Here is a 128,786-nt window from a genome sequence, read left to right on the forward strand (position 1 = left end):
CGCGGTAAAGCTGAGGGGCCAAAAACTAAAGCTTCAGATTATTTAAGATCGTGACAATATAATCACCTATACTCCTTGACATTGGTGGAATGCTGATCAATTTGCCATGCCATCATTCATCTTGAGCTACTATGAGGTTTGAACTAGCTGCAATGATCTAGTGCACCAGCACTACCATGCAAGAAGGCTGGTGAGGATGCATACGAATTTGCTGAGTGCAATAACAAAACATATCACCAGGAAATTTAATTAAATCCCATCCAAACAGGCGACTCCCCGGCCCATTTATTCTGCTCCCACTATTTGCTTGATCCCCCGTCACCCACGAAAAAGGTCGAAACGCCTTCCCTTTAAAAAGAGGAGAGCAGCTAATCTCACGCAAATCACCCGCACCGCACTCAGCTCACTTAAATACTCCCCACCACCGCACCCCGCTTCCCTCCTCACCTCACCTCGCCTCGCCCACAACCAACTCCGCTCGCCAATGCCCACCACCACCACTCCGGCCCCGCTCCTCGACGACATGCCGGTGCCGTCGTCGGACGCCACCGCCAATGGCGCGGCGAGGCGGCGGCGGCGGAGGCGGCTGCTGCTGCTGTGCGCCAACTACGCCGCGCTGCTCGGCGGCTCGGTGGCGTCCAGCCTGCTGTCCCGGTACTACTTCGCGCACGGCGGGCACAACCGGTGGGTTGCCACGCTGGTGCAGTCGGTCGGGTTCCCGGTCCTGCTGGTGCCCGTCTACGCCGGCCGGCCCGCCGCGCAGCCCCGGCCGTTCGCGTGGTTCACGCGGCGGCTGCTGGCGGCGTGCGTCGTCATCGGCGTGCTCATGGGGGTCAACAACCTCCTCTTCTCCTACAGCTCCTCGTACCTGCCCGTGTCCACCTCGTCGCTGCTGCTGTCCACGCAGCTGGCCTTCACGCTCGTGCTCGCCGCCGTCATCGTGCGCCACCCGCTCACCTTCTCCAACCTCAATGCCGTCGTGCTCCTCACGCTTAGCTCCGTGCTGCTCGCGCTCCGGTCGTCGGACTCCGGCGAGCACCCCGACGGCGGGAGCAGGGCGAGGTACTTCGTCGGCTTCGCGGTCACGCTCGGCGCTGCGGGGCTCTTCGCCGCCTACTTGCCGGTGATGGAGCTGGTGTACCGCAGGGCCGTGTCTGGCGGGTTCCGCATGGCGGTGGAGGTCCAGGTGATCATGCAGGCCGCGGCGACAGCGCTGGCGGTGGCCGGGCTGGCCGCGGCCGGCGGGTGGAGGGAGGAGCTGGCGCGCTGGGACCTGTCGCCGGCGGCGTACTGGGTAGTGTTGGCCGCGCTGGTGGTGACGTGGCAGGCCTGCTTCATGGGCACGGCGGGTATGGTGTACCTCACGTCGTCGCTGCACAGCGGCGTGTGCATGACCGCCGTGCTGACGGCCAACGTGATCGGCGGCGTGGTCGTGTTCCGCGACCCGTTCGGGTCGGAGAAGGCCGTGGCCACGGTGCTCTGCGTCTGGGGATTCTCATCCTACCTGTACGGTGAGTACAGGACGCAGCAGAAGGCGCAGGAAGGCGACGGCAAGGTGGCGGCGGCCGCATCCAGCGGAGACGGAGGCGGCGTGCTCAAGAGCGATGCAAGTGGTGGTGGTGTGGGAGGAGGCGGCGGCGGCGGTGCAGTCGTTGAAACCGTTTGAGCTCGATCGCTGCCCTTTTTCATTTCTAACTAGAGCACATAGTATATGAAACATGGAAATGTGAAGGGAAGGAGAATATTGTGGGGGAGGAGGATCATGAAGGGCACATCCACTTATTAATTGTGTCTGGCTAGTTGCACAATGCATGCAACATGCACAAGAGACAAATGCTGTGTACATACCACATAGTGTTGAACAGTCCATGAGAGAGAGAGAGAGAAAGGTTGGTGGTGGTTGTGTACTTGTGTTGGTGCTTACTTGCTTGTAAGGTTTAAGGTTTAGTGTAACACTGTGGACAGATGGTGGATGGATGGAGCAGTAGGTTATATAGAAATGTTACAAGTACGTACTGCTCCTGTGATGTAGCGTAAGTGCATAATAGATCAGTGATCAACCTAATGAATTGAACAGTTACTTTCTTGGAAATTCCACCTTTTAATTTCTAGATGCATAAGTAGTAGAGCTAGAAGAAGTACAACTATTACTCGGTCTAATGTTGTGTACTTGTGCAAGTGGATAGTTTAATTTTTATAGCACAACAGTAGTTTATACCTATGCACTGTTTGGTCATTTTTGTGGACGCCCAAATGATTGTTCACTGCTATTGGAACGATGTTACCCTACCAACTATTATATCTAAAATATTATTTGTTCAAATAACCTTTTGAAATGTAATCCCTTGTGGCCCGTATATGTGATTTGTGATATGAACCATCGACATCGCAAAGTGTAATTTGGAAGTTGATGTGTTCATTGTTTTACTTTTAGGAACCTTCTAATTTTAGCGCTTAGAAATCAATACTTGCACAATAATTACACATCAGCAAATCCAAAAAAATGATTTAACCTTGCTAGGCCAATATCGCATGACTGCTTAATTTCACCCATACTTTTTCGATAAAACATATATATATGGCTGCACTTGACATGAGAGTGAGGATCACTCTTTGAGGTATACATCGTCATCATTTGGGTGGTCACCAAAGTGGATTGAATCGATTACACATATGACATCCAAATGTTAAATATAGGGCTTATTGGTTGTCCAACTCCACATTAGAAAATGGGGGCGAAGAAAAGGATGGGAGCGCAAGCTGTTTTTCTCTGAGGGGAATAATAATCGTCTTCAGAGATTTAAGTCCACACAAATGAAGGTGGACTATATAGTGGCCATACAGTTAATACTTTACTCACTCGGCCAATCATGATTTGAGTTATTGGGTTTGAGGATGCCTCGAGGCATTCGTGAAATGGAAAAGCAGAAGCAACACTAAAAGAGAGAGAAAGGGGGCATCAAGTGAAGTTGACATTAGCCTATGAATGATGTTACGGCCGCAGCAGAACGGCAATGCATTATAATAGGAACTGAACTTGATTTAGTGATCATGGTGTACGTTTACACACTAATAAAAACAAGGTATTGTGCGTTGCTTAGCTAAGTTGACATGAAGGGAGAAAACAATTTGATCTAGCGAAAGTAGTGCTTAGCTACTTGTGGCAAAGGAGAGATGTGTGGCTTTTGTTAGAAAGAAAAATGTTGAGCTGAGCGAGAATGATGTGTAATGTAGGTGGGAAGTTAGCTTGGTGGTTATGATGTTTGTTCATCATTTTTGTACTAATCAACTTGGAGCGGCGGCAGTGTTATAAACAAATCTCTAGCAGTTATAATGGCACAAACTTCTACAGCAAAAGTGGGTGCATAATAGTACTATAATTGTTGAACTTTTTTTTTATCTTCGTGCGAAGATAGACTCCTAGTGCTGAACTAAGGATACACTAGGGGTTCTAGGAGGTACACTACCTAGGAAGGTCACCCATAAAAAAAAAGGAACACCAACTTTGCCAAACCCTACTGCGAACTAAAAGGTTGCAGCCTTTTGCATTCTGAGGAGGTGTACTGTCTAGCTAATTAAAAGTACGATGGATGGGGCATTTCCTTGTGAGCGTAGTCTCAAGATAGAAGAGTAAAATTTCAAAGAAGAGGTGACTTGCAAGACAACAATGAGAAAGTAGAAAGAAATGGAAAGAGCATAGAGAGGTATGACATGCAAATTCATGAATAAAGAACATCATTTTTGTTTATGTTTGTAACGATATAAGATTATAAGTTGAGGTTCCATTTCCGTGTCACTCGACTTTTTGCGTAACTCGGTGAACTTGGAGATAAATGAATACACCAAGTACTCCCCACACTACGGATAATTAGTCCTTCCAAATCTCTAAGCCAAGGTGAGAATAAACTATAAGCCATCAATTGAACATCAATCTAACATAGAGCAACAACCGACCATTGTGAATCAACTTTCCTTTTCTTTTCTTTTGGGTGTGGGATTTGCATACTTACTTGACTACCTATTCTTTTTTTTTCTTCCAAAACATAGTACACATACATTCATCCTGTCCCTATGAATGCTTCTAGAGACAGGGCCGATAGATCTGAGATTGTTGGAGTCACGTATAGGTGCTTCACCATTAAGCAAGCACATCTCATACCACTAAAAGAATAATTAGCCGTAAATGCAAGCACCCATGTTGACTGGATACTTGAACCTCATCTAACCAAATCACACTGACAACTAATTTCACAATAATATAATTTGAGATGTATAACCAAGTACAAAACATTGTCATTCAAGAAGACTGAAGTGTGAATTGAAATAATGGGAAAAGACCCTGTTCTGCTCTCTTATTATCTGCTTTTGTAACAAAACTTTTATTTACATGTTTATATATGGAATTCAAGACCTTTTATTAGTATGATAGAAGTTCTTTGATTATTGGGAGTGAAATAGAAATGAATAAAAATCTATACCATTTATTCTAGCGTGTCTGGATCTATTACGGCGTAGATTAACTGAAACCACTATAGATGCATAGAGTAAGTGCATTATTTAAAGAAAATATGGGTTTAGCATGATCACACGACATTAACCATACCTAATTGTTCAGGTAAAACCATCCTTTTAAAGATCTTCTAGAATATTTGAAGATTGATGTGCTCTACCTTTATACACTTTCAAGGTTGACCTTAGTACCATGTCCCCACCATTATTAATTAAGCCGTTCTCTCGCCGGAAGATCTTTTGCATAGAACATTAGTGTTTCCTTGACATAAATGTAGTGATGCCCATCCATATGTATATGTTGCCATGATCTAAGATTAATGCCCTTCATCAATGAGTATACGTATATATTGAGGCAAACCCGAATGGACATATAGCCTCCAAATTTGCATGTAATTTAATGTTTCTAAAAATTTATTCTGATGCCGATTTTTCACATATATAGGATTCTCAGAAATCTAAAAGAAATTGAATGTGTGTGTGGTGAGCAAGTACTTGGTCAAAGAGCTTTATTCTCCATGTTTTGTATGGATCTAATCTTCATAAACAAATAAAACAGCGCACCTTTCAAATATATATGAAGTACATTAGCTCATTACAAAGTTAATTAACAAAATTGCTTGCGGCTTCTTAACTTCTGTTACTAGGGCAAAAGCATTGAGGCATGACCTGTTCAGTTGATTTTGCTACGAATTTGATATTATGCATGGTTCGCCCTAAATGACTGTTAAGCCCGTTTAAATGCCATTTAAATACTACACGATGGATATATAGTTGTGTTCATTTAATCGGTCATTCAACCATTTTAAATATAGCTTTTAGCCTAAATAAATAGCTAAACGATTTGTGACTGACTGCTTAGCGTTTAGGTAAATACTAATCGAATGATGTGTTTGCCCACATACTATACGGCTAGGGGACAATGATTATTCCGACGCAGTACGTGCCGCAAAAGCCATGAAACAGGTACAAAAGGCAGGCCTAGAGGCGACGTCTTCAGAATATGCAGAAATGGACAGCCTCCGTATGTCAAAAAAGGCTGACTCACTATGCATTTCAGCGTGTAATCTCTGTAATCTCTCTCTCTGTCTGTAATCTCTCTCTCTCTCTCTCTCTCTCTCTCTCTCTCTCTCTCTCTCACACACACACACACACACACACACACACACACACACACACGCACGCACGCACGCACGCACGCACGCACGCACGAGGGAGATGACAATTATTCTGATAAGGAACACTTGGGCACATAGATAGTGGAGGGGCCAGCACCAGGTCTTATATGGCATTGACAAATTAAGGGGATGCTCTTGAGCTGATTGGTGGCTGGCCTAGTCAGGGCAAAAAGATGGCAATTTGTGAGAACATTTTGACTATGCACACTCATGTTGCCCAAGAAAGAAGAAAGCTAGCCACACCGCCACTCAGGGCATGCTGCGTATACTGGGCAGTTGGAGCCTGCCAATGTTTGTCGTCTCATGTGTATGCCTTGTCATTATTAGAGTTCTTCTTCTTCTTCTTCTTGGTGATTCCTGATCAGTCAAAAGTAACTTAATTTGTTGAGGATATTCTCTGACCTCTAGTTATTAGTCATTCTTTATCCGTAATTTTACTTTAAGTAGTCCCTCGCAAAAAAAAAAAGAGTTTACTTTAAGCAGCCAAGCGGCAGCCTTACGCAGATTTGTCAATGTTTGATACGCGAGAAGAGCTCGGTGGTAGTTATCCATCGTGAGAAAGCTACTAGTTGTTTTCGCGTACATAGAGAAAGAGCCGCAGCACACGCGTGCTTGTGGCACTAGTCAGCACTTATCCTCCTGTTCCTGAATAGTGCACACACGTTGGAGTGGAAGACTGAAAGCAAAATGTGTAGCTATAGCTAAGCTAGCTGCAGGCTCATTGCTTGCCATTATCTCTGGCTATATAGATATGTTGTCTACTCTACAAATGGTTATACAAACCAATGAACCATCAACCTCATACTGCCCTGAAGAAGAAGAAAAGATAAATTAATGACTTTGGTGAGTTGGTTCTGACCAAAATTCAGTGGAAACTTTTCAAAAAAGGGAATGCACTTATTCGTCTGGAATATTCTTATCATTCAGAATTTGAAGCTGAAAAATTCAGGTTTAGTTCTACTACCTCCTCAAATGCCTCTTATGTGGGTATCAAAACCCTATCTATAAATGCCTCTTATGTGGGTATCGAAACCAACGTTGGGAATCATTTCCTAGACCATATTTTTCCTCATAGGCTCAGAGTTGGAAACAAAATTAAAACTATTGCAGGGTTGTATGACTCGCATATAGGCCTTGGTAATTAATACTTTACCAAAAAATTAGAAAAGTTCCAAGTAAATATGGTACTGTATGCATACATTCTGATCAAAAGGAGTTTTCTGATTCTGTTGTCATCATTTCCAGTGATTTTCTCTTCTATTTCTTCTCTCATTGGATTCAATCCTCAATCAACTGAGAATTTTCATCACCATTTTCACCCCTATCCATATATATTGACGTGCCTAGCTACTATAATTTTACCTCTCTCTTTTCTCCTTTGTATGACTTGAGAGCAGATCGTGACCTCCATGTGTTGCCATCTTCGTCCTCTCATCGCTGTCGAATCTCTTGAATTCCATAGCAGTTGGATGGATCTTAACCTACCAAGCAAGTCAACCATATGATATGGTGAAGCCCAGATAAATACGTACGGAAGGCAATGTCGTTCTGCTCATTATAGAGCTTAGGGATAATGCGTTCAATTTTTTTTCTTACAAGTACCCGACAATATGCTTATTTAAGTGATTGTCAGTATGTATCATGTCTTTTGCATCATGCTGTACAGGTCAATTTGACGAATGGTAATTTGGTATGAAGCATAACTTTTAAGAATTAGTATGTATGCCATAGTCCACAAATCTATAGAACTTACAAATGTTTTCTGAAGGAAATCTAGGGGCGAAAGGAAAAAAAAAGCCTACAAGAGAGTGACCTTCACCTATTTTCTCTTTGTAGGTGGAATCATATGATCTCCTATTCTCCATCAGGCATAACATGTAGTTTTGGTTCTCATATATCATTAGTGCTTAAAAGGGTGCCCATGCAGCTAGCTTCAGGTTTTGTTTTCCTAGCATGAATGTTCAATAAGCTTGTATGCTCATTAATCTGGTAGGCTTATTAATCAAGTCTAACCAACTGTATACTGCAGTCTGCAATGTGGCCTCAGAATTGAAAGAAATCTCAGAAATGCAGGTTATATAAACCTAAGCTGCACAACCATGCACACAAAAAAGAGCAACCCCTGCAAGCAAGATCCTGACGATATGCCTTATTAGCCTACGCAGACAGGCACAGTAGTGCACACAAACAACAACTCTGATGATGACATTATTGGCTCATCAGCAGCCCTGATATTTCTAGTGCAGGATGACGCGGCGATGAGCTAGCTGAAACTTAATGGTGAATCGATCGATCGATCACCCGCGCGCAATTTCCCGCTGATCGATAGGGCCGGCCGTCGCACGCAATGACAGCGCCACATCCCATTAAAATTTCGCCGTCGTCCAACCACCACCGTGGTGAGCATCGTCGTCGCTCGAGACCTCACCTGCTGCCTAAGCTTATTCTAGGACTAATCGTCTAGAGACCCTTCCTGCACTGCTAACCAAACTTGATCGTCCATATGCAAGCTCACTAATTGCACACGCCAGATAGATCAGCCAAAAAAGGAGACAAACAAGAAGAACCTATATAATCTGGTATGACGATTGGATGCTTCTGCCGCTTCTTAATTTGGATAATGCATGGGGCCGATGCAAGTGGCAGTAATGTTTGAAAAATCTTAAGTGTCAACTAGGCAATGCAATACGATATCCGGACAGATTGGCACAGTAATTTTAGTGTCAACTAGGCTAAAAGCGACATTCTCGACCTTCCCTAAATTAGCTTTTGCACAATAATGGATGCTCATGTCGACCAACAGCCAACTTGGCGTTTTTAGTAATGGCGATTCTCCAGGCGCATTGGAGGGCTCAAGTTTTCAGTTTTGACAGCCTAGCAAATGCTCTCACAAACTTTCTACCCAGAGCAAAGTTCAGGTCAACCCTTCGAAATTCTCTGGTCATCGTTAGTAGCTTTCAAAGATTTACTACTCCTTATCTTGACATATGCTCTCATTGTACCATAATAAGAAGCTTAAGATTTTATAAACAGATTTTCAGTACTGAAAATAGTGGTCAAAGCTAAATTTCATAGGCCACGTCGTTGTCAAAAGTATATGTGACCGATGGAGTACTACTCTTTACTGAAAGGTAACATCTAGTTAATTATCTAGTAGTCTCTAGAATGAACTACAACGACGTCATTCTTAATTTAGTCAATTTATTCATGTCTATTTTTGACTTTTTGTAGAGATTTGTTGTTTTACCCAGCTGTGGCGAAAAAGATGAAGCAATGGCTACTAATTGAGCCAGCTGTCGTTGCACTTACACGGACCATGGTTAGCACTAAGCACATGTTCCATGTCATTCTTTATCTTTCCCCTGGAATCTCTCTAATAAACAGTTGGGTTAGATGAACATGATTATATGTTATATGTAGCCAAAATATGCTCCAAATAATATATATACACACCTGAAAATTGCATGTGTAGATCGACATAGCACAAATTAAAGTAGGCTATACAGCCTACACAAATAACTCTATCACCATTGCCCCATAATGGCCACTAGAATCGCACAAGGGGAAAAGGTTTATACACACGGCAATGCTCGATGGTTGTCGTGGGAATCGCACAAGGGAAAAAGAAACTAAAAGCCAGCGGAATTGCACCACAACGAGCAAGAACGAAAGCCTCATCAAACAAAACCTGTCTCTACGGCCCGAAAGAGGAGGGTTTCCAGACGCATCCCATCCCACATGCCCTAGACGAGCCAGGTACCCGAGACGACATCATCGCTTGGGGTCAAGCCATGCATCTATCCGATTATTCCGATCCATCTCCCCGTGTCGCCCTCGTAGCATCAGCGCGAGCGAGAGCTCGACACATCACCGGCCAGACGAAGCCAAACAAACCCCCTTCTGCTCCGGCTCTTGCTGGTACTACCGATACGATCCCCGGGCAGCAGATACGGTCTCCTCTAGTCGACGCCTCTATGGCGTATAATACTGGCGCATTACTCGCTGTCAATGATGCTCGCGCTCTGTCAAGGTCTAATTGCGCAAAAACAAACAAAAGAGCAGAGCAACTGGGCGGGCATCTCTTTTCCGCGAAAGCGAGACGAGCGCATGCAGCCGATTGGAGGAATAAGAGCAGCAATCATGGCGCCGGGAGTTGGTCAGAGAAGCAGCTGCCGAATATTCACTCGCTTGCTAGCTCTCTGTCGTCGACGAGGACGGGAAGAGATCGAGGCGAACACGATCGATGACACCAAAAAGGACTCTTCTGTCGTCTGCAGATGGCACCTAATTTGGGGCCCTAAAATATGTGATCCGCTGCTGTTGCATCTGAATAAACTAGTCGCGATTAGCTTGGCGATGGAAAGAGGAGGTCAAAGATGAGCGAGCGGGAATCCTATGCTGCTGCGCCATTAGGTTATTAAGTTAACAAAGCAGCCACTACATGTGATACGAATTGTACGAAAGCGCTGGGGGCAAATCCTATCCTAAATTCCTGTCCGGTGCAATTGCACTTGCATTACGCGCGGTGGAAAGAAAAGCCAAATCATATTGTCGAACACGACCTGAAAGGAATAAGCTGTTTTTAACACGGAGGATAGTGGATAGCACGAGGAAAGATAGATGGCTCGCACTTTCCTTAGCATGAGGATGTGGTTATCGATTACCATTTACCGTACACTATAAAAACATCATCATTGCGTTATGAAGCTACGAACTAGAATGGATTGCAGATGTTGCAGCTGTGGTTAGAGGACGCGCACTGTCGACTAATCGTCGTGGTCTGACGAGGCTCGAGTTGACATGAAGCCTCATGGGTTAGCCACCAAACAAAACCCTCTCTCTCGCTCAAACCTCCTCTCACAAGAGATCCGGCCCATAGTTACGCACGTTAGCCCACTTGGCGCCGCGTCGTTCCCCGAGCTTCCCAGCTCAGCCCAACCCACTCGGCGTATCGTCCCCACAAGGCCCCGTAAGAAAATGCCCGACCCAGCCGAGAAACCAAAGCCCAAGCAACCGACCCCAAATAAAGAGAGTGCAGACTGCTTCCGATCCAATCCCCCCTTCCCCCCTCTTCTTTCTTCTCTCCATCCGTGCTCCGGCCTCTCGCATCGGACTCATCACGCCCATCCACCGCCACCGCCGCGCGTCCCCACCATGAAGGACCCCTTCGAGGCGGCCGTCGAGGAGCAGGACTCGCCGCCGGAGTCGCCGGCGCCGCAGGAGGAGGAAGCCGGCGCCGCGGGACCCGCGGACGACCCCGAGGACTACGACGGCGGCCCGCGCGCCCCGCCACCGCGGCAGGCGTCGGCCCCGGCGGCGCTCGCCGCGGCCGCCGCCAAGGCCAAGGGCCGGGTCCAGAGGGAGCAGCAGGAGGATGAAGACGACGAGGAGGACCAGATGGAGGTCGACCTCGAGAAGCTTCCCACCAGCACCGGCGACCCCGACAAGCTCGCCAAGATGAAGTTCGTGCCTGATTATGCCTTGCCCGTTCATTATTCGTATCTAGTAAATTCCATTGCCTTGTTAGCGGTAGAAATTCGTTGGTTCTTCGTATTCCTAGTAATTCTTTGAGTAGTAGATATGCGATTGGGCAACTGCAAGCCAGCGAACCCTAATTCTGCTATTTTCACCATGTGGAGATCATTTATAAGTAGAAACCAAGTAATTGGGTACTTGGCTTATTGGTGTTACAAATTCGTTGATTCTCCGTTATCCTATTGCATTCTTATATGTTTGCTTGTGGATCAGCAAGTAGGTGAATCCTTACTCTAGTTAACCGCACACAGACCAACTATGCATAACAAAACTAGCATCTGCCAATTGAATCCTGTTACGGGGGCAATATTAGTGTTTAGCATTGTTTGCTCTTTTCTTTAGTGTAGTAGTTAGTGTTCAACAATAGGCTCGTTTCAGTGATAATTTGTAATTTAGAAAGAAAGTTTTCTTCAATACTTGTTACTTGGGATTTATATTTCTCTGTAGTAGATAGAAAAGGATTTATATTTCGTCATGGATACAAAATTATGTATCTATGTTAAGAAATCATGTCTGCATTCTAACTGTCTGATTTTGTCAGTGCTATACTGTCACAATTTACGGAACAGCAGATGAACCGTTACGAGTCATTCCGAAGATCAGGATTTCAGAAATCAAACATGAAAAGGGTATGACCAAAAATCATATAAATTGAATGATCTGTATCTTGCATGTTTACCCCCCAATACACCTCAATGTTTGGATTTGTAAATGAACATATGCATATAGAGCATTTTATCGTCTTGAATGCACTGTTAATCGTAGTATCATCCTGTGGTACCTTAAATCTCATGAATGCTGTTTGCTAAAGCGACTGTCTTCTTTTTCACTTCCGTTGGGAGAATTACTTTGCTGCATGCCTTGTATGAAGCATACCGAGATGGACATATCTTGAGCTTTTATTTTCTCAAAATGCATGGATACTTGATTTCTTCCTTATTGTTTTCTGGTTTGGTAAGTCGATTTCTTCTTAGTTTGGAAACTTGATTTCTTCGTCATGTTGTACTCCTCTTGAAATATATAAGAGCTTAAATATCATACCAGCTAATCGGCAGGATGATAACTGACTCTGATCCTGTTATATCATGTGTTTGCTATCCAGTTACTCAAATCAGTCTGTGGCCATGTTTGCAGAGTTGATCAATTATTGTGTTTACTTGCAGCTATTGACAAGCATCACTGGAAGCCAAAAGATTTCTATCCCTACGTCAATTGTGGTATCAGGGATAGCAAAAATGTTTGTTGGTGAGCTAATTGAAACAGGCAAGTTCAGAATAGTCGTGTTGATTACTTTATTTCTGTTGAAAAACCTGCTATAACATTAATGAATTGAATAAAGTACTTGTGTCTGAGCATGACAACCACAGTGTCCAATTTTATGTTATAGCACAATTGAATATTCCATAATATCGACTAGCACAATTTTATGTTTTAGTTTGGCTTCTGTAGTTGCCCCTGTCCAGAGGTCCATTTTGCTTTCCAGCTCACTTATATTATGTGATGTGAAACACCTATTCTTGACTAGCAGAATGTTCAAGTATGGCTCACTATGTTAATAAAGTATTGAGCAAATGTTCTTTTCACCCAAAATTGTCAGGATGGCTTTCTTGATTCCTTTTTTTCCTGTACAATTTGATTGTGTATTGCAGCCAGGATAGTGATGACTGAAAGGAAGGATTCTGGACCCATTAGGCCTTGCCACATCAGGGAAGCATACAGAAGACTGAAGCTTGAAGGGAAGATACCACGACGATCTGTTCCTAGGCTCTTCCGTTAGAATTCAAGCATATCTGTTGACATCAATCAGGAGTGAGGTGGGTCTTTCTGAAACATGAAAGTATGATGTGGAACAATGGCCATGCATTTCCCTTGTATCTGCAAGTATCATCTTACATATCTTGGGGGAAAAGTGCTGTGTATAAAGTAAAATCTAGGACTATTAACCAAGTGTACTGTATCTTGACTATCGAGCAAATCTGATTTGCACGTTCCATTTGGGTACATTTAAATGTCAAACATGTTTGTGTTCCAAAAAGAAGTACAGGTTTGGCTTGCTGCAAATGCATTGTATTGGCAACTATGACGAGCCTTGAATTCAGCTTCTTGCATTCGATCTGTTATTGATATATGCCTAAAAGGTCATGGAGATCGGGTGTTAGCATTTCATTGCCCTTTTAACGCTGCTTTGCGCCCTGTTTCACCTCAATTTGAAATGCAATTCTTTTCTCTAGCTCCCTGAAAAAAAATCGGGTTAAGAGTTATACTTTGCTGCGAAGGACTCCCCAACATGACTTTTGGTTTGAATCCCAAACATTGATCTGGTAAGTCAGTCGATGGTACTATTTGGAACAGTTTAAATCATGCTTACGGTTTTTTTTCAGCTTCTCCTGACCGCGCTTCTCCCCACCGCTCCCATTTGTACTAAAACGTAGAATGACCGCGCTTCTCCCCACCGCTCCCATTTGTACTAAAACGTAGAAGTTGGGCTAGAACGTAGAAGTTGGGCTAGACCCGCTTTTCAGAGAAGCGCTTTTCCCATATTAGTGCAGCTTATTTGAAAAACGCTTCTCCCCGTTGTTGTACCAAACAGGTCAATAATACGGGAAAAGGGATATGCGGAATGAAAATAGCTCCTTATTGGAGTTTATTGCTCACGAGGTGTTCTTTTCATGGATCCTATGTAAGCATGAAAGCGGAAGCTTTGCAAGATTAATTAGCACAAATTGGTTCTAACCAAATTGAACCAAATTTTATGTATACATTGCAAAATTCAATTATTCATGTGTTGAAAAAGTCTATATGATCCCTAACCTATTGTAAGATGATTACTTCACCCCTAAATAAACTATAAAACCGAGTTTTGTAGACTTTGAATTATACAATACCATTCAAATGACTCCTGGGGTGGTTTTGAGGTGGTTTTTAGGCAGTTTTGCCACCGTGGCATGCCATGCTGGCATGAGCCACTTGTCATATCTTTCTTCTACCCTCAACTTCACCTGCGTCGCTCGGCTCCTCGCGCCCCTGGCCGCCCGACTCCCCGCATACATACGCGCCCCTGGCCGCTCGACTCCCTGCGCCCCCTGTTCGCGCCGCCTGGCGAGTCGCTCTCCACACTGTCCGTCCACACAGCAACAGGGGCAAAACTTGCGGCACGGCCGCTGGCCGCAGCTTGCAATGGCGGCAAGACTCACGGTGGAGCAGGAGCTCGCGCCCGCGGCGACGAGAGTGCCGCGCTGGCCAAGCCCGTGTCTTCCATTGCCCTTGCATTTCCGCTGCTCGAGGATCTTCTCGGCATGAGCTTACCACGGCCATTGATTCAGATGATAGCTTCCCTCACGGTTGTGCTTGCTGCCGCCGCTATTGACGCCCCCCCTCTCGGTGGCCCGGGATCCTCGGTCGCGCGCCTCGCCTGCATCGATGTCCCTTCAAGCGCGCCTCCTACTTGCTCTGTCCCACTCGCCCGCAAGATTCGTGCTGCCTCATCGCTTGCGCGCCTTCCCATCGACCCCTTTTTGCCTGCATCGACTCGAGCCCCTTGAGCCACGACCACGCGGCCATGGGTGGGGATGGCGGCCGGGACGTGGTCACGTGGACGGGCAGCGCGAGGAGCCCGGCGGCCGCAGCCGCGTGAAGCTCGACGACCGGTCGACCGGGGTCCGGGGGATTTGTTGGAGGAGGAAGGTAAAAAATACCACGCTTGACAAGTGGGTCCATGCCAACGTGGCATGCAACGGTGGCAAAACCCCACAAAACCACCTAGGAGTTCGTTTGACCTGTATTATTGCGTAGTTGAAGGTTCACAAAACCCTGTTTTACAGTTTGGGGGTAAAGTAGTCTACTTACAATAAATTATGGGCTATCTAGACTTTTTTCTTTGTTTACAAATCTTAACTTAAACCATATTTGTGTACACTTTGATTAGAGAAATAGTTTTATCTCATTATTGTGTACGCTCAATGATATAGTTTTATCTTACACTTGTGTACGCTTTTCTTTCTGTCCATGTGTTTGGAATGCACCCTCCATCGTTTGATAGAGCTTTCACTATAGAGGCCAGTGGATACGGTTCACACAGGACTGCCATCTCCAGTGACCTTCCCCTCATTTCAATTCTTTCATGTCTTCCTATTAAAGGTCTGGTTGGGGAAAAAAATAATATATGGTTTTTCTATAAACTTTGTCAAAATTAGAGAGTTTTTTTTTCGGAACAAGACAAAGTGATCAATATTTTGGAACAACAAGATGAGACATGGTACACCTAGATCAGGACATATGTGTGTATTCTGAGCATGAGCAAAAAGATAAAAGCATCGTTTCCTGATTGATATATGTGGTTCTGCTCCGGGCTTGTTTTACCTAAAAAAGGTTAGACTAGTTGATAATCCAGCTAATGTTGGTAACCTGACGATAAATTATGAAATAAACTGGCACATAAGCTGTCACGAGGAAAATTTGTTGCCGCCAGTTTGCATATGGCAGAACAGAACACGTAAATCTTTTACAGAAGAAACATGGGCCGAAACTTATAAGAGAACACAACAGAAGCTGACATTGAGCCCAATAACTGGAAGTGGACAAAAGACGGACTGACTAAATGAAGCTGAAGGCAGACAAAATTTTAGCTAGGTGATACTTAGAAATGGACGTTTTTGGTCATTTGTTGAAGAAATTAAGAACCGTGAAATTGTGGGCCATGAACCCTTGTTTACACGAGTAAGATCAGTCATTTTGCAGTTTCTAACTGACGCTATCTGAAAAGATTTGAGTTGATAAGTGAAACTACGCTCTAATGCATAGTTTCATTTCGTAGTATTATGGGCTAGCCATATCATTTAATTGTGAGGCAAGGGATTGAACACGGTAGGATGAAATGACACTCTCTATCTCTATCCTCAAAATGTAAGTTTCAACAGATTTTCATAGTCTTGAAAATAGTCTAAACCCAGTTCCATGATTATCTTGCAATGCCATCATAGATGCTAATGTTTCACCCTATTTAATGTGCATGAAGCCTCTATCGAACTTGCGCTGGAAATTGGAAATGGTCTAAAAGCTCTGACAGCCTCATAATGTTGTGGCACACTAGCAATGTCCCGTAATGAATGGTAATGGCCTATCCGATGCCTTAAGGATGCGTTTAGCACATATTTGGGATAGGGTGATATAATTGGAGCTGAGCCCATAGTTCAGGATGAGACTCGATACGGATGGAATGAGATGGTCCCATGGAAGAATATTCCTCTTGGATGCAGGAGAACTCATTTATTAAAAACATTGGGACCAACTTATCCCACGTGAGTGGCAACACGAGGCGGGGTTGCAGCTGCTAGATGACTGATGAGTCAGAGCAAGATATCGTCAAGAGCAAGAGGCTGACCCGATGGTCAGGAAGACTGGAAGACCGTTCATTCAACCAAAACATGAGTCAAGAGCATCCCGTTTCAAAATATCCTCAAACCAAATACATCTTCAAAACACTAGTGGGCGTATGCCTCCACTCAATTTGTGACATAAAATTTTGATCATTAATATTTTTTTAGAAACAATTTGCACTTTAAAAGTTGTATTTCACCTGGGTTAGCATGAAACACCTACCCGCTCTAATTTGTGGGCATGATTCGAGAAAAATAGCTAGCGCTTGACAGCTCATATCATGCTACTTCCGGAGGTTTTAATCTCACTGAAAAGTGAAAACAATTTGCCAGCTCCGTCAAAAGAAAAAGAAAAGGAAAAGAAAAAATGTGCCAGCAAACCATGGTACTAAACTAAGCACACCATAAAAACACTTGTAAGGGCATATGCCCCAACTCAATTTATGATATAATCTTTTGATCCTTCGTAGTTTTTTAGAAACAATTTGTAACTAGAAAGTTGTAGTTTATCTAAGACTTCGTGATGGAAGCAGATAATTTTTTTTGAGTTCTGACTTGTTTGCCGATAGGTGAACATAGTTTGCTGCACTCTTTTTTCAGATCCCCTCGAGAGTGGTTCAATAAGTGACAACTACTATAATGGTCTAATTTTTAATACACTACCCAATACAAGGTGATCCTATGAATCATTCTCACATAATTTAGAAATATGTGCATGAGACGTGGATTAGACTAAAATATATGTGAGGACGTAATATTGGAGAAGGCCTTACACATCGACATGGCATATGCAGCTAGTACTCTTCTTAGGTGCCTGCATTACTATGCGACGGCCAAATCGATCATGTACGCATGCAACGGAAATTGGAGAACGATTCGTGAAGGGTCCTATTTCCAAAGTGTAAGCTAGCAGCTAAGCATGGAAGCCGTGGTTCGCATAGTTCGGGCATACAGTCATTGGACTGGTGACTTCATTCCTCAGATGCTGAGAAGCGCCTGCTTCCGTGCTGGCTGGCTGTTCGTCCAGAGTTGCCCGATTTCAATGATTTGCTTTGAAGAAACAGGCAGCGGGATATGTGGAGAGACAGGCGGTTTCGGCAAGGCCTTCCCCGGGTTGTCCGCGGATTAAATTTTTCCTGCTCCCCTCGAGCCAGTTGCCAAGGATGATGTGAAACCTGAGACAGGGTGAAGGAAATGGAACCTTGATTTTTGCTGAGCAAGTGGATCTAGCACAGAAAATGCTGATAGCAATCATGCATGTGCGTTGTCCCTGCTCGGCTACTCTCTCCCTCCTATTCCTGCGTCCTACCGATTGTTGCTACCAGGATGCAGCAGAAATGTGAAACGTAGAGAAATATTCTATCCTGTGCCTCGCAGAAGCGCGGGGATTTCACTCCTGGTCCTAGAGATCAACTTCCTCGGGATCATAAACAAGCGAAAACGATGAAGACTAACCACGAGCACAGGAGTTATACATGTTGCCGTACTGCCGTAGGGCGTATGCAGGCACTGATGACTGGCGACTGCCACTGAAGCCTGAATCGCGCCTCCATTTCAGAGAGACAAGGGGTAGGGGCCAAGGCATATTATGCGAAAATGCAAGGGAAGCGCCTGAGATTCAGAGATGGAGCGGTACGAGAACGCGTGCAGTCTAACCTTCGTACTCACCCTTTCATCATAAATCCCCAAAACACGTACCTCGTGTTATCTCTATCACACGCATCATTGCATCAACCGTTAAGAGTTGCTGCGGAAATTCCAGGAGGAGCATGACGACGACCTGATGGCTTATTCATTGGTAATCCTCCAATAAGGACGAGTAAAGTAACACGAGGATTATTGATAGCTCAAACCGAGCCGATGCTTGCAGTAGCCAGTAGCGTCCTGCGACTGAAGACGTTCACCGGTTTTTTTGTTTTTATTTTTTTGAAATTTACGTTCACCGGTTTGCGTTAGAACAAAAGACAGAAGACGCGCCCCAGGTCATAAAAAATTTGTGCTGGCTCATGGGATTTGCAGTACTGTCGGGCGATGTTGGCACCCGCCAACACAAAAGGTCCGGGCTCAGCACAAATGATTTTCAATTTATATGGGTGGGAGGGACAAAAAATTTAAACTAGTTAAAAACTTTATTTTACATATCATGATATATTTTTAACATATATTAGACTTGTTGGCGCTAGAAATCGGTCAACCGGATCCCAGCGGCCGACACACGACCCGGGAGAATCTGCTTAGCTCCTGTTCGGGTGAATGCCCTAGTGCGGTTCGCGCGGCGTGCCAGCCAATCTGACCTGTTGATTGGCAAGGAAGAACACGTGTTAAATTCAGTAACCGCGATCGGCTAAGTTTCCGATCGAGATAGCTTATCGGCAGATCGGCCGATTTACTGTGATGATGAAATCGGCTATAAGACAGCACGATCCCTGTAGCCTCGTAAACAGATAAATGCTAAAGCAATCGGTACAAAGCTTATGAAAACAGTACTAGGAAAAGATCTAATCGGCAACGAATGGATCTAACTACAGAAAGCAACGAAAGCCGATACTACCGATTCCTAGCAGGATAACTGGTGATAAAGACTAGAAAAACAGGTAAAAACCTATGAACCTAGTCGATATCGATAACTGATGAATAAATCTAAACGAAACGACAGCGATGCGCCGGAAGTTAAAGCTTAGATATTACTCGATAAACGGAACTTACAGAATCGGCCGGAGATCAAGATGATGCAGCCCTGCCGACCCGCACGAACTCGTGAGAAGAAAAAGTAATGGCGAAGTCGCCTGCTTGACAGTAAGTACGAAGAATAAAGTAACTTGTTATATTGATTGATTGTTGTGTTTACAGATTTACAAAGGTAGCTACTTATAGCCCCGTACAAATAATCTTCTTAACCGACTAGAACTCTATCTCTAATTCAAACAGAAAACAAATATCTACAACCACAATCCGTGCTAAATCAAACTACCCCACGCTTCGTGGGCTGAACTCCACCTTATCCCTCCATCTTTCCAAGCCCATACAGGCCCACCTTAGTCCACCTTCCCGATCGGCCGATTTCTTATCAAAGGATTGCCGATTGGGAACTTGGCGTATTCACTCTGAAGCGAAGTAAAAGCCACTTGACCGATTCCGCACTGCAGCACCTTTTGACCGATTCCCATCTGTACTCCTTCGATTTCTTTCTTCTTTGGCGCCGATTCTACTGATGACGAAATCCGGCGTCAACACATGCCCCCCAGTTTCGGAGTAAAACATAGTCCTTTACTTCGAAATTCTTTATAACCTTTCCTCCGAAACGGCCGCAGTGAAAATATCCTTCCGTTTCGCGGTCTCCCGGCTGATCATTGCAATTTTTTGAAACGGGCGCCCACGACGGCCACTACCCCGAAAAACTTAACGCGCCGGTGCGGTGAAAATTCCATTTTTACCCTTCTTTCAGGCACCCTATAAATATCATTTCACCGCAACTTAGCTTCAAGCTCACATCTCTTTTCCAGCGCGCGCACCTCCTTCTTTCTTCAATCTTGCCATCGAAGTCTTCCAGTTTCAGCTCCAATCACTTCCTCCCCTTTTCCCTTCAATGGCGACTCCCTCCGACAACTCCCCAGCGCGCGATGCTCCAGGGACAATTCCTCCGGTGGAGGTAGCGACGGCCGTCACTTCTTCAACAGATGCAAGGGCTTCATCAGAAATCCCAATGGCGGTTCCCTTCACAGCCCCATCATCTGCGCCAACGTCGGCGGCTACGCCGATTACTCAGAACTTTATCCCGGAGGTAAATACCGAATCCTCTCCTTATCGGCAATATTTTAGATCTACTCCTTACATTCCTATGCCCTCTTTTCCTTTTTAGGCGGTTAGAGACAGAATTACCATTCACCTCACGGATAGTCCCGGCCTTGTTTGTCTCGGTCCCATGGGAAACCCAGATCCGGCGATTCTTATAGATTCGGAAACTGACCGGATACCTTTCAAACGGTCCGATATGAACTTAAATCAATGGGCAAATACTTTTAGATCCTGGCCGAATGAAACCCCTGGTTGGAGGGAATGGTACCAACGGGTAGCCGCATCAAGGAGCGTTTCATGGGATGAGCTTAAAATCGGCCAATGCATCAACCTTTCTCTGTCGCAAATGGAGAAAAATGAGCCGCTAGTGATGGCAGCTTCCTATTTCTGGTCTGACGCCCTTAATGCATTTTTATTTGGTCATGGTCCTATAACCCCCACTCTGGCCGACGTGATCCTCTTGACTGGCTTAGACGTATCCTCCCCTGACACGCCTTTTCAACTTCTGACCGTTCCGTCGCATCGGCTGGACACAAGAGGAATCGGCGGCTGGAAGGGCTTTATTAGTGATAACAAGAAGACCGGTACTGTTGATAACAGGGAGCACACCGCTTTCCTGATAATGTGGCTCGAAAAACACTTCTTCTGTGGAAGAGCCGCCGGCCCAACAACCAACACCCAATCTTTAGCCGAGGCACTGTCCAAAGGAAGCCACATTCCTCTCGGGAAACATCTTCTGGGTGCAGTATACCACATGCTCCACCAAATCGGCACAAAACTTTCCAAGGGAGAACCAATCGGCAACCCAGGTGGGCCTTGGTGGTTTGTTAATTTATGGTTGAACCTCTATATGAGCAGGATCACTCGGCAGCCAGTGGACCGCATGACATTTCCCAATATTGAATCGGCAGAAGACCCTACCGAGCGTCGCCGATGTATGTCTTATGGCGAAGCAGCGTCAGCTTTTCCAGGTTGTGCATATTCTGCTACAAAAGTAGTCGAGTACTTTCGGTGCTTCTACAATGGATTCAATGAGGACGCTACCATCTGGTTCCCATACCAGCGAGACATCCCAGTCTTTGAGCTCCCCTCCTGCTTTGACTCGACTTCTGGCCGGTTTGATGAGGGTCTTTATGAAGAATTGATCAAACCAGGACTTTTACCGGCCAACTTCTTCTCGGGGAAAAATGCCCCCACATATGAGTTCTACAACCCATCTACTGCTGCTCGACAATTCGGCATGGGTCAACTGCCGATACGGGTGTATTTTGCTGGCCGAATCAAGTTCAGAGAAGCGCTTAAAACCGGCCTGGATTATTGTCGGTTGCAAGACCGAATTCCGGATTCCAGTACGATCAATTTGAATGAGTGGCTATTATATCCATTTGCGATCCAGCCTTTCAAGCTTTGGTGGGCCGAATGGAAGCAGTTCTTATTCTGCAATTCAGCATCGGCGTACTGCAACCTTCTAGATCCATCCAACATTGATCCTAATGCCGAGGTATTTCTGATTACTGACTGTATTCTTTTCACCTTAATTGAGCACTAACGATTTCATTTCTCCTTTAGGCTGGGAATCAAGCTCCTCCCACGCACAGCCGCAGTGGTAGGCTAATAGAGAGTTATCCGTACACCACTTACCCTCTCCTCGGCTATGACGCTCCACCAGTCGATATGATTGCTGGCCGATCGAAGAGAGTTCAGAAGAAGGTCGTCAAGAAAACCAGTCGCCGAGTTCGAGCTCGTACGGAATCGGTGGACCCTCCTGTACCCGCATCGGCAGAAGTCTTGACTGCACCGCCCCCGGCCACACAAAGTGCTGATACTCAGGCCATTACACAAGCCGGAGCGGCTGCCGCCTCACTATTGCTGGAAGCTTTACAAGTGAGTTCAAGCCTTACCACTTCCGATTTGTCAACTCAGTATTAACTCTTGTTGACTTTGTGCTTCTTAGGGTTCTTCTATGGAAATATCACAGTCAGTGACAACTCGACCGGATGCCAACACGCCCCTGCCTTCATCCATTGAGGTACGGTACTTGTCTTATGGACTCCCTTCGGGTATTTGCATAACATATTTAACCAATCCCTCGACGTAGACCATCGGCACACCAAGCATTCCTCGACAACCGATTCCTTCCCAGGGAGCCGGTCCGAGCACCGTGCCGATTGTCGTAGAGTCTTCTTCATCGGATGAACCCATGACTCAGGCCACTGAACAAGATACGACGGCTCTACAAGCGCAGCATGAGGAAATCCGTTTTAAGATGGTAAGTTCTTGAACCAGCCTCACCAGCCGATTTACTCTGCCCCCCTGCCGATTTACCCTTTTTCTTTATTCTTTTCAGGAATAGGACTCTCCCAACAACAGTCTCTTCTCTTTCGCAGTCGCTCTCTCTGATGATGAGGAGACTTCTTCTCGCCAAGTTGCCTTAAGCTCCGTTCCTGACGACGTCCGGGCTAAGCTTACCAATATCCGATCCCTCCTTCAAGGGGATATCGGCCGATTGGTAGAAGATGCTTCGCCGATTCGGCAGCTTTTTAGTGACGTCAGCGGACGAGTACCAGAGGAAGCAGAAGAGGCGTTGGCGCCGGCGGCTTTTATTGAGTCCATGAGGATTCCCGTTTTTAGAGCCCTTCGTCATATGGCCGACCGCGCGAAACTGGCCAAGATCCGTGAAGATGAAAATGCTTTCAAGCACCAGGCCCAAGAAGCGAATCGGCGGATCCATGTCTTGGAAGATTCACGGCCGGCGATCATTAGTGAAATAGATCGCCTCAAACGGCGGAGGGCGGACCTTGCCAAAGAGATGGAACAAGTGACCAAGGCCATCAGCGCCGAAGAGAGCAGACTTCAAGAATTACCTTCGGCTATTGCCGACTTGACACGGGAGAGGCAGCGTCTTGCTCAGGAGGCTCTGAGACTCCACCGCACCGCATCGGAAGTCCCTGGATCGGCAGAAGAAGACCAACGGGTTCTTGACTCTGCCGATCAGATCCGGTGTCGGGCCATCACGGCTATCGATACCCTCTTGGGTAATCTGTAAAACACTGACCGTTTTGTACGAACATTTACTGCCGTCTTTGACTGACCTTTCGTGATGCCTTCTATTTACTGCCTCCCTTATTACCGATGGGATGTGGCCTCAACAAATTTCACTGTATTTCCCCATAAATATCGACCCCGGCGCTTCCTGCCGATAACATTGATTTGGCTCCCATCTCATTTTTCCTCTTCCTCTCATCGGCGTGACCACTTTGTTATGGCTTCGTCGTCGTCCTCTTCCGTCAACCAGGTGACGCTTCGCCTTCTCCTTCCAGATCTTAGGAAATGAATGCGCCAACTTATTCCCTCTCTGTTTCAGCCTCAACGCCTTAGTTCGGAGCTTGTGCGCGCTATCGAGTGCCTACATTCCGAGGACCCTCTGACCCCGGAGGACAAAGTTCTGATTTTAGCTCATCGGGCGGAGCTCCAAGACCATATCACCGCAGATGCTCGAGTAGTCCTGGACGCCGTGGTGAACGAACACCGCCATATGTCTCGAGCCATGAGGGGTCATCGCCGCAACGTTCCTGGTGGTGACATCACTTCGTCGACCTGCACGATCCTGGATTTCCTGGAAAGGAACGGCAACTCGCGGCTTCCTGCCGATAGGGCTCGTCCGCTTCTTCGCAACCTGCGGCCTTCCACTGATGGGGTCCGCATGCTTCCTCGGCCCGTCATTCTGGCGGCGGCGGAGGCCTCGCGCCTTCCCGTAGATCTCCCCCATCAAGTCGAAGCGGAGAGTTCAATGAAGGCCATAGAAGAAGAATACATTCGACTCATGATAGAGTTAGGTCGGGCTGAGAGGGAGCGTAAGAAAAAGAATAATTAGTTGCTGTATTTTTTATTCTAAGGGCGACTTAGTGTTTTGTCGGCCATGTAATCGGTCGCCCGTACCGAACGAATGTAATCGGCCCGAATAAATGTAATCGGCCATTATAAATGTAGTCGGCCGTTCCGGTCGATTTCATATGCGTCTTAAAACCGAGTCGTGTTGGTCATTTTTTACTGTGTTTATCCCTTTAGGCCCCGACCCATATACTCGGGTAATATCTTTTTAAGTACCTCCCATTCAGAGCCCTAGTGAATTCTTCCCCCTCTGTTGTTTCCAAAATATACGCATTCCCTGGAGCGCATCTGCCGATTTTATACGGCCCTTCCCAGGTAGGAGACCATTTGCCGAATTTAGGATCTTTCGACCCGATCGGTAGTACCAACTTCCATACCAAATCTCCAGGGGAGAACTGTTTGACTTTGACCTTTTTATCGTACCACCTGGCTACTCTCTTTTTATTTTCTTCGATGCTTATTAGAGCTCTCAGTCGTTGGCCGGCCAAGTCATCAAGTTCTTCCTTCATCAGAGCCGAGTAGTCATCGGCCGACAACTGGTCCTGAAGTGAAATGCGCCTTGATCCTGCCCTTGACTCCCATGGAAGTACTGCATCGTGACCGTATACCAACTGATAGGGGGATAACTTGGTCGCCCCATGACAGGCCATTCTGTATGCCCATAGGGCTTCAGTCAAACATAGGTGCCACTTCTTTGGGTATTCTTCAACCTTCCTTTTGATCAACTTGATTATTCCTTTGTTGGAAGATTCTGCTTGACCATTGGCCTGAGCGTAATACGGAGAAGAATTTAGCAATTTGATGCCCATATCGGTCGTAAATTCCTCAAATTCTCCCGATGTGAACATTGTTCCTTGATCGGTTGTTATAGTTTGAGGGATACCGAATCGGTAGACGATATGCTCCCTTACGAAATCGGCCATGATAGCCGACGTCACGGTCCTTAGTGGGATTGCCTCCACCCATTTGGTGAAATAATCGGTAGCAACCAGAATGAACTTGTGCCCCTTGCTCGATGGTGGATAAATTTGGCCGATGAGGTCTATTCCCCACCCTCTGAACGGCCATGGTTTGATGATGGGATTCATGGCCGATGCGGGTGCACGCTGGACATTTCCAAACTTTTGACATTCCTGACAACCCTTATAATATTTGAAACAATCTTCGAGGATCGTAGGCCAATAGTACCCGTTGTTTCTGATCATCCATTTCATCTTATGCGCTGATTGGTGAGCTCCGCACACCCCTTCATGGATTTCTCCCATTAGAGTCTTGGCTTCTTCTGTCCCGAGGCATTTAAGAAGAACGCCATCGATCGTTCGGTAGAACAGATCATCTTCGAGCAACACGTACTTGGTAGCATGAAAGCGTACTCGTCGCTCCACCTTTTTAGACGGATCTTTTAGGTAATCGGCAATTTCCTTACGCCAATCATCGGCTGCAAGCTCTAAAGCCATGGCGCCCGGTATCGGCCGATACCCAGATGCGTGTTGAGCGAGTTTGTTTGCTTCCTCGTTGTGGTCTCTTGGGATGTGCTCGATTACTGCCGATCTGAATTCTTTCAAAAGCTGTAAGCAATCTTCGTGATGGATTCGCAATATGTCATCTTTGCACTCAGCTCTTCCGGTTAGTTGATCCACAATTAGCATCGAATCTCCGAAGACCTCAACAGAATCGGCCTTGACTTCCCTTAATAATCGTAAGCCTTTTAATACAGCTCTGTACTCCGCTTGATTGTTTGTGGCGGCGTTTTCTATCGGCAGAGAAAAATCATATCTTGCCCCCCGAGGCGATATGAGAACGATGCCGATTCCCGATCCGACTCCGCATGATGACCCATCAAAAAATAACTGCCAAGGCGCTAGTTCCACGAAGGCGATCTCCGGCCCACAGTGCTGGGCGACGAAATCGGCCATGACTTGACCCTTGACGGCTTTTGCCGATTCGTACCGTAGGTCAAATTCTGATAAAGCTAAAATCCATTTACCGATTCGCCCTTTCAATATCGGCAGTGACAGCATGTATTTTACTACATCATCTTTGCATACGACTATACATTCTGCCGACAGTAGATAGTGCCTGAGTTTGGTGCACGAGAAGTAAAGACACAAACACAAACGCTCTACTGGAGGATATCTTGTTTCGGCATCCAAGAGTCGTCTACTAACGTAATAAATCACCCGTTCTTTGCCTTCAACCTCTTGGACTAAAGCCGACCCAATAGCTTTTTCATCGGCTGATAAATATAGTTTAAACGGCTTGCCCGTTTGAGGGGGAACCAGGACTGGGGGCGAGACCAAGTATTGCTTGATGTCTTCTAACGCCTTGCGCTGTTCTTCTCCCCAAATAAACTCTTGGTCTGGTTTCAACTTCAGAAGTGGTGTGAACGCCTGGATCCGTCCAGATAGATTAGATATAAATCTTCTGATGAAGTTTACCTTGCCGATTAGAGATTGTAGCTCAGTTTTGTTCTGTGGGGCGATGACTTTGTTGATAGCCGCTATAGTCTTCTGATTGACTTCAATGCCTCGTTCGTGCACCATGAATCCTAAGAACTGTCCGGCGGAGACGCCGAAAGCGCATTTGTTGGGATTCATCTTAAGGCCATGTTTTTTGGTACACTCTAGGACCCTTCGCAAATCGGCTAGGTGTTCCTCGTGGCTTTTGGACTTGACCACAACGTCGTCGATGTAGATCTCCACCAGGAGGCCGATGAGTTTGTGGAAAATATAGTTCATGGCCCTCTGATACGTGGCACCAGCATTCTTCAAACCGAAAGTCATCACCACCCACTCGAATAAACCAAGATGGCCTGGACATCTGAAAGCCGTTTTGGGTATGTCCTCTTCGGCCATAAGTATTTGATTGTATCCGGCGTTTCCATCCATGAAGCTAATAATTTTGTGCCCCGCGGCGGCGTCTATCAGCACATCGGCCGTAGGCATGGGGTAGCCATCCATCGGTGTGGCCTGATTAAGATTTCTGAAGTCGACGCAAACGCGCAGCTTCCCGTTTTTCTTATACACCGGTACGATATTAGAAATCCACTCGGCGTAACGACACTGCCGAATAAATTTTGCTTCAATTAGCCGAGTTATTTCGGCTTTTATGTCTGGTAAAATTTTAGGATTGCATCGCCGTGCGGGTTGTTGGTACGGCCGATACCCTGGTTTTATGGGTAGCCGATGTTCAACAATAGACCGATCTAATCCGGGCATCTCGTGATACTCCCAAGCAAAACAATCCTTGAATTCTCTCAATAAATTTGTCAATTTACATTTGTACTCTGGATCTAAATTTGCACTAATAAAAGTCGGCCTTGGTTTGGTTCCGTCGCCTAAATCTACCATCTCCAATGAATCGGCCGACGTGAATCCGTGTCCCAACTTCCCGTCTTCTCGGGCGAACTGATCCATCTATTGTGCTTCTTCGGAGCCGACTGCTCGGATCGGCTGTAGGCCAAAATCGGTGACCTTCAGGAAATCGGTTTCCCACACCCTACCTGATATGCACCTGACGGTTTCGCAGCTCCATTGCTGTGCGTCGGCTGCTGCGATGCTGTACGCGGAGTCGGCTTTGACCACCTCGATGTTATCGCCGACCCATTGTACTAGGCATTGATGCATAGTTGACGGGATGCAGCAGTTTGCGTGTATCCAGTCTCGGCCAAGAAGCATATTATAGGACCCTTTGCCATTAATGACGAAAAACGTGGTAGGAAGGGTCTTACTGCCGATGGTGAGGTCGACGCAGAGGGCACCGCGAGCGTTTGACACCTTGCCTTCGAAGTCCTTGAGCATCATGTCCGTCCTGGTTAGGTCGTCGTCGCTCTTTCCCAGCTTTCGGAGTACGGCATACGGCATGATGTTGACGGCGGCTCCCCCGTCGACCATCAATTTAGTGAGGGGGCGACCGTCAACATGCCCTTTAAGAAACAACGCCTTCATATGTTGTCGTTCGTCGTCTTCGGGCTTTTCGAACGTGGCCATCATTGGTTCTAAAGCCAACCGTGCTGTTTGTTCCTCTATTGCCGACACGTTCTGTTGATCGGCAGGGGTCATAAACTCCATCGGCAATATGAAAACCATACCGATTTCGGCTGCCGATTCATCACCCGCTGATTCATCGTTGCCCTTGTCGTTTCCTTTGGGGCGCCATACCCGAGGCCTCCCTTCCTTCTTGTCCATCGCGCTTTCTTCTTCTTGCTGTTCCCATTGGCGGAGGCGTTGGACTCTTCGTTTTTGTGATTTGGTCAAACCATCGGGACACCATCTGGGGTTTACTGGCCTCCCTTCTTTCCTGGCGCGTTCCCATTCTGGCTCGCGTCCTAACGGGTTCTCGTCTGTTACCCGAGCATCGGCCATGTCTTGGAGCCGACTGTGAACGCTGGCTTTGCTACTTGATTGATCGTGTCGATCGGTCCTGCCCCCCTGCCTATTATAGCTTCTATCTTCTGACCGATCATATCGGTCACTTCTGCCCCCCAGCCGATCACGCATGGAAGGGCGCTGATCATCTGGGTTGCGCCGATTCCTGCTGATCGGTTCTGGCCTTCCGTCTCTGGAGCGAGACCTTGTGAACGGCCGGTTGCTTCGATAGGGACCGTTGCACTCTGGGCAAGTATCGGCTGATGGAAGCCTGAGGTTATTTTCCCAACAATGGATGAAGAATGGGCATCTCCAGTGTTCTTCGTGCCGACGCATTGCCTCCTCTCGGGACCTCGATCGTTCATGTTGGCGTTGGTACTTTTGGAGCAGGAACTGGGAAGTAATACGTGGTCTATTAGACTCATCATCGTTGTCCTCCATTCGCCGTTTCCCTTTGACGTCTTCGGGCGTAACTTGATTTCTGGGATCGACAGAGCCGCTCCTTTTTGCCGATTCGGACGTCAGCACTTTTGTTTGGAGGGGATTCTTACCCGTATCCACCATGTTGGTAGGAAAAGGGTGTTGATCAATCTTCATAGGTTTAGCCGGTTTTGCCGGCACTTCAAATTTGAGTCTGCCTTGCTCAATGGCCGACTGTATTTGCTGCCTGAAGATTTTGCATTCGTTGGTATCATGTGATGTGGCGTTATGCCACTTGCAATACTTCATCTTCTTCAATTGTTCGGCAGAGGGTATCGTGTGGTAAGGCGAGAGTTTAATCTGTCCTTCCTGGAGTAGAAGATCGAAGATTTTGTCAGCTTTAGTTGTATCGAAACCAAATGCTTCCGGCTCCTTTTTGCCGAACGGGCATGATATCGGCTTCTTCCCTTTAATCCACTCTGCAAGTCCGATGTCGGCGTCTTCCTCATCCTCTAATTCTTCCAGGAACGCCACTTTCTTCTGGAAATTCCTTCTTGGATCGAATGGACGCACCTCCTGTCCGGACAATCGGTGGACAATCTGGCTCAGGCTGTCGAACTCTTGTGAAGCATATTTCTCCTTAATGTGTGGCAGCAGGCCTTGGAAAGCTATATCGGCCAACTGCGCATCGGTTAGAGCCAAGGAGTAGCATTTGTTTCTGATTTCCCGAAACCTCTGTATGTACGAGGGTATCGGCTCATCACTTCGTTGCCGGAGGCTAGTTAAATCAGACAACTTCATCTCGTGGACTCCAGCATAGAAGTACTTGTGGAACTGCCTCTCTAGATCGGCCCATGTGATAATCGAGTTTGGTGGCAAAGTGGTGAACCATTGGAAAGCCGATCCAGACAAAGATGACGAGAACAACCGTACCCGCAGGGCATCTTGCGTAGCTGCTTCTCCGCATTGGATGATGAATCTATTCACATGTTCCACGGTAGAAGTATCATCCATTCCGGAAAATTTAGTGAAATCCGGAACTTTGTACCGATGGGGAAACGGCAACAAGTCGTACGTAGATGGGTATGGTGTCCTGTAGGTATAAGTTTGCACCTTCGGCTTCAGTCCGAATTGTTCTTGCATTACCTCCGCGATTTGCGCCGTCCAATCCGGTTGTTGTTGGGGAATAATTGGCGGCGGAATCGGCACATGTTGATAAATCGGAGGTTGAATAAAAGGAGGTTGATGAAAAGGTGGTATCTGAGTATAAGCCGGCGGTGTAGTAAAGGACGGCTGCTTGTATGAACCACTTGTTTCATCATATAGCATGAGCTCTGATGTCTTGTTGGCCTCCGGAGCGATGGGCTGGTATGGTGGTATGATCGGCCGAGTGGCCGTTTGGGAGGGTGTCTGGAACGGAGGATTTCCTTGGCTGACCGATTGATTCAAACCGGTCGTGTTTAAGGGTGCCCCCCAGGGTAAAGGAATGACTGGAGGGAGTGGTGCAGTGGACGGCTGGATGGAGCCGTATCCCAAAGGAGTTGATGACGTGGAAGCACCAGATCCTCCGACAGAGGATTGGATCGGCTGTGAAGCCTGATAAGCCTGATTTGGTGGAATCGGCTGAAAATACGTAGGCCATCTGTACCCCTGTGGTATACCTCCGGCGAAGGAGTTGACAACAGCGTTGTGCACCATGTTTGAAAGTACCGGGGATTGGTTGATGAAGGCGTGATGAAGAGATTGCTGAATCATATCGGACATTTTGTCCGAATCTTCTGAAATCGTGATCTGGCGGGGAGTGGGGAAAGGAGACTTTTTAACAGTTTCCCCGCTCCTGGAACGACTGAAGGATTTCAAGCAAGTTTTCCGGACTTGCTCCAAATACTGATTCAGATCTTCTTTTTGGTCGTCCTTTAGATCTGCTTCCGTCACTTCGATGACGTTATCTTCGGAGACTTCAGCAGCTTTCGACATGACAGCGGTTGTAATGGTCCCACCGGGCGTGCCAAAAGTGTGTTGGCGCTAGAAATCGGTCAACCGGATCCCAGCGGCTGACACACGACCCGGGAGAATCTGCTTAGCTCCTGTTCGGGTGAATGCCCTGGTGCGGTTCGCGCGGCGTGCCAGCCAATCTGACCTGTTGATTGGCAAGGAAGAACACGTGTTAAATTCAGTAACCGCGATCGGCTAAGTTTCCGATCGAGATAGCTTATCGGCAGATCGGCCGATTTACTGTGATGATGAAATCGGCTATAAGACAGCACGATCCCTGTAGCCTCGTAAACAGATAAATGCTAAAGCAATCGGTACAAAGCTTATGAAAACAGTACTAGGAAAAGATCTAATCGGCAACGAATGGATCTAACTACAGAAAGCAACGAAAGCCGATACTACCGATTCCTAGCAGGATAACTGGTGATAAAGACTAGAAAAACAGGTAAAAACCTATGAACCTAGTCGATATCGATAACTGATGAATAAATCTAAACGAAACGACAGCGATGCGCCGGAAGTTAAAGCTTAGATATTACTCGATAAACGGAACTTACAGAATCGGCCGGAGATCAAGATGATGCAGCCCTGCCAACCCGCACGAACTCGTGAGAAGAAAAAGTAATGGCGAAGTCGCCTGCTTGACAGTAAGTACGAAGAATAAAGTAACTTGTTATATTGATTGATTGTTGTGTTTACAGATTTACAAAGGTAGCTACTTATAGCCCCGTACAAATAATCTTCTTAACCGACTAGAACTCTATCTCTAATTCAAACAGAAAACAAATATCTACAACCACAATCCGTGCTAAATCAAACTACCCCACGCTTCGTGGGCTGAACTCCACCTTATCCCTCCATCTTTCCAAGCCCATACAGGCCCACCTTAGTCCACCTTCCCGATCGGCCGATTTCTTATCAAAGGATTGCCGATTGGGAACTTGGCGTATTCACTCTGAAGCGAAGTAAAAGCCACTTGACCGATTCCGCACTGCAGCACCTTTTGACCGATTCCCATCTGTACTCCTTCGATTTCTTTCTTCTTTGGCGCCGATTCTACTGATGACGAAATCCGGCGTCAACAAGACTACATATATTTTGTTGTGTAGGCGTTGCAAAAAATTTATAAGTGATTTACTATTTTCTAAGGTTTAAATGATTATAAGGATGTTTATTGGAATTAACATGTATTTGTACTAAACTTTTCAAAATAAGATCAAAAAAATTCAAAAAAATGACATTAAAGACACATGTTTCATTTTAACTCAAACCATGAAAGTCCATGAAAGATTCACAAAATTTTTAGGTACATTTCTCGCTTCTATTAAAACTTTTAGTGAAAATAAATTCTAATAATATCTAAACGTGGTCCAAAAACTATATAAATTAGTATGGAATCATTTTATGAGTTCACAATCTTGACATAAAAGTTTCAATATGTTATCAGAAAATTGGAATATATATTGTTCACAAATGTATACTTCATCTACAACATTTCAAAGTAACTCAAGTGAGGCTTTAAGCTTGTGAACTAATGTGAACTAACTAATTAATAAAAATTATGATTTCTATCAACTGTAATTTTTAGATGCACTATGTGACATGTATGCTCATATGTACAAGTTTCAGACATGTTTGAATTCATTTACTAATTTAAAAAAACTTTTCATTTTTTTAAATTAGTTGTGCTGTCGAGCTATAATGATGCCCGCCAGCATAGATCCATCTCTGCTTGTGGGCGGCTTTATTACCCGTCAGCACAAATGCTTTCTAAATTTATGGTGGTCGCCACAGGGATCCACACCTCTGAAATGATGATCTCCCATTGGGTGAACGAGGTTGGCCCGACTCAGCACCTTGTCTCTCTCCCACCCACATGCTCAGGCCTTATCTCTCTCAAACCCATCCCTCTCAATCCCTCCCACGCTCATCTCTCACTCTCTCCTTGGCCCTGGCCGACGCACAGGTAGCTGGCACAGCCCTGGCCGGCGCAGGTAGTCGGTAGCACGGGCAGCCGAGCGCGCGGCGACGGTGGCCCCAGCGCAGCAGGTGGTAGGGTCGGCCCCAGGCGAGCGGCGCATGTAGGCGGCCCTGACCGGCACGGGTGGCAAGCGTGCCCGGCGGCGGCGGCGGCCAACCCCAGGCGGGGGTGTGGGTGGTGGGCGGGAACGGCACCAGGAGAGCGGCGCGGGGGTGTGGGTGGTGGGCGGGAACGGCACCAGGCGAGCGGCGCGGGGGCGCGCATGGCGGTAGCGGCCAGCCCCAGGCGTGGGTGCGCGGGCGGCAGGCGCGGTGACCGGTCGTAGACACGGGGTGCGGGCGGTGGGCGCGCGGCGACGGCAGCCCCATCGCAGCGGGTGGCGGGCGGGCTGGCACCAGGCGAGTGGCGCGGGCAAAGCCCGCACAGCCATGACTAGTGCAAGTGGTGAGTGGGTCGAGCGGCGATGGCAGTCGGCCCCGGGCGCGGGGGTGTGGGCGGCGGGCGGGCGAGGCTGGCACCAAGCGAGTGGCACGGGGGCGCGAGTGGCGGGACGCACCGGCCTTTTTTTCTTTTGTTTTTCTTTTTATTTTGATATTTATATATTTTTCTTTTATTTTTTATGTAGTAGTGAATATGAATATTTCATATTTATGTAATATTGTTGTGGAATGTTTAATGGTATGAAAATTTATATATTGTTCATGTTTTAATTTGATTTGTGGTTGGTGATACATATTTTAAATTGGTAGAAAATAATAATTTTAGAATTGGTGGAAAATAAAATTAGAAAATATGGTGGGAAAAATTAAAATTCAAAAGGGAAACTATCTGTGCTGGCGGGCATCTTAAGCGCCCAGCAGCACAGATCAACATCTCTGCTAGCAGACGATTAAAAAACCCGCTAGCACAAATTCATTTCTACTTGCGGGTGGGTGTTCACCCACCAGCATAGATGTCCATTTCTACTGGCTCAAAGTTGCTAGCAGTTAGATAACACGTCAACATAAATGTGTTTTACCCGCCAGCGCAAATCTTTTCTGCCCTGATGCTGGCGTCACCACTGGCTTCGTACGATGCCTAGGTCAAGTCCGGACGAATTGGAAAGCAACCACGCGTGTATCACGCCGCACTGCCGGCTCCCGTGGCTAGCTAGTATTCCTTCCTCCTTCCACTAAAATAGCCATCTTCTTCCACTAAAATAGCCATCTGCGAGAAGGCCAGTGGTGAACCTACAATTAGAATATGCGACTGCGTGTACAATACGAAGAATTAGAATGCTATGTTCTACGAGTTCCAACCCTTCGAAGTTCCAACCCATGTTGTTTGTTTTGGTTCTGACCCTTTGGTTGGCACTACGTGTAACATAAGATGCAATGAAGCACACATGCATGTTATCCGTTATCATGAAAAGTTTGATTAGAACAAATCTTCAAATGAGCACTTTAGCAAGAATGAAAAGGTTCAGTTCGGTAAGAGATAATAAACAACCTATCGAAGGTAAAATCGGCAGTGCACTTCATACTTCAGTTATATGATGCACATCATCACTGTATCATCACCATAGACATTGATGCCCAATTTTCTTCAACCACATAACTGTCAGAACAGTTCATATCCCTCAGGTGGCCGCTCCTCTTCGTCAGGTCGTACTGCATTTTCATACTTCGTGACATTCATGCCTAATTTTCTTTAGTTGTTGATTAAGCATGAGGCAAGCATGCCCTGTTGCAGAGGTGACGTAGATGAGCTTCTCCCTCGGTCCCTTTTCCACGGCATCCAGCGGCTTACGTGTACGGCTCTTTTGCAGCATGGCAGTACGCCCCTCTTGGGCGGCGTTCTTTTGGTGCTGCCACCGCTGTCGCGTGTGCTCCGGCGGTCCGGCCTTCCTCACGAACGGCCCAGTGCAGCACGCGCGCAGCCGCCCGCGACATTGTGCCACGGCACTCGCCACATTCGCGCGACGGCTTACCCGGCATGGCACCGTGCGCTCAACCTCACGAACGCAGCGGCGACACCCCGTGGCGTGGTGGGACGGCCTGCGGCGCGCTCCATGGTGTGCATGGATTACGTCGAACACCCAGCAGGCGTAACCCGCGGTTGGAAGTCCCCAGTGTGCCGGGCTATCAGCTTTCGCGGCCTAGAGGTGGGTACAACGGAGAAGGCAGTGGAGGACACAGGCAGCGTGGGGATCTCGTCCAATCAGTGGGTCTCCAAGACGACGGTGATGGATCCGGATGGGCGGTGCGAACAGGGAGAGGAGACTTCGGGAGACGGGGGAGAGGATGGATAGAAGAAGAAGACGGTTAGCACGGGCTGGGACACCATGGCAAGAAGCTCGCCCTTGTCCTTGTGGCTGCCGCCGCATCGCCGCTCACGCGGCAAGAAACCCTTGATGGCGTGGTGGAGGAGGCGCCAGTGGCCACGCACACGCATCGGCTGGTCGCGTCATGCATCCCGAGTGAGCGCGCCCATAGGTGCTTCCAGATGAAACGACGTCGTCGTTGATGCCTCTCGATGATTTCGGCGTGCGCAGGCGGAGAGCGTTCGAAGGACGGGCCGGAGCGACGTGAAATCTCCTGAAGAGTCACGAACCTGTCGAGGCCCGAGAGGAACGGCCAGATTGAATCCTTGCCTCGGATCTGACGGTAGAAAGATCAGCAAGACGTGGCCCAATGACAAGCAAGATCTTGTCCGCAGGATTCGTCGTTTAGAGATGCCGCATACGCGCGGATACACGATACACCATACACCCGCATGTGCACCTGCTGCGGGTAGTATTTTCCTTCCCGAATTCCGCGTCGGTTTCCTTATCAATCCAGCAGAGATAAGAGGAACCTAAGCGGAAGCGGAAGGGAAATCGACTGGCTTCCAGCCTTCCAGGGCATCGAGGCCTGGACGAGAGTGATTATCGGAGCAGACGTTGGGACGAAGTGAAGGCGCAACTAGCCAGAGGCCGCATGTCGTCGTCCTTTGCGTGCGAGCGCGAGCGTTCTCGCGTCGCGTGTGCTCGCTTCACCCAGCGGCGTATTAGGCAAAGCGACTTCGGCAGACGACCGCGACCCGCCCGACGCAACCCAACCAGCACCAGCAGGCAGGGTGCGCGCGGGAGTCTACGCCACGGGCAACTCGGGCGGATGCACCGCGCGCCGACGTTCCGGCACAGACGCCTCTTCCTTGTATTACGTTTCTTCTCCGTCCGGCGTCCGCCCGCCGAGAAGCGCCGTACGGGCTCTGGCCCTCTGGGCGGCCTCCCTCATGCACGCCGCGCCGAACTCTTCCGTGCGCAGGAGCCAAAAGCCTTTCCGTCTCTTACGCACATGCGCACCGACACTAGCTCCTCAAATCTCTCCTGTTGACGTTTCGCCTACGCTGGCGCGGGAGGCAGACAGGGAGAAGAGCAAGCTGGTGCGGAGGCGTTGTGCCGGCCGAGCCACCGTGTGTTCCCTCGCCCCACGGCACTCCGTACTACTAGTAGCAGCCAGTGCTTGCCCGAGGAAGAAAAGATGAAAGCAGATGGAGAAAAAGTTACAAGGCCGGGTCGTCTACTTGTCTTGTCCCCCATCTCCCACCCAATTGCTCCAATTATAACACCCACCCGTCAGAGAGGGACAGGCAGCCGGCGGAGCAATTTGGCTTCGTACCATCAGAGAGACACCCAGTCGCCGCCGTCGTCGCCTTCCCTTTGCCTTGGATGGAATGGAAGACTTCCCGGCGGTGCCGTTCGGTTTCAACGCAGGGTCGGCATCAGCCGTGTCAAGATCATAGAATAAACCCCACCTGCAAATAATCCAATTATTACGCTGGATCTAGTCGTGCTCGATGAGATCTCAGCCACCAACGAGTCCATGACAAGCTTTTGCCATATTTTTTAGAAAAAATTGGATCTATGACAATACGTTTTGGCACACTTTAATACCAGCAAAAGATGTCTCCATTTAGATATCTACCACTCGGTGAGGTTTCCATCCACAATGCGTCGTCTCCGTTTATTTTGCCGTTTTCACATCAATCAGCGGCCTTTTCGTCCTCAGCTCGCCTGACGCCGAGAAGGGCAGGCAGCACCACAGCAGGCCGCACGCCCCCACTCAGCTCGCCCTCAATTCGGCTCCACTATAGTCCGCCGCGCCGCATCTCGGCTCCGCCACTGCCGGCGCGTCCCGTCTTGTGGCAAACTTCCGTCAGCTGGCATTCCTTTCGTCCGTGCTCGTGCTGAGCCGCGCCCATTCCCTCGGAGCTGCTCCTGTCGTCCTGCCGGAAAGAGGCAGAATGGAGGCTCGGAATGGAATCGAGGTGTCATTGCAGTGCTGTAGGCGCGAAGAATCGACCCAGGACTCACCGGATGCGGAGATCGAGTGCGGCGGCACTCTGCCGGAGTTGGGGAAGAAGGGCAGTCTCTCTTCCTACCGCTAATGCATGAACCAGCTCAATTTGGGGTGGAGTAGAGCCTGATTTGGTAGCCTGCAGGTTCGATTTGACCACCGGACGGTTCGATTTAGCCATGAAAGAACTCGATTTGGGTGGGTTAGAGCTTGATCAGGGTTCCATTTGACAGGAACGGTGCTTGATTTTGCTATCGATGGGCTCGATTTGGATGGGACGGAGCTCCATTTGATGGCGTGAATATATCACTTGACCATCCAGATGCTTAATTTTTGCAACTAGAAGAAAGTAACGCGGGGCACAGCGGGTCGGCTTCAACGCAGCGGAGGGCTGGTTGGCATGGCCGAGGTCCGAGGAGATTTCCACGGCTTCAACGGAGAAGACAGACGGATGGACGGAAAACGGCATGGAATGGTAGATATCTAAACGGATATATCTTTCGCTAAAACGCGGATTTTCGGTGTCATAGATCCATTTTTTCCTATTTTTTAATCCAGCTGGAAGTAGCGAGCGAGCCACATAACCCAAAAGTAGGCGACTGCACTTGAACACCGAAAGGGCCAGGCCCATGTCGTCCAGACAAAGCCCAGTCCAGCCCGTCGCGTCAACAACCGGTCTATCACTAGTTTTCAGTTTAGCGTAAGACGCGCTCTCTGGAATCGGTGTCCACGTTTCAGATCAAGAGTAAACCGCGTGGGAGCACAGAGGCAGAGACTGACTGCGTGTGATATTATACTACTTGGATCGCCGAAAGAGAAGCTGGCGAACAGATGCACAAGCATGTTCGTTCAAAAAAAAACTATGCACAAGCATCAGTGTAACGTTTGCAAACAAAACCGCCCACAGCAGCTCAGATCTCACAGCAGAATTGCCATCGCGGCCGCGTTGAGAAAAAAAAAATGGAAGCTCAAGACGAAACCTGACAGCCGCCTCCTTTCACCACCAAAAATACAGCCGGTATAGCACCACCTTCCTCACTCACTCCCCAGACGCTTCCCAGGGCGACGGCAGCAGCGGCTCAAGGTGAGCGGCGGCGACGACCCTTTGCCCTCAGCGTCTCCTCCCATCTTCTCTCCCATTTCTTTCTACACCCTCAACACCAAGCCTCCCCCTCTCTCCCGTGGCCTCTCTCCCGTTGCCTAAGCTACCGGTGATCTTTCTCCTCCTCCAGCTTCCACCCGTGGCTGGCTGCGTCTCCATCTTATTGCCCCCTTTTTGCTGTCTCACTTGACCGCCTCGCAGTCACTCGGAGTCGCTGTCCATGCTCTCCATCCCTTTCAGCCCTCTTCGCTTCTGCAATCCAAACACAGGGAGATTGATTTTCAGTTAGATCATGCCGTGCTTAAGCAGGAACATCAACCGGTAGGTTTCGTAAGCGAGAGCGTGCTCAGGTCATGCGCATGTGCGCACCTACGCTCGTACAGTATTCTAACACACCCAAGCGCGACCCAACCAAGAACTTTTAATACTCAACTAAACAATCAGAGTTCATGTTACAAGATTCGAGCTGGTCCTTGGAGTAGCCAAATAGATGGCCGTTGCTATTTGCCAGGGCCTTTCCACTTCCACATCAGCGTGATAAGCTGAAATCCCATCAGAATAAAACATGCAACGCTTTGATCCAAAGAGACCAGCACCCTTTAGTTCCTTTTTTTTTTCTTTCTTTTTTCGATGGTTACGATTCCAAACTCTATCCGGGCCCATATCACGGTGGTCCTAGCAAAGCGACACATCCATGTCTCTATACTACACGTTACTGAGGGCCCAGTTGTCAGTGAAACCGGCTCGAAACCAGCTGACACGTGGACCCCACCCCCAACCGAGCAGATCACAATAAATCGATTTGTCACCGTGCAAGAGGTACGATGTTTTGTATTAGTGCGGGCAGGAGTGTTCTTGCGTGCTGTTTTTGCTTGGAAAAGCACATATCATAGCAGAGACAACGAAGCAAAACCTGGAAGACTCCTCAGGTTAAGGGCAAAGCCAGAAGGCTCGGCCTCGTTCCATCCATCTATCTCCCTCACACGTCCACAGCAATAATAAAGCCGGGGCTGGAGCAAAAATGAACTAGTGCCGTCATCAATGAGGACACGGAGCATCACGGGTCATGGGTCCCACGTGAGGCGAGGGGGGCCATCTCAAAACAAAAGGGCAACTATAAGCGATTTTATTTTGCAGCTTTGCAGCTTTGTTTTGCATTTTATTTGTTCGCACCCAACCCCCCATGCGCCCATTTCTAAGCGATTTTCTTCGTCGTTTCCTTTTCTTTCAGCAACACGAAACTGAAAGTTGGGAAAGATTATCGTCGCTGAATAAGCTGCATGAAATTAAAGCGTCAAGGGCGCGGAGGAAGACCAGATCGGAGCAGATTGGATTTGTACCTTCTTCACGCATTTCTTCTCCCGCACCTCATACCGGCCTTTCGTCAAATCTGACAGCCACATCCCCGGGAAGACAAACTGCACACACAAAAAAGCAGGGGAGCACATGTAAGTTATGTGATCAGAACGGAGCAGGCGGCAATAGATCGGATCAGATCGAGCTCAGGCCAGGCAGGTGGTTGCGGAGGCGCATACTTGGAGGGTCTTGTCCACGTTCTTGGCCCTCTTCTTGGGCCGCTGGGGCAGCTTGGTGCCCTTCATGGCCAGGAAGTCGTCCTCCTTCTCCTTGCGCGACAGCGAGATGTAGATCCGCGGCAGCTCGAACCGCTCCGCGCCCAATTTCTCGCCGGCGGCGACCGCGCCGTTGGCAGTCAACGGCGAGTCGTGGTGGTGGTGATGGCTGTTCTTGGACTCCATGTGCAGGATGGCGTCCATGGCGGACTTGTGCGCCTTGTCCGGCAACGACCGCTTCTGCCCGCCGCCCGATCGCTCCTCGACGGACCTGATCATACCACCAGAGGGAAAAAGGAGAACGAGGTGTTAACGATGATGATGAGATTGCTGTGGTGGTGGTGGCAGCGATGATGCGGTGGTTGGCAAGTTGAGGCAAAAGGGGAACAAGGGTGGTGGGTCGGGTGGTGGTGGATTGGTGCTACGGCTACGAGGGAGTCGAGTTGAGGCTGCAATCCTTCCTACCACAGCAAGATGGATTGTATTCAATATAAGCAAAGCAAAACCAGCAGGGCCGCTGCTCTGCTCCTGCAGTCTCTTTCTACATGGAAAGGAAAGGATGGATGCGAAGTTGAGGTGTGCATATTTATAACCATCTACCCTACCTCTAGTACTACCTTTTCCCTCCTCTTGACCTTGAGCAATTCATGCCATGGTGCCCCCAAATTCCAACAAAGTTAACCAAACAATCGGACGAAATCACTCCTAATCGACGAGACGAAGTACAACCATCAAGCGATTTGGGAGGAAGATGTGGAAATATTGATAGGGCCCCCACATGCAGAATGAGGCAGCAACAATGTGTGACAAAAACGGCTACTGCTTTCTCGCCATATATCCACGGATTTGTCAATGAAGGTAAGGTTACCACCACCTCACCGCACCACCGCAGATCCACAGACACAACTTTCCCAAAAAATCATTAAAAAATATAAATAAATACCACAAAAATGGGCTAAAAGATGAAACGATCCAGATCAAATCGAAACTAAAATATTCAGACAAAACCTATTTTAATTTTTCAGAAAAAAAAGAAAATAAATGATGCGTTGAAGGAAAAGAGGGGAAAGGAATCTCCCATCCGACTCTCCTTACGGTGCTGAAAGATGTGGCGGTACAGCTCACCAAAACCAAAAGAGACCCGGGCCGGCCGAGCCCAAGGACGAGAAAACCAAAGCGGATAAATAACACCACCGCAGCAACGCGAAGGCACGAACCCACCCAAAGAACGCGACCACCACCCACGACTGCAACTGCTTGTGAGATGGCCGCAGTAGTTTCCTCGGGGGCAAAACCGGAAACAGAAAAAAAAAAAAAAGGTCGCCGCGAGGGGGGGGGGCGCGGGGCGGGGGACGCGCAGGATACGAAGCGAGAGGGGAGGCCGTGTCGTTCGTTCGTTACCTGTGGTGGTGGGGCGGGTGGTGGCTGCCGTGGCGGGCGTCTCCGGCGGCGGCGGTGGAGGCCGACGCGCGGGACGGGAAGGAGGACGCTGCCCGCAGGTTGGACCCGCGCGTGTAGGAGCCGGCTGCGGGCGGCGGCGGCATGAGCTTCTCCGCCGCCGGCGCCGACGAACGCCGCTGGATCTTGACGCCGCCGCCGACGCCGGCCTGCCGGCGCTGCGCGGACGGCGCGGCGGCGGCCGAGTCCCGCCGGCAGCGGGACCGCTTGTTGTGCCCCCACTGCAGCAGCACGTCGCCGACGACGGCGCCGCCGCCGCCGCCGCCGGTGGAGGTCGGCGAGGTGGTGTCGGAGGAGTCGGAGTTGTGGTGGTGCGCGTGGTCGCGCGCCGGGCTCCGGCCGGCCGCCGACGTTGATAAAGGCGGCGGCTGCGGCGCGCGGGCGCGAAGCGGCTTGGACTCGTGCGGTGTGGCAGCGAGGTACGAGGCGAGGCGGGAGCCGTCCGTTGCCACGGCCGGGACGTCGTCGTCCTTGAAGGAGGATCTCGACGCCGACTTCCGTGGAACGGCGCCTCCGCCGCCGCCTCCGTTGCCGAGCGGGAGGCAGTCCGGGCTTAGCCTTTGGTACCTGCAACGAATCGAGGGGCGCATATCAGCGATTTGATGGAACACGGAGACCCACTGAGAAATGCAAGTAACGGATCGCTTGCTCCATTGCAGCGGCTAGCGAAACGAGGAATCAAACAGATCGATCGCCTCGCAGGTTGAACACCCAAGCAGAGACCAAAACGACCGCAAAATTGCAACATCAACAGCTCGTTGAAACCCAAGTAAAGCGAGACGAACGAAAGAACGCGACACAACCGGAACTCGGAAGAGAAGCGACGGCAGATGAAACAAGAAAAATTACTCCGGCGGTGTGATGAACAGCAGCGGTCCTCTCCACCAGCAGAGCATCGAAGGCCTCAAATCAGACAGCAAAAAACACAGAAGAGCATCGAAGGTCTCAAATCAGAGACAACAAACAACAGAAGGATTGGTGTTATCCAGTTAAAACAGCCGGAAAAGCAGAAAAAACCAAGGAAACATTGACCGGCAGAAGCCTGCGCAACGAGAAGATGAAGAACATCCAACAAGGACGGTCAGCACGGCCGCTCGAATTGGCGACACCGGATGGAGATACAGGAGTCCAGATCAACCAAACTGCAACAAGAACATGGAATCCAAAAACCGAAACGACGGAGATTGGAAACATCAAGCCGATGAACAAAGCGAAGGCCCAAAGGCCAGAAATTTGACAAGGGCGACCAGCTCCGGCCGGCGGCGAACAAACCAAATCCTTCACCAACCATAGGCAGAGAGAAGACGAGACCAGAAACCGAAGAAGAAACAAACGGAAACAAGATGAAAAACAGAGCACACTTCGATCTGTCGCGCGGACAGCCGCATAAGAACCGGGAAACCAGATGAACGAGAGGTAGGAGGCGAGAGCCCGGAGATCTGCCGGCTACCTCATCATGTCCAATGCCGGAGGGTCTCTGAGTCTCAGAGGGCTCGCGGACGCGACGTCTCTGCCAATCGCGTGGACCTCAACGGCGCCACGCATCAAAAATGGCCTCCGGCCGCCGCAGCCGTCGTCTCGTCTTCGTTCTCGCACCGCTCGCCAATTACTCACCTCCCTCTTGGTCTACGTCTCGATGCAAGGAGCAAATAAAAGGCGCCGGAAACCGGCAGGAAATTCACAAGGAAAATTGTGAGAAGAACAGAGGAGTTAGGGGGGGAGGGAGGAAGAAGAGAAGAGGGCAGCAATGGCGATGGGAAGCAGCGCCGGGGGTCCAAATAGAAGGCTTTATCTTTTGCGCTCTCCCCATTCTGCCCTGGAGCATGGCTCGCCATTCACCGTTCTGCCACCGCTTCCCCGTTCCCCAAACTGCCCCGGCGCGGGGCTTGGTAGTCTGGTGATTAGGGGGGGAATTCCGGGGCTTTTACGTGCGTGGAAGCCCGAAGATCCGAGCGTGCCGTGCGGCCTCCTCTCTTGCACTGCAAGACAGCGGAAGGAGATCGGTTTCCAAACTAAGCATCGCCGAAACGTACAGGGAGTTTTCGTTGACAGGTGGACCTCGTGTCCTTGGGTGCCCACCATGTCAGTGACCTTTGTGTTTGGTGGGGTAACCGTCGCTGGTGTTTTACACGGACGGCATACGTAAGATCACGCGCTGCGTCGACGGTGAATGTGCCCCCTGCCACGTAACGCCCTGGCACGTCGCCCGCCCGCCGTGTTGACCCATCACGCCTAACTCTGACCCACTTACTTCCTGGGCCACGAGTTTGGTTGGCCCACAAGTCAGTGAGTGTGTTCGCTGATAAGGGCCTTCGGCTCCGTGACCTAAGGTTTTAAAGGAAGGGACGGGATCGAGCTAGTCGTCGCGTGTACGGTGGATGCGACCCATCGCTTGAAACGTCCAGGACGGACGGGGGCGTTGGCCTGATGGGGCCAGCCGCCGGTACCGGCACGTGAGGAGGCGGTGGCCTATGGGCTATGGCCATTGGTGACCGGCACAGCCCGGCTTTGGATCCGGGAACCGGGACTATGGGCTATGGCCATTGGTGACCGGCACAGCCCGGTTTTGGATCCGGGAACCGGGACTTGCATAGAATCAGGGGCATTTGGTTTCTTTGCTTATTTTTTACCCATATCACATTAAATATTTAGATACTAATTAGGAGTATTAAATGTAGACTATTTACAAAACCCATTACACAGATGGAGGCTAAACGGCGAGACGAATCTATTAAGCCTAATTAGTTCATCATTAGCAAATGGTTACCGTAGCACATTGTCAAATCATAAACTAATTAGGCTTAATAGATTCTCTCACCGTTTAGCCTCTATCTGTGCAATTAGTTTTATAATTAACTCATATTTAGTTCTCCTAATTAGCCTCCGAATATTCGATGTGACACGGACTAAACTTAGCTCGAGAAACCAAACGCCCCCTCAGGCTTGTCCCGGTTTTGGATTTTTTTTCTTTTTATGAGACACCCAGGTTTGGAGTTTGGATGCCGAAAGATTATTATTTACAAAATTATGAACTTTCAAAGAAGGTCAAAATTTTGTCCGATGTATGTTGAAGTATGAGTAACAAGTAGAGCTGGTGAGTTGATATCACACGGTTACTTTATTCGATAATAAAAACTTACATTTTTAAGATATAGAAACCAAAATAACAAAGGGAAATGTAAACAGATGAAATGTTTTGAATCAGAGTTTTTTTTAATTTTTCACATAACATAGTTAGTCCCAACCTTTTCAAAAAAAAACAGAGAGATTACAGTACGAAGCTATAGTGAAATAATTATATTATCACGACAGCTTTCAAAAAGAATTTATGATAATAATTAAAACAACTATTGCCTCCATTCCAAATTGTAGGTCGTTTCAGCTTTTCAACATGTATAAGTTTTACTATATATCTAGACATAATATATATCTATATGCATAGCAAAAATTATGCACGTAGAAAAACCAAAACAACCTGAAACAAAAGAAGTATAATACAACAAGTTCGACAACAAGATTAAGCTAACTATATTATACCCCTTTCCCTAGCAACCTCTAGAGTGTAACCATTTAACATTACAATTAACTAGCAGAAATGCTCGTGCGTTGCTACGGGTCCTTACTTGCTCTCACGTTATTATTCGTTTGTTCCTAATATATTGGCTTCCCTTCACAATATCTTGGTGCGTTGTGGCTAGTAGTCCTCTCTTTGCAAGTATAGTAATAGAAGATATTTGTGGATAGTTTGATGCCATCTGTTTATTACGAAGGACCCACACATGAAACCGACGGAAGCGGGGACGGGCACAGCTCTGAGCGGTCAATCATGAATTAATTAGGCTTAATATATTCATCTCGTGAATTAGCGTTCATTTATGCCTGAAACCAAACATCCCTAGCTGACCGGCTTTTTTTGGGCTGCACGGCCGTATACATTCATAGCTCATTTATCATCTTATGGATATATCACGCACAAGGCACAACCTTATCCCCCTGAAGCGGCACGTTTGTTCCTCACAGCCCCGTCTCGGCCTCTGCAAACCTTATCCTTCCCCTGCATCGCATTTCTTCCTCACCGCTCCTGCCTCTCTAGACCTCACCCACTCGTTCCGCCGCCTTCGATTTATTCGTCCAAATCCGGAAGCTTGCGGCCAACAGCCAGCGATGACGACGAGCTCCTCCCTCTCTCGGATTGGTTTCCATTGGAGGTTGGTTCGTACAGGCTGGCAGTGCAGCTGAGGCAGCTCTAGCGTGGGCGGTCGTGGCGGGCAGGTAGGTGGTGCAGCCGCGCGGGAGTCCTCCAACAGGTAGTAGCAATCAGCTGCAGTCGCAAGCGCTATCAGCTCCTCTCCCTTCTCTATCCTTCCCAATCGAAATAAGACAGCTGCAGCTGGCCGTCCTCTTTGGCACCACTACAATTTCTCCCCAAAACTTGCTTCTTTCTTCCCCCTGGCTCCTCCACCCGCGGCCCATGTCGGAGCCGCCGCCGCACGGCTCTGGTGGCCGCTCGTGCGACCTCGCCACGCCACTCATTGCCTGACCTAGCGAGGGGAGCACGCCCCTGGTTGCGCTGCTCACCGACCTGTCGTGGAAGAGGTCGCCGAGGATGCGAGGTGCGCGAGGAGGAAGAGGCGCCGTCACCGAAGGGAGGAGGAAGGGGCGTGATGGAGAGGTGCGGAGGGAGCTGGACGTGGGGCAGTCGGCGGTGGAGGAGGCGGTCGCCTTCACCGATCGAAGCCCCTTCTCCACTGCGCCGAGCTCGCCCGCAACCGAGGTCGGGCCAGATCTCGCGCGGCCCGCCCGGCCTTCTCCTCGCGCCTTCTCCTTACCTCACTAGCTCGATGTCATCCGGCCCCTCCTCCCCATCGTTGTCCTTCGTGCGGAGGTTGCCGGGCGTGGGTCGGCTGGGGAGAGGGGGAAAAGGAGAGGGGACTGTGGGTTGATTCCATGAAAGTTTAAGGGGCTTTTCGTAAAATATGACAGAAACAACCAAGGACTGCAGGTTGATTTCACGAAAGGTCAGAGGTTTTTGTGCAAAATGAGGACGAAGTACGACAAGTGCTGGATTGCGGGTTGATTAAAAACTTGAGGGGCTTATTTGCAAAATGTCCACGTCAACCTTTCTTTAATATTAGGTATAGAAATGATGGGAAGACACTAGGAACGTGAGAATGGAACATGACCCATGGGTTTGTGAGGGTCAAGTATTTGTACAACAATTAGGACTATAATCAAAGGATGCAGCCAATGGGTCTATAAAGGTTCAATTTATTTATCTTGGTTCAGGTAGACCAATAAAGGCCAAAAGTTCAATTAAATAAATTCGATTTCAATTTCAATCTTCAGATTATGTTTATTGCCTGAAGATATAGTAACAATCCTATTACCTAAAAAAATTAAGTCGAACTTCATGGATTTTTCTTTAGCTAATTTCAAAAAATTACAATGATGCTACCAATACTAAGTAGTTCAAACAACTATACAAACTTAAATTCCACATTCTACATATTTACTACATTTTTGTGACAATTTACTATAAGCCACGCAAAAGCAGCCAATGCAACTAGTGTTCCCACAAAATGCGTACAATTTTTTTTTGAGAGTACAAATGTTGGAAGTGCGGACAGATATACATCCATGACCCACCAGCAAGGCACGGACTGTCCCAAATATGCATGACATCAAGGCATGCTAATATAAAGACTATGGTGCAGTACGGCGTAGTTGTAGCTAAAAATATAAAAAGTACTCGTTGTAATAAGAGTAGGACTCCTCGTGTCGTAACCGTCCGGCTGTGCTGTGTGCGATGGGAGAAGTGACGAGATGAGACGGAGAAAATGCAACAAGGAAAAGGAACGGAACGATGAGGGGAGAAGACGTTTGGGCTCAGGTGTGTACCTGCTGGCCTGAGGCACCTGGGCATTTGGACTGGACAGGGCTTGGGTAGAATTAGGGTACGGGTAGGGCCGGGTCCAAACAGGACCCAGGCGAGATTAAATCCTAATTAGGCTGCTTTAATAATCGTGCAAATTTTTTAGGAAGGACCACCGGAGCACTTCTCTATGTCAAATATCAAAGTGGCTGCTCTCTCTATTCGTAAATATAAGCACTTCTAGCAATTTTAGGATCAATTAAGCTAGAAGATAAAAGTTCATAATGTCCCTAATTAAACACAAGGAATTACGCCTGATTAATATACTTGCAGGCTGATTGTTGGCTAATCCATACCATAAACAGCTAATTTAGTTGGTTTGCACGGGATACATTCAAAGTGGAGAGAGAGAGAGAGAGAGATAACACACATGATTAATTTATTGCTCGCAGGGTTGGAAATCTTTAATTCTTAGACATGCTTGTATTTTTAGGGATAAATTTTGAAGGCTTCGAATGCTTATATTTAGAGGTGGAGGGATTCGTTTGGATAAACCATTCCTCCTATCTAGGCTGGAGGTACTGACAGAGACATGACAAGTTGGTGCAACGTGCTCTGGTGGTAAGTGGAAAAGTCATAGTATGCATTTTGCCGTAAACAGAAATTTTTTGAAATATCATGGTTTATTTTTCTATGTAACGGTACAAGTGTTTGATAAAATAACATATTCCTCCCTTCGAAAACCAAATATTTAGGATAAAGAAGCTAAGGAGCCAACAAATTCTCTCTGCTGACAAACAGAAGCATACTGGCTTTGTTGCAGGCTCTCAGTTCTGAAAGTGTATAGTCCTAGGTGCTAGGGTGGAGTAATGGACCCTGTTAATTAAAATGAAATCTCTAATCAATTGGAGAAACAAAGGAGTTTCTACGATCTTCAATATCTCGTACCAGAACAATCAAAATTCCAAATTAAAAAAAAAAACTGCATGTTCAAAATATGCAGCATAGTCCTATCTCAACCAAACAATTTTCCAGTGATTTGGCTAGCCTCTTGCAAACATGAGTGACTTGCGTGCTATGCTCGAGTAAACTGGTCGCATTTCACAGCCCCCTCCCAGCTGGCTCGAACACTTGAGCCGTAGAACGACTCGGATGGATTCATCCCGACGGAGAGAGAGTCTTTTTTTTTAAAAGCGAGATGGAGAGAGAGAGTCACAGACTGCAGGTGCAGGATGATGCGTGGCCGCGGATCCGAAACCTGTGGAATGTGGATGCATCCGCAAGAGACGCCTTGCGTGGAGTCGCTCGCAGCGCATGCTCCACAACTCCACATGCCACAGCCGCGGATGCGGCACCGCACCGCACCGCACGCGCCCAATCAATTGACTTGTGTCGCCTTCCCAACAAGCCCCCCTCCTGCCCGATCAAACCTGCCCCCCTCGTCTTTCTTCGATCTCTCCTCGCGCTTCTCGTATAAAATCTCCTCCAACTCGTCCCCAGCCACAGCCAGGGCGTCGCCCCCCTCGCTCCCTTCCAAACCGCCAAGGCCGACCGCCGGCGCGTCGAAAACTAGGAGCGGGATCCGGTGAAGCCAGCGCTGGCAAAGCACCCACCGGGACAGCCATGGTCTGTTTCTGTCCCCTCCGCGCGATCTCGGCGATTCACATTCACCACAGGTTCGTGACCAAAAGTTTGGTCCTCCTGCCGGTTTCTGGACGGGGAGACGGCGCATGAAGCTTCCATCATCCGGCCACGGAGAGAGCGGATGGCCAGGCGGCAGCGGCACGCAGCGGGCCGAGCCACGAGACCGCAGTTGCGCCGCCGCGGCGGAGTCCGGCGCCTCGCTGCTGGTGCGCATACGGTGGCACGCGTTAAGCGTGTGCATCGGGCGTCGGCTACTTGGTTTTGGATCCCCCTGGACCTGACGACAATGCTGCGATGCCAGGAAGTGCGAGTCCTGAGTATGTGACCAGGCTTCAGCCAAATCTCGCAGAGTTGCAGGCCCCGGCGGGCAGCGCCTGGGGCTAATCCCAGACCAGGTAAATTCCCCATCCGAGCAACGGGGAAAGCCTCTAGTCTGGTCTTGCCTGCCGGATCCGCACCAACTCCGCGTCTGCTCGCCTGCTCCAACTCTTCATGCTTTGCTTGCTGTTGCATCAAGTCTTTACGCCTAGCCAAGCATGCACATTCGTACTACCTCACCTGCTATCTCCAACTCTTTTCAGCGGCCAGCACCGAACTCTGAAGCAGTTCACTCTTCACATGACCAAAATCCATTTCTATTTTAGGCGTGGTCGTGCGACTGTGCGCACGTACCTTACTTCCCCAAAGAGAGAGAGAAACATGCGCAACTTCGTCAGGTTCAGGCAGGCACACCAGACCCACCAGTCAGGCAGTCAACCAAAGGGAAATGCGCAAAGCACCATTCCATTTTGAGCAATCCCAAATTCCCAATTCCCAAAAGCACCGGAACGGCAAGCACGAACAGTTGAACACATACAAGTTCCGCAGAGGCGCAGACCGTCTCATGATATTTTGCAGTCTTGCACGCCAAAAGGTCATCATAAGGCTACTAGCCTTGGCAGATCTTAGCTGCTGCAAAAGACCCTGCAGCACGCACGAACACTACAACAACAGCATAGCACGCAAAAATATCTAAAGAATATGAACCTCCTGCAGTTACCACGGCACAAGAACCTAACCGATCGTCCCTAATATGCCGCCGTAGAACTGCTATTGTTTCTCCACCTCGTCCACAGCAGGACTTCCATAGTGATGATGGTGATCAGGAGGACGGCCAGGTTGAAACCGTAGCCGATCTTCCACGAGTTGCCGGCGCCGCCGACCTTGATCCCGAGGACAATGTTGATCGCAGCAAAGAAGAGCGCCAGCCGGCCTACCCAGTGGTGGTACCAGTTCCAGAATTTGCGGTACTTGGAGTCCTTGTTGGGCCTCAGGAAGATCGCTAGAATCTGAAGAAGTAGACAGATATTTCAGATCTAGTGATCTAGTATGTAGCAAGTTTATGTTGAAAACACTGATGACTTGTAGTATTCTAACATCAGAATAACTAGTTAACTACTGTTGGTGTTCTGAAAATTCAAACCGTTTTGACTTGATACACGTGACATGGTTTCAGCTATGCAGAAGCAGAAAGCACATACCTGCAAGATGCCTAGCACAAGCACAAATATGCCGAGGCCCCTGTGCGCCGGGACGTTGGCTTGGATCTTGCTGTACAATGATACTCCGGCGACAATGCCGGCCAGACCCAGGATGAATCCCACAAACTGGATGCCGGCATGGAGGTAGAACCACAGAGGGTCCCATCTCCTGCAGTACCTTGCGACGATGGCCCCAATTGGCAGGAGCACACCCCACGCGAACAAGTTGAGCGCCCCGTGAGTCCTTTTCAGACCTTCCGGGAAGGATGACGCGCTTGAAGAGCTGCCTGCAAACAAGGAAGTTTATGTTTTTTCGTTAGAAGAAAATGATTTGGTGGTTGACTCGTGAGATCAGAAATGCACCCCTCCACTGACTGTTATTTTGCCAGAGCTATGATTCTCTGATTTCGGAAGAAGAATAGATCACATCAAACTGTTGCACACGCACTTTCTATTGGTTCAAATGACTGCTTGTTTTCACTAAGCAGAACCATTGACCGAAACAGACAGAGATTTCAATCTCCGTCAGAAAACAAAAGGACTGACTGTACACGTTTCTCTTTCCCTAATCTATTGGCATCAGTTAGGTGGCACTAGAATCAAGCAATCAAAAACGGACCTGTGGTGAAATCGAAGGTGATGGAGGTCTTGTCCTGGTGCTCGGAGAGGCGGTCGTTGACGGGGATGGCGGAGCCGAAGGCTAGGAGGACGTTCTGGCGCTTGAGCGGCTCGTTGAACCTGAGCTGGAAGGCGAGGTAGATCTTGGCCTGCTGCACGAGCACGGTGTGGTCGTGGTCGTTGGAGACGAGGATGCCCTTGTCCACGACCACCTGCGAGGGGGTCTTGCCCTGCAGCGAGAACTGCTTGATGTGGGCGACCCCCGTCTTGCCCATCCACCCAACCATGGCGCTCGAGCCCACCATGAGGCCGTTCTTGGAGAACCCCATCCCCACCCACCCCGTGCTGTACATGGTCGACAGCACCACCCGCAGCACATTGTCCTTGTCCTGCGCGTACTGCAGCAGCCGAGGGCAAGAGCAGAGGAGATCCAGTGAGAGTCAGTGGAGTGAGACTGAGAGCGCGCCGCGGCACCGGATCGCCACGGATCTAGAGCGAGGCGGCAAGAAACCGGCGAATCGAAGTACTGGCACGTACCCGGAGCACGAAGCTGTTCCAGACGGGGGCGCAGGCGAGCCCCGAGTAGTTGCGGACAAGCTGGGACGGCAGCTCGTCGTTGCAGGTCTGCGCCGTCACCGCCGGCGCGAGGACGGCGAGCGCCACGAGCAGCGCGCCGACGACGGACGCGCGCCCCGTTCCCATCTCCAGCGTCAGGGAGCCTGAGCCGGCGGCGACGTGGGAGAAGTGCAGCCTACGCCTCCGTATCAACTGCGACGTGCCAACCACCGCTGTTAGCTTTACTGACCTCTGGAACGAGCTCCTTTAGCTTGGGAGTTGGCTACGGGTTGGTCTGCTGGTGGAGGTGGTGGCTGCAAACCTGCAATCTGGATGCAGCTTGCGATTACGCTTATGATATTGGCATGTTGCTAGTGGCGATGAGCTGGTGTTTGCGAGCATCTCCCGCGTGCAAGTGTCGCTAGATCTAGAACCAACAGGCAAAGGGGATCCATGTGTGCGCACGCGCTACTTTGGAGCTTTCTGGGATTGTGCTTGCCTTGTTTTCCTTTGATTCAGAAAGCGCAGTGTTTTATACACTGCTCTTTCAGTTTGAGTTCTGGAGAACTTTCAGTTTCATGTGTAATTTGAGCGAATTTTCTAACCTGAATTTGTTGCCAAACGTCGAAAATCGAAATTCATCACAGTATCAGAATAAGAATTGCAACTCGATCTGAAGTTCTGAACAGCTCCCAAAACACTTGACCCTCACCCAAACAAGGTTACAGTGATACAGAGGATATCAGAAAATTACAGAGCATTTACGGAGGACTAACGTTTGAAACGCCGCATAATACGCCTGCAGAAACATGTTGCCATGTTGGGGTCTTAAAAAGAACGCTCAGACTCACGCCTACACACATGCAAGCATGTTCTTCCTCCAACCCTCTGAATGTGCAGCATATAAAACCACCTCTAGTGGCAGGTGGTTCGCTGCAACCACCTGATAAAATATCGAGTCTTCAGTCGTGTCCTGTTTTCAGATGCCATAGGCTGTCAAGACCCCCACCAATCCTTTCCCCCATCGTTGTCGCAGAGTTCAGAGATTGCATTTCACATTTGCAAACGGAAAGACAGAGATCAAGATGACTGCAAAATATCCATCACTGAAAAATCATCTGAGTGAATTTCCTAGACATCTAGCGTGCAGCCCCTCCCTGAAACTGAATGAGTTGACAAGAAAGAAAAACGTCTTGTATGCAGCAAATTCAGCTAGACGATTGACGAGGGTTGAATGAATCCAACACGCCGTGTGTAGGTAGGCAGCATCATGTACTGATGTACTTCATTTTCTATGGTTCCGAGGGCGTCTTCTATCTATCGTCGGTGGGAGGCTGTATCTGTGCGAGTCGATTTCCAAATTTGTTGCCTGCAGCTACAAGTGGCCCACGTGCGTAAGCCTAAGACGAGCTTTAGCGGAAAAGAAATGTTATTATACAAACTCATTAATCATTTGCTAGCTTTCAACATCATTGCCTTCATGCTGTACTGTCCAACTTGAAAGATTACGTAAACCTGAACCTTTGCTGTATTGTCTGTATTTTTGTATACTAGCAAACCACCCAGAAAGTTTGTCCAGACCAGCAACAAGGTTTCAAATGCAAAAAAAAAAAAAAAAAAAAAAAAAAAAAAAAAAACAAGTGAAGCAAGAACTCCACGTAGATCTGCACAGTTTGATACAGCTAGGTACTGTCTGTTGTTTCAGCTATGCTTCTTGCGTGCAGTGCTAATATTTCTGGCATCACCTATGAGATTAACAGCTCGCTGATGAGCACTGATCGTCATAACTGCAGTACAACCGTATCGAAGAAAAAAAATAACTGCAGTACAACAAGAATCATGTATACACTTCAACTGGAAGCACCACCCTGCGCCGCCTCTGGTTTTCGTGGAACCGCCTCGCGGATAAGCCTGAGGGACTCGGCGAAGTCGTCCAGCAGCTGATGGCAATCCGGAAACTGTGATTCATCTACCGACAGGACCAGCTTCACGGTGTTCATGTAACTCTGGTAGTGTACCGTCAGGGCCTACGCACACGAATCCAGACCAAAATGATTGACCGATCACTGCAGATTCTTCAGAAATCGCGTGTAGAAACGCAGCACAGGCATGAACTTCTCTGGGCGAGAGAGCCGTGAAGCAGCAACCGAATAACGCATGCCACCAGGGAAGGAGTTCTTACATGTGGGTGCCCGTAGGTGCCGGGGGCGATGTAGACGATGGGGTTGCCACAGAACAAGACCTGCTCGGGTGGCCCGACCATGTTGGAGAAGGACAGCGTGGTGTGCGTGAACATGCCGTAGCAGAGCGCGGCTGCTGCCTGCATATATACATCCAGGTTGCAAGCTCTGTCAGGGCAAATCGAGATCGAGCTGATCAATTTGTTTCAGTGCTGAACAGCACTAGTGGCAGGGCACCTTGATGCCGAAAAGTTTGAGGACCATGTCGCCGCTCCAGAAGGTGAAGACGGACTCCATGGAGCTCTTCTTCCTGCGCGCGACCTTGGTGGCCCTCCGAACGTACTCGATGGGGTCATCGTGCGTGGCCAGGTGGAAGGGGATCAGCATGTAGCCGATCTTGTTTCCCCATCGCGCGCCGTTGTCCTTGCCGGACTCCATCATGCTCGCCAATGTCTGCTCATGGCAGATGGCACAAACACAAAAATGGGAGTGTTGAGTGCATCTTCACTTCACCCAACCGGATGTGTTGCGATCAACAAGAGAAGTTTTCCCACTAGTGTTGTGTGATCAAGGTCAACGAGGAAGTGGTAGAGACGCTCACCTGTATGCCAGGCGTCGGCCGTAAGTTGACAAGAACAGCGGACCGCACCGTGATGCTGTTACTGTCGCTTTCACCTGAAGAATGTGGTTACGTCATCAGTTGCAAAATGAGCTGAATTTTGCACTGCAAAAACGCATTTCAGCATCTCGTTCAGACGCTCACCTGTTTTACGGAAGTAATACCGAGACAGCGCGGCAGATGTTATTCCGAGGAGAACATCATTTACAGTCTGAAAAAGGTAGATTAGCACAACTTTAGTAATCATGCGCTAAACGATTTGTTTGATCTAGCATCAAGAAAGAACGAAAAGGAAAATTCAGTGGGGTAGTGGCCACTGGCCAATGCAAGAGGAGGAGAACCGAGGACGTACACAGCTCATGGCGTTCTTGACGAACTTGACGTCGTCGAGGCTGAGCGTGCGGTTGACGAAGCGCTTGGGCCGGAACTCGGTGCCCTCCTGGCCCTTGAGCACCGTGGGCGCGTCGCCCAGCAGCGACGTCGCCGTGGCGAAGAAGCAGACCACGTCCACCACCGTGTGCCACGCGAGCACGAGGAAGGCCACGACCCACGCGGCCAGCGCCGCCAGCGCGTCGAGGGCGCCCGCCGCTGCCGAGGAGGAGGGCGGCCGCTGCCGCCGCCGCACCGCGTAGACGGGGCCCGCGCGCCGGGCCGGCAGGAGGGAAGGGAGCGCGCCCGGGTCGGCGGCGCTGCGGGTGCAGGCCATGAAGAGGGAGAGCATGGAGACGCCGTCGCCGACGGAGTGGTGCACGCGGAGCGCGACCGCGGCGGCGGCCTCGGCGGTGGGGAAGTCGAGGACGTGGACCTCCCACAGCGGAACGGAGTGGTCCATGGGCCGCGTCGACAGCGACGACACGTAGTCCTCCAGGGCCTTGTCCGGGTCGGCCGACGTGGCGGCCGGGTCCAGGTCCGGGACGATGATGTGGTTGTCCAGGTTCACCGCCGTTCGGACCCATTTTGGCCTGGCGTCCTTTTCGAACTCGTTTAACGCCTGCAGACATTGTTCTCCTCAAAAACAACAGAAGAAACAATGGACAAAAAGGCATGTATGCATGGAATTTTGTGCATGTATTGCATATAAGTCCAGGCCCAGACGGCCAGACCCAATGCACCACTACCAAGTCGGGCTGCATACAATGGGTGCACTAAGATAACATTGACATTGACAACGTTGTACTCTAACGACTCCGTTAATCCATCGAAATGGTTTGGCAACTGCGTTGGTAATATGGTTTAGCTACTTCATCTTCTCTGTCGATTTGTTCGTCAATCATCATTGGAAGAAGAGATGAGGGGCATGCTATTGCTACTTGTGTTGTTGGCAATTTCTGCCGTCAACGATAGGTTGGCGGTTTCGATGGAGGAACTAGGAACCTAACTGCCAAATTCGCATATATCTAGAGGTGAGAACTGGTGCCCTTTTATTTCAGGTAACTAAAGTAGATTTTCAAAATGTGCCAGTTACATCTCTGGTTTTAGAACGACACTACTTAGCAAACCATTCGTACACGTAAAAGCAGCCATCCCCTGCCTACTGGAGTACCGGACATGCTCCGTGACGACTGAACTCGGCACACGCACCAATTCGCACTTCACAAGCTCACGCGACGACTGTTCCACGATGCTAAGACCACCATGCACGCTCCTTTCACATAGCGATAACGCCCTACGCTGGTGCGCACTACTGAAAGCTACCTTGGTGCCTCGTGTCTGCCGTATGTAGTACTCCCTCTGTTCATTTATATAACGTTCGTCAGCTTAATTTTGAGCAAGCCGGCGGCATATATAAACGAACGAAGGTAGTACTAGCACAAGACACGCGGGTCAGCGGGTGGAAAATTATTTGAACTCTCCTTGATTACGCAACGTAACCTCAGGCTTACGGTAATAGATAGCAATCGATTGATGTAGGCAAAGATTAATGTTTGTGCTTACTACTTTTGGTACACAGTCACTCCGTAGTAAGCAAGCAAGTGTGCATGAGTACTTTTCAAACACAAATGAAGCTCTGCAGCTAGATACAACTAGCTTAGCAGAGGCCTGTTTGGTCAAAACGATCTAGAGGATCGAAGACGAGGACCGGCAGTCCGGCACGCGGAAAAAGGAAGATGTCCATGGCTAGCCTAGTCTTGAGACGTCAGTGATCGGGCAGCTCCCAACCACCAAAACTGGCGAGTGGCAAGCGAATATCCAAGCTTGTGCACCAGAACAGCTGAGGGAGCTAGGAATTCACGAATGGAACGAGCGATGGGTAAGAAGCGCGCTGCGCGCGAGCAAATATACGCGTACCTGGACGCTGCAGAAGCGCGGGTGTCGGGCGAGCGTGGCAGCGACACCGTCCCGGAGCGCCGGCAGGTCGACCGGCGCGGCGAGGCCGAACACGGACACGATGTGGCAGCGGAAGTTGGGCTCCCGGAACAGCCGCCCCGTCGGGCTCACCGGCTCCTCCTCCACGGCGCCCACGGCACCGCCCTTATCCTCCTCCCGGCCGCTCGCCGCCCTGCTCCCGAATTCGATCGCCGCGGCCGCCGACGCCGTGTCGATCGACAGCGCCCGCTTCCGCAGCGTGGCGCTGGCGCCTGCGCCGTTATCCATCGGCGTGCGCGTGCCTTCTTCTCGCTCTCCCCGTACGTGGACGGCGGGGGCGCGGGGAAATGAATGTCCTCGGTCTTCCGCTGTAGTACGTGGCTGCGCGGGGCGCACGCAGGTATATACACGCACCTGCCGGTGGCGTCCGTGCCAGGGGAAGTGTGGAAATCGCGCGCGCGCGCACGCTTGCGACTTGCGCGGCACGCTCGCTTTCGCACGACCTTCTAGGAGCCGGTCCGGTGGGCAGCGGCAGGACTCTGAACTCCTCCCTTCGTTTAGAATTACATAGGTCTGTGTTGAATTTTTTTAATTTATAAACTTTGTTATGCACTTAGATGTACTCTATCTATACATTTAGGAAAGTGAAAACAATTTATAATTTAGAATAGATGCATAATAATATCTATATATTTAGAAAAGTTAAAAAATAATTTATAATTTGGAACGGAAGGACGCTGGAGCGAACTGACTTTCGTCGGAACGTATCGCGGCGACTGAACGACCGGCGTGGTGGCTCTTGCAGTCTTGCGCGCAGCCTCGCCTCTAGCGGCATCGGTCGCGTCCCGCGGCGCGCTGCGGCTGGACCGACGGCCAGACACGTGGCTGTCTGGGGGCGGATCGATGGTCAGGCTTCGGGCTGGACAGGCTCTGCCTTGAACAGGCGGCGTTCTTCTACAGTGTGTGTTGTGTACGCCTCTGCTACAGCTCAGGCGTGGATATTCTAGACACCTGATCACTTGATCAGCAAAGCTGGGACGTCGACGTGCGAGAGTGCTCGAGTTCAGAATTCATTCAGACCTTCCAATAATTGAGCGCACGCAGGTGCTAGACAGTCACGAAGTCACGGTCGATCTCGGAGTAGCGAGCATGGTTTCACCGATTCAAGCGTCTGAAGAACAGTCTCCCAAAAAAAATCTGCCAACGCTGCGTCCGCGTTTTCATTAGAGCTTGGGCTATTTACGAGTTTGTCAACATGCACGGCGCCAAGAAAAAAGGATGGATTTCAAACGAACATTTCTAGCTTACACGGCGAAATTCAAGTAGCACAGTTTGTTTAGTGGGTGTTTGGAAGAGGGGTGCTAAATTTTAGCACCCCTATTTTAATCACTTTTAGCCACTAGTGCTCCCAAACACTAGGCTAAAATGAAGGGACTAAATTTTAGCCCCCTATAATCCATTAGCCCCTCAAGGTGTGCTAAAATGGACTAAAGGGGCTAAAAGTGGTCCACTTATTCAAAATTCCTCCCCTTGCCCCTCTCTCTCTCCTCCCTCTCACTCCTCCCTGCCGGATCCCGCTACATGGCACCCCACCGCCTCCGCCTCGCCCGCCGGTCCCGCCGCCTCCGCCTCCGGCCGGCCCCGCCGCCTCCTTCCCTCACTCTCTCTCTCTCCCCGCGAGGGGCACCACGGCGCCTCGCCTCCGCCGGCCCCGCCGCCGTGCCCCCTGCCCCGCCTCCGCCCGACCCCGCCACCGCCGCCGCGGCCGGATCCGAGCCCGACCAGCCCCGCCACTGCCGCCGCCGCATCCCCTGCGCTCCCCTCCGCCGAATCCGAGCCCACAACGTTGGCCGACTCAGAGCAGGCTGACGGAGCCGTAGACTGGGTTGACGATGCGGCCGCACGCCTCGTAGAGCAGGGAGCGGAAGACCACCGGGCGGAGGTGGTCGGCGGGCGCGGCGGCGAGCAGGTTGAGTAGCCCAGCCCGGCCGTAGAACTTGGCGAGGAAGACGGTGGCGTTGGCCTGCGCCTCGGGGGTCTTGATCCACTGCAGGCAGGGGCGGATGGTGCAGGTGCAGGTGTCGCTGCAGCCCTTGCGCAGGACGCGGCAGCCGTTGCAGCTCATCCGCATCTTGGTCCGCTCGGTGGATCAACCGATCGCGAGTCGAGCCTTGACGCGCGGAGGGAGTACCACCATCTTCTCCTCCTCTCTTCTTCTCCCTCGCCGGCGAGGATTTGTGAGGAGGTGGGGTGGGGTATCTCTATGTAATGGACTGGGGAGGGTAGCTGCTCTGTGCTCTTGCTCTTCGCTGCAGGATAGGTGGTGGGGCAGCGAGAGGTGCTACTTGGGGCCGGGCACGAAGTAGTTGAGAAGGAACAAGTAGAGGAGGGGTAAAGGAGAGGAGAGAAAACATGGGTAAATAGATTTTTTATCGACACAAGTGCTAAACTTTAGCCCCTCACCCAAACACCCCAAGGGCTAAGCTTTAGCTCTAACATTTGAGAGGGCTAAAGTTTAGCCAAGACTTAATTTTAGCCCCTCCTCCCAAACAAGACCTTAGTCGCCGGGAAACGCACATAAAAAAGAGTGTCATACAAATTTAAGTGGTACGATTTGTTTAAAGGGGCAACAACATAATTTCAACTGTGACTTCCCCTTCCTTTTCAACTTTGAGATCTTGCCCCTTTCAATTATGCAAGAAAAAATTAATGTTTTTCTATGGCTGAATTGAGATCATGAAGTGCTCTAACAACGAGGTTAAACACAAAATTCATTTTTTTAAGAAAGGGCAAAATTATGAAGCTGAAAAAATAGTTGTAAAATCACAGATGGAGATGAAAATATGGGGGTAAAGAGCATGAAGGGACCTTGTCTCTAAATAGCGGCCTCTTTTTTGTAGAGGGACTTTTAGTTGTATCAACGTTTTTTTTCCAAAACTTGATGTTTTTTCTCATAAATATGCTCAAGTAACTCTAAGGCAATTTCATTTCATAAAAATAGAGTGCCATATCAGCTGTTTTGATAAGTTTGTAAAGAAATAATGAAGCGAGAACAAAGAGGTTCATCATAATGATAAGTACCTAGATACATTCTACAACACAAAACACTCATGTTGCCAATAAAGACAACAAAAATGAAATGGTGCACTGGAAATATTATTTTAACTGGTCAATTAAATGCTTTATTGCACATGTGGCCGTCTGGAAACCACCAGGATGTCCACATCTCGACACACGGTGCATGTTCAAAACTTCGTGCCGAAGCACCTAAACCACTGGCACAGAATGAATGCTCGTGTGCCACAAAGGAACGACCTTTTATTCATATACGTTTGTGCTCCGGAACCACGCGCCAAGAAAATAACAAATGCTCTTGTTTTGGGGATTATTATAAGAAATTTTTTCTGGCACATGTCGAGAGAATCGGCGTATGGATGCGTCATCCCTTTATCAATGTGTTTCAATATAATCACTTGCAGAGTTGCACGTTCGGTTCAGTACCGAGAGAAACTATCATCCCAGAGTTCTACACCGATATTCTTTTTTCGAAATTTGAGGGGCTTCCGAAAATACGCCGCAAGGAACGCGGACGATCACATCTCGACACGTGGCAGTGTGGCACCTGGTCAAGACTTCGAGTCGAAGCACCCTCACAAGCGAAACCGCCGGAGCGCACAAAAACCAAACAGCTCCTCCTCGGCTGGCACCAATGCTGGTGTGCAGTGTCGCATGATCGAACGAATTAAACCCCGTCGCGCACGGCCCGCATCCTCGCGAGTCATTGGCGTCTCCTCAATCGACGACGACCGCGCCCAGGGCCCCGGCCGCCTAGGGTTTGCCGGCGCGGCGGCCATGGAGAACCTCATCTCGCTCGTCAACAAGCTGCAGCGCGCGTGCACCGCCCTCGGCGACCACGGAGAGGAGAGCGCGCTCCCCACCCTATGGGACTCGCTACCGACCATCGCCGTCGTCGGCGGTCAGGTGTGACTGGCCCGCGATCTCGCATTTGTTTTTTTCTTCCCTTTTTGGTTCTCTGTTTTTGGATGCGATGCTTGGGTTTTGGCTATGAGTGTGGTTTGGAACCCTAGTTTTGTGATGGTCGCTTAGTCTGATTTCAAAATTTTGGAATGATTAGTTACCAATGTGGGTTTTGACATGCCAATTTCCATCGTTTGCCGTTACGCGTGACAGAGTTCGGGTAAATCCTCGGTGTTGGAGAGTGTCGTTGGGAAGGATTTCCTACCTCGGGGTTCAGGTACTGTGGATTCACGGTTTCGATCTTCTGGAAAAGCTTTAGCACCATAAGCCCTTTTGTCCAATTTTGTGATGCTGCTTATGGGTTCATGGAATTCTGCAGGAATTGTTACAAGGCGCCCGCTGGTTCTGCAACTCAACAGGATTGATGGGCCCGGAGAATATGCAGAGTTCATGCACCTTAAGAAGAAAAGATTTACAGATTTTGGTAAATCCTTCACTCAATTACTAGTCAATTGCTGCTTTGGTGTGTTTGAGCATCTGAACTCAATTACACAATTCGAAAATAATGCAACTGCAATGCTGAGCAACATTGTAGGATAACGTCTATAAGTGCAAATTGAAGCTCATGGCACTTTGTGGTATTATATTGTGTTCCTCAACTTGAGAGCTAATGACACAGGGTTACATTTGATCACTTATATTGCTGCACTGCTTTGATGGTTGTACTCGTTTCCTTAAATGTGAATTGAATTGCATATTTCACGAGAGAAGTGCAATTTTTTAGTGGCTTAATTGTCTGATTAGGGATGTCTAAAAGTCTGCCGTAGCTATGCATGCATGATTAGTGGTAACAGTAATAACTTTTTTGAAGGTCAAAACTGATAGACTCACTTTTACAGCCCTAGTGAGGAAGGAGATTGCAGATGAAACTGACCGAGCGACTGGCCGCACAAAGCAAATATCAACTGTGCCCATTTATTTGAGCATATATTCCCCAAATGGTATGAATAAAATCCTGGCAATATGTTGGCTCAGTTCATACTGTTTGCTGTTATTGCTTTACCACGTCCCTACTATTCAGCTTCGGTGTTGTGGCCTTGTGGGGTTTGGGTTGTAGTTGTTTTAATCTAAGCTTGAACTTTTCAAGTTAGCTACTGGAGCATCCTTGATTGTGTATATGGCTCTAGTTCCCACTAAAAACTATCAGAATGACAGAATTTCCAGCATCCCCATCCCTGAGACTATTCAACCGGCTCAGTCTATGATTTCATACACCCAGTGTGCCTCTAAAATTTATATACGGAAAACCATAAGCGAGGAAAATCCTGAACAGAGGCTGGCTTTCATCCATTTTTCTGTAACTGACCTAGGTGTGGGATCTCTGATGGTTGTAGAATCCCATAACCCAATTGTTTATATTTTTGTTATGTTGATGAGATTTTGCCTAATTTACTTCCGATTCTCTTCTAAATAACTTTACCCATTGCAGTTGTTAACCTTACTCTTATTGATCTCCCTGGGCTTACTAAGGTAGCTGTTGGTAAGTTATTCTTGATGTTGAAATATTGTCTCCTTTATTATTCCTGTTGCAGTAGTTTTACTAACTTGCAATTGCATGTTTTGATAATAGAGGGACAACCTGATAGTATTGTGCATGACATTGAAAACATGGTTCGCTCGTTCATAGAAAAGGTACTTTTATAATAACCCACACGCATTCCTTTTCGTTATTATTGATGAGCATAGTTTCTACTTTCAACTGAACTAAGTAGTGACCGGTAACTATGCACAGACTGAGAAGTAGGTTCAGTATATTAATCCAGTTTTCCCTCTATATTTTGGCCTACACCAGTTCACATGCAATCTTGACTAATTTTGTGATCTTATATGCTCTTTTCTCTTTGTAAAAGCAATGCTTGAACTGTCTTTTGTATGTATGTACCTGTCATAAATCCTATGTATAACAATGGATCTGTTTATTTTTTGTAGCCCAATTGCATCATTCTTGCAATTTCTCCAGCCAATCAGGATCTTGCAACTTCTGATGCAATAAAGATTTCACGGGAAGTTGACCCAAAAGGTACAATACTATTACAAACTTAATGGAGAATGTGATGAGTAGTGTGGTTTTAGAGTACAAGGTAATGTGATTTCAATTTTATGGGGGTGTTTGGCTTGGCTAAAACAGGAGGGCTAAAGTTTAGCCCTTATATGTGTTGATGGGCTAAACATGGGCTAATCAAAGGCTAATTAGGGCTAATAGGCTCTAAACATCATTTAGCCTTTATCTGTGCAATTAGATTAGCAATTAGCCCATGTTTAGTCCTTCTATTTGGCATGCAAATAAGAGGGCTAAAGTTTAGCCCATGGGATCCAAACACCCCCATAAAATTGATATGGTAAACAAATTCATGTTATGTCTATTTTATGAATAAACTTGATAGACCAAAATAGTCTCAGGTAAAAAATCATCTGAACTTCTGTCGAATGCTAATGTTGTTGAATTCAGGTGAAAGGACCTTTGGCGTGCTTACAAAAATTGACCTAATGGACAAGGGCACAGATGCAGTTGATGTAAGTTATATTAATTACTCAGAATGTTTCATACAAGTTGACAATTCTCTTAGGTTGTTTGACTGTTCTTTGATTTTGTCCCAAAAAGTTTGAAGCTAACAAAAATGATATTCCGTTGACCTACTAGTCAAAGCTCCTAATCATCTGTGAATTTCCTCTTGTGAGAAAGTCATGCTGTGCCTCTCTGGTTCCAGCAGCAGTGCTCACTTGCTTAGCTGCATTGCCAATTTAGCTTTAGCACCTTTCTCTTAGGTCTATGCATATACTCTCCTTCTGTGCACTGGTTGCAAGGCAGCAAGCCTCTTAACTTTAGTTTATCTTATAACAGCTGTGTCCTGATTCTAATTGAGTTCTGTTCTTTAGATACTAGAAGGAAGGTCCTATCGACTACAATATCCATGGATTGGTGTTGTCAATCGTTCCCAGCAAGATATAAACAAGAACGTGGACATGATTGCTGCTAGGATTAGAGAGCGTGAATATTTTGCAAGTATACCAGAATACAAACACCTTGCTCACAGAATGGGATCAGAGCACTTAGCAAAGATGCTTTCAAAGGTATGTCGTATAATTTACATTGTGTGCACAATCCTATTTTATTATTTGTCTTGATGACCTCATGACTATTTACTAATCATCATCCTGCAGCATCTGGAATCTGTGATTAAATCAAGAATTCCAGGGATCCAGTCTCTAATAACCAAGGCCACCGCAGAGCTAGAAACTGAACTTTGTCGTCTTGGAAAACCCATTGCTGCAGATGCTGGGGTAAGACTTCTGCATGTTATCAGTCTAAGAATAGATTATTTCTATCTTTTGAATCTTCTCTAGCCCCAAAGTTTCCCCCATGCAGTGGGTACATGGTAAGACTTACTATGATATTACCTATTTCTTTGTGCCAGCTACACTTACCTTATATGCATTTGTCATGTCCTTTCAGACTGTATGCATCATTCTGTAACACGCTTATGGTTTTCTTGTTTTATGCTTCTAGCATAAGACATGCTCTCACTAACTACTATTACATGCATGCAATTTACCTGCAGCCAGTCTTTCAATTTGCCCATAAGTGTATTAATTGCACTTCTTCCTGTTATTCAGGGAAAGCTGTACACTATTATGGAAATATGTCGCATGTTTGACAGTATCTACAAGGAGCATCTGGACGGAGCGTATGTAGCTTTCTGTTCATTATGTCTTTTGGAACATTGCATCGAGTACTACTTCAAAAATTTTGAAGAGAAGTTTTTTGTTTTCAATAGTTTAGAGGCAAGCTAGTTTATGGGGAAAGAGTCTTTCGTTGCTAGAAAGTTTTTGCTATTGCAATGAATAACATTTTTAGCTGTAATGGGAGTTCGATATATAGTGTAGGGTCTGAGCTGTGAAACCGCTATAGCAACGATGCCTCCTAATGTTTAAGACATCACAATAAACTTGTACTTGAGATACCCTTGTGTGCCTGAATAACAATATTTTGTTTCCAAGCTCGCACAAATTGGAACTTATCACCTAACTAATATGACATTATTGTATTATGCATTAGATTATACCTGGCATGCAGAAACTGTGGTAAGAACTGTTAGTTAAATGCACATTTCAAAGAATAAATATTTACCTGCCAAATTAGTGATGCTAAACCGATATTTTCTTTAACTGAATGCTGAAAATGTATGTGCATGTGTGCTGTTTCTCAGCTACTTATTCTGGTATCATCATACAAACTATTTTTCACATAAACTTCCATTGAGATATCCAATGAAAAAGAAACTTCTATTATCTCCTTTATAATACAACTTCAGCTTGCTCTTCTGCAAGATTGTCTTCATACTTCTATTTTTTATTTATGTTACTCTTATTTTTGGCAGGCGTTCTGGTGGTGAGAAGATCTACTATGTTTTTGACAACCAATTTCCAGTGGCTCTTAAACGGTTGCAATTTGAAAAACACCTTGCAATGGAAAATGTAAAGAAGCTTATAACACAAGCCGATGGATATCAACCACACTTAATAGCTCCGGAGCAAGGATACCGGCGTCTTATAGAGTCATGTCTAGTTAGTATCAAAGGTCCAGCTGAGGCAGCTGTTGACGCGGTATGCCAAGCACATTTGTTTATATGCTCCATAACTCACATTTTAGTAATTTTTCTGCATCATTTTTTGCAGTTATCTAATTATTTCTAATAATGTTGTGCTGCTAAAATTAAATTAGATTTGGGATTTTTTTTCATTCCTATCACTGAGAATATTCACATTCTTTAAAATATGACTTATGTCATTTATGTTTGGCTCCACTCCACATTGGTCAGTGTTTCACAGCTAGTGTTAATTATTGCATCACGGATTTTTCGTTTCTATACAAGAAAGTATTTTCCATGACTTTCACGAGTTTGGGATAGTGGGAGGCAAAACTTTCATTCTTTCTCAAATCATTGTACTGTCTTTATTCACCATCTTTTATTTAACTTAGGATATGATAATCGCTTCTGATCCATCATTTTATTTATATTATAAATCAGCCCAACCGAAATAGTTTTGGTCTTTTGTAAGGCACACCTGTTTCCTTCAGTTCCAGAACATGACACCTTTCCACATTGGCATTTGGCAGGTCCATGCAATACTCAAGGAGCTAGTTCACAGGGCTATCAAGGAGACACGTGTATGTTTTCTTCTTTCTTAATCTACTGAACTGTATTTGCAGCACAAACATGATTTTATAATCTGGTTGTACATGGTTTTACACCTCTGGTGAGTGTATATACTAAGGTACTCCCTTTCAAATTGTAAGTTGTTTTAGCTTTGGTCTAAGTCAAACTTCTCTAACTTTGACCAAGTTTATAGAAAAATGCACAAATATCGACAACATCAAACTAGTTTCACTAGATAGATCATGAAACATATCTTATCAGGGTGTTTATTTGATATTGTAGAAGGTAATAATTTTTTTTCTATGAACTTGGTCAATGTTAGACAAGTTTGACTTAGGACAAAGATAAAACGACCTACAATTTGGACTGGAGAGAGTTGGATTCATGATAGGAGAGTGGGTGAACTGCTGTTCTGATTTGATTTCAGTTATAATTTCTACATATTACAGAAAAGTTGATATGGAGTATCTATCAGAAATTCAGGATTGCATCTATCTATAACTCTATATGCAGGAACATTCATTTATGTGTCACTCAAGAATGTACCTTAGCAGAATATAGCCATAAAAGTGGTGTAGAAATGTTATGCTCAATAAGAATATCCTGAAGGTCGAGTTCACTTAGAATTGAAGTTGTTGGACTTTGTGCAGGAGTTGAAGCAGTTTCCAACTCTTCGTGTGGAAGTAGGTAGTGCAGCTTTTAAAGCATTGGACAGAATGCGGGATGAGAGCAAGAAAAATACATTGATGCTTGTTGATATGGAGTGCAGCTATTTAACTGTAGACTTCTTTAGGAAGCTTCCTCAGGATGTTGAGAAGGGAGGAAGTCCAACACAATCCATCTTTGATAGATACAATGATTTGTATCTCAGACGAATTGGTAAGGACTTCAAAGTTATTTAAGCACTTTCCACTACTGTTACTGTCGCAAGTTCTGACACCAGCGTCAAATAAAAGAGAACGGAGGGAGTATTTAAGAAGTTCTGTGAACCAATAAATGTAGTGTACTTAAAAATAACTTAATTGCACGATTAGTTATAACATAGCATGCAATTGTTCTTGTCATCTTACAGGTACTAATGTACAGGCATATGTCAACATGGTTTGCTCAACCCTGAGGAATTCTATCCCCAAATCGATCGTGTATTGCCAAGTCCGCGAAGCAAAGCGCTCACTGCTTGATCATTTCTTTACAGAGTTGGGAGCAAGAGAGGTGAGTAATTTTGGCACCTTGCATTATGCTAACTTTTCTCCACATGAGCATAGTGAGTATTTAGTCGTTGAAGCTGAACTGCCATGTAGCTTGTCTGTGTTCACGGTTCACCAATTCACCCATACATTTATTATTCTCTAAACAGTTATTGTCATATGCACTATCATCGTGAGTTCATGACTGAATACAAGTGCCACGTCTAGTGTTTGATAATATTACTACAGTCATTGTTAACCTCACTTCCATTCGCTGTGCAGACCAAACAGCTTTCTAAGCTTCTTGATGAGGACCCTGAGGTCATGGAGCGCAGAGCAAAGCTTGCCCAGAGATTGGAGCTATATCGGAGCGCCCAGGCAGAAATCGATGCAGTTGCATGGGCCAAATAGTCTCCTTGGCCAGATTCCGTGTTTCTCAGCTATTTTTATTCTTGGGGGAACCATCTGCTATGGCTCTCTCATTTTCCTCTGCATTGGGCTCATCTGTTTAGGTAGTTCATGGTGTTCAGGAGCATAGACATCAGCTAGGTGTTTAGGTAGTTCATGGTGTTTAGGTAGTTTATGGTGGTTCATAATGATAAGTCCTTTGATGCCATGATGCATTATCTGTGATGCTACATATTTGTCTTCGCAGTTGCTAATATTTTGTTTGGTGGTACATATTTCTTTCGACAATATCTAATTGAGCAACAATTCAATTTTTAATTGCAGATCTGAAAAGACCGATGAGAGCGCGCTGGCAAACTAATCCAACGCTAGGTCGCGTTTCACAGGCATTTTGCAACCTGATGGTTAAAATAATTCATCTACTAAATATATTAGCTTGTTTAATTTTTTTTTCTATTACTAGCGTGCGACAGCAGTCGCAACGCAAGAGTCAAGTTTGGATCTGTACTACGTAATGCTTTGTTCCAGCAGCTGGTAATCCGGAGAAAGAATGATTGTGTTGTAATTTTGGATCGGGTATTGCGTCGTAAGTCTTAATGGAGTAGTGTTATTGTTAATTGCCATGCAATGTTGACCTGGTGATAATATCTGGAAGATGCTCCAAATAGTTTTTGCATAGGACCCCTTTACTTTGGAACGTGTTTTAAAGGGTCTCAATTCGCACGCAGTGTTTCCCCGAGTACTTGGCAAGTGAGGAATTTTTTTATTTTTATACTTTTTACGATTTTGCAAAAATAAATACCTGAGCAAAAAATTAGCAGAACTGGACGTATGCTGCCGGATGAAACGGCTACCATCATTTTAGTCGGCGGTATCTGGGCAAGGGCGCCATGTCAACATCCACGTTAGCAAATAGGTGAGGGAAACTGCTTACCGCTGTCTGAAACGGCGGCACGTGGAATCTTAGCGGTTGTGGGGCCCACGGAGTTACCGTAGGATGAAATGGCGGTAGCCGGTTACCGCCGGATGAAGTGGCAGTAACTGGCTTCCGCCGATTCAAACGGCGGGAGCGGGAAGATCGCGCCGGATCAGTCGGCGGTAGGCTCCCCGCCCTTTAAAAGCTGAGGAACAACCGGGGTCGGGGCGTGTTCGTTCATTCTGGAGGAGACAAAGGAAGCGAGGGAGGAGAGGAATCGGGAGGATAGGATAGGAGAGGAGAGGAGGGGAGGAGGGTGGAGATAGAAGTGAAACTCTGCGAGATCTTCGCTTCGCTTGAGGTATTATTTGAAATCTCGCAATTTATCTTAACTCGTAGTTAGTAGATGTAGTAGTCGATATGATATATAAATAGTGTAGTGTTAAATATATATCAAATCTAGGTGTACATATGAGATATAGACAAATACTAGTTTGTCGGTATAGGGGATTTAGCTTAGGCCCTGTTTGGGAACTTTGTGCTAAACTTTAGCACAGTGCTAAAGTTTAGCACCCTGAAATAGAGTGCTAAAGTTTAGCATTTGAGGTTGTTTGGATACAGTGCTAAAGTTTAGCACCTTGGGTGAGAAATGACTACATTGACCTCATTTATGACTGGCTTGGTGAAAAGTGGAGAGGAGAGAGAGGGGGCAACTAGGGAAAAAGTTGGCTTGGGGACCACTTTTAGCACCCATTAGCACCTTTTAGCACCCCTTATGTGTGCTAAAGAAAACAAGGGTGCTAAACTTTAGCACTCACCTTTTAGCACCCCTGTTTGGAAGTTCAAGTGCTAAAAGTGTGCTAAAAGTGGGGTGCTAAAGTTTAGCACCTCTTTCCAAACATCCCCTTAGTTATTTTGATAATAGTAAAATTAGTTTGTTGATTAATTGAGATAAATTTAAGATTAATATTATTGGCAATGCACGAGTTATAATTTATATAGTTATGGTGTTTGGGATTAGTTCAATTTAATAAGTAATAATGCCTGTTAATGTTGTGTATAATTTTATATAGGTGTGATTAGGGCCCTCCGATCTGACGTCGTAGTTCAGATGAAAACGTTCCTTTTTACATGACGTCGTAGTTCAAGCACCACTCTGCTTTCCAGTTTTGCCCTCCGCAGCTTCCTCGCCATCTCTGCCTCGTGCGCAGCGCTGCCGACTCCACCTCCCTCCTCCTATGCCCTCGATGTGAATGAGATGGGGCTCGTCGTACCCTCGATGTCCAGCACCACGCTTCGCTGCGCGGCGGAATCGAACTCGTTCTCAGTTTAGATTGTTGTTACCAAACTGAATATGTGAATCACCATCCATACGATTGGCGGGGAGGGTGAAGGGATCGATCGCTCACTATTGAGGACAGTTGAGGAGGACCGGCGGCGCTGGCAGGGGACGCCCGCAGACGGCGGCGACCGTCCAGTCGCTGCTGCGGCCGCGGGATGCTGGTTCCGGCGGCCGGGAGGCCAGCAGCCGCCTTGAGCGACCGGTGGCGGCGGAGCTGCGAGGAAGCGCATCCTGGAACGCAACACGCCCTGCAGCCGGAGACCTGGGGATAGGAACGGATTGCTGCCTAACGATTCTGTTTCTCTGTCTCAGCAGGTGAGGTGTTCCTGGCTTCCAACTGCTGTTATGCCCACTACCTTGTGGGCTCGTTAGATTGCACATCTGCTCACCAAGTGGGCAAATTCAGGAGTAGCCGCTGCCCCTTCCTTCCTTGCTGTCAAGCAACGGCATCCCCATTTTACTTTGGTTCACAGGGCGTCCTTCAACTCCCAACACAGCCAACCGACAAGAGGCGCTGCAGGTTAGGAAGATCAGAGCTTTTTTTGTTCTTACATCTTATTGCATTACATGACATGGATCAGGTACTGAATTTTTGGCGACCTGCAGTTCCAGTATACGAACTTCACGAATGATGCCTACAACAAGAGTGGGAAGGGGTCCTTGAGGCTGCAGCTAATCAACCAGAGAGCGGACTTCGCCTTTGCGCTCTTCTCTGGAGGCCTCTCAGCTGTAAGTTAAGCATGACTACTCAAATTTTTGCGTGCAATGTACTGACAATAAAAAGTTCGGATGGTATTTTCTGATGAACTGTTTTGCACTGTTATAGCCGAAGCTGATTGCTGTCTCAAACAAAGTGACGTTTGAAAATCCAAAGGCGGACATCAAATGCTTTCACCTGCTGAAACTTTCACATTTGGAAGAAATTGCATGTTTGGTACGTCTGTCAATTGACATTTCAAATTTACAAATGATTGCTTGAATGCAGTGACGACTGACGAATATAGGATGTCTGCATTTCGTTGCATAACTTCTTACTGCAGGTTCACCAGCACGAACTGTCGGATGGCGTGATCCTGGTTATAGTATGTGATTTCAGTTTCATTTTCAATCAGCATCCCTTGATGGGTTTCAGTTTCATTTGGGCAAGATCAGAGCCAACCGACAAGATGCAATAAGAGCTTTTTTTGGATCTGAGCATAACTGACAGATGTACTCCTTCCTTGGTGTATGTACTGCATTTCAGCAGATGTATGTACTGCAACAATTTGTACTGCAACATATTGTACTCCTTCCTTGGTGTTCAGTTTGTGGTTCTGTAAAGTTTGTACCCTCTTTTGTTCCATTCTATCAAAACTATAAGGAAACTGGAGCTGTCATGTGGGCCTCATTAAATAAGCTAAAGTTTCTTAACTGGAGTAATTCACGTTCATCCAGGAGAAGAATCAAGAATAATTCAACTGATCACATTCATCCACGAGAGGAAGAATCAAGAATAATTCAACTGATCACATTCATCACAGCCAACATTAAGAATAATTCAACTGACCACATTTATCACAGGCTGTCAACTTGGCAGCAATTCTTTCATCCATCATGCAAAACTGACCACAATGTAGTTTAAAAGACCGATCAAGAATAAATTACATCATAAATTACACACAGTTTTTTGCTCTTTATTCATTGATCTGTGCCATAGCATCTTGCAATTCAGTTGCAAAGGGAGACACCCTTGCCTTTTGAGCATCCCTTTCGTGATGTGAGGAACATCATATCCATTTCTGCCACCAAGTTTCATAACTTCCTTCATACATCCATGGAGAGTCAAGAAAATTCTATTTGCTTGGAGCACCGAATAACGTTCAAAAGCCTAATCCATAATATTGATATGTTTTAGAACATTTTCTTTTCATAATAAGTTGTTGCACACACAATTGCAAAGGAAAGCAAACAGGTTCAGAGCTCTCACCTGATCCACAATGGCTACAAGCTCTTCTGTTGTTTTGGATGTTGTTTTGTATTGGATTGACTGAATAGAGTTAAAGAAGCCTAAATCCAAGACATTTAAATCAGGTGAATTTGCTGGCTGACAGACAAGTCTCATGTCGAACCCATGTTGCTTAGCAGCCTCACAAAATATTGTGTCATTAGGAGCAAGATGGGGTCTAGCATTGTCTTGCTGTATGAATACTGGCTTGTTGGCATGTTCAGGCGGCCACTTAGCACGAATAGCTGGTAAGACCTTTTCGATCATGAAATCTCTAATGACTTCCTTTTTTACCGAGTCGATAGGCTTCATCTCTATTGTTCCTACAGGCCGATTTGCACTTGACCGCTTGGCTGGTTCATATGTCGCGAATGGGAAGCAACCAATCTTTCCATCAAACGTGCAATTGCCATAAGAATCAAATCTTGGTCGAGCAACGACAGTCAAAAACATGATCCTAGGAATGTAATTCTTGCTCTTGCAAGTTCGAACCGGTTGTTCTTCACCTATAATTGTATAATATCTCTCTGCTTTTCTTGTAATGTAGTACCACTTTTCATCAATGAACACATAATCAAATAGCCCTTGGAACATGGGATCATGTGGTACACTGCTTGGGTCAAGCATAGATAGACACCACTTCAGCCTGTCCTTCTTGTTTTTGTCAGTTAAGTAGGGTTTGATGTTGTTTGAGACACGCTTTATAATGCCTTCACGTTTCATTGCGTGCAATTTGCTTTTACTGATACCAAAGTGCTGAGCCACATCATGTATTGTTGTACGACTTGACAAAGGAAGATCGCGGAGTGTTGACACATCCACCTCAATCTTCTTGCGACCACACCTGGACTTTCCACTTGAAACATCAACTAGCATACCTTTATCTAGGCAGGTTTTTCCCTTTTTCCAGATATGCTGGATTGTTCGAAGAGGTACTGAGAATTCTCTGAAACTTCACTCGTCTCATGACCCTTTAAATTTCCGTTCCTAGCCTTTGCTATCAAAGATTCGAATATTGCTCTTCGTTTCTCATCAGGCACTACAACTCGATGTTGTAGAATAGCCCCTGTATCAGAACCATTCTCTGGAGCATATTCATTTGGTTTCAAATTTAAATCAATATCATTCACTGCTCTTGAGCATGTTGTGGCCAGTGGTGATCTCCCATGTCTTGCTGCAGGGGACCTCAGTTGTGGGCGGTGGAGGAGCCTGGGACGGCGAAGCACGATAGGGCCATCGGGACGGCGGGGCCATCAGGTGAAGCGTAGTGGCGGTGCCATCGGGAGGAACGGCGTGCGCTAGCGGATCAGGTAGAGCGGAGTAGTGGCACGGGATGAGACAGATTTGCAATCTGCGAATGGATAAGATGAGGGCAAAATTGTAAAAACCCACTATCCTTAGTTTCTGCTAACATGTCTAAAACGACATGTATTCGCGAATGGAGGGAGTATTTAGTAATGACAACGCTAAAATTAATATTATTGGCAATGCATGAGTTATAATTTTATATAGTTTTTTAAATGTATGTGTTGTTGGAGTTAGTTAAAATTAATAACATTTAGTAATAATATCTGTTCATGTCATGTATATTGACAGGCATGTTGGAAACTTTATTTTTTCAAGTGTTCTATGGTTCGGGGGAGGTTAGATATGGTTCAGAAAGGGTAGATTTGTCTGAATTTAAGTAGTTCTGCAAATAAGTACCAAGAGCAAGAGAGAGGACTTGGGCATCAATATGCAACTAGCCATTTAAGGCTTTCAATCCTGATAGAGATGAAGTTGAGCTGTCTGTTAGGGCTGTAGTGAGATTTCGATCTGACATAATTTTTTGGGAGTTGATGCCGCTTGAAAGAACCCATAATTGGAGGGTCTATGCAAATGCTGCTACTAAGCACGGTTTACGTCTGATATTGTTTGTTGAAGTGTTGCAGAAGATTGGGTCTAGCAGTCAATTGTAAGAAGAAGTTGGTGGTGGGGAAGTTAGAGGCGAGGAAGATCTGGAGATTACCGATGGGCAAATTGAAGAAGATACTGAACATGGGGTAGAAGAAGGAGATGCAGAGGATGAAGAGGCACCCCGTGAGCCAAATGGCGAGGCTGATGAGGAGGAACACATCCCTGGGTTAGTTGAGCAGGTAGAGAGGGAAGGAGAAGAGCACCTTCGTGCCATGGATGATGACTCGTCGGATGAGGATGATGCTAATCCTGTCGTGCAGAACTGGTCAAGTTATGACCATTCGAACCTAGCAGTCAATGAAGGGGAAAATGTCCCTTGGGAGTATAGGGAAAATGAGGTTTGTGTCGGTGCTTTGTACCCTAGTGGGGATGAGGTGAATGCATCTATAAAGCGATGGTCGACTTTATCTTTGCAATGACAGTTTAGGGTGGTGAAGAGCAACTCGACAATATATGATGTGTGTTGTGTCAAAAGCAATTGCCCGTTTAGGATACACGTATACAAGGGCAAGTGGAAGGATTACTGGGAGGTGACTAGAGTGGTGGAGCATGAATGCGTGCTCGATGAATTGGAAGCACAACACCGCAACCTCACTGCTAATTTTATTGCTCAATACATGTATCCTCAGAGAGTCGAGAATCCTGGCTATGAGCCCAAATCAATTATTTGTGCCATAGATGAGAAATTCAAGTACAAAATTAGCTAGTACAAGGCTTACCGAGCCAAGCAGAAGGTGTTAGAGATGAAGTGAGGTACATACGAAGCATCGTATGATAACCTCCCTGCTCTATTGCACACCATATGCCTGAGGAGTCCAGGAAGCTACTATGACCTGAAAGCCTATCCCTGTGCTCAGAATCCAGGCAAACAGGGTCTACAGCGGTCATTCTTGGCCTTGGGTCCTTGCATTGAGGCTTTTCAGCAATGCCGCCCAGTCATTTGCATCGATGGCACGTTTTTGACTGGTAGGTATAAATGCACAATCTTGACAGATATTGGGTCCAACGGTAACGACTAGGTGTTGCCGCTAGCGATCGCCTTTGTGGAGAAAGAGTCTAGAGATAGTTGGTATTGGTTCCTAGAGAGGGTTAATCAGATGATTGTGAAGGACGTGGAGGACGTTTGTATCATTCATGATCGGCACAAAGGTATTTTACAAGCAATCGAAGACCTACAGAATGTCAATGTGGAACGTTGTAGGTCAACGCAGTGGTCGGACTTGAAGAGTAGGTGTTGCATGAGGCATATGGGGGCAAACTTTCATAGCCAATTCAAAAATAAGACCCTTATGAAACTGTTTAAATGGCTATGTACCAGAATCAGGAGAGGAAATTCAATCTACTTCGGAAGAAACTTGATGAGCTTACAAAGAAACAATCTGAAGAGCTAGGTAAGAGGCCCGTAAACAGTGAGGCGGACCACCCTGTTTCTCTGGAGGACGTGGCACTGGATGGTCCAAATGTCAGGCGAAGCCGGGGTAGGTCCATTAAGACATTCTTATAGTGTATTGAGCATGAACCAAAGGAAAAATGGGCATTACTGTATGACAAGAGAGGTGCTAGGTACGGTATAATGACTACAAACCTAGCTGAGGTGTATAATTGGGTCCTGCGTGGTGTTAGGGGACTGCCCCTTGTTGTATCTTGGAATTCTTCTTATATCGCACTATTAAATGTTTCAGGGATCGGTACGCAGTGACCAATAAGCCAATGGCCGATAATCAAAAAATTTATGGATACAAGATGACAGAGTACATAGACAAGGTGATAAAAAAGATCGTAAGCATCGTGTTACTGAAGTGGGTGCCGTTGAACACCTATATGATGTACTTTGTAGGGACAAAGGTCGATTGGGAGCGAGGCGTGAGAAACACACATAGGAGTGCATCATTAGCAATCAAGGATGTGTTAGCTCATGCCAGAAGCCAAGACTGCTTTACAGGCCTTGCACCCATGTAATTGTTGCATGCCTTGAGGTAGGGAGACTTCAACCTCATAGGTTCATAGCACATTACTTCCTCAAGGAAACTATGTGGGCCACTTGGAGGAACGAGGTTTATGGATTCCGTATACTAGGAAACTTCATAAATAATCCTAAGAATTCCACGCGTTACATTCCTGACCCTGATCCTGAAATGTTTCAATGGGTTGGGCAACACAAGAATAGACGCATCCAGAACAACATGTATCAATCTGAAGCTGGTCCTGAAGTGCGCCTTTGCTCGAAGTGCCATGAAACAGGTCACATGTACAAGCAGTGCCCTGCAATGACATATGGAGGCAGAAGTAACCAAGCTGGACCATCAACAGGCGCTCCAAATGCTCCAGCACATGGTCGGGGTCGTCGTGTACGTAGGAACAATGACAGGCTTGTGTGATTAATGTATGCACCACTAGTAATGTGTGTTGTATATTTATGAACTACTACATTTCGTCAACTTAGTCATATGTAATGTAATTCATCATGTTTGGACTATGTGGAGAGACTCCTATAATTCTTAGCTTGTGGACTGAAAGCTAAGTTGTAATATTAAGAAAAATTAATTATTCTATATCCTGTAATATTTCAATTATGTTGTATTTATAATAAATCATATGTGTTCTAAATTGTATTTCAAATCTATCTAATTATATTATTTTGTCTCCTTGTCAGCCGTGTATATTTCATTCGTCATGTAATAATATTTTTCATGTTGCAGGTATGGCGGAGGAGCCTGGAGAGGGGTACGAGACCCCCGAGTTGCTTGACCCTCGCGTGGACACCGCTCACTGGTCATTCAGGTCTACCGTATGGGGTGTCAACCCCGGCATGCTTCGCACACGTGTGCCGCTGTTGACGATGCCGATCGACGCTTGGTGGATTCCGAGGTACATGTTACATAGTTTACTCAATTTCATTCCTAATATTGTGTTCTTTTAAATAATAAATGCTATCCATGCTACAGGTTACGTGCTGCGGGGCTCCTTCCGATAGCGAGGTTGGTTGAGGGAGACATGATGGACGTAGGAGTGAAGCGCGCGGAAAAGGCGACACGTTTCCACTTCGACATGTCACTCCTAGCAGCTCTTCTTGACTGTTGATGGCCTGAGCACGTTCCACCTCACAGTGGGTGAGATGGCCCCTACACATCAGGATGTGTCGCTCCTACTGGGACTACCTTGTGCTGGCAGGGCTGTTGGCGCGCAGGACATGCCAGTTAGTTGGTGTGAGGAACTTTTGGACCGATTTGCCCACGTTCCGCGGACCGATCAGGCCTTGTCGTACTACACCTTCTGCTCGACACATGGACCCATGAAGAAGTGGCTCATGCAATTCAATGTGAGTATTTATTTACCTGCATTTTCATTTCCTTATCGCTAAGGTTTGTGAATGTACAAACTAACTTCTATGGTTGTGGAGGTCGACTACATGAGAGTTGACGCCGAGGACGCCACAGTTGCGAGGCACTTGGAGGCGTACTTACTGTGGCTGTTTGGGTGGATCATGTTCTGCACGTCCCAGGGGAACTCAAAGCTGAAGCACCTCCTTCCTTATGCGAGGGCTATAGCGGAGGCCCTGCTTGACGAGGTTCCACAGTACAGCTGTGGTTCAGCTGTATTGGCGGCGACCTATAAGGGGTTTTGCATGGGCTATAGTAAGGTAAACTCGATGAAGCCCATCTTTATTGGTTGCTCGTTGCTTCTTCAGCTTTGGTCGTACGAGCGGTTCCCGATAGGTCGGTCATAATTAACATGGCACCCTACCCGAAGTTGGCTGTTGACCACGACGACGTTGACAGACCCACGATGGGGTCCATGTGGTGCTTGAGAAAGGTACAATACTAATCCTACAATTACTTTGTGTACTCATTCATATGTTGCATGCATTGACATTTGAAGTACTAGTTTTGATTGTGAAATATTTTTTTTGTAGGGATCGTGGGTTGGAGTTCAGATGAAGAAGTCGTACCCAGACTTAGTCGGGCAGTTTGACGCTCTTGTCAACACCGACATCAGGTGGACACCTTACACCGTAGTGGATATCTAGGCTCGTGCCCGCATGGGCTGTCTTCGTTGTGCGTACGAGACCGGGAGTAATGGATGGCGAAGAATCCACTGGTGTACAACATTCACGTTGAGGAGTACGCGGTACACCGTGTGATGAGGCAGTTTCATCGGTACCAGGACTCCCCAGTTTTAGTGACTCATATCATCCCGGCCAACGTGCACATGTAAGTCCCATCTAATCATTTTTTGTCTAATAAAGATTTTGCGTTATTCTAACCCGTTGATGATGGATATGTTAGGTGGACACGTCAGGGTGGTGGGCCAGCGGCGCAATGGGGTCCGAAGCTGGTTTTGTACATCGAGTTGTGGCGGACACTTTGGAGGACTTAGTGCACGAGGACCCTCTACATTCCGACGATGCTTTCACAGCGTACCCGCAGTGTTACTTACCGAGGACACAAACACACGTCATGCACGTTCCCAGGCAGACACCGATGGAGACCGCACCACTGATAATGATGTACCCGCGTTCGAGGGACCAGAACTTCAACATCACGGTACGCTTCTGCATCATTTGCTACTCATACTGAATTGGGTTATGTTGCACTTTGTACATAATATTTTGTGCATAACTTGAACTATGTAATTGTCGTTAGTACAATGTTATTGTAGCAGTTCAGGCGACGGTGAGGACCGGCATGGAGAACTACATGCACATGACCCCGCACGAGCACGAGTCAACGTACAAGAGAATCACGGCCCTCTGTACTAGGTTTCTGTGGGCCGTCAGCTGCCATGGTGGTGACACTAACGTTCTACTTCGACCATGGGCTGCCTACCACAGCTCATCTTCAGCACCACATACGCAGCACCACGGTTCGTCTTCTGCTGTACCCACGGCTAGCGTACCACGCGTCGTCTTTTGCACCATAGGCACATGCAGCCTCCCTCGGGGCGCCTACTCCTCCACGTGCTCCGTCTTGAGCAGCAGTTTGATCAGGTCCTTCCATTTATGCGCTGGGTCCATAGTATTTCACCCCCACAAGTATGTATTCGTTACTTTCTTATTTTCCATTTACCAATTGTACTCTAATTGGTCGGACTAACTTATAATTTCATAACACAGTGCCGCAGCACTTCAGAGGACTTAGTGCAGGAGGATCGTCTTCACGTGGACTCCGTGTGGACGACATAGGTGCGTCATCAATACATCCATTCTATTCCATTACTAATACGAATCGAAATTGACAATAACACTTCTTGGTTCGATCACAGCGTACACAGGCCATGGAGGGACCGATGACGACTCTGTAGAGGACAATATACACAAGATGAGTACAAACTGGGTGGAGTCCTTTTTCAGCTACGACGCTGAGGAGATAGGCCATTCGCAGTTGGGTGAGGCGCCAGTGCCTCCGACACAGGGTTCGAAGCAGGAGTTCGCGACACCAGTTGCAGATGCATCAGGACGTCTGGCTCGCGAGGTTGTCCCTCCAGAGCCCTTTGTGTACAACCAGCTACAGACTAGAGCAGCGCAGCGGGCTATGAGACGTGGTCCTGGTGCTGTGCGTCACAAGCGAGGACACATTTAGTCCATAGGGCCTTCTTTATCTTTTGTAGGCCGGTACAAGCTATGATGTGTATGATGTTGTAGACTATAATGTCTGGTCCTTTGCAGACTATATTATGTAGGTCGGTGCAGAGACTTTGATAGGTAGGCCGATGCAGGGTATGATGTCCATGCATGATTTTTTCGTTTACCATGATAGATATGGTCCACGGACCATGTCACTAGCGTTTTATATAACAGACGTCCAAGCAACGTTCAAACACACAACTACCACTTTCCAACCCAAATGCAACACTTGTAGTGAGGTTACTTCTCCCTTTAAGAAATGTCGTCGTGGAGGGATGAGCAAAATGGGATTCCACCATGGAATGAGTGCCCCAAATGCCACTGTGGCTTCCGTGCATGGTTGCAAGTATGGGAGGATCGATTATCTCGGGGGAAGAAGGGGTGTAGGTACTTCAAGTGTCCCGACATTGATAATGATTTCAAGGTCCATCCATTCACAAAAATATTAAATATGTTTTTTATGCACCGGTTCCTAGAACTAACCACGAATCAACATGCAGGCTTGCACATTTATGGAATGGATCGACAGTAGGCCTTTAGGGGAGGTGGGCATAATCCCAGTGGTGCTAGAGACCAAAGGTCAATACTATGGTAGGCTGGAAGAGGCTCGAGAGGCGGCACGTCTTGCTCGGCTAAAGCAAGAGTGACGCATCCGCCAACAACAGATCCGTTTGAAGGGCAAGGAGATTGAACTGCAGAGGCGGCGTGAGTAGTTAGGTGCTCGAGAGGCAGCACTAAAACGGCAGGAGGAAGAATTCAAAGCTCGTCAGGCACAACTCCTCCAGGAAGAAGAGTGATAGAAGAACATGAAGAAGCAAGATGGAAAATATTCCTCCAAAATAGCGAGGATAGGAAAACTTCCCCGATTCACCAGTAGAACATTAGTCATGATCCACCAATTTACATTACCTAAGGTATTTTATCCTAGGCAAAGTGCTCTTTAGGTTTGTTATGTTGGGCGCCTCACATGCCATTGTACTGTGATAACATTTCATCTCGATGCTTCAAGTACTCAGATTTCACACTATTGCCATTATACTGCTCTGCTGCCAGTACAGTACTCAAATAGTGCTAATCCACTGTTGACGTGAACCGTCATTGAAAAGCCTACACAATAGACTGCAATGACGCTAAACGTGAACCTTCTCAGGCAGATGGGACTCCACACTGAGCCCTACGTCCTTGCACCTAGAAAACCTATATCTAACCTTTTTTAGGATGATTGAACACGATGGAGTACTGAACAAATGGGGGCACAGTGCATCTCTATCTCAACACTTCTTATATGAACCTCCCTCTCCCGTATCCTTCCACACCACTGAGTAGGAAGAACAACAATGGCATCCGCAAGAGGAAGAGGTTGTGGGAGGAGGGGAAGAGGAGGGGATGCTCCTATTCCCACCATCACTCGACCAGGTTCGTTCTTTTGGCCCAACGGAGTACGAGGCACCTCTCGACGACTTCCCTCTGTATGATAGGGCTAACTACGCCCCCCTCCAAACTGCCTTAGGCCTTATGACGACCGCCATGATGCGTGACTAATGTGTCACCATGGCGTGGCTTGCGTCGTGCAGCTGTTTGATGGCTACGGTGATGGAAGCCGGCGTTTCTTTCGATGGTCGTATGGCTTGGTGAGTCATGTTATTACTTCCTTACTCTTGCTAAGCTAATACATCCACTACCTTAAGTGCAAGATCTTTGACCTCGAGCGGTGAGGATTTTCAATCCGAAATTGATGCAAATCCTTGGGTGGTTAACATCGCAAGTGACTTGATTTGTACCAATCCATGGTGCAAGTGTCCCTACCACCACAACAAGGATCACCCACCGTCACCGCCTTCCTCTAGGGTGCTGGCTACTATGAGGCTGGGTCCTCCCAGCTCTCACAAAGTCAATTCTACTAGAAAATAGAGATGGCTCTATTCCCGGCTATTTCAACTACCTAAGGCATGTTAGGTTTAGCAACAACACACGTTTAGGATAGCATCCGTGCCGCACATGCCACTGCAATCTATAATTAATTGTTCAGTCTAGAGTCGTTGGTGTTCGTATGTTGTACACAAATTTCATTTTTATATGTTGTAATTTAGCTAGAAACAGCTATGTATTTAATGGCCGAGAGTTAAATCAATTACAATTATTTCCTCGAAGCGCTCTATCTCTCTCAAATTAGGAAGTTTCATAATGCAACCAATAATAACATATTCGAATATTTAGTGCTTCCAATCTAACTTTATATTTTTTTAACTCAGAGAAAGAATTGCACAAAATTAAAATAATAAAAAAATTACTCAAACTTATAGCCGGTTGAAACGGCTATTCAATCGGCTATAGGTGGCTCCACCTCCTGCCACCGGCAGAATGGTGGGAGGGGAACTTACCGCCGTTTCAAACGGCGGTAGCCATTTGAACCGGCTACCACCATTTCAAACGGCGGTAACTTCCCCCTCCGCTGCTACACATCAACACCACACAAACAACCGCCGTTTGAACTGGCGGTAACACCTGTTAATTTTGTTTAACCTACCGCTGTTTCAACTAGCGATACAGGTCTAGTTCTGCTAATTTTTTGCTCGGGTATTTATTTCTGCAAATTTGTAAAAGAAAAAATATAAAAATACAAAAAAATTCGCAAGTGAGCCTGGGATGGCCACGTTGAAGCCCGTGTGAGTAATGACGAGTGTCCGGGCCAAAGCTGGGCTTCAGTCTGATAAGGCCCACTGTTGGGATCGCTCTGGATCTCATCGACCACTGGACAAGCTATGAACACGAGGGATTTATGCTGCGATAAACTGCTGCGTTTTCAGATTATGTGGGTTGCCTTTAAGTAGCTGAGAAAACAAACTAAACATGGCCCCAGCAGCCGCTTAAAACTAAGGGATGGCCATTGATGCTTGCGTTGCTAACCGCCTAACTGACAACCCGAACAATTCCTAAAAGGTGAAACTCTAGCCACTTATTTCGTTCAAAAAAAAACCTCTAGCCACTTACTCGACTAGTCATTGTCTACCCACTTGCCCAAGGAGCCGTGGAGAAACAGAGCTTGTTGGCCTGCACGGCACGTTGCGCCTAACCGGGGCGTCGCCGTCGGGCAACTCAACTGTGTGCGCGACGCAGCAGTGAATGCTAGAATTGACCGGGTGATGCTGAAACATCCCTGCAGGCAAATCTGTGAAGCTGCATCGCTACAGACTACAAGGAAAGGAATTCCCCTCGCTGGCCAACCAACCGTACAAACACGGGCCAACGGCCAAGCGCGCGTAACGGCGAATGGCACCGAGTGAAAAAGTAGAGCAAGAAGGGAGGCAAGCGAGGTTCACCAGGCTCCCCTTCCATGCGAACAGAAGTAGGCATGTCGCACTTAACAGGCATATCTGATGTATTGTTTTGGATGGAAACACCAACACGGGTGCAGACAGCTCACTATATACGCCAATTCATGCAACTAGCTAATATACGCCAAATTCACAATAAAACAATAAACTAGCTAATATCATGCAACTTTTCAATGACAAGTTAACATCATGCGCGCCAAATTCACGTTAAAGTTTTTCCGAGGTCGCTAGCTGGCAGTCCATTTGATTCTCCGGTGCCCTGCTGCACCCGCAACTGAGTCGACACGACCCTATTTCATGCTCCTGTACATGCCGTCAATGATGCTCTGCAGACAAATGTCACAAAATCCACACGAAGGTCAGCTTGGCGAGGATGGGCCGTCCAAGTGCAGGTTACCTGGTAGTCTGAAACTGAAGGTGTGCCCTACCTGGTAGTATTTCAGCAGCTGCGGCCGCTTCTTCTTGTACGTCGGGGTAATGAGGTCGCGCTCCATGTCGAACGGCACAGGGTCCAGATGAACGGCCCTGATGAGCTCGAAGCCTTTGAGCTGTCGTGCCATGATCAAGAGAACGACGTGTCAGATCTAGCTGCGGAGGTCACTGAACCAGCAGAATTCCAATAGGTGTTTGATTGGTGTGTTCCAGACGTCCAGGTTCCTTACCTTCTTTTCTTTGCCCATCTTGGTTAGTTCTCCCAATATGAACTCTTTGGCTTTAGGGTCCTCGCAAATCGTGGCAAACTCTCCAGTTACCCCGTTGGACTCTGCCCATCGCTCCAGAGCCTGCTTGTTGGGGTTCACCACCGCAACGAGGCTCGACTCGAAGCTGTTGCCATACACCCAAACCTGAAGATACCATAAGAAATCAGTGGACAAATTATGGGATGTTTTGAAATAATTTGCCGCAGAACACTCAAGGTGTGTGGATGAAGGTTGTTTTTGAGCTGTACCGAATCAACACCAGGAGTCTGACCAAAGATGTTCTCCAGATTCTCAACCGCAACATACTCTCCCTGTGAGAGCTTGAAGATGTTCTTCTTGCGGTCGATGATCTTCATGCTCCCGTCGGGCTGCCACTCACCAATGTCTCCTGTGGTAAATAGTAACATTTAGCAGTGAACAAATGGAAGTCGTAGAAAAATATCCGGATTTATAAAATAAAATTCAAAGATCTTTCCTATTACAAGTTTGAGCCAATTTCAAGACAGGCTATCGGTCTCAGGGGATTTGAATGCAAGCCATAAATTTGTTGACAAGAGGAGCTATGAAAGCCCCTCCCACGTTTTTTTTCGGGGACTACTACTTTTAACACATTGATGAACAGTGACGCAGACTTGACAGACACCCTTTTCTGGTAAAGACGTGGGCATACCTGTGTGGAACCAACCGTCGACCAGGACTTCCTTGGTGAGGTCCTCTCGCTTGTAGTACCCTGAGAACAGAGTGTCCCCTCTTATGCAAATCTCCCCACGAGGCATCTCACTCGACAGCGCATCGTACCCCATCTCAGGGACAGATTCCAGGCGTACTTCGACGTATGGGACCGGAGGGCCGACGGTTCCCAGCATGGACATATTGTTTGGTAGGGAAACGAAGGACCCGGCACAGGTCTCCGTGAGTCCTAGAGAGAATAAGCATAGGCGATTCAGATTGTCAAGACATTTTGGACAACTGCTCAAGATTTAATTTTGTTGTATCGTGGAACTGATATTTTGGTGTCGACAAGCATACCATATCCCTGAAGAACATGGGAACATGTCACCACACGTAGATACTCCTCAACATGTCTAGACAGGGGAGCGGCCCCGGATAGAATCAGCCGAACCCTGCCACCTAGTCCCTGTTTCACCTATATATGGTACAAAGAGACAAATTAAATAAGTATAAAAAAATCACGGATAAGAAATAAATTTGTAATTTAAAATTCTAGCTTCTCGCCATTTCATTGTACCTTGCTGAAGACCACCTTGTCAAACACTGCAGCAGCCTCTTCATGCTTGCTTCCTTTCAACATATTACCTTGTTTGCTGCACAATCATTTGCAGTAAAAGTCAGAGCCTGATCACCACTAACATATACCTCGCCGATTAAGACTAAAAACAGCCTTACTATTTGTAAGCAACATTGAACAAGGTCTTCTTCAAGAAACCGCCAGCTGTAATTTTATTTTGCAATCCTGAAGCACAAAGTAATAAACATCATTATTTTGATTTCTGTTCGAATAACATAACAGTACTGAATATGGTACAAACAGATTGATGCAGGGTATGTAAAAAAAATCTTCGATTCATGCACCACCTCGCTGGCAGAGATTGTGTTATGATTACTTCAAAGTTCAGGTGGTCGATTTGTGCTTGGTTGGTTCGTTGGAAAAAGAAATAATTAATTCAATTACAGTACCTCCATAAATTCTGTCCAGAACACGTGGAACAGCGCAGAATACTGTTGGTTTAAGTTCTCCAATGTCTTCAACCAAGAGTTTTACATCCTGAAACAGAATGCTCATGATCAATTGTGCTCATGAAAAAGGTAGTGAGCATAGAACAGCATGTGTTTCCTGTCCTTACCCCACGCCAGAATCCAATTGAAGCACCGTGGTGAATGAACACCTCCTCAATCACCCGGTCAAAAATATGAGCAAGTGGAAGGTAAGAAATGTAAACATCACCCTCGCGAAGCTGTTGGAGCAAAATAAGATTTTGTAAAAAGGAAGAGACAAGATTGGAACAAAATTCGAAAGATGAGTGGCCTACCTCCTCGCCTGAGTTGATAAGGAACTCATCTACTGCTGAAACAATGGTAATGATGCTCTTGTTGGATATTAATACTCCCTTAGGATCACCGGTTGTGCCACTGGTATACATTATTGTGCATATGTCATCCTTTTCCTTTGGTGGAAGTTCAAACTTCTCTTCACCTCCCTGTTGGTAAAACAGAAAAAGGTTAATCATTCTAATGGATATATCAAGTCGTATTTCTAAATTCTAACAACAATATCCCACAAAATATATAATGTTGAAATTTGAAACAGAAAAAAATGCCTTCATATTTATAGCAGTAGTTTTTACTTGTAACAAAGCATATATTCCATCTATGATTTGGTCAGGAAGGAGAACCCTACCAGTTGCAGAAACTCTTCCCATGAGTAGATGGACAAGCCATTCTGTTCAACTTTTTCTTTGTGCTCGGGATTGACCTTACCAAAGCTCACAATTGCTTAAAATAAAAATGAAAGACTATCAGTAAATCATATCCACTATAGTATAGCTTATGCGCACAGCCAGAAATTTCTCAGACTTACTCTTCAAAAATTTGGTCGCATTGGGAAATGTCTTGAGCATCTGAAAAGTTCATTGAAATGGTCAAACAAAAAGCTGCGCTGGGGCTCTGAAAGCATATGTACAAGACATTCTCGATAAGGCGGGCAAGTTAGATGCACGCTGTGATATGGATTACTCTAATAAATCAAAATACTACATGTTAGTCATGTGCTTTCGTGATCAAGCTATAAGGGAAATGCAAAATAATGATTTTAGATTGCTAAGGTAACATTCTTAGTCACAGCAAAGATCATTGAAAAAATACAGGTGTGATGTGAGATAAAATCATGTCTTATTTTCGTAATGGCAACTTGTAAGATGCAATTAATTTTATTGTGCTGACTAGGGTGGAAAGTCATAAAATGTCACAGTAAAGGAGCTACCTCTCCAATCTTCTTTTCCTCGACAAAAGCAATCTGTACCTCTGCATGGCACAATACAAATTCTACTGCCCCGGCACCTACAACCATAAAAGTTGACAGCACATCGTTAACAGCCTAACCAAAAGGAACTTTGTGCGTGCGTGCGTGTGTGTGTACACATGTGTTGTCATTGGACAGTTGCTTCGCAAACATGATAATCCTGAACAATGTCACTTGTTTCCATTACTCCAGGAAACAAGAAAAACTTACCAAGGGTGTCATACAATGGAACACAGTAAATGCCATGGGCATTGCAGGCCTGCACGATGAAGCAAGGGCCATAATCAACAAGTAAGAAAGTGATAGCATCGTGGAATTTGTGGTGTGGTCAAAGAAAAAAGAGATGCATGACTACATTCATAAAAGACAGTAGAGTTAGAAATTTACACAAAGTTTTCCAGATATGTTCTCCCCAAAAGGACCAAACAATTACCAATTGACAAAGTCTAGAACTATGACTAAAGAAGAATTACTTTCCAATAACTTCCAACACTTTACTGAAAAGTTGAAAAAGCTCTGGCCATTTTTTCTTTGGTGGAACAAGAAAGTTTTAGTAGTAGCACTTCTAGGCTAAACATCTGGTAAAGCAGTAATAAACAAAGCAGCAAGTGGACTCAATATCTGTAATTCGTCTTAGGATACTGAATGATTGGTATAATAAACGTACCTGCATACTGATAACCCACTCAGGCGAATTGGCCCCATAGATGCCGCACCGGCCACCCTTCAGACAATCAGACATGGGTCATGTCAGCAGCCCATCAGCCCAACAGAGAATAATGGAACGAACGAGGTACTGTCCCAGCTCCTCAGTGTGGAAGATCACAGAGCAGCAATAATCTAAACAGTCATCTGTACCTTGCCGACGCCGCAGCTCCGGATCGCAGCGCCGACCTTGATCACAGTGTCGTATACCTGCTTGTACGTCAGCCACGTGTACTCGCCAGCCTGAAGCAAAGAGACGGAGACGCCAATGAATTCAGCGGAACAGTAACACGCAGAGAACCGTAATAACTAGCACGTAGGCATGGGAACCAGGTGGGAGAGGCCCGCAGATATCAACCTTCCCGTCGACAATTTCGCGGCGGCCCAGCATCCTGTTGTCGGGGCACCTCTCCACGGACAAACTGCACAAAGAAGGGGCACATCATGCGCACGAGCACGTCACCATCGGATTGAAGACGTATTAAAAAAAATTCTCAGAGAAACGAGGTAACTGATGCCAGTGGTGAAGGTGATCTAGAATTCCAGATTGAAACCCGGCATTGCGAACCCGAGGGGAATATTATAGTAGATCTATCTATTCGACACCCATGCAGAGCGGGCGGGGAGGATAGGGAGATAGAGAGAGCAGCGGAGGAGGATCACGCGCCGCCGCGCCGGCGGCGGCGAGAAGAGGAACGCACCGGAATATGTCCCAGCAGCAGTCGAGCCCCGGCACGGCGGGCGGCGCGGCGCCCTTGCCCCCCGCGGCGCACCGGTACGTCGGCCCCGCCGACGGCGCACCGCCCGCCGCCTCCTTCCCCTCCTCCACCTCCACCAGGTGCTTCATCGATCCCGCCACCATCTGATCCCCGTACCTCCCCTGCTCTCGCCCTTCCCCCCTTCTCTGCGGCCTTCTCCTACGTGCGCGCACACGCGGCACGACGAAATTTATCACGCGAGACGCGGGGGCGGGGCGAGTGGCGGTTCCCAACACAACACCAATAGGCCCGAGTCCCGAGCTCGAACGAAAAATCCCACGACCTGCTACGGAGCCAGAGCCAGAGCCAGAGCCCGCCCGTATTTGTATCCCCCGCAGGCCCGCACGACCGCGCGCCGATCGCCAATATGGGTTGAGAGTCTTGAGACTTGAGACTTCAGACGTGGCTGCTCCGGTGCGTCACGGCAGGCGCGACGGGTTTGTTTATCTGGCACGGCGATCCGGACCGGTACGGCATGGCGATCCGGACCGGACGGGGCGGTGGAGGAGCTCGTGGAGTTTGATCGGGCCAAGGCGTGCGGCGCGCGGCGTGGAATTTCTTTGCGGTGTGGAAATCGTCGTTGACAGCGCGAGGAGGATCGCTTCGGTTCAACGGTTGTTAGCTGCGGGCAGGCGGTTGATGAGTGGTGGTGGGCGCTGCACGGATGGGACAGGCCCACCGGGCCATTACTCCGATCCCATTGCGACCATGAATCCATGATAACTGCGCGCAGGGATGGTGGGCAGGTTTTTTCTTTAATTCTAGAAGCACAAATTGAACATACCCTCAGCTGTCTCGATCGCCTCGGATGATTTCCGTGAGTTGTTTCTTTTTTGGGGAAAAAGATTCGCAATATCTCCTTAATTAATTTCTTTTCGATACGCCTTATCTCAGTTTCGCTCATATTCCGTCCAAGGAGTATTAAACAATACCACAACAGAACATTCTTTTCCATCTTATCAATTGAATGGCACAGCTCCTGGCCTGTCCAGTTTTCTGAGGGGAAAAAAGTCTTGAGCACATAAAGAACAGGAGCAGTTTGCAAGCAACGAGTGACAAAAGTTTTTTTTTAAAATATACATGCTAGTTATGTAACATCAAATGCGTCGTATTGTCGCTATGGGGGTTGGGGGACTAAAATCAGCTCCTAGGGGGTCAGTAATTCAGCATGTACTGAAACTATGCTAATATAAGTATCTAACTGTTCAAGCTAGACGAAACCTCATATCTGCGTGTGCAATGCTCCCGAGGGCAGTGCAAAGCTTGTGGTGCCGATAAACCAGAAGAGAACCCAATTCAAATCGCGGAGCATGTTCTTCAGCGCCTTTGTCGAATTCTCCCTTGTATTGAAATCACCTAGGACGACCCTGTAGCCCCCTACTTTGTCACCATCAATCCTGTGAAACCAAGTAATCTTAATTAGCAACAATATGGCCAACACTACGGATATAAGATATTTTCCAAGTTTTTGTTAACTGTCAAGCTTGTAGCAAAATAACGAAGTTCCTGCATGCACGCTACAACAAACAGAATAAAGAAAAAGAGATCACAGACACCGAAACCATATCTCAGTATTTAGTTGTTACAATTGAATCACAATGCATTTGAACAAAGTGAACACCAGATGGGAATCTTCAGTGAAGGAAATATTTCTTTAGGTGCAGTTGAGAAATAAAGGTATGTCATAAGAATAAATAGAGATTCTGATGTGTGAGTGAAGTGTACATAATACGAGAACACTAGTGTTCCAAGAAAATCTTACTTATAGGGGAGCTTCAATAACTCGTCAGGTGGAACGTTGTTCTCTTTATCCAAACTTACAGCAAAATCAACAAACTCTTGCAGGCACATCAGAAACCATTTCATGGCTTCATCATATTGGGTGCTGAACAACACATTTGCTGGACCAAACCTGAATATAAACCATGCAACTTATTCACACCCAAAGCATGATAAATTTGCACTGCCAATTCAAGGTGAACAGAAAATGCAGAAAAAGACCAAAGCAATCTTCCAACAAATAGAAGGAATAATTGGTTTCTTCTAACATAGTTTTCATATGAAGTTAAAATTTGAAGTGTACTACAACACTTAATTACTTCTTTAAAGAATTTTTCATGTTGATTTGATGCCGAAACAAAGAACCAATTGCATAATCATTATATCACCTCGATAAAACATGCATATCCGTCTACATGTCTTACTGCACAAGGTTTGTTAATCAGATATCAAATAAGTTTATTAGGAAAAAATCATTTTACTACCCAAAACAATTCACTGTCTGCTTGACGCCTTGACCCCCCTAGAAAAAAATTCATCTCGTGTTTGCTCCCCTTAACTATTTAAGTTGCCCCAATCTACCCTTCTAATGAAATGTCTTTTTTGTTTCTCCTCATACTTTTGAATTTAGGTTCGAATTTTGTGGGGTGATAGCTGAGTAGCTGACATATATACCTATGGTAAAAAACATATCATACATTTTTGTGGTTATTTTCATACGAGTAGGTTAGAAGCATCTGATACTTTCTGAAAGTATTTTTTGACATAGATTTTGTAATCATCTGTCACCAGAGAAAAATTTGAACTAAATACTGAACTTGTCCAGGGAGAAACAAATACAAGAACTTTCATTAGGGGGTAGGTTGGACCAGTTTAGATAGTCTGGGGGAGTAAAAAGAGTCAAACAAGTTAAGGGGATCAAATGTTCAAATTGAATCATTCCAGGTAGTAAATGGACTTTTCCCAATTATTATGAATCATAGACAAGTGACTATCGAGGAACACTGAAGCACAAATCATCTGGATAGGGGTGAACACAGAGAGTACATTTGCCAGCAGAGAGCTTACAGTTTATGTGTTTTGTTATTGATGTCCGTGATTCTTGGATAGCTTCCCATAGCGTGAATCTTGATCCGGTATCTATGCAAACCTTGAGGAATTCAAAAGCACAATTCTCCTAGAACAATTGTAGCATGCTAAGTATTAAGGTTTACCATCTAAATATCAATGAAGTAAAAGATGCAACTAAGCGATAAAACACCTGCACTTATAATGCTAATGCTGCTGTGAGAGAAAAATAGACACAAAAAATGAACAATGGTCACCAAACATGCTACAATATGTATTCAACCCAACCACCCAGCACCATCTTTTAATTTTTAAAAAAATATTTTCCGTTCATGCAGATTATACAATAGCCACAGCCCTGTTTGGGGGTTGAGCATGATTGGCTTGTGACTCCTAACTGCAGTTACCTAAACATTAAGCTGCCAAGTTTAACCAGCCATGGCATATGTTTAGTTAACCGCCCACAATTTGGCTTGCCAAACTTTCGCCTCACCTCGATCCATTTGTCACTGACCTATTTTCTGCCACAAAATTATGGTGGCAAGATAAGTGTGGCAAGCTATGAACATGAACCAAATAGGTGCGACAAAGTATGCTCAACATATTCCTAGCCACAGTTGTGGCAAATTAGTAAAAAAAACTGAGTTTGTGACACATGGGACCTAGGGGGCTAAACATAGTGTGGCTAGTAAAACGAACCCATGGACAAATGTGGCAATCGACAAAACATCTGCCTTGATAACTGCGGCATGACAAAGGTATGTCAAGTTAGTCTGCGAACTAAACTTATACATACTAGTCAACTACCTTTAACAGAAATATACATACTATTTCACTACTATCCTTGGCAGTAGCACACCCCTAATAGGAGGAGAGGTTGCTCGACTGAGCTTATTAGAGCTAAAATATATTTGGATAAGCGCCCCAACAGAGGAGGTGGCTGCTGGAGATAGCTTCTCCAAGCCAAAATATATTTGGGTATACACAGCAACATAACCAGAACAAACAAAACATGATCGACATGGTCAACCTAGTAAAATGCATCAAGACAGGTGGCATATAGTTCTCAAAAGAATGATAGGTACATAAACTTGATAGAAAAACATCATTATGTGCCAAGGATACTGAAATTTCGGGGTGTAATACTGAGCCATGGTATGCAACAAAAGGGCAGCCTGACCCCAAGCAGCATTTATCTCATCCCACTCAACCTAAGATAAGAGTGACATAGATTCAAATCAAATAGCTCTTCTTGAAGTGTGCCTCGAATATAATGTAGAAGAAGCACTGAATGTAGTGAACCAAAGTCTTATCTTTGCATTTTGCAATTAGGATACCTACCACATGAGTGTGTCCAAGACGGAGATTATTTATTGTTCCAAATACTCCATATTGAGAAATGTTGAATGCATCATTCAGAACATTTGTACTCTTTAACATTTCCAAGTGGGTCTGATAATCTTCTATTTTGGCCGAAATGGCATTTCTTTCTTCCTGAATAGTGAAGTGACAAATTTTCAGGTAGTAAACTATTAGTAGCAGAAGAAAACATTAGAAAAAAATTCAATCATCGGAAAACATGCATATAGATAAGGAATCATGATTTGTGCTGCTATTTGCAAACAAGATGGCACTATGAAACATAACAATGCAGGCAATACACACATTGCATAAACATCATTGGCTTTAGTAAGCAATTTATTAATACGATAGAAATATAAGATCATAAAATTAGCATAGATTTGGTAAACTGTGAGCTTTCACTGATATAGAACCAATGCATGTCTAACTGTCTATACATTTCAGTAAGGTGTCAACACATCTTGAAGTATGACAACACTAGGTCGGCGCATTGCTAGCCTGACAAGTAGATATCCATATTCGTATGACCTGTAATGAGTATACCTGATGAGATGTCAGCAGAAACTGAACGCTGTTGAATTCTTGCCAATACCTGCCAAAAATATGACACATAAGCTTTGCTTAACAGTTGAAGCTTTATAAACAACATGAGCTAACCAAACACTGCAGACTGTGCAAACAACTGAATAATTGTTGTGGCAATTGGCGAAACAATATTCCTATGATAACAATTCTCCAGTGGTGGTATCTCTTGGCGCCAATTTATATGGAATGTTTTATTTATAGTAACAGCAAACTATTTATCATTTTCTGTGAATAAGTGGGTGCAATATTGCTCAACCTCTTGTTTCCAGAAAACAAACAAAGGAAAGCAAGAAAAACATGAAACGATGCAAGCATGATCTAGAGATGGAGCGCCTACTGCTACTGTCAGTGCCAAGTAATAAATAAAAATGATTAAGACAATGAAGCCTGTAGACAAACTTAAAAATTTACAAGAGGATGCCTGAAATAAAAATGGCAAGGAGGAAAAAAATACTAACCGCTCTTCCAATTCCTCAAATTGTTTAGATTTTGTTTCAAGATTTTTCATCTCAGAAATAACTTCTGAATATTGCTTTTCAGCTTCTTCAATATCAGCTTTAAGTTTCTTTTCTTCTTTATCAATCTGAAATGGCAGAACAGAATACAAATGGAATTTATAAAAGTATTACAACTTACAGATACCAACAAACAATTCTTGTAGCTTTTGCAATAAGGTTGGTAATATGAACATGCCTTCCAGTATATTCTGCCATAAGTCGATAGCTTATGTTTGGTTATTCCATAATGACTGTTAGCTGATTGAGCAATATTGTACATTTCAAAAAAAGGTATACTTTCTCATTTCATGCTATTTAATATGATACAGCGAAAATATCTAATTCGATTTCCATGTTCTGTTGCTACATATTCTTCATCTTCCAACCTCATTAATTAGCTTCTGGTATCATCTTTTTTCATGTAGGTGGAAAAAATGCATCACATATACAAACTAAATAGTAAACTCTGTATTCTCCAACTTCATTAATTAGTTTATGATCAAATCTTATATGCCAACAGGCATGGTCACCTTTTGTTTCTCATTCTGAAAATCTGTTTCACTGAGGATGCTGTAGGATTCTTGCTCCAGATTTTGAAGACAAGCCTCATAAGCTTTAATATCATAATTAATATCTTCAATCTCAAAATCCATCTTATCAGAAAGAACTCTCATACATTCCAGACAAAGTGGCTGCTCAACCTGCACAAGATAGTTAGATCATTAAATCATTAGCACAAAAGATAATGCAATGACTGAATAGCACAACCATGCAGAAAAATGAATGACAGCAATAGCAACGCTCACACAATCAATATCTACACATCTTAAGCAGGCAGTAGTACCTGAGTTTGTGAGGTAGCAATCTCAAATGCTCTTTTTAATACAGTTGCACTAGAGAAAAATCCAGAATTATTTCCTAGTGAAGAGCTACTGGAGTTTACACTTGGTGGCAGCAGCTGTGCACCATCTTCTTCAGAGGAAGATGTCTTGTATATGGAAGCAGTAGAAGGTGGAAGCATAATATATGAGTCCTCTATCACCCTTGTTCGTTGGTTAGGTTCAATATGTGTGGATGCTGAAGTTGGTGGCCGTGGGGGAATTCCAAGACCTTTAGGTCTGTCCTTCTTCGATAATACTACATAAGAATTATCCATCCTGATTGTGCCCATAATAACAGCAGATGCATGCATACCTGCATCCATTAACGGCACAGAAGGTAAGAGCCACCACTATCACAAAATTGCAGAGGAGAAATCTGTGATACAAAATTCTGTATCAAGTAAAGCTTAAAAGGCAAATTGCAAATGGCAATCCTGGTCTTAGCAATGCATTGGAATAACTGAATCATTTAACCTAATTGGCAACTAAAGAAATTCCAGTTTTTAGCATCACCAAAACAACAACAATGAAGAATTGCTAGCTGTAAGATCAAGGCAGCTACTCTTTTCCCAGATCAACAAAAGAATTATAACTATGTTCCTAATTGAGTCATATGCCCAACTCTTGATAAATATTTTAGCTTATCCTGAATGTGGTCATGCAGGTTCCATTGTGTGTGACTACCTCTGCTCCACAACAAAGCAAGAGAACAGTGCAATGAGAAGCAAATTTGACACAACATAAATATGCAACATCAGCACCATGATGTGGCTCATGGATACTTGCTAATTTCCAGTTAAATCTGTAACGAAAAATGAAAGGTATATGACTTCAACTTGTCCGCCACACAAAGTGCAATTCAATCGGTGGAATTTCCAATCCCTATTATGAGCTCACTAAGCACTGTAAACCTGCCACTATCCAAATCGCACCCAAAACCACTGCAATTTCTAGAAACGATTACAACTTAGTGCATCCCATTAGAAAAATGCAGGTGCAGTTATCGGGAATTCAAATGCTGCCTAATTCCTCATGCTACTATCATCCGAGAATTGATCGTGAAATCGGCTAGGTTCGAATCGATGGGCTTAATAGCGGGATGGTGGTAAAGGTAGTATCTTCGGATGGGCGACAAGTATACCGCAGGGCGGGAGCCTGTCGGCGACCCCGACGACGGCAAGCGCGCCGTGGCACTCCTGGCACCTGAACCGCGGCACAGGTCGGCCCACCGCGCCGCCCTTGCCACCGGCCAGGTGCTTCATCTCGCCGGGTACCACGCTCTCACTGGCCGGACTCCTTGCTGAACCGAACGGCCTTCCGTTCCGCGGACTCCGAAGCTGCTTTTATCTGCGATTCCCGCCGCGCACGAGGGGAGATAGAATCGGAGGAAGGAGGTTGGGGTGGGGGCGGGCGGGCGGCGATGCCGACCAGGCGACCAGGACTCCGCCGGGAGAAGACGCGGACGGAACCGGGCCAGTCCGTACGGCTCGCGAAGAGCACCGCGTAGCTGACGTGTGGGACCGACAACGGAGCAGAGTACATGGGCCCCGCCTGTCGGTGGGTTGGAAGGCGGTATCTTCCTCTTGATGCCGTTATAAGACGTCTTCTGGTAAAATTTCTCTTCCTCTCCCTCTCTCTCTTCGACGACGTCGGCGAGAGCTAGGGTTTGGTGCGCCACCGCCGTCCGCCATGGCAGAGGCCCCCCAGTACCAGATCCTGGTGCGGCTCCTCGACGGGCGCACCCGCTGCCTCCGCTTCACCACGCCCACAGTCTCCGGCGCCGCGCTCCTCGACGCCGTCGCGTCCCTCTCCCGCGTTCCCGCCGCCGCCCTCCGCCTCGTCACCGGCCGCCTCGACGTCTCGCCCTCCGCCGTCCTCACCTCAGCCGCCTACGGACAGTTCCCCTCGGCGTCCGCGCTCCTCCGCCTCCGGGGAGGCAAGGGCGGGTTCGGCTCCCTTCTCAGAGGGGCCGCCTCCAAGGCAGGCCAGAAGAAGACCAGCAATTTCGACGCCTGCCGCGACATCAACGGCCGCCGTCTCCGCCACGTCAACGCCGAGCGCCGCCTCGAGGAATGGAAGGCCGAGGCCGCGGACCGCCAGCTCGAGAAGCTCGCCGAGGACTTCATCAAGAAAAAGGCCAAGGAGGCGGGCCGCGGCAAAGGGCCCTCAGCTGCCGAGGTGGACAAGTACCTTGAGAAGTTCCGCAAGGATGCTGAGATCTGCGTCAACGCTGTTGAGGAATCCGTGCGTGCATCTCTTGGGAAGAGGAAGACCGCGCCTAAGCCGCCCCCTGGGGCAGACTCCAAGAAGCTTAGGATTTGGTGAGTAGCATCCAATCCTTCAGCATGTTGATTCAATTGCAGTTCATTTGGAAAATCAACCTTTCATCGCCTTAATGGAGCTATTTATATCCAGTATCATCGGTACTCATTTCATTTGGGAAATATGCCAAGTTGTTAACTGAATGCCAAGCTTGTTCTATTCTGTTGCCCTGGGATGTTAATTGCAATGTATACATGTTTACCTGATTGGTGTCCTGTCTAATACTAATACTCCCGAATTTGTGTGAGTAAAGTTATGTGCAAGAGGCATTTCATATTAGGTTTTCTCAAATCTAAACATGTCAGATTTGATAATTGCTCTGGTAAGCTGCAAATTTAAGTTTGTTTATGGGATGATTGGGTGTAAAGAAAGTTGTGTCTGCAAGTCTGCAGATTGTTTTCAAGTAGCTACTTAACTTAAGTTCACTTGACAATGGCTGAGTGTTTGTTATTCTAGTCTGTGTTGTGAAGTGCCTGATTTAATTGGATTGTGCAGGTTGGGAAAGAATAAGGTAGAAGATGATGAAAGCGATAGTGACAGTGATGAGGATGATGAGGATAGAGAAGGTGATGAGGGCACAGATGCCAAATCTATAGTTCTTGATGATGGGAATTGCTCGAATGGATCCAGCAAAAGTGACGACAAGAAGCATGATCTGGGTTCAGTTTCTGGGTCACATTCAGAAGGAGAGTCCTCAGGTGAAAAGTCCGGGCACAATGATTCAGAAGAAAACGGAAAATGTGTTCAGTCAATTGTGGAACTAACAATGAGATCAGAGGCTGAAGGTGGTGATTTTGAATCTGATGGTAGTGTGGAAACTGAAGTTGGAATGGTGGATCAGCCCATTTCTGAGAAATCAGATGAAGTGAAAGCAGATGTGGATAACACTGCTTCAGCGGCTTTAGACGAAGTGAAAGCAGATGTGGGTAACACTGTTTCAGCTGCATCAAATCAAAACAACCCAGAGGTGCCTCAAGTAGAAGAATCTGCTGATGTAAACAAATCTTCTCCTTCAGAACCATTAGACCTGGCAAAGTATAGTTCAGCTGCAGAATTGGAGGTATGCTGTGTATTTTTTCACTAGACTGGAAATAGTATTTTGTAGGTTAGAAATACTTTTTTTGTTACCATGATTACATAGTAGCTCTGCACTAGGCATGCATTTTCTTAAGTAATGGCTGTTATAAATTAGAACCATACATTTACTTTTTAGGATAGTAGCTACCTCTTTTGCGGGGTTCAGGAACTCAATAGCAGTTCAATTGCTAGGGCCCATTGATGGTACTATGGTGTCATCATAACTCGATGGTATTTTTAAATCCCAGACCACTTCCTGGTACCAGGTCAATCTTAATAGCACTTTTTAACTTGTATAGCCCTTCAATACCCGACAAACACTGGGTCATCAACTCTGCTAATTCTCATCTAACTTATATTCATACGAATTGGCAAACAGGATTGCCTAGGAAATTAATGGGTAATCACTGTATGTAAATATCTTTAACATACAAAGTGTAATCTGCAACGATGAGAATGGCCATTTAAATCACTGCATCAGTCCCCATGCTTCATTCTGTTTTTCTTGTACGCACATGTAAAATAATTTGACCATTTATTTTTTACTACAATAGAATCCATTTGATTTTTATTGTTTTGCGGACCTCATTTCTCCATATAGTATCTGGCAATGTGAGCACAGCTCACTGGATTCCTGTTTGCCCTCCCTTTTTCCATATGAAATCTATCCATATAATGTACTATGTTGAAGGGTCTGGGTTTTTTTAATCATTGTTTTCACTTTCTGTATCGACTCTGCCTCACTTCGGTTTCTCTGACTGCTAACATCATTGACTTTGTTATTGTCTTTTTATAGACTCTTGGCTTGGAGAAGCTCAAGATGGAGCTACAAACTCGCGGACTAAAGTGTGGTGGAACTTTGCAGGAGCGAGCTGCACGACTTTTCCTTCTGAAGACAACCCCACTGGACAAGCTACCAAAGAAGCTGCTCGCAAAGCCTGCCGCTGGGGGAAAGTGAGCAGTAGTAGCAAACATATAACAAGTTCAACGATTAAGGAAACAAAAATGTAATGTTCAAGTTGTATTTGAAGATACTGGAGTCTGTTGTAATGTATCATAAGCCTTTAACTTGGCTTTGGAAATTAATGAGATGTGTCTGTATATTAACAGCAGCTCGATGTTTGTTACTAATACCACTCCAAGCCATAAGCATTGAGGCCCCGTTTGGTTCCTCAGGAACTCCTAAAATTCGAATGTTTAGATACTGACATCTGATACTGATTAGGAGTAATAAACATAGATTAAATATAAAATTAATTGTACGGATGGAGTACTAAACATAGACTAAATATAAAATTAATTGTACAAATGGAGGTTAATTTGCAAGACGAATCTATTAAACCTAATTAGTCCATGATTTGACAATGTGGTGCTACGGTATTTATGTGCTAATGATGGATTAATTAGGCTTAATAGATTCATCTCGGGAATTAGCCTTCATATGTATAATTAGTTTTATAATCAGCTCATGTTTACTCCTCCTAATTAGCCTCCGAATATTCAATGTGATATGAATTTTAGTCTGGACTAGTTTTTTAGTTTAGGTCTGTTCTGATATGCTCTTTTTAACTTTGCACATGAAATGCGGGTGGATGAAAAGGGCAAGCCGCCACTTGTCTTGTATGATATCTGCACTTGTTGTGCCTCTTAGGTATAAGAGCTCCTCGGATCGGTCATGGTTTGGATGGGAAGGATATTGACGTGCTCAAGTAGTTTTTTAGTTTAGGTCTGTTCTGATATGCTCTTTTTAACTTTGCACATGAAACGTGGGCAGATGAAAAGGGCAAGCCGCTACTTGTCTTGTATGACATCTGTACCTGTTGTGCCTCTCAGGTATAACAGCTCCTCGGATCGGTCATGGTTCGGATGGGAAGGATATTAGCGTGCTCAAGTAGGATGTATGGCCATATGGGTTGGCAGGTTGTGTTCTGATAAGCAGAAGTAAAGCTTGACTCGTTAGCCGCATCCTGTATTTAGCCATGGCAACAACCTTGTCGTTGATAGGTTATTTTGTACTCCATCCGTTCCAAATTATAAGTTATTCCAACTTTTTTAGAGAGTCAGAGCATCTCAAGTTTGATCAAATTTATACAATAAAATACTAACATTCATGATACCAAATAGGTACCATTAGTTTTTTCATTAAATATATTTTTATAGTATATCTATTCGGTGCTATAAATCTTTATGATCCTCTCTATAATTTTGGTCAAATATAAAATAGTTTGACTCTCCAAAAAAATTAGAATAATTTATAATTTGGAACGGAAGGAGTATGTCCGTGATCCCAAAAATCTTTTTTCAGCCGTTCCCAATAGGCCAAGGCCAGTCGGGGGGATTGGGGCTGCATGCATGACTTACTTCGCCAGAGGTTCTTTCGGACTAGATGACACCTGGTTGACTGATTCAAGATGCAGTCCTGCCAGCAAAATCCACCTATGACTACAGAATTCAACGATACGAGAACAAAGATTACATCGACCCATTTTCTTCCCTGTTTGAGATGCAATTAAGTGAACCTTTAGTGGATGTGCCTCCAGTATGATACGAGGTTAATTTACTTGTTGGGTAATGAAAGCCGCCACTTTGTCTCCCTGTTCTGCTCACTCTCTCTTTTAACTAACTTGTTTGAAACGGTCTTGAATTGGATAAGGGTCACGTTGCCCTAAATTTGGTCAAGGTAACTTTGAACCAAGCGATCTATGATTGTGAAGGCCTCGTTGTGGCTTAATGAACTAGGTTCCGATACGGTAAAAAAATAATAACTAAATTAACCAAACTTGCCTGATGTTGAGGCAACCAAAAAAGCTGCATAAGTGAATAAGCCAAAAAAAGAGGCTAATCCAACCAGTACTTGCACAATGAAAAGAGCCACGGGCTTATCTCTCTAGCGAATTAAATTAGTCAAAGTGTGCGTTCATGACCATGCTAAAGTCTCAATTAATTCCTGCCAATATCCACGCTTGAAAGAGGCACCGCTCATTTTAAAATTGTTAATCAGCCTTTTTTGTGAGTAAATCAACCTTAAGGTTAGCAGTACATCTTCGGTTAGCCGACCATTCACCATTGTTCCTCCGTTTTCAAGTCTACAATCCAAATCATTGTTTAAAAAACAAGGCTATTACCAATAAAATAAAATAAGAGGGTGCCGCTACCCTTCAAAATCTGATTTAAAAAACTCATTTCAATCAATTCCCTTCTTCCTAGTCTCCGTCTTTTTTTCTATGAGCATCAACACGCTCCACTCATCCACTGGACCATTTTTGCACTTCCCATTGCTAGACTCACCCAACTAGTGGTCTTTCATCTCCCGTCAGGGACTCTTTAGAAATAAGAAACTCTTTCTCTTATAAACTCTTTCTTCTCTTGGGCATCCTGTTGCTCTTTTTTCATCACCGAAGCCAATCCACTTCTTTTAAAAGATGAAATAAATATTATCTATAAATAAACTAAGGAATTGAAACAATTTCATTCTTGCACAAATTCCTCCCAACATGCCCATAGAGGTTGGGGGAGGGAGGATAGAGGTTGGGGGAGGGGGGGCACTGGCCCCTCTATGATCAAATGGCCCTTTTGTTAATTTCATGCAATGCTTGATAGGGCACCAATGACCAACATTTAATGAAGTATTTATGAGATCATAAACAATGTTCTTCTCTAAAAGACTAAGGGGGTGTTTGATTTGAGTTGCTTATGCATTAGCAACTAAAAATAAGCAACTTATTTGCTTATGCAACCAAATACCCTTGCTTATTAGGTTGCTTATGGGGCTGCTTATTTTTAGCACATAAGCAACACAAGGGTTGCTTATTAGAGCTAAAAGGTACTCTTTACCCCCTGCCCTCATTTATGGGTGGTCCCCCCTCTCTCTCCCACCAATCACCTCTCAATAATTAGGGGTAAGTTGGTCCATTCAATGCTCATAAGCAAGAGTATCCAAACAGCTGGACTAAAAATAAGCAATTCTAAATAAGGCTGCTTATAATAAGCAACACAAACCAAACAGGCTCTAAGTTCAGCAGATATCGTAATCATTTGGGATAAGGGAGGGATTCGTGCACCCCACCCCTATGGGCATGCCATAAACATCACATCATTTCTCCTTTACCTATTTGGCTATTACTACTTTCTCCGTTCGACCTTTGGATGAAACGGTCTTGGATAAGGGTCACGTTGCCCTCTTAAATTGGTCACCATAAAACTTTGAACCGGTCCATCTGTGATTGTGACGGCTTACGGTGGCTTCAACGAGGCACTACTAATTTTGAAGTTGTACATGATCCTCGCCATATAAAGCTAACCGTACACGTTTTTTTGGAACTGTGGAACTGAGTGAGTACGTCTTCATTTCCTTGCTCCTGCGCCACTTTTTTTTTCGAAAAGACGCCAAGAGTTCTGTCGATTTTTGTATACAAGAATGAACGCAAAGCAAGGTGTTTTAAGGCCTGCGATGCACATACTTGGAACCTTGATCCAGATCTACTTATGGCATACGTAGCTTTCAAGCTTTGCATCACCAATCAGCGGACTTGGAACTTGATCGATATTCAAAGAGCTGACCTTCAGCGAGCCAAGGGAATAGAAGCTCGAGCAGAGAGAGAACATGCATTTACTAGGCCAGGACGTGCCCGAACGTGACGCTGCAGGCGATCGAGGACACGTCCGCGTTACCGTAAAAACACGCTGTTGTTAATGATTAGTGTTACTGCCCGTGGCGTGAAAACGGCGGGTCACATGTTCAAGATGACTGTGCTTAACAGTGATCCACCAGGCCCCGGTGGCCACACCCATGACGTTGCCGAGATTGACAGCATCGCGAGCCGTGTACCACTTGCCCGTCGCGTTGCTTTCTGCTCCAGGGTAAAGTGCGAAACGGTAAAGCCGGCCCGAGCAGAAGATAAGAGCCAAGCACTCGCAGCTGAGGCGCCGTGGCTAAAGCACGATTCGGCTTCCCGTTGGTTACAGTACTTAAGCCTCGAGGTGAAAGCCAGCAACTGAGGTTGGATGGGAACCGGGCGATTGCGACGGCACCCTCCTTGTGTCCTGAGAAGACGAACCCCACTTTCATTTGGTCTATCCAATTCTTGGTGGATGCAATCCAGCGGCTTGGTTCGAAGAAGGAACGAGGGATACATGGATATGAACATAGTGAAGGTGGACAATAATATCTACGGTGATCCAACAAGTTGCCACCTTTTTTCCACTATGTACAGACACATGGCCGGGTGACCAACCGATCAAACCATACACTCCTCAACCGAAACGGCAACTAGGACAGACACTAGCTACAAGTTGGTTACTACTCCTGCTGTACTTCTGACTTCTAAGCAACCTCCGGCGCTCAAACTAGTCGTGTCACACCACCGGTGTGTGCGCTGAAGCTAACTAGTTCTCCTTTATCGGCGCCAGCTGCGGACTCCAGCACGCGCCGCCGCCGTCCCCGCCGGCCCGGAGCTCGCCCTTGAGCTCGGCCATCCTGGCCTTGCGCTCCCGCGCGTTCAGCCTCGCCGCCAGCTTCTCCGCGTCCTTCCTCCTCATCACGACCTTCACCGTCACCACCGTGCCGACCGCGGCCAGGGCCGCGCCGTCGCCGCCACCCGCACGCGAAAGTACTCCTCCGGAACGACGACGTCGCCACGCGCGCGTCGTTTGTTCCTCCTCATCGGCGGAGTCGTCATCCCGCCGCTGCTTGCGCGGCTTGGCGACCGCGCGCCTCGACGCCGCCGCCTCGGTGACGACGTCGTTCTTGGAGCGCCTCCACCCGGTGTTGCCCATGTCTCTGCGTGCGTGGAGCGGGACTGACCAAGTGAGTGGCTACTAGGGAGTGACACCAGGTGGTGGTGATCGGATTGGTTCATCGGCCCTTTAAATGGTGCCGTGCCCTATTTTTGCAGCGTCACGAAGGGGGTGACTTATTCAAACGGGGGTAAAAAGGACGTGCACAGCGCGGGATATAGACAGGTCTCCTCGCGGTCTATGGGCACTGAACCGAGCGCATGAACTCAAAATGGCTAGTACTTCATGTACAGCGTATTGGTGTAGCTCTATTACAATCAAATATTTTTTAAAAAAAATATATTTTAGTTTTGTGATAGTACTTTCTCTGTGTGAGTTGATTGAAACGGTCTCGGATGATGGTTCAAGTTGCCGGGACCTTTTAAATTTGATCAAGATAGCAGCTATGAACTGGTCTACATGGATTGTGACGGCCTCAAAGGGGTCGTCATGGAGACACTAATTTCATATTGCCAATGAACTTCGCCATGCAGAGTTAGTGTTCTTTTAATGAAAGGCAGCGAATCTTGGAATTGAGTTAGGGCCTTTTTGGTAGGGCTTAAGGGGCTTCAACTTCTCCGACGCACGTACTGTAGCGCTACTGTGTTGCACTGTAACACGAAGCCAAAACGCAAACCGAGGTAAAAAATAAACTGGGAAGAGGGAAAGCCGGAAAAAGTGGCTCTCCCCTCGGCTTCGGCACGTGCTATGATGCACTACAGTGCCGAAGCTGAGACCTCCTTAAACCGCACCAAACGAGCCCTTAGTACAAACATATTTGATCGGTAGCAACATTCCTACACCTCACCACTCTTGACCATAAAGTTAGGAGAGTTTGGCTAATATTAGGTAGTAGCTATTTGGTTATGGCTATAACAATGGCAACATTCTTTCCCTCCCAATTTGGTCTGACATGAAGTGAACTCGGAAAAAGTACACTCAGGTCTTACTAAGCAAGTCAAAGTGTGTTGAAGAATTTAGAGCATGTTGATTGGACCAAATGAAATAGTTGGGAGGACTAAAGTGAGCGTAATTTTATTCGGAAGGTTAAGTGGACAAAGTAGTTAAAGTGGACAAAGTGAATAGGTGAGAGAGGAAAAGTAGATTTTTTTTCGTTATGTTTGCGACAGCTGATGACAGGAAATGCGAAGCAAAGCTATCGGGATTTGTAAACGACCAACCATCAAGAACACTACCGGGTTTCCTATCTGTTTGACACTGTTAATATAAATTGATTTGCTATAGTCGCAAAAAAATATAAATTGATGTGCTCCATGTAAGATGACTTGCATCTTAAAAATCCGCAAGTCATCAAAAAAATTAATGAAATTGGGAGATGTCAGGAGATTTAGAGTTTAGGTGTGGAGATTTGGTAGCTCCGGCCGCTGGAGACGAACAAATGCAGTCAGGTGGAGAGGGCTCAAGGAGGCACACGGTGGAGCCGAGGAGCACCTAGATTTGACTAGTTGAGCATAATTCAGATTGGGTCGATAAAAAAGTCCAAAATATTTTGGGTCCAAAAAACGTGCTTACAATAGTTTTCGTGCCTCTGTTGGGCCGGACCGGGCTGGCTGCCATTTTTAATTTACAAGAAATACCAAATCTAAATTATTTGACGAGTTTATTTCAAAAAAAATCATTTGACGAGAAGAAAGACCGGGATCATACTGAGCTCTTGATGCTTGTTCGACCTTCGTCACGAGGGACGGCGGCGATCTCCCTATCGCATCTAATAGGGTGTTTGGTTCCACGGATTGAAGTTTATGCTTAATATATTTGTCTCGCGAATTAACCTCCATCTGCGCAATTGATTTTGTAATTAATTTATATTTAATATTTATAATTAGTATCTAAATATTTGGTATGATAGGAACTAAATTTCAGTCCGTGGAACCAAACACCCCGGACGAAGCTACAATACTGTAGCAATTAGTGATGGCAATGAGGCGAGATGGCCTCCAGATCATGTCCTCGGAACCTGAACTTCACTTTATCTTATCCAGTTCCCGGATGCAGATCCGGTTGTTCTCCGTTCTAACTGAAAATCAAACTCCACTAATGATTTTGTTAATGAACCAGAGATACACATCGATCATAATACTGCAGCGAACATGTATGCTGTTCTGATCCGACTGGTTGCCACCTCTTCCCACTGCACGTACAGCACCTGGTCGGGTGACCAACAACTACTCAACCGTAGCAGCAACGAAGAACACTAAAAAACTAGTTCTCATTTATCGGCGCGAGCCGCGGCCTCCACGCGTCCCGGCACGACACCGGGCTCGCGCCGCCGCCGCCGCCGCAGCACTCCCCCGCCCGGAGCTCGGCCTTGATCTCAGCCATCCTATCCTTGCGCTCCCGCGCGCTCTGCGCGTTCAGCCTCGCCACCAGCGCCTCCGCGTCCTTCCTCCTCAGCACGATCTTCACCGTCGCCACCGTGGCGGCCGGGGCCTTGCTGGCGGCGGCGTCGTCATCCACGGCGCCGCCCGACCTCGAGACTCGCCTCGCCCGCGTCGTTTCCTCCTGCTCAGAGTCGTCCCGCTGCTTCAGTGGCATGACGGACGCGCGCCTCGGCGCCGCGGCATAAGAAGCCGCGGCCTCGGTGGCGTCGTCGTTCTTGGGACGACGACGCCTCCCCGCGGACGCCACGGCGTTGCCCATGTCCGTGCTGTGCTGTGCGTGGAGCGGGACTGACTGGCCAAGTGATTTAGTTACGAGGAAGTGAGACGGGACGAGGCCGCCGGAGGCAAAGGCGGCGGCTGCTGCTCAGCTGCTGCGCTGCGGCCTGGTGGTGGTGGTCGGGTGCTGGCCCGGGCGGTTAAATGGTGCGCGCGTGCCGTGCCCCGTGGCGTGGCGAAGGGGGAGGACTCGTTCAACCGAGTAGTAAAAAGGACGTGCGCAGCACGGCGTGTAGACCAGGGCTGCTGCTCGCGGTCGACGGGGACTGAACTCGGAGCCGAGGGGGCAGTGCGCGCGTGACCGAGGTCCGCCTGGTGTGATACGTGTCCCTTTTCACTTCGCTTTCCGTCGTCGTCTTGGGGGGGGCGGGGGAGACCGGGACCTGGGTGGTAACTGCCACGCACGCTGGTGGTCGAAGCGAAGTTGCCTGTCCACGGCGCTGCCCGGAGGCCGTGAAGGACGGGGCGGACCTCCTGCGTTTCGCCTCGATTGGAGCTTTGAGCCTTTGACGACGGGTGATCGATGGCGACCCGACCGCGTGGTGCCGGCGACCCGACGGGCCGGGCGGGAACGGATGCGTTGGTCAGGATTCCTGGTAACGTTTTGTTGTGTGATCGATGCGGGCCCTTTTCTGGAAAGGCAGGGGGCGTTTTGAGTTTCCTTGAAGCTGAGCGGATCGCTTGTGCGGGCGACGCACTACCTCCAAACCAACTAAACCGGGGAAGATGAAGCGGAAATGCAATTCTCGGGGTGTTAGAGCAACTTCAAGAGCCTGCTAATCTTACCCTAATACTTTTTTTAAGGGAAAAAGGAGAAAAAATGAATTCCAACAATTCATCCAAATCTTCCTCAATTTTTTAGCAACGCTAAAAGATAGTCTACCACCGTGTACATTTTAGTGTTGGCATTCCTCCCCCAATCCTGATTCCCGCACGCTCGTGCGTCACTTCCGATGGGTCTAATATGATGACGTGGCCTATTTTAAAATATTGGGGGCTATTTATTAGCGATCCGCTATAGATTGATATGTTTTTGGGGGAAATTTTTTTTGGAAGAACCCCTACTACATAGTTTTGAGGAAGAATTTTTTAGAGTACTCTTGAAGTTGCTCTTAAGGGATCGGTTCCAACTTCCAAGCTTTGCGTTGTGACTAGTGAGCCACAGGTGATCTACTTACTCTATGGGTGTTGAAGAGAACTCAGTTCTATATAGTCTGTTCTGCCACTTCTGTTTTGTTCATTAAACAACCTGCTATGTTTTTTTATCTTAATCCACATTAGATCCTGAGTTCTGAAAATTTCAAAGGGACTACAATGGTCAAGTATGGTGGGTTAACTCGATCACGAATCAGCGGGCGTTACATGTAACTGCACGAGAGCAGGAGACACGCGTGGCTCTGTTCGCTTCAGCTTATCAGCCACCGAACAGTGTTTTTCTCTCATAACAAATCAGCCGTTTCAACTTTTCAGCCAGCTTATAAGTCCAGACAGCGCAGTTAACAGACAGACCGTGCAAAGTATCCAAGCATCTAAAAAACCAGGCGACGGCTGTTACTCTTCAGGTTATTTCTACGCACCAGAACACGTTCTAGTAAGAATTAAGAGTACACCGCCATGACCATCAGACACTGAAAGATGTGAAACTCTCAGCGAAGTCGCGGACTGTGGTGCCCCATGTTGCCCTTCCACATACGCAGAATATAGATGCCAAATTACCCGACAAATTTACATCTATTAATTCAACGGAAAGACTGTACATTATTCGGACTACAAAACCACATCCCAACATGCAAAACATATATCTGGAAAAGATGAAGAAACAATAGCCACCAAAACTTCCAACTGTTTATCTATCATCAAAATATAGAAGGGCTCTCTTCCTTAATGAGCCCGGGCATTATCTGCTTCTTAGACAACTAAGAGAACACCGTTTGATGTGATCAATCACAGGATATCCTAACGAGAACCTAGAACATGATTCAGTTTATGCAGCAACTGGCTGAACGAGACCTGCGCCGGAAGGGGTGATGTCGCCTGCAGCATTCTGATCGGTCCTTGTCAAGTACTTGTCTACCGCTGCAGCAGCCTGCCGCCCCTCCGTGATGGCCCAAACCACCAATGATTGTCCGCGTCTGCAGTCCCCGGCTGCAAAGACGCCATCAACACTGGTGGCAAAGTCTCCAAACTGGGCTTTGAAGTTTGATCGGTTGTCCTTCTCCAGACCCAGTTTTTCAGCGATAGTCTGCAGGAAGACAAGACTGTTAATTGGCAGATATTTCTCATAGGTGTTACTTTTAGCCACTAGAACAGATTTGAGAGGTACTAACCGCTTCAGGGCCCAGGAATCCCATAGCTAGGAGGACGAGATCTGCCTCGATGATTTCTTCTGATCCTTGGATCTCCTTGAGTTGAAATCTTCCATCTACTTTCTCCCACTTCACACGCACTACCTCAAGGGCCTTCACCTTGCCATTTTCATCACCAAGAAAACGCTTTGTCATGACTTCATAAGTTCTTGGATCCTTCCCGAACTTGGTAGCAGCTTCTTGATGCCCATAGTCAACACGGAAAATTCTTGGCCACTACAGGCAAAAGGAGAAATAAACTAATAAGAACCCAAAGCTGGAACAGTCCTGCATTCAGTAATCTAACAAAAATGGTATGCATTACTCTTATAAATGTGATAAATTACATAAATGAGAGATATTTACCTGCGGCCATGGGTTGTCAGCAGCTCTCTTGCTCGGTGGTTTAGTCAGAAGTTCGAGATTTACAAGGCTGCTGCAACCATGCCTAATAGATGTACCAATGCAATCTGTGCCTGTATCACCTCCACCAATAACCACCACCTTTTTCCCCTTGGCAGATATGTACTTACCATCCTCAAGGTTGCTGTCCAGTAAACTTTTGGTATTTGCGTGCAGAAATTCCATTGCAAAATGAACTCCTGATAGCTCACGTCCAGGAATTGTGAGATCTCTGTCCAAGGACAGCTTCATGTTAGAATCAAAGGACATATTAATAAGGCATTGCAACTATTTGAAGTATTTTTTTACATCATGCTATTTTTGTTGCACTTAAGAATGTTGTACTTATAAACATTATGCAGGTAACATTTAGGAGCCAGTATAAATTAAAAATTTTAGAGCGTCTTAAATCTGTTACCTTGGTTTTGTTGCTCCACAAGCCAAAATAACTGCGTCATTCTCAGAACGTAGACGGTCAATTGAGTATAAAGGATCACTACCAACATTGGCATTCACCACAAAAGTGACACCCTCTTCAGCCATTAAATTAACACGGCGTTGAACAATGCCGATCTTGTCTGTCTTCATGTTTGGCACACCATACATCATTAAACCTCCAATGCGGTCGGCTCGTTCAAACACAGTTACAAAATGGCCCATTTTGTTTAGTTGATCCGCAGCAGCCAAACCAGATGGTCCACTGCCAACAATGGCCACCTTCTTTCTGCAATAGGAACATTACATTGTAAATGATCGTAACTTGGATACTACATAGCAATGCAACTAAAAGTAACAGAAATTTAGAGAAATTAATCAAAGTCATCAAAAGCGTAAAAGTAAATACCCAGTTCTTTGAAGTGGAGGCCGTGGTACCATCCATCCCTCTTCAAAACCTTTGTCTATGATTGCACATTCTATGCTTTTGATAGACACTGGATTTTCGATGATCCCAAGAACACATGATCCCTCACAAGGAGCAGGGCAAACTCGTCCAGTAAATTCTGGGAAATTGTTTGTCTCAAGTAATCGATCCAATGCTTCGCGCCATCTATTCTGGTGAACTAATTCATTGAACTCTGGGATCTTATTTCCAAGAGGACAGCCAGCACCTGAGCTTTCCTGTGAGAAAAAAGTTACAAGGAGTTATGAATTGTTATCATTCCATTGGATAAGAGTAGGAAAAACAAGTTGAATCACAGAAGTAACATAGAAACAAAAACTTTTTTGAGAAAACTTGTCCAATTCAGCAACTGAATAAAGTAAATCCTTAACTATGATGGAAAGAGAACCAACAACCTTAAACAAAAATAACAAAAACTACTATCTCACCTGATGACAGAAAGGAGTGCCACAATCCATACAGCGAGCAGATTGTGTGTTTAATAGTGGGCCAGGTGTTGACTCAATTGCAACTTCCTTCCAATCTTTAACACGCTCTTTTGGATCTCGGTAAGAAATACTCTCTCGCTCATATGTAATGAAACCTCGGTACTTTTTGGCATTGGCAACACGTGTTGGTCGGCTAGCAGACTGATCAGGTTGTACTTTCTGTACAAGAAAGTTGATACAATTAGTAGCTTCCAGAGAATTGGAATTACATTATTAGCTGTTTCTGATGGGCAAATATTTGCAAATCGGGTTAATTCTCTATTGAACTGTGAAATCCTAAATAAAATGGACACTTTTAGCAAGTTACTTGCAGTACCTTCGGAAGGAATTTGTGATATGAAACATAAAACAGAATTATCACTTGAAAATGTATCTCACCTTAGTTGTCACAGAAATACCATTTGTCATCTTAGGATCCTTTGTGTGCTTAGCCGCAGCTTTTTCCACTTTCATGTTTTCCAAAACCCTCTTATAATCCCTTGGGTATACTTTTACAAATTTTGGAAGAAGGTTATCAAAATCAGAGAGTATGTCTCTAGCTAAAACACTCTCGGTGTTACGTCTATGTTGTTCAATCATCATTTTCAATGTGATGATGTCATCCTCTTCCTCCACATGATATAGATCAACTAACTCATTGTTGCAGCGGGCACTGAATTTCCCATCAACATCGTAAACATAAGCAATGCCTCCACTCATTCCAGCAGCAAAGTTACGTCCAGTTTTTCCAAGGATAACCACAGTACCTCCAGTCATGTACTCGCATCCATGATCTCCAATTCCTTCAACTACTGCTTGAGCACCTGAGTTGCGAACACAAAACCTTTCTGCTGCCATACCATTGAAGTATGCCTCTCCCTTGGTAGCACCATATAGAGCTACATTACCAATGACAATATTGTCCTCTGGACTAAATGAACTGTTCCTTGGTGGGTACACAACAATTTTTCCACCAGACAATCCTTTACCAACATAATCATTGCTGTCTCCTTCTAATTCAAGAGTGATTCCAGGACAGAGAAAAGCGCCAAAACTTTGGCCAGCACTTCCAGTGAACTTCACATGAATTGTACCAGCAGGCAATCCATTCATGTGATAACGTTTAGTGACTTCATGACTGAGCATGGTTCCAACTGCTCGATTCGTGTTCTGAATTGGAGTCTCAATGAACACACGAACTTGCTTTTCAATAGCAGTTCTTGACAAATCTATTAGTTTGTTATCTAATGCCATGTCAAGGCCATGATCTTGCTTCTCAACACAGTACTGAGCAGCACCTGGACGAATCTCTGCAGCTGGCTTCAAGATCAGTGAGAGGTCAATGTTCTCAAGTTTCTCGTTGCTCTTCACTACTTCTGGATCAACCTCAAGCATATCAGATCGTCCAACCATTTCAGTAATGGTGCGGAACCCAAGGTTTGCCATGATTTCTCTTAGCTCCTCGGCGAGCATAAAGAAAAAGTTAATTACATGTTCTGGTTCTCCAGCAAACTTTTCTCGAAGCACTGGGTCTTGAGTAGCTATACCAACAGGACAAGTGTTCATGTGGCATTTTCGCATCATAATACAGCCAAGTGTGATCAGTGGGGCAGTGCTAAAACCAAATTCCTCTGCACCAAGCAAGCAAGCAACAGCAACATCTCTACCAGTCTTTAACTGTCCATCTGTTTGCAGAACAGCTCGACCACGAAGCCCATTTGCTACTAGAGTTTGATGCGTCTCAGCCAATCCAAGTTCCCATGGAAGTCCAGCATTCTTGATACCTGTCCATCTTGAAGCTCCTGTGCCTCCATCATGTCCAGAAATAAGAACATGATCTGCGTGTCCTTTTACAACACCACTTGCAACAACTCCCACTCCAGCCTCAGAGACTAGTTTGACACTGATACGGGCTCCAGGGTTTGAATTCTGCACAACAACAAAAATATCAATATCACTGAACAACAATTGAAAGTTGGAAATGCACGAAAACAACCGTGCAAGTCCACCAGTAAAAAGTAGCACCGTAAGCAAGTGATACATGAAAATTAAGATTGAAAGAACTTTGCAGGTTGTAAGAAAATGAGCATGTAAAAGAATTAAATCCAGCACAGAAACAAGCAAGCAAGAAAACAATATTGCTATATTTGATGATTTATACCTTAAGATCATGTATAAGCTGTGCAAGATCCTCAATTGAATATATATCGTGATGAGGAGGAGGGCTAATGAGTCCTACACCAGCTGTAGAATGTCTTGTGACAGCAATGTCACCAATAACCTTGTGACCTGGAAGCTCACCACCTTCACCAGGCTTGGCACCCTATATAAATTACATATAAGTTAAAGAGAATTCAACGTGAAATATGTAAGACATGTTCTTTGAACAGAAAGTAATCATTTTAGTGGCTGCATAGTACATAATTTTGACACGGTACCTGAGCCATTTTAATCTGCAGCTCATCTGCATTAGTCAGGTAATAGCTGGAAACTCCAAACCGTCCACTAGCAACTTGCTTGATGGCACTTCGTCTTGGGTTCATTGAACCATCAGGAAGCGGTTCCATACGAGAGGGCTGTTCCCCTCCCTCACCTGCACAGATATATCAGCATAAGTGCAATTGGTCACGTAGGTTAAGACTTGGGATTAAAGATTTTAATATTAAGATCTAGAAATGTGCTTAAGAACACAAGTCCATGTTCCTTAACTACAATACAAGGCACTAAATTAAAGGGGTTATAATCAAAATTCGAAAAGGGAATACCACATGCATGCTGTTAGGAGGAAAATTATCAAGTGCTTCTAACTGAACCCCAGCAACTTATAGCCGATGTCCTTATCAGTTTGCAGGCGGGTAACGTTTTAAAAAATAATAAAAAGGAAAAACATATCTTGCAATAAATTATAACAAGCAAATTGGGATAATATTTTTCAGAAGCCAATATTTGACGTCAATGGGAAGATGAAAAGGTTAACAGAAGGCATGGGATAAGTCCATCTAGATAGAGCAGATATGCAACGAATTAATTTAATTTGATAGCAGCAACTTCAGTATAGTTTTATACATTATCGTGTCTAAAATGTTAGTGCAAAGGACAGACAAGATAATAAAAGATAGATGGCATGCCACTCATGTTTCAGGGAAAAAGAATGACAGCACGTCAGTCTAACAAAAATTAGAAGATAGTTCATACTGTCCTAAGTTTGTTTAGCAGGGTTCTCTTTGGAGCTAATGTGCCAAACAAAATACAATAAATTCGTCACATTACTAACAGAGAAATGACACATATGGATGAGAACATACCTGTATTAGATTTTCCTCCAAGTTTGTTCATGGCCATAGCAAGGGCAGTATGTGCTTCCAATGAAATTGACCCATAACTCATTGCACCAGTACAAAAACGTTTCACTATTTCACTTGCAGGTTCAACCTCGTCCAAAGATATCTTGCCAGTGATATCTTTAAATTTCAGCATGCCACGGAGATTGCAGGTCTTGTTGAGCTCCTGAATTCGCTTTGAATATTCTTTGTATGCTGCCCGGCTGTTAACCCGAGCTGCTTCTTGTAATTTTCCAATTGCAAGTGGGTCGTTGAGGTGGACTTCACCATTTTTCCTCCAGTGGTAATCCCCTGGGTTGGGAAGTGCCTTTGCATCTGCACTGCCAGGTGGAGGGGTTCTTGATGGGAAAGCTAACTCATGAAGACGGAGAGCATCTCGTGCAAGCATTTCAAATGTTGCACCCTCAATTCTGCTAGGTGTACCTTCAAAACACTTGCCAATTACTTCAGAAGAAAGACCAAGAGCTTCAAAAATCTGAGCACCTTTGTAGGACGCAAGGGTGGATATTCCCATCTTTGCAAGAACTTTCATCATTCCATAGTTTGAAGCATAGAAATACTTCTTCACCAGCTCTTCCTTTGAGTAGGGTTGCTCATCACTGTTAGGAGGAATCTTCCCATCCTTCTGCAAGCACCAAATTGCTTCAATAGCCAGATACGGGCATATTGCATCAGCACCAAATCCAACCAGGGTGCAGAAATGGTGCACTTCACGAGGTTCAGCGGACTCAACCAACAATCCTATGCGTGTCCTCTCAAGATTCGCAACAAGGTGCTGATGTACTGCTCCAACTGCTAAGAGAGAACTGGCAGCAACACGGTCTGAGGAAAATCCTGCATAGGAAATTTACGCAAAACAATAAAAATCAGATTTCAAAGGCTTGAAACTTTGATGGACTGTCATAGGAATTGAATCGCAAAGGAGCTGTTTTCAAGCTAAAAAATAGGAAAACTTCGACACATTGAGCAAATGAAAAGAGTAACAGATAAACCAATGATACTCAAGTTGTAAGGCAGTTATACTAATGTTTGTAGGCTTATAACAAATTTGTTGGCTGCATTCTGTTTGATTAACTGTTGGATGATTAGCGTATATAGTCATATACAACAAAAATAATCTACTGTAAGTAAAATTTCTAACCTCTATCTGAGAGAACCAAAATAGTGTAGCCTTGGCGTAAGGCTTCACGAGCTTCAGCGCAAATTCTGTCCAAAGTCTCTTCCAGGCCCTTCCTTCCAGACTTCTTCGGATAAGTTATGTCAAGCACCTTGCTTCGCCAACCACGGTAATTCATCTTTTTTATAGCTTCCATTTCATCAATAGAAACCAAAGGACCTTTAAGGGCAAGGCGGTTGCATTGTTTTTCAGTTGTTTCCAGCAAGTCACCTTCTGGGCCAATCATACACTCCATAGATGTTACGATTTTCTCTCTAATGGGATCAATTGGTGGGTTTGTAACTTGTGCAAACATCTGCTTGAAGTACTCAAAAGTCAGCTTCTCCCTGTTTGACATCACTGCAAGGGGCGTATCGTTTCCCATGGAGCCAAGAGCTTCCGTTCCATCCTTTGCCATTGGCAGCAACAACATTTCCAGGGCTTCTACCGTGTACCTGGAGTTGGTCAGATGAATAAGCATACAGCAAAAACTGAAACAGTAATCAAATATAATGAAACACTTGCTTACCCAAAGGCCTTCAGTGGGGTCATAATTCCATTGACACCAACACTCTCCTTGGCCACATTCTTTTGCTGCACCATATTGTAAAGGAAATAAGTACTGTTACTTATGTTTGACCCAAGTTGCCATCAGTAACATAGTTAAAGTTATATCCCAATTAGATAAATAATGTTGAATCATGGTGAACGACTTACTGAAAAAGAGCTAGAAATGCTTGGAGCAACTCTATCCACTTCAGGCACAGATTCTACAATGTCTTTAAGGCATAGTTTTTGTTTCTTGAGCCATTCACCATATGGGTGAGCTTTAGAATACTGTGATTTCAGAGCTTCATCATCCACTACTGTGTGATTCTCAAAATCAACCAATAGCATCATTCCAGGGTTTAGCCTGCCCTTTCTCAGTACATCTTCAGGAGGAACATCAACAACGCCAACTTCACTACCCATGATCACGCGTCCACTGTGGGTCACATAAAATCGACCAGGCCTCAAACCATTGCGGTCCAGGGTAGCTCCAAGGTAGCGGCCATCAGTAACTAGAGGAGAAACTAAGTTAGATCAAGTAATAATCAGAAGTAAGATCAGAAAAGGAAAGTGGGTCAAATATATTTACAAGATATTAGAGCAGGTCCATCCCAAGGCTCCATAAGTGCTGACAGAAATTCATAGAGAGCTTTCTTTTCAGGATCCATATTTGCATCATTCTGCCATGCCTCAGGGATCATCATCATCACAGCTTCTGGCAGGCTTCGCCCACCTCGGACAAGAAGCTCAAGAACATTATCAAATGCACCTACAGTTCACATATTCCAATCAATAAGTTTCCAAAAGATAGGCAATTTACTGATTTTCATTTGCCAAGCTTAACTGCAGAACATTTAACACTCAGACAATGAGTTCCTACCTGAGTCTGAAGAGGTAGCATCCACAATTGGTAGAATTATCGACAACTGCTCCTTTGATAAGCCAAGCTTCTCAGCCTCTAAGAGACCCTCACGTGCTGTCATCCTATCATAAATCGAGTGAACTTAGAGGCAAGATGAGGACAATTAAATCCAAACAACATAAGAATATGGAGATGATCATGTTCGCACCAAACAAAAAATGGTACCAGCAGAGGGAAAAGGTTTAGCGAGATTACCAGTTCTTGTTTCCTCTAAGGGTATTGATCTCTCCATTATGGCCTAAAACACGCATTGGCTGCGCACGGTCCCAGCTGGGAAAGGTGTTCGTGGAGAACCTTGAGTGAACCTGTTTGAATGTATGGCTTTTAGAATAGTATTATAGCCATATTTTGCAGCTTTAAGATGCTGAATAGACCATCAGAATGAAGCACTAACACTACCAAAAAGAAAGCGTCACACAGAATGTCATGCAAAACAGTTGGGAGCCCTAAGCTACCTCAAACCAAACACATTTTCTTCCCACCACCTAATCGGAGGTCACATCCTGAAGAGTCGGGCATAGCAGTCGGCCATAGCAGAACTGCAGCTGGACTCTGCAACATGGTTATCGGGTATCAACTAATAGAGATTCTAATACTTCACTTTAAGGCATCAACAACCAGGACTGAAATAGCATATGAGTAGAGCAGTGACGGTAAGACAATTCAAAGTTTGATGCCTGCACAGGAGCGTGTCTTGATCTTACAATGGCCTTGCTATTATTGATTCCCATCCGCCGACTATGATCATGACATTTTTGCGTAATAGTATCAAGGTTTTGTATTTACCAGAGCCATATAACTCGTGAAGTTTTCATGACCTAGGTCTGCATAGTAGTACCCCTTAAGTTGGCACGGCTTAAGCTGGCCCTTGTAAACAATAGTCCTGGAAAGTTCACAAGAAATACAATAAGGATTACTCACATGAATATAAATAAACCAAAATGTCAATAGGCTGGTTAAGAGCATGCTGAAGGCATCTTTATATCCCCCTTTACAATATGAAAAGTCTTGTCAAAACCGGGCTTAGTTGAGACTCCCTGGTCCTTTTCAGCCATGAAATATAATGAAATAAAAGCACATACAAAAACTTTTAAATTGAGGATGGCAAGCACCTTGAAGATAGAGAGCACATGTAGAAATCCCTCTCTCCTCCACGCCGAATATCCAGAGCAGCTCGGATAGACCTGATGGAGAATCTCCTAAGAATATATAGCTGCAAAAGTTCGTGAAAAACTGTTAAGCCAAATCCATCACGTGTGCACTGTAACTTCAAATTGTAAACTCATGGAATGACCTGTTGCTCAAACTCAGCCTCTGATCTTGAACTCTTGGTGATGAAAACCTGCTCAATGGCTGGCTCGGTCTCAAGCGCAGATTCACCCAAGTCTGAGTTGTCAGTCGGAACTGGCCGCCACCCGAGTATAACATGTCCCAGTGATTCTGCGACCTGCATGGACAAAATTAATCAGAGAAATGACTCAACATTAAAATCCAGCATTGCTCACTGCCACTGAGTGTAAAATTTACTGATTGTCTACACCAACCTTCTTAAACTCAGCTTTGCCTTTCTCGCGACGCTTTTCATCAGTTGGCATGAAGAACATTCCAACAGCATACTCACCTGGTGGCGGTAACTCAAATCCAACATCCTTTGTGACCTGCATGAACACCCAGGCAAAACCTTGAAAACTGTCGGAAATAACATTGTTTGCCTTTTTTCCATTATTGTTATTGTTCTTTTTTCTGGTTGAGAAGGAGCTCACCTCTTTGAAGAAGTCATGTGGCAGAGCAACAAGGATGCCTGCACCATCTCCAGTGTTCTTCTCGCAGCCACAAGCACCACGGTGCGCCATTCTCTCAAGCATCTCAATAGCATCATTGACCTGGGATAAAAAGTGAGGTAAAATTGACATCCCGAACGTGAAGAGTTCAGTACGGCAAAAATTGACATCCCGAACGTGAAGAGTTCAGTACGGCAATCAACTTATTTGACGATGAAACTCACAGTCTCGCGTTTGTAATCTCCAGAAAGCTCAGCGACAAACCCAACGCCGCACGCGTCACGCTCGAACGAGGGGTCGTAGAGCCCAATGCTGCTGTCAGGGAGCTTCGACAGCGGCCTGACGACCTCAGCGTCGCGTGTCACCGCGCGGGGCGCCCGCGGCACTACGCGTTCCTCGGTGCGCTGCCCGCCGCCGAGGAACCCGCTGCCCTCGAGGGAGACGCCACCGTAGGCTTGCCACCCGGAACGGTACGGCGCCGCCACGGGCCGGCCTCGCCGGGCCCGACGGCCTGCGCCCATCGGCGCCGACTTCAACGCTGTCCCTTGCGTCGTCGACATGGCTGAACCGCACGCCTCGCTCTGGTACCTGCCATGCAACAATCAAACAACGACGAGCATCAGATGGTATCCACTTAGCGATTAATCGATCTACTACGCCATGCGGGGAAAAAAGACCCAGAAATCCTGGAAAAAAACAGATTAAAAAAGCTCCGGAAAAACAAGCAGAAAGCACGAAGCTGTCTCCTTCCCTACGCCCACATGTCAACACCAAAAGCATCCAGAAAAGCTCGTGCGTCCCACTCTGCAGCGGAACAGAGCACGCCCAAAAAAAAATAATCCGGAACAAACGCCTCGGCGGCGAAAACACACGCAGGGATGAACAGATCTACCAACCCCCGCACGGCGGCGCAGATTCCTCCGCCGGCGGAGCGACAAGACGGATTCACGAACAAGCGCACGGACGCAGAATCAAATAGCAATTGATCGAATAAATAAAAACGACGAGACGGCCGCGCATGTCACCAAACCACGCACGCACGCAACAGCCGAACCAAACCACCAAGTTGCTAAATCCCGTCGGTTTTTTTAGCGTCTCGCGGGTCCTGGCAAGCAGGGGTGGAGGGAGCGGGTACCTCTCTCTCTCGTCTAGCCTCCCTCCACCTGGGGCCGGAACCGGAGGATGCGGGCCGGCGAGCGCGTGCCCCCGATCTCTTCTCCGCCGCTAGCTTCGCGGCTCACGCCCGGGGATCGGTCCCTTAGATTTTGGCGGCTCGCCCCCCGCGCGTCCCCGGCGACGGCGCGGCGGGGAGGGGGATCGGTTGTGTGAGTTGGTGGGAGCGGGGCGCCGCCTCTGTCGCGGGATGCCCTTCCTCCCGAGCGTCGCTCGCCTTCCTTGACCTCTCCTCCGGGCTAGTATAGGGCGTTGAGGAGCATTCGGCGCCCCTGCATTTATAGAGGAAGGGAGGGTGGTGGTGAGCTCGCCCTCGCCGCGCCTGCCTGCCAACCCACCAGCCCCGCGCTCCTTGCCTCGCGTCGCGTCCCCACACGCGCAGACGCCACTGCCAATATTTTCGCCCCTGTTCTTCTCGCGAATTATGTTCTTTTCCTTTATTATTTTAGTATTTTGTTCATTGTTAGGTGAGTGGTATCTCGGGCATATATTTCGTATGGGTCCCCGTCAGAGTCCGGATTCTTGATTGTGGGTCCAGTTATGGTGATTTTACATTTTGAAAGTGGGACACCATGGTGATTTTGTTTGGTGCCAAGAAGGTAACGTGTTAGCAGGTTATACTCTGTGACGGGATGCCATTTATTCGGGTATCTTTCTTTGAGGAACATATTTATTTGAGCATGATCTAGCATATAATTTGAACTTATTAAGTGAAATTGCTTGCATCCTAAGGCTTCCGAGCAAATAAATTACCATTGATATAAGTTGGTCACCGGCAATTGCATAAATGAATCATACAAAGTAGCCGTTTTAGATATTTTTTAAAGAGAAATGATGCTGTTTTGGATATCTCTCTATCTCTAAAGAAATGAAACGCGCTAGATATACGTGTACGCATTATTCAAATGGTTAGCACTTTTGGTTGAGTAAAGTTTATGCTCCCTTCGATTCACAAGTTTCCGCCTTTGTACTACCCACCTTGTGCATAGCATCACCGCTTCCCTACTTTTGTTCTCTTTTGATTTGGCTAAGCATGTCGCCTCTCATATGATGATTCTGAGAAACGGATGAGACATTGCGACAAAAGATGGAGTAACTTCTGTAAGAAGATAATATTATTGTCACCTAGCTAGCTCCATGGAGGAAAAGAAGTTGATGATCATGCTTCAGTTGGCCATCCTCTGCCAGCATTTTCCACCAAGCACACCAACCGCATGGCAATATGACGTGCGCGGTCAATATTCTCTAGTTGTATTCATGCCGGCCTATAATTTTTTGCGAAGGAAGGTACATATTGACAATTTCACTCTTAAACAAAAACACATAGACACAGCACATTTTCCCTATTTTTGCATGACCCCCTCAAAAAGAAAAGGTTTCATTAGTTATATTTCTGCGAATTTCCATAGATGCATGGCATACAAGTTTTGATAAACAATTTATCCCTAGTGAGAAAGTTCAATTAGACACTTAATTTAGTTTATTTATTATGCTAACCGAAGTAGGTAGTAGTACATGCCATACATGTTATGATAAACAAATTTCTCTAGTGTGGAAATTCAATTGACGCTTCATTTCACTTATGCTAATCGAAAGTAGGCAGTTGGATTTATTAACAAAGTCTAGCAATTTAAGTTTGTTCTAAGCACTATAATTTTCCTAATAAATTACATTTGATATGTGAAAAGCGTGTCTCAAAATTTCACTATCACTGTAAATTATTGATTTCAATAATTATATTACACTATTTTTGAAGTAATAAATCTATATCAAATTTGCTAACAAAAGGAAAACACGAAGAAGTGAGGATGGACGTGCAATTCGTACCCCCAGGAGGGGTTCCTACGCAAGAATCTTTTTGACCTGCAATATAAAATCAGAAGACGGTTACAATTTTGCCCTCTTCCGTTTGCGTTAGTTAATAATCCCCCCGTTCCCATCCACAGAGCAGAACCGCAGCAGTCCGGGGCCCACGGCCAGATCAGACGCGACGGGGACCTGTGCTGCCCACATCCCCCGCCGTACTGGGCCCCGCCGCGCACCCCACGCTAGTCCAGCAAACGACAGCCGCCCGTGGCGGGTGGGCCCGAGATCCGACGGCTGCGGTTCGGCCGGCGCGCCGCGGCCGCTGCCGCCGTCGATGCGGAGAGCCACAGCCGCTTCGGAGTTAACCACGCTGCTTGTTTATCGGAGCCTTATCTTTTCAATTTTAAGTTTCAATCTCTAGTGGACGGATTTGGATTTATTAAACGCCCCGCGTAAAATCCGTAATCTTGTTTTTGTCCGACGCTAGTGGCCTAGCCCCCCAAACGTCCCTGTCCCGTGCGCAGAGAGAGAGGGGGGGGGGGGGGGGGGCGGATGCCGGAGGCGGGCCCGCCTAGGAAGCCGCGCATGCACCCGGATGCAAAAGCGGACGGACGGGGCCCTGGCGCGGGGCCCACGTGTCGGGGGAGGTAGGTGATTTCTGGGGAGAGCTTCTTCTGCACGTGTTCTTCCTCGCCATGGTGAGCCTGCCCATTTAGATTCCAGACCAAAAATACTACGCGCACATGGGTGTCCCCAAGCCCCAAAATTTGTGTGGTTCCAGCTGCAGGACTACAACTGTGCTTTACATTATGATAATTACACTTTTGCTAATAATCAACTAGGTCCTGAATATCGTTTGGTGAGCATGATTGGCCAGAACTCGTTTATTGTTAGTGTTGATATGTATAACTATAAAACATTATGGATTGCATTCAAATCGTGTGAATCAGAAACTGTTTTAGGGACAAAACATGTAATCACCTCTAAGTTAGCATAATCAGAGCTGTATTGTTTTCTTTACCTTTTGTAAGATTCACATAAACTTATACCAACATTATATAGTGCATACGGAGTTTGATATCAAGTTCGCTCAAGCAAGCGTGCTACAATAAATACTTTTGCTCGGTTAGGCGGAATGCAACTTTTATAAAATACTCCATTCACTACCAATGTTTTTGTTTATTAAGGTGCTGGGCTGCTGGCACACCATTTTTGTGCAATCCCGTGGATCAGCTTGCTATGTTCTACCTATTGGTGTTTGCATTGTTATAAAAGTCGAAAGAGAAGTCAACCCAACTATCTCACAAATATTTGTTTTCAATTATTGGAAAAATAATATAGCAAGCCCACTATCACTAGAGATAAAAGTAAACGAGTGGATTCACCAATGGCTTGATATGCTGTGTATGAGTGTCATCTTCCTTTTATTTTACTTTTTCTGAAAACAATGTGTTTTGCGGTAGTATCATCTGATCAGCCAATGCTCGCTCGAGTTACCGGAAATGTAGTTCTTAGTGGCTTTTAATATGTCCAAGGTGATCGAGCCTTTGACTGATTAATCTATAAGGATTATTGGCTCTGGCCTAGTTAGCATAACATGGGGGCATGGATCAATCTTTGCTGGTAATAAACACAAACATTTATGATAACATGATACAAAAATTACGAGTGACCAAAGACAAAGGAACTTGTTTCAAACCATATTTCATCAATAATAGAATAGAAATTGACTCATATGGTCTACAACTTTCTAAAGAAAAAAAAGGTAACTATAGCTAGCAACAGGATCGTATTAAAATTCTTAGCTTTTCCTAGAGATAGTGTCATATCAACCTATAAATTAAGATCCAAGATATTATCGGTTATCATATCAACCTACAAAACTAGGATCTGGACCATTATTGGTTCCGAAATTGGGACTAGTAAACTAGTAAAAACAAGAAAGGTTCTACCTGATAAATGTTAATTAAACTTGCAAATTGGAGAGTTGAACCTTGAACTCAAATTTATAATTTTTGACTTATTAATGCATGTTTTTTCTTCTTGCTAGTTAAATAAAGAATGCACGCTATATAGCTAGAAATTCTAGAAACAATATGTATATATGTTCTTACTTAGAAGTACATGCATATGGGTGTCACTAAAGTAAATACATCTATATCAAGTGTAAGTGGGAAAGTGCATACACGATAGCTATTGGCGCATAAACATCATTACTTTCTCTACATGGTTAGCTCGTGGGAATTAGCATTTACAGCAAACCTATCGATTTTTAACAATCAAACCAACTTTTGGCGGAGCCTTTTTGGATGAAATTGCACGGGGATGAATCCTAACCAGTACTTTAACTTGGTCCAAAAAGAAGCCCCTACCCTACATGTACGACGGTATCTGCTGCTACGTCGTCTTCTTGTTTCCTCTTTTTGCCCTCAACGGCCAACGCACCACTGTTCCGGTCCATTGGCTCTTGGAGTACAAGCAGGGACGGACGCTGCTGGGGTCGTCGACTCATGATCAAAGGGGTCACGGAGCATTTGATAAGCTGCCAGGTGAACATGTTCGCATGGGGCCCCGTTGCCCCATGCCATGGCCAGGGTCCCCATCCGTCTAACATGGCAGCACTCAGCGCTGCCATCTGCCAGCAAAAAGCGTTGCGATTGCGAGTGCTGCCATCATGGCCATGGGCACATATACAGGGTGCGTTGCATGAGCATTTGGGGGAAAGGAATGGCCGCGCCTGTCCACGGCACGCTCTGGCCTCTGGCTGGAACAGGCCACGGAAGCGGTCTCTACTCTCTATTCTCTACAGTAGAATCGGCGGGAGGTGCGCGGTGCGCGCTCACACCGTCACACGTGACGCCGGCCTGGCTTGTCTCGTCTGACCCCCTTGCGGGCCCCTCTTGGTTTCCTCACCAGGCCTTGTCCTGAAGCCCTTCCTGCTTGGGCTGGCTGGCACTGCACCGTCGGTAGCTGCACGTTCACTCGTTCTGAAGAAAGAGCAGACGAGGCGCCTCGCCTTGTGGGTTGTAGCAGTGCTGTAAGAACAAGTTTAATAACGCAGCTAGCAAGCGGGCTGCAAGGTTTCTCTCAGCCTTTTTCTAGCCCACTCGTACAATGGTTAGCTCTTCACCATTAATACATGGTCCACAAGTCATTCTCAGAGAGTTTCTTGGTTCCTGTACCTAAGTCGGCTGTAAGCTTATAGCCCGCTTCTCCTCTCTCACCTCTTCTCTCTCCTCCACGTCAGCATTCAGCTAGCTTACAGCCCCTTATTATACTTGCTCTAAGTAGTGGGGTTAGTAAATAACAGTTGGAAAGACGTGACTGAAAGTGTTGTATCCTATAAACAAACAATTCAAAAAAAATATTTTTGAAGGTAAAATTCGAATAGATTATAAGTATTTTGAGATGTCAACCATTTGGAGTGAAGTCGACTGTTGAGTACTGCGGAGTGGTGATTTGAAAGAGAACATTTATATGAAGGTACTCCATGTGTTAGCAGATCCAAGAACTAGTTTGTTGATTACGATAAGAACGGGAGTGCCCACTTGCTCGTTTGTTGGCCATTCCCATTCAAATTTCTAAGAACTTCACCGTTTCCAAGGCGAATGCACCGCTAGCTTTCACATGGCATCATGACGCTGATTAGTCGATGGAAGAATACAAAAGCTTTCAAATTTATATATGAGCTCCATAGTTAGTAGTACGTGTGAGGAATCTATAGAGTAAAAACCCCTGTTCAGAACTACTGATAGTTACGGGTTTACGGTAAGTGTATTCACATGTGACATGTATCCCGCTTATTGAGCTCGATCGAGTGGACTGTTACTACCTCCATTCGCGAATAATCGATGTTCCTGACCATAATTTGCACTGGCAGCAGGATTAAGTTTTTTTGTGAATGTCATTTAAACAAACACAGAGGTGGTAGTTGTTAATTCTATGTGATTAATTCAAGGCAAGCCTATCAAAGGATCATCTTTTGTTTAAACAAAAACAAAAACAGAGGTGGTAGTTGTTAATTCTATGGTAAGTGAAAATTATCATCTTAGACTAAATTTGTAGAAAAATATATCAATTAACATCTACAATGCCAGTTAATGCACTATCAAAGGATATTTGTGGTGGATTTAAAAAGGCTAATTTAATGTTGTAGACTGTGTATTTTTTTATAAACTTAATTAAAACTAAAAAAGTAACATTTTTGAACAGAGAGGGAGTATTCCCGTGGACTAGGTAGTCTACCGGGACGATATGTATTTATACGTTGACGGATGGGCTCCACTTTGAATTCCCAATCGTGTCGTTGCACATGCTCCTGGGGGACCAATCATTGCACCTCTGCAAGTTGGCAAGGAAGAGATCTGAAAAGGAGCGAAGACAACCTTGCCCCTACGGATCGAAGACCATGAGAGGTTACCTGCTTATATAAGCCACCGTGATTATCACGATATCTTTCCGGATACATATCCTATGGATTTCGTATCATATATCCGCGCAGAGAAACAGATTTTTTTTCGCGACAAATACAAGTGGTGCAGCTCTTCCGGTGACGAGATTCTCTACCTGTCACGTCCCGTGATGTGCACGTGAGATGCCCTTGCCTCTTAGCCTTTGGGCGTCGCTTTTGCTCAGGAGATACCAACAAATGTGACCAAGTGGCAGATGTTCCATGGAACAAACACTGAACTAACGTGCTAATGATATATGCGCATCAACTAATTTACTACTTGTTCCTTTTTAAAATTCCAAAAAAGATAGACTAGAAATTAAGGCATTTTGGATTAATACTTAGCTTTTTTCCAAGCTAAACTAATTTATAAGGTTGAGTGTGCGTGCATTTATGAGCGTCTACGTCTAAGAAAAATATGTTCATTGTTGGTCTAAATTCTAGTTCAACCCATTTAAATGATGGCCAATCGTGTTTTCCCAGACAATTGTTTAGCCTGATTAAACGTACCCTTTGTCTGATAATTAGCTAAATATGAGTGATAACATGTGAGCTAAATATGAGTGATAACATGTGAGTCAAGGAATTAAGGAACTTTGGCTTAACTTAGGGTGAACCAAAACCCACGCAAACAAATATCACCGTTTCTTGGTAGGTGTGAACTGTGAACTTGCTAGGGCGCAAAAGCACGTGTTTATGCAATAGGCACCACATTTTCATGCTAGTTTGAAATATACTCCCTCAAGCTGAGTGAGTTTGCAAACTCCAGCAAATCGTAAGTACAATCCCTCTTCCTTTTCCAAATATGTATACATTTTGTACGAAGTAGCTAGTCAATTTTCTGATGTTGGGCTAACAAGTTTGCCACCAAATTACTCTACATAAGGGCTGACAAAGAAATATTTGTTTTTGCATCATAACAACTCAAGTTACCTATCCGCCTCAATCAACTGTTTGGTGGTTTCCAACTCACGAGCTAAATAATCCATTGGTTCATCGAGAGAGAAGATCAACAGGTTTGTAAGGTATCACACCTACCACCGGGGAACACAAGAAGCCATCAGATCACAGCTAAGCTCCGGCTCTTCTCTTTGTGCACTTCAAATTTCCCATTGGATACATTGAACTTCTTGGCATTTTTATATTGAGCAAGTACAAAGATGGAACCTGCAAGGCTGCAGCAGTGTGCCATAAACAAACAAAACTACTTCACCCTGAAAATTCCCAAGGGAATGGTTATTTAAGTCTAATTTGGTAGGTAAACCATTGATTAATGTGCACGCTGCGCACCAACCACAATGTCAAGGTCGCTGTATTTCGGTAGTTAGTTTGTCGCTTTTATTCGAGGTTTTTCTTTAGCTAAAACAAAGCCGCCTGCCTCCCATGTTCTGCAGACAGGCCATGGTCCGTGGGAATCTCGAGCCACGCAAGATACCATAACGTCATCTTCCATCAGCACTCTAGAATCTTCATGTTAACTTCCCACAAGCACAATAAATCTCAAATAATGTAAATTTAAGAACAGCTAAGCCAGTGATTTTATAAACATTATTGTGCTTTCCATTTAATAAAACATTATAATGTAGGAGTAATTGAAATGTAAAACATTTTTTTTCTGAATTACACAATACAGACGCAGACGCTTACACACACGTACGCACACTTGCCCCTACGAATACGCGTATGCAACCCTACACTTATGAGCACTTCCAAAAGACTGAACCGGCAAATTCTCGAAATTAACGAAGTCACCACTTATGTCTCGCCATCGGTAGGAATGAATAGCTCCGGTTAAATACTAGAGTAAATTCAAAAAAATATGAGCACAAATGTTGAGTCAAGAAGGTGAATCTGTTTGTCACTTCATGAGGGGCAATGCCATGTTTACCCACATGCCACCACGTGCATTCCCAAACATTTGCTCTCTAATAACTCTCATTTAGAAAGAAAAAAAACTCATCATCGATGGAGCCTTGATAATCAGAAGATGTCACAACAAACAAAAGCAAAAAGGAATAAAAGGCACAAGACCGAGACCATGCGGTCCTCTTCCAGTCGCCGCCATGTTACTGTTGTATGTCGACGGCTCGACCCTATGATCGGCGGGTGGGTGGGGTGGGTGTGCGAAAAAAGCAACCTTCCAAGGAAATACCTCCCTCCCTGCGAAGCTAAAAAAGCGGTGCACATATTCCCCCATTGCTTTGAATGAAGAGAAAATTCCCTCTATACCATCAAAACTTATAATCATACCTTCTATGCCATCCAAAGTGGTCCTTTCGTTGCCATCAAATTTTGATTTTTCATCCCTTATGTGCCACCGACGTTAGTCTCCGTTAGATTCCACCGCCTATCTGTACGACGTGCCTATCTGACTCAAAGTTCTGGGCTTCTGGCCTCGCGGCCCGCATCAGACTTCCATGACCGCTCCAGCGGGAACTGCCAGGGGCTCCTGCAAATACTAGCATCAGTAGCCAAGCAAAACGAGAGCTGATCGCAAATCCATCTGTGATTTAAAGCATATGGATTTAATCATGGTTTCAATCATCATTTGACGAGACAATACAGAGTTACGATAGTATGCTAACAACCTCCAAAATTGAAGCCACTGATGGTCGGCCTCGGCTCGACCAGAAAGCGGCAGTTCCTGCCGGAGCTGTGCATACGCACGGCGACGGCATGGAGGTGCAGCTCATCCTCGAAGTCGAAGCCATGGACTGCGCCTTCGTCAAAGATCTTTCAGGGTACGGTTAGATATATATGCACGGCACGGGCATCGGCGCTTCCTCGTCAACGTCCGGGCCGACGAAACCACCGATGCGGAAGACGCCGAAGCGGCGGGAGCGAAGGCGCTCAGGCTAGGCGGAGCAGAGCGCGTAGCTCTCGTCCTACTCCGAGCTGCGCGCCGGCTCAGCGAGGGCAACGCCCGCAAGCTCCCGGCGCCGGTGGTGTTCGTGCGGCTCACCGGCAACAACAACGCGAAGGACGCCGCGGGGTCCGCGTCGACGATGGTGGCGACGGATTGGGTGCCATCCCCTGCGCCGCCTGCATCCGCGCGGCTGCTGCCCTCGGCCCCGCAGCTCACCGCCCCTGCCTCAAATCCCCTCCCGCGCAACCCGTCGCCCCGGCCTGCAGCTCGCCGCCCCCGCCGCAAATCCCCTCCCGCGCAGCCCACTGCCGGCCGCACATTCGCTCCCGCCAGACGCGAACGGGCGGTGGCCGCTTGCGCCGGTCACTTTTGCAACCCGCGGTGGAGTTCCTTAGCTCTACCTGGGCCTCTGCTGCCCTGGGCCCACACGTCATCCTCAGCTGTAACGGTGGAATTTAACGGAGCAAACGACAGTGGCAGACGAAGAATCAAAATCCAATGGCAATGAATGGATCGCTATATTTCGCCCACCTAACATGTATTAAGGTATAGGAATGGTTATAAGTTTTGACGGTACAGAAGGAATTTTTCTCTTGAATGAATCACTCCTCCCCTAAGTGATAAAGGAGATCTGCTCTGA

General features: G+C 46.3%; 13 protein-coding genes and 2 long non-coding RNA genes across 20 annotated transcripts; 5 read left to right on the forward strand and 10 right to left on the reverse strand.

Annotated features, from left to right (window-relative positions):
• The first annotated feature begins 397 nt into the window (after window positions 1–397).
• Window positions 398–2,086, forward strand: LOC101780425 (probable purine permease 4). The gene has a single exon (XM_004969486.3). It carries the CDS (start codon window positions 485–487, stop codon window positions 1,664–1,666), a length of 1,182 nt encoding a protein of 393 aa, XP_004969543.1. The 5' UTR covers window positions 398–484; the 3' UTR covers window positions 1,667–2,086.
• Window positions 2,087–10,734: 8,648 nt separating this feature from the next.
• On the forward strand, window positions 10,735–13,316 carry LOC101780832 (transcription initiation factor TFIID subunit 11). The gene is made up of 4 exons (XM_004969487.3): window positions 10,735–11,149; window positions 11,764–11,851; window positions 12,386–12,485; window positions 12,872–13,316. The coding sequence occupies exons 1-4, from the start codon at window positions 10,842–10,844 to the stop codon at window positions 12,997–12,999; spliced, it is 624 nt and encodes a 207-aa protein (XP_004969544.1). The 5' UTR covers window positions 10,735–10,841; the 3' UTR covers window positions 13,000–13,316.
• Window positions 13,317–38,209: 24,893 nt separating this feature from the next.
• On the reverse strand, window positions 38,210–43,260 carry LOC101781234. Its single transcript, XM_004969489.2, has 5 exons — window positions 42,947–43,260; window positions 41,440–42,063; window positions 40,003–40,309; window positions 39,808–39,885; window positions 38,210–38,719 (listed from the first exon to the last, which is right to left on the reverse strand). The coding sequence occupies exons 1-5, from the start codon at window positions 43,039–43,041 to the stop codon at window positions 38,669–38,671; spliced, it is 1,155 nt and encodes a 384-aa protein (XP_004969546.1). The 5' UTR covers window positions 43,042–43,260; the 3' UTR covers window positions 38,210–38,668.
• A 6,538-nt stretch (window positions 43,261–49,798) lies between these two features.
• On the reverse strand, window positions 49,799–52,213 carry LOC101781909 (cytochrome b561 and DOMON domain-containing protein At3g61750). Its single transcript, XM_004969490.4, has 4 exons — window positions 51,688–52,213; window positions 51,152–51,548; window positions 50,533–50,819; window positions 49,799–50,340 (listed from the first exon to the last, which is right to left on the reverse strand). The coding sequence occupies exons 1-4, from the start codon at window positions 51,850–51,852 to the stop codon at window positions 50,080–50,082; spliced, it is 1,110 nt and encodes a 369-aa protein (XP_004969547.1). The 5' UTR covers window positions 51,853–52,213; the 3' UTR covers window positions 49,799–50,079.
• A 1,133-nt stretch (window positions 52,214–53,346) lies between these two features.
• On the reverse strand, window positions 53,347–57,191 carry LOC101782308 (O-acyltransferase WSD1). The gene is made up of 7 exons (XM_004969491.3): window positions 56,794–57,191; window positions 54,857–55,495; window positions 54,649–54,715; window positions 54,487–54,560; window positions 54,123–54,338; window positions 53,888–54,025; window positions 53,347–53,732 (listed from the first exon to the last, which is right to left on the reverse strand). Exons 1-7 carry the CDS (start codon window positions 57,097–57,099, stop codon window positions 53,556–53,558), a joined length of 1,617 nt encoding a protein of 538 aa, XP_004969548.1. The 5' UTR covers window positions 57,100–57,191; the 3' UTR covers window positions 53,347–53,555.
• Window positions 57,192–58,664: 1,473 nt separating this feature from the next.
• LOC101759368 (LOB domain-containing protein 40) lies at window positions 58,665–58,990 on the reverse strand. Its single transcript, XM_004972037.3, has one exon. The coding sequence runs from the start codon at window positions 58,940–58,942 to the stop codon at window positions 58,667–58,669; it is 276 nt and encodes a 91-aa protein (XP_004972094.1). The 5' UTR covers window positions 58,943–58,990; the 3' UTR covers window positions 58,665–58,666.
• Window positions 58,991–60,332: 1,342 nt separating this feature from the next.
• LOC101782713 (dynamin-related protein 5A) lies at window positions 60,333–68,299 on the forward strand. Of its 5 annotated transcripts, none has more exons than XR_215262.4 (17): window positions 60,333–60,792; window positions 61,003–61,066; window positions 61,169–61,273; window positions 61,689–61,790; window positions 62,279–62,329; window positions 62,420–62,481; window positions 62,779–62,869; window positions 63,299–63,363; window positions 63,727–63,921; window positions 64,012–64,131; window positions 64,465–64,535; window positions 65,229–65,454; window positions 65,969–66,019; window positions 66,659–66,887; window positions 67,095–67,220; window positions 67,478–67,707; window positions 67,928–68,299. XR_215262.4 is itself a non-coding variant. In XM_004969493.4 (16 exons), the coding sequence occupies exons 1-15, from the start codon at window positions 60,541–60,543 to the stop codon at window positions 67,187–67,189; spliced, it is 1,779 nt and encodes a 592-aa protein (XP_004969550.1). In that variant the 5' UTR covers window positions 60,333–60,540; the 3' UTR covers window positions 67,190–67,220; window positions 67,478–67,874. The 5 variants fall into 5 exon arrangements, 2 of the variants coding, with proteins under 2 accessions (XP_004969550.1, XP_004969549.1); XR_215261.4 differs by having other exon boundaries at window positions 60,336–60,792; window positions 67,081–67,220; window positions 67,928–68,295; XR_215260.4 differs by lacking the exon at window positions 67,928–68,299 and adding an exon at window positions 67,753–67,833 and having other exon boundaries at window positions 60,336–60,792; window positions 67,081–67,220.
• Window positions 68,300–70,269: 1,970 nt separating this feature from the next.
• Window positions 70,270–71,235, forward strand: LOC101783791. The gene is made up of 4 exons (XR_215263.4): window positions 70,270–70,381; window positions 70,468–70,590; window positions 70,688–70,795; window positions 70,902–71,235. It is a non-coding gene; the product is annotated as an uncharacterized LOC101783791 (long non-coding RNA).
• An 11,542-nt stretch (window positions 71,236–82,777) lies between these two features.
• LOC101784059 (long chain acyl-CoA synthetase 4) lies at window positions 82,778–88,464 on the reverse strand. Its single transcript, XM_004969495.4, has 19 exons — window positions 87,907–88,464; window positions 87,564–87,627; window positions 87,359–87,448; window positions 87,168–87,224; window positions 86,711–86,759; window positions 86,462–86,538; window positions 86,060–86,099; window positions 85,880–85,974; window positions 85,512–85,679; window positions 85,326–85,436; window positions 85,159–85,246; window positions 84,868–84,934; window positions 84,710–84,785; window positions 84,490–84,607; window positions 84,131–84,379; window positions 83,709–83,848; window positions 83,422–83,604; window positions 83,188–83,307; window positions 82,778–83,085 (listed from the first exon to the last, which is right to left on the reverse strand). Exons 1-19 carry the CDS (start codon window positions 88,065–88,067, stop codon window positions 83,050–83,052), a joined length of 1,989 nt encoding a protein of 662 aa, XP_004969552.1. The 5' UTR covers window positions 88,068–88,464; the 3' UTR covers window positions 82,778–83,049.
• Window positions 88,465–88,907: 443 nt separating this feature from the next.
• LOC101784744 (beclin-1-like protein) lies at window positions 88,908–95,612 on the reverse strand. The gene is made up of 10 exons (XM_012845763.2): window positions 95,277–95,612; window positions 94,099–94,448; window positions 93,785–93,955; window positions 93,216–93,340; window positions 92,716–92,764; window positions 92,152–92,304; window positions 91,936–92,021; window positions 90,811–90,882; window positions 89,726–89,875; window positions 88,908–89,360 (listed from the first exon to the last, which is right to left on the reverse strand). The coding sequence occupies exons 1-10, from the start codon at window positions 95,395–95,397 to the stop codon at window positions 89,186–89,188; spliced, it is 1,452 nt and encodes a 483-aa protein (XP_012701217.1). The 5' UTR covers window positions 95,398–95,612; the 3' UTR covers window positions 88,908–89,185.
• A 136-nt stretch (window positions 95,613–95,748) lies between these two features.
• On the forward strand, window positions 95,749–98,683 carry LOC101785140 (protein SDE2 homolog). The gene is made up of 3 exons (XM_004969497.4): window positions 95,749–96,456; window positions 96,953–97,517; window positions 98,331–98,683. The coding sequence occupies exons 1-3, from the start codon at window positions 95,825–95,827 to the stop codon at window positions 98,490–98,492; spliced, it is 1,359 nt and encodes a 452-aa protein (XP_004969554.1). The 5' UTR covers window positions 95,749–95,824; the 3' UTR covers window positions 98,493–98,683.
• Window positions 98,684–102,624: 3,941 nt separating this feature from the next.
• Window positions 102,625–103,522, reverse strand: LOC101785536. The gene has a single exon (XM_004969498.4). It carries the CDS (start codon window positions 103,307–103,309, stop codon window positions 102,920–102,922), a length of 390 nt encoding a protein of 129 aa, XP_004969555.1. The 5' UTR covers window positions 103,310–103,522; the 3' UTR covers window positions 102,625–102,919.
• Window positions 103,523–105,341: 1,819 nt separating this feature from the next.
• On the reverse strand, window positions 105,342–106,109 carry LOC105914466. Its single transcript, XM_012846211.2, has one exon. The coding sequence runs from the start codon at window positions 105,968–105,970 to the stop codon at window positions 105,533–105,535; it is 438 nt and encodes a 145-aa protein (XP_012701665.1). The 5' UTR covers window positions 105,971–106,109; the 3' UTR covers window positions 105,342–105,532.
• A 1,590-nt stretch (window positions 106,110–107,699) lies between these two features.
• LOC101785947 (glutamate synthase 1 [NADH], chloroplastic) lies at window positions 107,700–119,282 on the reverse strand. Of its 2 annotated transcripts, XM_004969499.4 has the most exons (23): window positions 118,987–119,282; window positions 118,076–118,439; window positions 117,834–117,953; window positions 117,615–117,728; window positions 117,365–117,517; window positions 117,183–117,283; window positions 116,857–116,953; window positions 116,266–116,375; window positions 116,029–116,132; window positions 115,738–115,917; window positions 115,317–115,660; window positions 115,129–115,193; window positions 114,585–115,054; window positions 113,408–114,277; window positions 112,541–112,695; window positions 112,264–112,425; window positions 110,502–112,031; window positions 110,064–110,282; window positions 109,579–109,853; window positions 109,153–109,458; window positions 108,699–108,966; window positions 108,315–108,569; window positions 107,700–108,229 (listed from the first exon to the last, which is right to left on the reverse strand). In XM_004969499.4, exons 2-23 carry the CDS (start codon window positions 118,409–118,411, stop codon window positions 107,972–107,974), a joined length of 6,492 nt encoding a protein of 2,163 aa, XP_004969556.1. In that variant the 5' UTR covers window positions 118,412–118,439; window positions 118,987–119,282; the 3' UTR covers window positions 107,700–107,971. The 2 variants fall into 2 exon arrangements, with proteins under 2 accessions (XP_004969556.1, XP_004969557.1); XM_004969500.3 differs by lacking the exons at window positions 116,857–116,953; window positions 117,183–117,283; window positions 117,365–117,517; ... (2 more) ...; window positions 118,076–118,439; window positions 118,987–119,282 and adding an exon at window positions 116,526–116,622.
• A 7,830-nt stretch (window positions 119,283–127,112) lies between these two features.
• LOC111257422 lies at window positions 127,113–128,606 on the reverse strand. The gene is made up of 2 exons (XR_002677949.1): window positions 127,869–128,606; window positions 127,113–127,729 (listed from the first exon to the last, which is right to left on the reverse strand). It is a non-coding gene; the product is annotated as an uncharacterized LOC111257422 (long non-coding RNA).
• Window positions 128,607–128,786: the final 180 nt, after the last annotated feature.

Source organism: Setaria italica, chromosome V (assembly GCF_000263155.2).
Source record: "Setaria italica strain Yugu1 chromosome V, Setaria_italica_v2.0, whole genome shotgun sequence".
Taxonomy (NCBI): Eukaryota; Viridiplantae; Streptophyta; class Magnoliopsida; order Poales; family Poaceae; genus Setaria; species Setaria italica.

Coding starts and splice junctions, on each gene's coding strand:
- LOC101780425 (XM_004969486.3), top strand. CDS start 485: ATGCCCACCACCACCACTCCGGCCCCGCTCCTCGACGACATGCCGGTG.
- LOC101780832 (XM_004969487.3), top strand. CDS start 10,842: ATGAAGGACCCCTTCGAGGCGGCCGTCGAGGAGCAGGACTCGCCGCCG. Junction 11,150..11,763: donor GACAAGCTCGCCAAGATGAA/GTTCGTGCCTGA, acceptor TGATTTTGTCAG/TGCTATACTGTCACAATTTA. Junction 11,852..12,385: donor AGAAATCAAACATGAAAAGG/GTATGACCAAAA, acceptor GTTTACTTGCAG/CTATTGACAAGCATCACTGG.
- LOC101781234 (XM_004969489.2), bottom strand. CDS start 43,041: ATGCGTGGCGCCGTTGAGGTCCACGCGATTGGCAGAGACGTCGCGTCC. Junction 40,310..41,439: donor CACCCGCCCCACCACCACAG/GTAACGAACGAA, acceptor TGGTATGATCAG/GTCCGTCGAGGAGCGATCGG. Junction 38,720..39,807: donor AGAAGAAATGCGTGAAGAAG/GTACAAATCCAA, acceptor TTTGGATTGCAG/AAGCGAAGAGGGCTGAAAGG.
- LOC101781909 (XM_004969490.4), bottom strand. CDS start 51,852: ATGGGAACGGGGCGCGCGTCCGTCGTCGGCGCGCTGCTCGTGGCGCTC. Junction 50,820..51,151: donor CACCTTCGATTTCACCACAG/GTCCGTTTTTGA, acceptor CCTTGTTTGCAG/GCAGCTCTTCAAGCGCGTCA. Junction 50,341..50,532: donor TTGTGCTAGGCATCTTGCAG/GTATGTGCTTTC, acceptor CTACTTCTTCAG/ATTCTAGCGATCTTCCTGAG.
- LOC101782308 (XM_004969491.3), bottom strand. CDS start 57,099: ATGGATAACGGCGCAGGCGCCAGCGCCACGCTGCGGAAGCGGGCGCTG. Junction 54,339..54,486: donor GGCCGACGCCTGGCATACAG/GTGAGCGTCTCT, acceptor TGCCATGAGCAG/ACATTGGCGAGCATGATGGA. Junction 53,733..53,887: donor GCACCTACGGGCACCCACAT/GTAAGAACTCCT, acceptor TCGTGTGCGTAG/GCCCTGACGGTACACTACCA.
- LOC101759368 (XM_004972037.3), bottom strand. CDS start 58,942: ATGCGGATGAGCTGCAACGGCTGCCGCGTCCTGCGCAAGGGCTGCAGC.
- LOC101782713 (XM_004969492.4), top strand. CDS start 60,541: ATGATCGAACGAATTAAACCCCGTCGCGCACGGCCCGCATCCTCGCGA. Junction 61,067..61,168: donor TTTCCTACCTCGGGGTTCAG/GTACTGTGGATT, acceptor GGAATTCTGCAG/GAATTGTTACAAGGCGCCCG. Junction 61,791..62,278: donor GAGCATATATTCCCCAAATG/GTATGAATAAAA, acceptor TACCCATTGCAG/TTGTTAACCTTACTCTTATT.
- LOC101784059 (XM_004969495.4), bottom strand. CDS start 88,067: ATGGTGGCGGGATCGATGAAGCACCTGGTGGAGGTGGAGGAGGGGAAG. Junction 87,449..87,563: donor GCGAAATTGTCGACGGGAAG/GTTGATATCTGC, acceptor TCTTTGCTTCAG/GCTGGCGAGTACACGTGGCT. Junction 83,086..83,187: donor AGCTGCTGAAATACTACCAG/GTAGGGCACACC, acceptor ATTTGTCTGCAG/AGCATCATTGACGGCATGTA.
- LOC101784744 (XM_012845763.2), bottom strand. CDS start 95,397: ATGAAGCACCTGGCCGGTGGCAAGGGCGGCGCGGTGGGCCGACCTGTG. Junction 93,956..94,098: donor TTGCTACCTCACAAACTCAG/GTACTACTGCCT, acceptor TATCTTGTGCAG/GTTGAGCAGCCACTTTGTCT. Junction 92,765..93,215: donor TTTGAGGAATTGGAAGAGCG/GTTAGTATTTTT, acceptor TATTTTTGGCAG/GTATTGGCAAGAATTCAACA.
- LOC101785140 (XM_004969497.4), top strand. CDS start 95,825: ATGGCAGAGGCCCCCCAGTACCAGATCCTGGTGCGGCTCCTCGACGGG. Junction 96,457..96,952: donor TCCAAGAAGCTTAGGATTTG/GTGAGTAGCATC, acceptor TGGATTGTGCAG/GTTGGGAAAGAATAAGGTAG. Junction 97,518..98,330: donor GTTCAGCTGCAGAATTGGAG/GTATGCTGTGTA, acceptor GTCTTTTTATAG/ACTCTTGGCTTGGAGAAGCT.
- LOC101785536 (XM_004969498.4), bottom strand. CDS start 103,309: ATGGGCAACACCGGGTGGAGGCGCTCCAAGAACGACGTCGTCACCGAG.
- LOC105914466 (XM_012846211.2), bottom strand. CDS start 105,970: ATGGGCAACGCCGTGGCGTCCGCGGGGAGGCGTCGTCGTCCCAAGAAC.
- LOC101785947 (XM_004969499.4), bottom strand. CDS start 118,411: ATGTCGACGACGCAAGGGACAGCGTTGAAGTCGGCGCCGATGGGCGCA. Junction 116,376..116,856: donor TCACGAGTTATATGGCTCTG/GTAAATACAAAA, acceptor ACATTCAAACAG/GTTCACTCAAGGTTCTCCAC. Junction 116,133..116,265: donor CTTAGAGGAAACAAGAACTG/GTAATCTCGCTA, acceptor GATTTATGATAG/GATGACAGCACGTGAGGGTC.